This window comes from Diospyros lotus, chromosome 4, assembly GCF_014633365.1.
Source record: "Diospyros lotus cultivar Yz01 chromosome 4, ASM1463336v1, whole genome shotgun sequence".
NCBI classification, from domain to species: domain Eukaryota; kingdom Viridiplantae; phylum Streptophyta; class Magnoliopsida; order Ericales; family Ebenaceae; genus Diospyros; species Diospyros lotus.
The window spans coordinates 23,410,956-23,555,134 of NC_068341.1; the positions used below are offsets into that span (position 1 = coordinate 23,410,956).

At 37.6% G+C, this 144,179-nt stretch overlaps 1 protein-coding gene and 1 long non-coding RNA gene across 6 annotated transcripts; both read right to left on the minus strand.

Annotated features, from left to right (window-relative positions):
- Window positions 1–26,340: 26,340 nt before the first annotated feature.
- LOC127799373 (ubinuclein-1-like) lies at window positions 26,341–71,160 on the minus strand. Of its 5 annotated transcripts, none has more exons than XM_052333357.1 (14): window positions 71,030–71,160; window positions 70,469–70,828; window positions 67,576–67,662; window positions 67,322–67,414; window positions 67,113–67,189; window positions 50,961–51,507; window positions 48,490–48,571; window positions 48,279–48,391; window positions 48,028–48,114; window positions 46,505–46,630; window positions 39,643–39,780; window positions 39,494–39,541; window positions 38,294–38,395; window positions 26,341–27,082 (listed from the first exon to the last, which is right to left on the minus strand). In XM_052333357.1, exons 2-14 carry the CDS (start codon window positions 70,691–70,693, stop codon window positions 26,585–26,587), a joined length of 2,223 nt encoding a protein of 740 aa, XP_052189317.1. In that variant the 5' UTR covers window positions 70,694–70,828; window positions 71,030–71,160; the 3' UTR covers window positions 26,341–26,584. The 5 variants fall into 5 exon arrangements, with proteins under 5 accessions (XP_052189317.1, XP_052189319.1, XP_052189318.1 ...); XM_052333359.1 differs by lacking the exon at window positions 71,030–71,160 and having other exon boundaries at window positions 50,961–51,284; window positions 51,402–51,507; window positions 70,469–71,018; XM_052333358.1 differs by lacking the exon at window positions 71,030–71,160 and having other exon boundaries at window positions 48,279–48,388; window positions 70,469–71,016.
- Window positions 71,161–128,963: 57,803 nt separating this feature from the next.
- On the minus strand, window positions 128,964–139,586 carry LOC127798711 (uncharacterized). Its single transcript, XR_008022465.1, has 4 exons — window positions 138,804–139,586; window positions 138,483–138,692; window positions 132,242–132,368; window positions 128,964–132,159 (listed from the first exon to the last, which is right to left on the minus strand). It is a non-coding gene; the product is annotated as an uncharacterized LOC127798711 (long non-coding RNA).
- Window positions 139,587–144,179: the final 4,593 nt, after the last annotated feature.

Here is a 144,179-nt window from a genome sequence, read left to right on the forward strand (position 1 = left end):
TTGAGTAATCTGTCTTGCTATAGTTCATAGGAAATAAATGATCATTCTTGGAGCCTGTTTAAAGTATGGTTGGGAGACTTTGATAGGCTATATACTGCTTCTTTTAGTATTGAATTTCTTAGAGGATGGAACTAGTGTATGAGCATATCTTGGTGTAATTGTATCCAATATCCAAGTAGGGCTTGTTTCTCCCTACATTTTCCTTGGGAATGATGTTTTCTTTGCTAGGACAGAGAACATGCAAGACTTTGGTGTCACTTGCATGCATGTATTTCTTATGCATGATATTGATTGATTGACATTGGGGGATGAGATGTGTTTATGAATGTTAAGTCAAAATTGCTTATCTATGAGTGTTCAAATTATGGTATGGGCTTTGTACATGGTATTTGTGATATGTTATAATTGCATTAAATTGTTGGAAGAGACATATGTGTAAGAGTTGATGAAATATTAGCATGTAACCTTATAGAATAATGTCTTGGGATGATACATGGAATATACTCCAGAATACTTGCCTGGTGATATCCAGTGCAAGTGATGCTTGCCTGACAGTGTTCAGTGCATGTGGATGATGCTTTCCTAGTGTAATCTATTGCATGTGGAGCGTTGGCTCTTGATGCTTGCCTAGTGTAATCTAGTGCTTGTGGTGTGAAGCTTGCCTAGTGTGATCTAATGCGCGTGGATGATGCTTACCCAATGGTGTTCGGTGCATGTGAGACTTGATGCTTGCCTGAGCACATGTGGATGATACTTGTCTAGTATAATCTAGTGCATGTGATACTCGCCCAAGATAGTCGGTGCATGTGGGGTTACCCCTTTGATGCTCATCTGCTGTAAATCTAGTGAGTGAGAGGACATGGATCCTCATATTGATGTGGTTTTTACTATTCTGGCTTTCTTAACTATGGGATATAGTTGTGAACATGAGACGTGGTAGTGTCATTGATCCTCATAATAGTACATTAGTGTTGTCGATAAGTGAGGTAACGGGGTATGAGACGGGGTTGTGCGGTGACGCGCTCAGTTTGACTTGTTATATTTCTATTGTTTATTTCATGTTGTAATTCATATTGCTTCTTACATGCTTTGTTTATACTTGTTGAGTCTTGCAACTCACCCCCTTTGTTTGCATCATTCTAGGTGAGAAAGACGACTAAGGGCATGGGCTAAGTGTAGTAGCGCCTGAGTCTTGGGTAGCATGTGTACAGTGACTGTAACGCCCCACTTTTCCAAATACTCAACAACATGGAATATAAGCAGACATCACCTATGGCCGTTACGGAAACCATTGCCAACGGAAGCGTTGGATCGAACCTAAAAGCTTAACCAAAGCTAAATCAAAGGGTTTCTACTATATTTCCTTTATTTGTACAAGAAATGCATACAACTTTTAATAAACGCAAAAGATGCAACTCACTACTTGAAGTTACAATTGCAACACACGCCCAAACTAGCAAATAAACCCTTATCATGGAAGCCTCTCTATATGACATTCAAAGTGCATCATTTGAGATGTTGCCCATGCTCGTGTAGCAAAGCTGCAACCCTTAGTACAACCATCGGACACTCACACACTTATTACAAGCTCGAGCATCCTAGCTGCTATTACAATACGTCACTCGGATTACATGGGTACATAATGAAATAAAAGCCCAGATCTAGCCAAGCATCACCTCCTTGCCCACGTTTGAATTGGAACCTGCAACACCTGATACTTTTGATAAAGCTGGGACGTTGAATGTCCCATGGATATGAAACACCCGAGTTAGATTATTATATCTAAGTGAGTGATTCAAACAATGAAGTACATGCGTGCAGATGCAATAAGGTCATAATGAAATCCACCCCTGTGGTAGCAATGCCAAGGTGTTGCAATCACCCCCGCGATCATCATAGTCACCCCTTGGCTCACCGTAAGAGCACAAGTTCTTCCATGATGGCCCAACAACTAGCCACAATCACCAACACAAGCATGATATATGACAAAGCAGAAGGAATATGCATAGCCAAGGGAAAATATGACATGTAAGCCACAAAAGCATGATATGCAAGCCAACACCCTCACCTAATGAAGCCAAAATGATCGGGATGTAGCAAAAGGATGCAAGAAACACTCACCTTGCTGGTTCGGAAGCATTAAGTTACTGTTCACAGGGTTCGGAAATGCTTTTATGCAAAAATAATATACTTTCGAAACTCAAACCTAAAATATTTTTATATGGGGTCCTAGGGAAAAATTTAAAGACTAAGTACACAAAATTTGGGCCCAAGAGGGCCTCTCACGCGCCCTCACGCTCTGGAGGAAGGATCCCCACGCGCTCCACTCGCGGCAGTCAGGTGGCGTGTGAACCGCACGCGCCGCCCCTCCAACTTTGACATCTTGAGGTTTTTCAGCCCGTTCTCCCTTGTCCGAACTCCGATTTGACTTCCCTTTAAACCCACATGCTCCTTATTCAATTATCTATTGAAATATGGAAAGAAATTAGAATTACCTTGCTGTTTTGATACTGTTTAACTCCTTTTACGGTGGCGGTCCAACTTTTCTGACAAAGTGTTTCACCACTCTATTTTTGGGCAAAGTTTCTCCTCTCAACTCACCTCTCCTTTTCCTCTTGATTAATGGTGAGAATTTACCTTCCAAGGACTTGGTATTTATAGGCATTTATGGCCAATCCAAGAGTGCCATGTGTCACTTGCCATGTGACACTTAGATAAGGTTGTAATCATCACTTTCGTAGGATTGCGCCAAGTGTCCCTTGAGATTTGAGCCATTTCTCCCCCTTGCGACATGTGTCATTTTAAACATGTGCCACCACATGTTAATTTCATTTTTCAAGATTCCTCATGATTATGTCTCCTAACTAAGTTAGCTTACTTAGTTCCTTTAACTAACTAGTCACAAGATATTTTAACTTCTTACAAATAACTCTTTAACCCAAAAACTTCTTTGCAATTATATCCCTTGAGCCCTATAACTCCTTAAACTTCTCCAAAATACCTTAGATGATGCCCCCTTGCGATAGTTTCCATGATTTTTCGAAAAACCCTTCATTCGTTCCTCGGCGATTACCCCGAGACTTCACATGTATCCTTCGATTTCCAAGAAAACATTGTATTTAATGCCTAGAAAAACTTGGGGTATTACATGAGTGACACCTCAACCGAAAGATTCGTGGGCGAGCTGGGAGCATGAAGATAGAATTTAGGAGTCTTTGTGTTATATGTTGGATTAAAGACTAGGCTAAGGGGGCCAATGTGGTAAGTAAAGAGTTGTAATAGCCTTGTGGCCTCGCCTTTGGGCAATGAGAATGACAATGGTTTTGAATCAATTGTAGGTGTTCCACCTTGTTTAACGTTCCACCTCCTTGGGTTCTCTTAGTAGTGGGATTTCTAGGAGATGGGTGTTACATGTATGTTGAAAGTTAAAAATTTAGCCGTTATAGACATCCAAAAAAGTGTCAGATTCGATTCTAATTGTAACGCCCCGTTATTATGGTACGATTATGTTATTGTTTTGGGGCATTTCCTCTTATTTGAAATAGCACTAATTTGGCAATTTAAATTGGTAGGTTGAAGTGAAAGAAATTTAAAGTCAAAGGAGGTTGAATATTCAAAGCCAATGAGAGGTGAGCAAGTCAAACCAAGGGTTAAGGATGAAATAAGGGGTAAGTAGTCTTTAATTCATGAGAAATGAAATAAATATGAAGGGAAATGAAGAATTAAAGTGGGCTGAAAATTTATTGATTAAATTAAAATAGAATATTGGAAAGTATAAATGAGAGAGATGTTGAAGAGGGAGAGAGTTGCGAGGCGGTGGAGAGCTTCGAGAGACACTTTCCAGCCACTAGGGTTTCTTCTCTCTTCCATTCTCTTCTTCTAGTAGCAATTAAGGATCTCACAGAGGGGTTTAAAGGTAAGGAATTCAATTCCTAGCCCTTCTCTAGCTTAGAGTCCAGCTTGTCCCCTGTTTTGTAGCTAAGAGAAGCTAAAAATCCCTATGTATGGCAGGTTTCGTGAGGTGTTAAGGGTCAAGAAAGGCTAGAAAGTGTGAGACAAGGAATCTAAGGCAAGTTCTAACTCTTGTTTATGGTTTAAAATCTGGAATTTCAGTTGTTAAAAAGGATTTCTATCAAAACCCTATGTTTTTTGGGTAAATTCCTACGTACTTGTAAGATACTTGCTTTTTTTCATCTAATCTCTTCTTTAATGCTTCAAAGGGGATTTGTTCTCCCCAAATTTGATTGGGAATGATGTATTTTTGTTGGGTTAAAGATTAGGCAAGAGTTTGAGCCACCTTGCCTAAGTTTTGTGTGTAAGAAGCAGGGGCGTTGGGCATTTTTGGGATCTGTCTGTCGATAGATTGGAAGCAACCTATCAACAGATTGAGGCAATATGTCGTCTATCAGTCCCGTATTTTGGCTTAAAATCCTCTTGCAATCTTTGATTCCCTTTTTCTTTCTCTTGGCTTAGGTTTCTTTGTTTGTAAACACATCCCCAGTATATTTTCCATGATTAAATGAGTGAGCTAGCTATATACACCTAAAGTGAAGAGATCTTGTGCATGTATCATATGTATATTGTTCACTTTATTGAGCATGGTTATGAGCATAAAGCATGTTATATGTGTGTAAATGTCCCCTACGGTGCTACACCATCAAGGTCGGGTGGTTTGAGAGCTGGACTCGTGTAAGCTCAAGTGGGCCGTAAGACCGGACTCATGTGGGACCCAAATTACCTTGTTATACTTGTTATATGTGTTGTGATGGTAATGTAGAAGCATGCATCTTGCTTATGCATACATTATGATGGCTGAAACTTGCATGTACATATTTTTCCTCCTTATTTCGGGCTTCGGTGAGATATTTATGGTTATCTATGGATGGTTCTCCTCGCTCTTCTTGCCTTTTTTCTATGTTACTTGCTGAGCTTTGTAGCTCATTCATTTTTGCATCATTCCAGGTAAGGGCAAGACTGTGGATGACGAGGAGCCTAGCCAGGCTAGGTCCGACGTCTAGGTGTGTACAGAGTCGTCCATGACCGAAAGATCTTTGGGAGTTTTGGCGTGTGCTTGGACTGTAGATATATAGTTTTGTGGGCCTTATTTTTTCTTTTGCTATTCTATTATAGATGTATGACCCATTGTTTATGGCAAAATGTTGCCTTGCTATTTATGAAGTTTTGTTATCTTTTCCAGTCTTGTGTGTAAGTGTTCCTCCATAACCCCGGCAAGTACCGTTTCTTTTTGACACCTTTCCCTTGGTGCCTCGGCTGGGGTGTCCAACAGCGGGGTCGTCATACTAATCGTTACAAAAGGCTCTTAAAACATCATTTGAGCATATATTAAATATCTAACCATTAGGATCAAATAAAATGGAATATATGTTGATTATTTTTCAGATTTTACCTATTAGTCAAGAAAGCTAATGATTATGAGGAAAAGAAGACTATAAAAGGTAGATGGGCTTCAAGAAAAGTAGGATACTAAGCTAAATTCTTTTATAATCATTCTTAAGCAAAGTATTCATCTTATATCAAGAAAAAGAGAGAGAGTGTGTGCATTTTTTATCTTCATCTCTCTTTTCTTTGTGAGAAGCTAATTTTATTATTTGTTCTCAATCTTGTAAAAGCTTCTCAAAGTATTTTAAAATTGTAAACTTCTTTTATCTTGTTGTGGTTAGTGCTTGATTCCTTACAAAGCATAGTGTAAGAGGTTTCAACTGCTTCTTGTAAAAGTTATTTGCTTTCATTTACTACTAAGCCATTGAAAAGTAGAGGTTATAGCTGATCTTGCAAAAAGTTATAGTTGATTGTTAAAATCCTTAGTGAGGAGTCAAGAAAGTGAAGTAGGTTGGTTGAGACAAACTACTATAAAATGTTTTGTGTGCTGCATTGTTCATTTCTTTTTGTTCCAACAAATTTAAATTCTACTTTCAACAAGTGTTGTTTTTTAGCAAAATTATTATCAATTTTAATACTCTTAGCAATAGCTTTCTAAGAATTTAAAAAGATCAATCTTTTTGTGTTGAATTTATTTTACACTTATCATTTTCTGTTAAGGTTATATTTAAAGCATTAGTGTTCATTGTTTGAAAATTTTCAAACTGTTTTATTCAAAAATTATTTAAAATCAAGAAAAGTTTTTGAAAATTCAATTCACCCCTCTATTGGGTGTCAATTGTTTCTTACATTTGTGTTAGCATTTTTAGTTTCTTGTAACTTTGTCGTTGATCATAGAAAATGCATACCAAAAATATCAGGCTATTCTTCTTCATGTTGTCTATAAGATCCATCATGTTGTCGTTGACATCGAAAATGCACACCAAAAATGTCAGGCTATTCTTCTTTCATGTTGTCTATAAGATCCATCAAATGAATTGATTTGATTAGAAATTGTTTGCTCAAAATTTGAGTCTAATTACTTGAATTGTTCATCTTATCTTAGATAATTTTTCCTTCAATCTTCTAAGCTCAATTAGTTTTGATTCAGTAGTCGATAATGAAATCCAAAGGCACCTTCACATTTTTAGTTATGCCTACTTTCATGCCCATCTTTTGGTTATTCTTAAGCCAAACTTGTTCAAATTTTATTTGAGTTCAAAGTGGGTTACAAAACAAACATATTATGTAGTTTAACCAACTTTGGGTTTGAATAATTCTTAATTCACTCAATGATTTTGACAAAATTGGGTCCAATAGTGTTGACCTCTAGGGTACAATCCATACTCCTTTGATAATAACAAAGTCAGTCTTTTTTTTTTTTTGTTAAAATATATTTCTTGTATAATTATCTTAATATATTGCAAACCTATTTTGTTAAAGGATTATGTCAATATTAAAAATAATTTTCCAAAAGAAACTAAAGTTTTCTTTGTTTGTGAGGATGGTTGACCAACTTAGGACAAAAAGAATGTATCCTTTAAATTTTCTAAAATTTCTCAAACTGGTGAGTTTGGTTGACAACTACTTCAACCAAATCCCAACACAACGTTAAGGATATCATTGTGCATTAGTTTATTTGACTGCTCTGCCCATTTTAGTCAAATAATGTTGTCTCGAATCACAAGCTATACATTAGTCATCAAGTAGTTGACCAAAGGGTCACCTCTAGTTAACCAAATGTATTCATAATGTTTTAAACCATCCTAGGGAACTTGTTTAGTTAAAGAAAGACCACCGATTCCTTGAAAAAGTCTTTTGACATACATGTTTTTGTAATCCATTATTTGTAAAATCTTTAGTGTTCTGTGATAGGCAAAAACCCATTAAAGACCAAAAAAGCTCAAAAGCCCAAAATAACTCTTTGGGCTAAAAGGTGTAAATTTTCTCAAAAATAGGGAGTGAAGGGTCCCACACAATGCGCAGACTAGATAACTCCGACATTTGAAAATCCCTCTAAAGATTCTACGAAAGGGACAATCAATTATATATAAATAATTATAATTCTAAAAGGATTTCGGAATATGGAGATAAATGTTTTCTGTAAAGATCCTAATCCTGTATGTCAAGATAGAAATTATTTGTAAGAATCTTGATCCTAACAAGTTCTAGAATGTCAAGATAAACATTCTCTGTAAGAATCCTAATCCTAATAGGTTCCAGAATGTCAAGATAAACGTTCTCTGTAAGAATTCTAATCCTAAACTATTTAGAATTATTCTATACTCCTCTATAAATAAGAAGACACTCATTTTAGAAAAGGTACATCTCTAATATTATTTCAATACGACCTTCATCATCTTTAATGTTTGACTTAAGTATCAGAGTGTTTATGCGGTGACATTCTCGTGCACTTCGATTGTTTTCTTTCTTGCAAGCTTATGCGGCTTGACGATGATGTTTCTAGTCAAATAAAAAAATTGTTATATTTTGATAACAACAATTGGCATTGTCTGTGGGAAACGTCCAAAAAGCCTATAAATACTACAAGGGCTCTTACATGATTTCAAGCCGTAAGAAGCTAACTCAAATCAATTGGAAGAGAAAACCTTGCATGGAAGAAGTAAGAACCAGACAAGTTGGGAGAATTTAGAATTTGGGAGGCCACAAATTCGCAAATCGCCTATATAATATACATGTATGTGATGATTTCATTAGTACTCTACTGCTTCGTTTAATTTTTCTACACCTACCACTTTTTCCTTTTTCAATTCTTGCTTTGTGCATATATGAATGAAAACAAAGGAAATTGAAAAAGTTATAAGAAAAAGCTTCTTGTGGAAGCTTAGGGAAAAAGAAATCAGGAGGCATTATGTTTCATATTATATATATATAATAAAGTTTCTCACGGAAGCTTGGGGGGTGGGGGAAGTTATTCGACATTATGTTATATATATATATATTATATATTAAAAGAAAAGGTAAGAACCATTAAGAAGAGGCCACGATGGAAGAAGCAAGAGATAACGACCGAGGGAGGCTATTAACGATGGCGGCTGCTGTAACATCCCAGGTTTATAAACTCAAATATGATGTAATACCTGAGGTTATTAGGTTCTAATACTTGAGGAAATATGTCATTTCAAGGGATTATAGAAGCCTTGAGACAAATGTTTAGTTCTGAACCAGTGGTAAAATCGTAAATACTGAACTTCGGGTAAAAGTGTAATTTATCTAAAAATCTTGGGGTATTAGCGTAATTTATTCATTTTCTAGGGACCAAAAAGTGCAATTAAAAAAGGCCCGGGGACCAAGTTTATAAGGGCCTAAGTGCAAATTACCTGAAAAGTTCTGGCCAAGGTGTAGTTCTTGAAACCTATAGTTAGATCATTGGAATAATGAACTAGGCCAACTAAACCATTTGGAAGTAATGATTACGGATTCCAAACTTATTCCAATATAATTAAGTCATGAATGCGGATCTCAAATAACATTTAAGCTATCGTTGGATCATTTTGAAATTCAAGACTTAGCTTCCAAAAGTCTTCAAACCTTATCCTCAATGACACATGGTAATCAACCATTGGCCACTTGGAAGATAAGATAAGGTCACATGATGGCTCATAATGACCCCCTGAGGTGGCATTGCGTGATTGGAAAAGAAAAGCTTACTTAGCCTCCAAGTTTGCTAAAGTCTCCAAACCTTATCCTTAAGGACATGTGGCAAGCATTCATTGACCACTTGGAGATAGGATTTGAAGTCCTATGATGGGAAATGTGAAAAATGCAATTAACCATGTGGGATGTAGTTGTTAATTAAAGGTGTAATGATGGGAAATGTAGAAAACGTAATTTACCATGTGGGATGTAATGATGGGGAATTTTGAAAAGTCTAATTTAACATGTGGTGGCACATATCTCAATGGACACTTGTCACAAGGGGGTGAAATCGCACAGATCTCTAGGGACACGTGGTGAGATCCTACGAAAGCAATGATTACCTACCTTATCCAAGTGACACATGGCACACCCAGATTGGCCAAGGATGCCTATAAATATTAAGCTTTTAGAAGGGACATTCTCACCATTAAACAAGAGGAAAAAGAAGGTGAGTTTGAGAGGAGAAACTTTGCAAAAAAAAAAAGGTGGAAAAACACTTCGCTAGAAAATTTGGACCACCACCGTAAAAGGAGTGAAACAACATCAAAACAGCAAGAAAACCATTCCCGAACCCTGTAAACAGTACCGTAACACATCCAAACTAGCAAGGTGAGTGTTTCTTGCATCCTTATGCTACATGCCAAACATTTTGTCTTCACATGGGTAAGGGTGATTACTTGCATAAGCATGACTTTCCTTTAAATCGAACATTTTCTCTTACTTTGTCATGCATCATTTGGTGTGTGTGGCTAGTTGAAGTCAGGATCTCATGTTAGACTGGTGAAAATTCATAGAGATGTGAGAACATGATAGATCAGCGGGGGTGACTGCAACACCTTGATGTTACTACCACACAGGCGGTTTCATGTCATTTGCATAACTCATTTACATGTTTGATGCACTCACTTAGATGCTAATATCTAACTTGGGTTTATACCCCTGGGACATTTAATGTCCCAGGTATATTAACATGCCAGGTACCCCGGAGACAAGCAGGAGAAAAGGCTACGAAGAGCCTGATGTTTAGTTTAACTTCATGTTATTCACGTGCTATGGATTTTACGTAACCTTTGGATTTATTTGAAACTTGTGTATCGCAATTGTATAAGCAGGGGTTATGTAAGGCTTGGATTTACCTTGTATGTTGTTGAGGGTGTAAGTCGAGGTTACTATGTACTATGAACATAGTAAGAGTTGTTTGTTGGATTTTGGAAGTTTTTGAATGATGCATTGTTGTAATAGAAGTTATGATACTCAAGGTTGTAAAGGGTGTGTGTGTGTGAGTGTCCTATAGTTGTACCTACGGTGGTGTGTTGAAACATTTTTGGATTATTGAAAGTCGTGAGCATTTCTTATACTTGTAAAGGAAATATAATGGAAACTCTCTTTAGTTAGCTTTGGTTAAGCTTTCAGGTTCGATCCAATGCTTCCATTGGTAAGGGTTTTCATAACGCCCGTGGGTGATGTCTTCTTATATTTCATGTTGTCTTTAGGCGAGGGCTGGTCAGTTGACCCCCACCACCACGTGAGACAACCAAGTGGGCACATCAATATTTCCCCAACCACACTGAGTCTTCCCGATTCTCTAAGAACCTAGCCCCACATCCGTTCGGCATCATTCTCAGGGAAACGGGATGATACAAAGCCTTGTGGCGGTTAGAAATGAATATCACAGAGAGTCTTATATTTGACTTTATCAACAATTCACCAACAACTCACAAATTATAAAATAGTTACCATGCATATTTACATGACTAATACGAGGAACCAAATTAAGGTAAGGGAGGGGTTAAATTACACCAAACAACAGGGACTCACATGGGAAATAGAGATTATGTCAAGGGGGTTTAGAACTTGCTTGTAGATAACCGGTTCCAAGTTCTCCCACTGCAAAGTAATATTTTTTACAGGAAGATAATGAGATTACAATTCAAAATAATAAAATTCAACTGAGTAAAACTTATAATTTAACCATACAAAGCTTTTAATAGTTTATCTCACTTACCCAGGAGCGGATCCATGCATGAGCTGCCTTGGGCTGAAGCCCAGGGCAGCTCACAATTAAAAATATTTTTTAATATAAAAATAATAAATTTTACTAATAATTTAGTTAAAAAAAATTTAGCCCACCCCAAAATTTGTGATGTGTAATTTTATACCTCAAAAAAAATTTTTAGCCTCCCCTACATAGATTTCTGGATCCGCCCCTGCACTTACCCAACTACGTTAGACTTCAATTATGCAATTTTCCTTCCTTTTCCCCTTAAAATTTCTCTCTCCCATCACTGCCTTCTTCTTTCAGTTTCCTTGCCCCCTTTTCCATCTAATTTGACCAAGAAATAGCCCAATTTATAGAGCAACTGGAAGCAGAATGGATAGTTAGGGAGAAGCCACGCCGTTTCGGGGATGGCTTTGTTGGAAAAAATCCAATTTTTTCCCCATCCTTGCATACGTCGTGGAATTGAACCCACGTCACCTGACCTGCCTTCCTTGCCCATGACCGCCCGCGCTACACGCCTCCTTCAACATATACAGGCTCTCGATTTTATTTAAAGTGTCTTCATTGCCACTTCTGAAAATTGCATCTCAGCCTTAGAATTTCTAAAAATTGTCACTCATACCTCCATTCCAACAATATCACTTATTCCACTTATAACCTAACTTTCCATAATTTAATAAATTGACAAATAAAATATCATACATTCAAAATTCCATAAACACCCTCAAGTAAAATAATTAATCATCTTAATTTTCTAATTCACTACTTGACATTCCATTACACAAAATTATAAATTGACACGTTGTATCATCATTTTTCAGTATAAATTCACCGACCTAAAACACCTCGACAAGCTAGGAAGAATCCCTCAATTAAATTCCTTAAAATCATAAATTATCGATGATTTATTTTTTACACTCAAAATTACATGTCATTATTTTCCCAAATTACCGGGGTACTACATACGCCCCTAACCGATCTTTTTTTCAAGCAGGTTATCTATTGCTCTAAGAAGTCATCTATTTTTTGGAGGAGTCACCCATCGCTATTGTTTCACCTTGAAAGAGTCACCCATTGTAATACCCCGAGAGCCCAGAGAAGTTAGTATATATCGAGGATAGTGTAAGAAATGAAACAACACCAGCTGGATACCTTTTGGGCTGAATGTTGGCAAAGAACTCCCAAGTTAAGCGTGCTTAACCTAGGGTAATCCAGGGATGGGTGACCCCCCTGGGAAGTTCGCGTAGGCCCATCAGGGTAAGTTGTTCTGGTCCTTCCTATCGCTCGAACGGGATGTTACAGTGGTATCAGAGCAAGGTTTATCATGGTTTTAGATAAGGTATGATTTGATTAATATTGAGGTTTTTGGTGTGTAACAGGATATGGATCCTAATGACATGCGCCAAAGGGCTATCATGGGGTGGTGGACTGCAATACTACAAGGACAGGTCATGGAGCCTGCTAGTGCTTTAGGAACTTTTCTTGACCTAGTTGTTCTAGTTTTACAAGAAGTTCCACCAGGCCCGGCATATCCACACATGGTAGAGCTTCAGATAGGTTACTTAATATCTATACTAACCCCAGATATGCAGGGATTAGCACAAGGACTTTTAGAGCAGGCCATCTATCCGGACCTTGAGACTTTTGCAGATCATTTACGTGAGGTGGAGCAGAACCAAGGCCTTGAAGATATGCCGATAGAGGCAAATGATCTTGTGGATTTTCCAGAAGAAAGGGAACTCACGCCTCCCTCTACATCTGAGTCTGAGGAGGAGTAGTCCGCCCGGGGTTAGACAATTTTGTGGACTGTAGATTTGTAAAATAGAGGTTTAATCGGATATGCTGTAATATAATGATGGTAGGATAGGTGTAACCCTTACCCCCTGACCTACGGGAATTTTGGCTTGTCTGACGGATAGTATAAACAACTCGGATGACATAGGTGGTAGTGTTTGACAGTTATGTAACAAATAATAGCTGTGCATAAATATAACGAGGATGTGCTAAGTTGATAGTGATATAAAATATGGTAGTACCGTGTAAATGGACATATGCAAAGTATGCAGACCTTTGTAGATTTTGGAGAAAGAATAGACAAAAAAAAAAAGGGGGTTGTTAGGACAGAGTTTGAGGAAGACTTTGTAGATCCTTGGAAGATGCAGGTATTTATGAACCTAAGAAGAGGTAGTTTGTGAGGAGCAGTTGATTTAACCCTAGGGGTGGTATTATTTTCGAGGATTTTTAGTAGTTTCAGTTATGAACTGCATAAGACAAGTTTAGTTACTATGTGGTATGAATACTATGTGATATGGGTTCAAACATGTGGTTCTTAAATATTGTTCTTATAAACTTTGTGGTTGTTTCAGATGGTGAACACGCGTCGATCCCAAACCTTTAGACGAAGAAGTGGCAACCAGGAGAAAGAGACACGACATCCCCAGGAAGAAAGGATGGAGCTGTCTCAAGAAGAATCTTCCCAAGGTGGAAGTCAAGGAGGAAGGGATCGTCTAGATCGAGTGGAGCAAGTTTTAGAACACATGGTCACATATATGCAAGGTATTTCTCAAGCCCCAGATGCCATTGACCGGTTCCAACGACTAAGTCCCCCTATTTTTCGAGGAAAGGCAGGCGCTGACCCAAGCGAAAGTGAGTATTGGATAGAACAACTCGAAAAGATTTTTGACTTTGTTGGATGTGGGGAAGGGGAGAAAGTAGTTTGTGCCACTTTCATGCTTCGAGATGAGGCAGACCAATGGTGGCGAACGATGCAAAGGACTTTGCCTGGCCCTGCGAGACAAGGTATGCCAGTTGTCACATGGACTCAGTTTAAGGAGTTATTTTACACTAAGTATTTTCCTTTATGCAAAAAATTGGAAAAGAGCCGAGAATTTATGAATTTGAAACAGACTGGGGGTATGTCAGTCGCCCAGTATGAAGATAGTTTTTCTCGGTTAATTAAATACATGCCTGTTTATAATTTGGATGAAGAGGCAAAATCCCAAAAATTTCTTGACGGGTTAAGGCTTGAGATACAGTTGGCGTTGTGTTCCTTGGGGGCCCGTACTTACTCGGAGGTTGTTATGCAAGCTTTGACTGTTGAAAGTAACCTTGTTCGAATGAATGCTTTAAAGACAGTAGTGCAGGAACCCGAGGACAAGAACGCGGGAAAGAAGCATCACCTAGGAGTCCGAGGAGGAAACTTTAAGCCTAAGAGTAGATGTCCCAAGTGTCAGAAGTTCCACCCTGGAAGGGCATGCCAAAGCCAGACTCAAGGATGCTATTCGTGTGGAAGAAGTGACCACCTAGCCCGTGATTGTCCCAAGGGACCCAGGTGTTTTAACTGCCAGAAGATTGGCCATCTTTCAAGGGACTGTCAACAAAGGAAGCAAGTTGAACAAACGGGTGTAAACAAAGGAGGCCAAGAACCGCGACGAGGCCGAGTGTATCATCTAACGAGGAAGGATGCTAATGCAAGCCCGTCAGTTATACAACGTACACTGATCTTTCTTAATACACCTGTGCGAGTATTAATTGATCCTGGATCGACACATTCATTCATTTCACATGCGTTGATACAAAGTTTGGATCTGAAATTGGAGGATTTGGAGTGTCCTATGCTTGTAGCTACACCTTTAGGGAAGCAAGTAAAAACTAGCACGGGATGTAGGGAAGGAAGGATTGAGTTGGGTGATAGTGAATTTGCACTTGAACTCACATCATTAGAAATCCAGGATTTTGATATAATTCTTGGAATGGATTTTCTATCCAAATATAAGGCCCGAATTGGTTGTCAGAAGAAAATAGTAGAACTTCAAAATAACCAAGGGATTTGGGAGAAATTTCAGGGACAAGAGAGTGATAAAAAGATTAAGTGGATCACGGCCCTTAAAGCTATCAAAATGCTTGAGAATGGAGCTTATGGGTACTTAGCAGGGGTGCAAGTAGGAAATGAGAAAATGAAACTTGAGGAGACATCGGTAGTTAATGAATTCTCTGGTGTGTTTCCCGAGGATTTACCTGGATTACCCCCTCAAAGAGAAATTGAATTTTCTATAGACGTTGTGCCAGGAACAAATCCCATATCCATATCTCCGTATAGAATGGCCCCAGCAGAACTAAAGGAGCTTAGAAGTCAGCTGCAGGACCTCTTGGACAAGGGATTTATTCAACCTAGTACCTCACCCTGGGGAGCACCTGTGTTATTCGTTAAAAAGAAAGACGGAAGTCTAAGGATGTGTATTGATTATAGGCAGCTGAACAAAGTGACTATTAAAAATAAATATCCTCTCCCTAGAATTGATGAACTGTTTGATCAATTACAAGGTGCTAAAATATTTTCCAAAATTGATCTGAGGTCTGGTTATTATCAGTTGAGGATTAAGAAAGATGATATACCAAAGACTGCTTTTAGATCTCGGTATGGACATTATGAGTACCTCGTGATGCCTTTTGGATTGACTAATGCACCTGCAGCCTTTATGGATCTAATGAATCGGGTGTTCAAACCATATTTGGATCAATTTGTGATTGTGTTTATTGATGACATCCTAATTTATTCTGTTAGCAAAGAGGAGCATAAGCAACATTTATGGATTGTCTTGGAAACATTGCGAAAGCATCAGTTATATGCTAAGTTTTCCAAATGTGAGTTTTGGTTAAGTCAAGTTGCTTTCCTTGGTCATGTCATATCAGGAGAAGGAATAGCAGTGGATCCCTCAAAAATCGAAGCAATAAGAGATTGGTCACGACCCAAAACAGTAAATGAGGTACGAAGTTTCTTGGGTTTACCTGGCTATTATAGAAAATTTGTTGAAGGATTTTCTCGCCTTGCCCTACCTTTGACTCGATTAACACGAAAGGGAATTAAATTCGAATGGAGCGAGGTGTGTGAACATAGCTTTAAGGAACTCAAGGAGAGACTAACCTCTACTCCGGTATTAGCAATGCCTGATGGTACGGGAGGATTTACAGTTTATACTGACGCCTCAAAGACTGGGCTAGGATGTGTACTTATGCAGAATGGAAAAGTGATAGCCTATGGGTCTCGGCAGTTGAAAAAGCACGAGCAGCATTACCCTACCCATGATTTGGAGCTTGCGGCAATTGTGTTTGCCTTGAAACTCTGGCGGCATTATTTGTATGGAGAAAAATTTGAGGTCTTCACGGATCATAAAAGCTTGAAGTATCTGTTCTCCCAAAGAGACCTGAACATGAGGCAGCGGCGGTGGATGGAGTTTCTGAAGGATTATGATTGTTCGCTTCAGTACCATCCCGGGAAGGCAAATGTTGTGGCCAATGCATTGAGCAGAAGAGAGCCTGCCTTGATGGCCAATTTGATGACTCGGGAATGGGAATTGATAGAAGCGTTTGGCCAATTGGCGGTGGATGTGATTCCTAAAGAAACTTCTATTTATGTCGCTGGCCTAATGGTTCATTCTCAGCTGTTAGAACAGGTTCGGCAAGCCACTAAGGAAGACCCGAGACTGAAACTATGGGTTGACGACCAAGGGCAGGTCAAGAATCCTAGTTTTAGCTTCTCAGATGGCATATTACGATTCGCCAACAGAGTTTATGTACCTAGGGTACGGGAATTGAGGCAAACTATACTGAACGAAGCTCATAGAGCCAAATATACTATTCATCCTGGCACCACGAAAATGTACAAGGAATTGAAGGGTGTGTATTGGTGGCCGGGAATGAAGAAGGATGTGGCACGACAAGTGGCTCGATGCGATACCTGTCAAAGAATTAAAATTGAGCACCAAAGACCAGCTGGAAAGCTACAACCTCTAGAAATTCCTGAGTGGAAGTGGGAGCATATTACTATGGACTTCATAACGGGATTGCCTAAAGGACCCTCTGGGAATGATGCGATTTGGGTGATTGTGGATAGATTGACAAAGTCCGCTCACTTTTTACCAATGAGGACAGGACAACCGGTTAGTAAACTAGCTCAATTGTACATAAAGGAAATTGTCAGACTTCATGGGGTTCCGGTCAGCATTGTCTCTGATAGAGATCCAAGATTTACCTCTCGGTTTTGGGGAAGCCTGCAAGAACGACTGGGAACACGTTTGCAGATGAGTACTGCATATCATCCACAAACAGATGGTCAGTCAGAACGAACCATCCAAACCCTGGAAGACATGCTGAGAGCGTGTGTAATTGACTTCTCAAAGGGATGGGAAGAACACTTGCCTTTAGTTGAGTTCGCATATAATAATAGTTTCCATAACAGTATCGGAATGGCTCCCTGTGAAGCTCTTTATGGTCGGAAGTGTAGAACTCCTCTATGCTAGACGGAAGTGGGTGAAGGGAAAATAACAGGACCTGAAATTGTGCAGCAAACGAATGAGAAAATCAAAATAATCCGAGAAAGGATCAGAATGGCTCAAAGTAGACAGAAGTCTTACGCGGACAATCGAAGAAGGGACTTGGAGTTTCAACCAGGTGATAAAGTATATTTAAAGGTCATACCTTCTCAAGTAATATCCCAAGTAATATCAAAGCTTCTTTAATAAGCCTTCATTATGTCTATTGATCTTCCAACAAGAGTTTACCACGTCAAACTTTACCAATAAGCCTTTACCATGACATTTACTTTGTACTTAAATCCTTAAAATCACTTTTATTTGCATACAAATCCTAAACTTGTATTTAAACACATTTCACTCCATCATCTTTGTCTTACATCATATCCAACTCCTCATTAGATGATGCCATAAAGTGTTTAAACACATTTCACTCCATCATCCATGGGCAAATCATGAATGACCAAGTGTCCCCCCTAGGTGTCACAATTGGAGTGAAATGTGAGACAATATCTAACTGAAATTGTGATGATTATTAAAGAAACTTCTATTTATGTCGCTGGCCTAATGGTTCATTCTCAGCTGTTAGAACAGGTTCGGCAAGCCACTAAGGAAGACCCGAGACTGAAACTATGGGTTGACGACCAAGGGCAGGTCAAGAATCCTAGTTTTAGCTTCTCAGATGGCCAACAAGTTCCCGATCCACCAATAGCAACCATCACCAAACAACATGTTAAAGACAAAGCAGAAGGAATATGTACAACTAAGGAATATCAAGTAGGCACGGCCTCACTTGTAGGCACGGTGCACAAACCAAGGAAAATACAATTTGCAATCCATAAGCTACGAGCAAGAGTAGTCATGTTTAATCCCATCGACGAACCACAACAACAAACTCCGTGATCAAGCAAAATAGGAAAGAAATGCTCGAAAATAGGGAAACATGAGATGTAAGCAACAACCATCCACAAGTGGAAACCAAGAGTGATCAATAGGAATCAAATAGCATGGTAGGTTTACACCTAGTAATCCACGAGGCGTTAGGAAACCCTAGCAGCGGAAACAATGGATCGAACCTGCCGAAATATTTGTAGGGTTTCCATGCAAAGTAAATATGCACAAATTTTCGTTAAATTAACATGTAAGTCCATCATAACAAAAGAGGTACAAATCTCCATATATTTACAACACTTTTGAACTGAATTACATAAAACGATAAAATAAAGCTTAAACGTCCTCTGAATCATTCCCGTGTGCCTCGCTTGCTTCCTTATTCCCTGGCACACCAAACCTACCTGGAACGCGAAGCGTTCCAGGGGCATCAACCCAAGTTAGATATTGGAATCTAAGTGAGATGTTCTCAAGAAATAAATAGCTCATGTATGAAAATGCAAATATGCAAAAATGAAACCCCCATTTGTGGAAGTCATGCCAGGGTGTTGCAATCACCCCCGCGCACGCCATGCTCACCTCAACACGCATATGTGACTCCGCGAGTCACTCATGGCGGCCACTAACTTGCCACAAACATCCACATGTCATGAAATGATGAAATAAGTGGAATTGCATGCCAAACAAGAGAAGTAAGTGATCATGTCCACATATAACACACAAATGAATCAAAGGATGATCAATATGAAGAGCAAAGGATGCAGAGAACACTCACTCTTGCTACCTTTCTTGTTGCACCACTGATTTTTATGAAAATTCAGCCCTTTTAAGCTGCAGTTACATATAGTACGTGTCACCAAACTAAAATATTTTTACATAGGATTATAGTAAATCATTTAAGGAAGAAACCATAAAAATTTCAAAGAAAAGGGACTATGCACGCGCCCTCACGCGCCCCCATAAGAGTGCCCACGCGCCTGCAGTCACCCCTTTCCTCAAGTATAACACTCTTTGGTCTCCCGTTTGGTCCCCAACCAAGCTTCCGAACTTGCAAGATTTTCCAAAATAAAAGAACTGGGGTAGTTACCTTTTGGTTTGAAGTTTCCTTCCTCAGATTCCCAAGCCATGTTTTGTTCCAAGCCTCGGGCACTTCTTTCCTGGAACAGTCATACTTAAAATCATATGACCAATACTCAAACCTCATCAGTAAAATAATTCCAGAAACATTCATAACCACCTGCATACATGGGTTGGGGTATGTCATAACCATGGGTGGAATGCTTCCCAGTATAGGCATGTGTGTGATATGGGCTTCTTAGGAAAGTGTGTTTCCCAGGATAACAAGCATGGGGATATATGTGTTCCCCGAATTTGGCCTTGGGAAGGGAGATTTATTCTGGTTATTGACTTGACCTTCGGTTTAGTGTGCGAATTATTATACACCTCGGCTATTGTGAGTAATTGGCTCTGATTTGATCTGGCCCTAGCACGGATGTTGATATAGTGGTGGGAATGTTTTGGCAGTGCTATCTGTGTGAAAAGTTCGAGGTCTTCATGATTGCTTGAGGAGCCTGTTCTTCCAGAGGGATTTGAATGCAGGGTAACGACGATGGATAGAGTTTTTGAGGGGTTGTGGTTATGTGATCTAGTACCATCTCGGGAGGGGGAACGTGGTGGCTAATGCGGGAATGAGCCTGTTCTATTGACCCGAGAGTGGGGACTGGTGGAGGCTTTTTAGCCTGTGGCATTGAATGTGATTCCTGATGGAACATCTATTTACGTTGCTAACCTGGCGATTCACTCTCATCTGATGAACAGATCCGGCAAGCTATTCTAGAAGACTCGAAGGTGTGGTCATGAGTTGACAATTAGAAATGGGACAAACCCTGGTATTCGACTTTTGGGAGAATGCTATGATATTTTGATTCAAATTTTGTGTCTGAGGCCAAGAGTTAAGCCAAACCATATTGATCGAGGCAGCCAAGTAAATCATCGACCTCGATGTGAGATTTGAGGAGTAAAATGATATTTCTTGGTGAAGGGATTTGCTTCAGGGAATAGATTCTGAGTGAGCTATGAAGAGAAATTTCGGGGACGAAATTTATTTTAAGGGGGGGAGGATGTAATACCCCAAAATTTAATATAAAGGTTGGATGATGCAATAAAGTGTTTTAATGGAAGTTTTAAACTTAAGTGTAAATGGGAATGATTTTAAGGACTCAAATGCAAATATCAAAGGATAGCTTCTCCAACAATAGGAATAATTGTAATTATAAATGCTTATTTAAGAAGCTTTGTGTTGGTGAAATGGGATTGGAGGATTATCCCTAAAAGTCCTAAGGCTTATGATGATAATAATTACTTTTACCCTTAATTCAAAGTAAGGAAAACTTGGAAGAATTCTATTGGTTCACCAAAAGACTTGGAAGACTTGACTTGGAAGATTTGTATTTGGCTTGCAAAAGAAGAGAATGATAGAACTTATCTTAAAGCCACGTGAAGGAGTATTTGGAGATTGGAAGAAATGAGAAGCTTGATTTGGAAGATAGGATCAAAGTAGAAATATTCAAAAGTTACAATGATGATTCTTACCCCAAAAGTCTTAAGTGGCATGAGTTGGTAAACTTTCATTGGAGGACTAATTGACATAATGAAGGCTTATTGAAGAAGCCTTGAGGTGGTAAAGTGTTATTGGATGATTTGTGCACAAAAGTCTTAAACCATGATTACCTTTATTTCTTAATTCAAAAGCAAATGTAGTTGGAAGCTTGCCATTGGCTTGCAAAAAGATAAGGATAAGGTAGGTGGAATAAGTGGGCACGCAAGGGGCAAATGGAAGGAGTGGATTGGGAGAGAAAAAGCTTCTAAGAGAAGAATGGAATCAAATGTGAGTTTTTTCAAAGATAGTAATCATGGCTAGGATAGAAAATAACCAAATGTGATCTTGAAGCTTGGAGGTAAAAGGACTATTAAAAGGGGTGGACATTTGGACCACGTAGAAGGAAAAATAGAAGAGGAAAAGCAAGAGAAGAAGAAACCAAAGAAGAAGGCAAGAGAAGCCAAGTGGGAGACCAGATTGGAAATCACCAAAAAGGGAAAAGAAAGCTAAAAGGTAAGTCACTTTTCTTTCTGTAGAGTCGTAGTACTCTGAAAGGGGAGTTCGTAGGTTCAAACGGAAGTCAAATCGGAGTTAAAATGAAGGAGTTATGGCCGTTTTAATTTTGGGTTGCAAAATAGAGAAGGGGTAGCGCGTGGCCACCCTTCCGGGGGCCCGTGAGGGCGCATCTGACCTCCGTTTAGCCTGAAATTTTCACCGTTGTTCTTCTATTTTAATTACCTACAACTCTGAGTAGAAATATTTAAGGTTTGATTCTTCGAAATATGTGATTTCTGCAGAACAGCCCCTAGTGCTCGAAACCGGGCTGTAAACTGTGCTATTGAAGGGAAAACGATCAAGGTGAGTGGTTCTTGTGCATGCTTCCTATTGATCCATCTTAGTTCCATTTGTGAGTGGTTATTGTGCATGCTTCCTATTGATCCATCTTAGTTCCATTTGTGAGTGATTCTCATGCATGCTTCCTCTAAATCATTCTTGGTTTCATTTGTGAGAGGTTCTTATGCATGCTCCTTGATTCCTATTGATCACTCTTGGTTTCCACTTGTGGATGGTTGTTGCTTACATCTCATGTTTTCCTATTTTCGAGCATTTCTTTCCTATTTTGCTTGATCATGGAGTTTGTTGTTGTGGTTCGTCGATGGGATTAAACATGACTACTCTTGCTCGTAGCTTATGGATTGCAAATTGTATTTTCCTTGGTTTGTGCACCGTGCCTACAGGTCGTGCCTACTTGATATTCCTTAGTTGTACATATTCCTTCTGCTTTGTCTTCAACATGTTGTTTGGTGATGGTTGCTATTGGTGGATCGGGAACTTGTTGGCTGCTTGTTGGGAACATCACGAGGATCGGGGTGGTAATCCCGTGCCCAGAGGTGGGGCCGTGCCTAGAGGTGAGGCTAAGGGGTTGGACCACGATCCCGTGCCTACAGGTGAGGCTGAGATGTTTCACACAAGTGCCGACGAGCATAGTGGTGGCTCGTAATCCCGTGCCTAGAGGTGGGGCTGAGGGATTGGACCACGACTACATGCCTAGAGGTTGGGCTTAGCCTGGAGGTGAGGCTATGAGGTTTGACACAAGTGTTGGAAAGGATGATGGTGACTCGGGGAGGTTTTGTTTTGATATGGTCTTGGAAGGTTTATACTTAATTCTGCTTGTTTCCTGGCATAACTGCATATTGCTCTTGCATGCACTGTTTCTTTCTTTCTTACCACTCACTTAGATATCATTATCTAACTTGGGTGTTTCTTACCCCTGGGGCATTCATCGTCCCAGCTTTATCAGAAGTGTCAAGCGTTACAGGTTCCAGGTTAAAGCGTGAGCAAGGAGGTGGAGCTTCACTAGCTTTGGGATCTTGGATTCATTATGTACCCCTGTAACCGAAGTAATATATTGTGAATAGCAGTTAGGGTACTCAAAGTTTGTAATAAAAGGATGCCCTACAGTTGTACTACATTAATAAGTTGTGTCTTTCCAGAGTGTTAAGAGTCTTTTACATTTCTTGTACCTGGTAATGAAATCTAGTGGAAACCCATTTTATTTAGCTTTGGTTAAGATTGCAGGTTCGATCCAATGCTTCCGTTGGTAAGGGTTTCCATAACGCCCGTAGGTGAAGTTAGCTTGTATTTGATATCATAATGGTATTTGGAAAAGTGGGGCGTTACAGTTGTGTAACTCTCTCAAGTCAAGTCTCCCAAGTTAAGTCTCCCAAGTTAAGACTTTTAATCATTATAACCAATCTTCCTATTCAAGCTTCTCCTTTCTTCCAATCTCATTTCTCCATTTGCCCTTTATGTGACCCTTTATTCAACCCATCTTATCCTTATCTTTTAGCAAGCCAATAACATGCTTACAACTTTCTTTACTTGTGAATTAAGAAAGAAAGGAGAAGCTTGTAAGACATGAATTGGCCAGAGAAGACATTTAGGTTTGCCTTTATCATGACATTTACTTTGTACTTAAATCCTTAAAATCACTTTTATTTGCATACAAATCCTAAACTTGTATTTAAACACATTTCACTCCATCATCTTTGTCGAACGGGATGTTATATGTGGTATCAGAGTCGACCCCCGAGCCTCTGAGCGCGATGGTGGGGCAAACCTCAGCGAGGAGGCTGAGTCCCGAGGAGGGTGTGTGTAGGCCCCTATGGGGGGTGCGTGTAGGCACCTTAGGCGAATCCCACATCGGCCATGCAAGGGGGGAGATCTGGGACAGGTTGTAAGGTCGCATGACGAGGACGTCATGTGCTTAAGGGGGGGAGAATGTAATACCCCGAGAGCCCAGAGAAGTTAGTATATATCGAGGATAGTGTAAGAAAGGAAACAACACCAGCTGGATACCTTTTGGGCTGAATGTTGGCAAAGAACTCCCAAGTTAAGCGTGCTTAACCTAAGGTAATCCAAGGATGGGTGACCCCCCTAGGAAGTTCGCGTAGGCCCATCAGGGTAAGTTGTTCTGGTCCTTCCTATCGCTCGAACGGGATGTTACACCCATCACTTGGATAAGCTGCACGTGAGTCATCCTAAGACAAATTTTCACCTATAAAATCATTGTTGTAGTTGAGCAACAACATTGAGAAATTAAACTTTTCTGGAAACGATGTAGATTTGAAAAAAATAAGAAATTAATCCCTTTAAAATCAGAATCTTTACAAAGCTAAAAAGGATTTATGAAAGATGAAATAAACCCATAACGAAGAAGAAGAAATCAACAAACTCTTGGAGGTTGTCAAACGAAGGCAACAATCGGAAGATTGGAAAGAGCCTCTACAACAAGCAACCTGCAAAGCAGCGCAAGGCTAGGCACTACAACAAGCAACCTGCAAAGCAGTGCTAAAGCAAGTAGGAGATAGATCTGAAGTGGGTGGGACAGTCGTCTAGTGCATCAGGAGGACCTAGTGATTGAAATAAGCGGAATCGAAGCACCCAGATCTAGAACAGATCTGGGTTGCATATGGAATAGATCTAGAATAGATTTGGGTTGCTAAAGAAACATCCGATTCCATATTTGGGTAACAGAGATCTAATTTTCATTCACACACAAAAACTCGAGGGAAGAATAAACTAACAATCCTGGAGACAGAGGCATAACTCGAGGTGAGAAACACAAGAAGAAGACATAAGTTCTTACTAATCCAATGAAATAAGGATCCGAAAAGCATGTTTTTCCATTTGAACACCTTAAGCCCTCAAAAGAAATCAAAACCCTTGAATATATTACAGGACAATAAATGCATGAAAAAAGTCAAGAGCCACCGCCCATAGTTCTAGCAAACATGCACACATGAAACTAGGGAGCTACAACATTATGAGAAGAAAGACTATTAAGATGTTTGGGGGTCATTTATGTCGATGGACGAAGGACTCGCCCTGAACACACATGAATGTTGAAGATTGTTAAGATGTTCAGGGGTCACTTGCATCGATGGATGAAGGACTTGTCCTGAATACACGCGAATATTGAAGATTGTTAAGATGTTCGGGTGTCACTTGCGTTGACAAATGAATGACTTGCCCCGAACACATGCAGATGTTGAAGACCATTAAGATGTTCGAGGATCATCTACATCGATGGGTGAAAGATTAGCCTCGAACACACATGGATGATGAAAAGATTGTTAAGATGTTCGGGGGTCAATAACGTTAACGGACAAAAAACTCACCTTGGACACTTGTTACAAAACTACTAATGAAAAGACTGTTAAGATGTTCGGGGATCAATAACGTCAACGGATAAAAGACTTGCATTGGACACATTCGACAAAATTACTAATAAAAAGACTGTTAAGATGTCAGAGGGTCAATAACGTTGATAGATGAAAGACTGACCTAGGATACACAAACAAAACTATTAATGTAAAAATCGTTAAAATGTTTGGGGGTCAATAATGTCGATGGACAAAAGATTCACTTCAGACACACATGGGAAAACTACTCATGAAAAAACTATTAAGATGTTCAGGAATCACTTGCGTCAATAGATGAAGGTCTTGCCCCAAACGCATGCGAATGTTTAAGACCATTAAGATGTTCGGGGGTCACTTGCATTGACGAACAAAGGACTTGCCCCGAACACACATGGATGTTGAAAACTGTTAGGATGTTTAGGGGTCACTTGCATCGATGAATGAATACATGCAGATATTGAAGACCATTGAGATATTTAGGGTTTAATAATGTATGAACGAAATACTCGTCTCGAACACATGCGGATGTTGAAGACAGTTAAGATATTTGAGGGTTAATAACATCGACGGATAATGGCTCACCTTGAACATACGCAAATGTTGAAGACAATTAAGATATTCGCGGGTCACTTGCATTAACGGATAAATGACTCATCGCCAAATACTACTAGGTTGTGAAAATGCTTTCAATATTTTTAAATTTTTTATGAATAAAAATTATTTTAAAGGATAAAAAATATTATAGTTTTTGCATTAAAAATATATTTTATGTTATATGTGTATACATCCACATATAAATTAAATAAAGAGAGATAATGAAATTGCCAAAAGGATATATTCAAGTGCTTTTACAGTTAATACTACCTGGATATAAAAATGCTTTCAATAGTTTTAAATTTTTTATGATTAAACATTATTTTAAATGACAAAAAATGTAATTTTTTGCCTTAAAAATATACTTTATGTTTTATGCATATATATCTACATACATTTAAAAATTATATAAAAAGGAGGAGCAATGGCAGGTGGCCGCCGCGGAACTCACTTGGCAGTTGGCTTGGGCTTGGAAAAAGCCCCAGCCCCAGCCATCATTAGGACGCTCCCAGCGGCAAGGGTTCTTTCTACCCTCATCGCTGGGGTTTTGTAGTGATGGCAACTAGCAGAGACTACGACTCTGTATTTAGCTGGCATGGTGCCTCAGATGCATAAAATAATTTCTCCTCGGCTCCAGTAGTCTCATGTTTGAACATTCCCCAAGAATATGTTTCAACCCTCATGGCCGGGCACCATCATATATAATCAAAATCCTCCAGCAAATTCCTAATTGACATCCAGAAGGGCATAGATGGAATACACATCATGATTAAAATTACAGCTTTGTGCTTCCTCTAATCAGATTTAGTTCAGCTCAACATGACAATCACCATTAATTACAGAACTAGTAACATTCGATCAAAATGACTGACACCCAAACATTTGTGCAATTGTGTCACAAAACACAACAAAGTGGTGTCAACTTACTGAGCTATACTATACCCCATCAACTGGGCTGTTCAAAGTTTGGGGCACCAGTAGCTGAATGCTGGCTTGGTCTTGGAGGAGCACAAGCCGATGGAAGGCTTGGTTTTTGAGGAGCAGCGACCTGCTTATGGGACTTCAATCTTGACTCCCCCTGTACATAAGTTAACTTCTCCGGACGGCGGTGAGCTTCACCCGACTCAAATTTTGGTTTTCTCTTTACCTTCTTCTGTGGCATTGCATCTTTCCTCCTCGAGTCACTGGGATTAGTTGAACTGCCTGCGACTTTCTCTTGTTTAGGCTGGTATATGTTGGGATCATTAATGGTATCAGGCATCCATACAGTAGTACTTGCTGCTGCTGCTGCTGCTGCCGCACCAGGTGGCCTGCTGGTTGGGGTCAAACCATGATTACCAACTAACCTTTGCAGCACATGTTGTGGCTGAACAACAGAACTAGTTTCAAACTGAGCAGCCTCGTTACTTGGAATTGACTTCTTCCTCCTTATTTTCTCTGCATCCTAAATGTAAAGAGAATAAACGTAAGAGATTAGTTGGCACCAAATCATCAACTGACAAAGATGCTTGTCTATTGGTTATGTTGTCAATATAATTTTTGGACAACACTTGAAAATTCTTTGTATGACATAATTCTATAAAGAATTATGTCATACTATAAAGAATTATGTCATACAAAGAATTTTCAAGTGTTGTCCAAAAATTATATTGACAACATAACCAATAGACAAGCATCTTTGTCAGTTGACATTTTCTCTGTTACGTTTGTGATATTAGAATTAACATATTTCTACAGAAATTACTATAGAAACTCATCTGTTAAAACAGCAAGGATAATTAAACCTTCAGATTTCACACAATTCACAAGACAGATAACTAACATCATTTAGATTCCAGGGGTTGCTAGAGTAAAGGAAAAATCTATTGCTTGACTTCGTGAAGCTGTGTGGTAAGATAGTGCTGAGACTGACATTTCAACAATGACCTCACCGGAACTTAAAATATGCAATAAAAGAGACAACGCCACAAAGCCTGAAACTCACTAAGTAATAAAGAAAACATTGAAAAATTAGATGAATCATAAAGAAGATGGATCAGATAATATCCTGATAAAAGCAAGAAATTGCATGGAGAAGGTTTTTTAATTAACAAAAATATTTAATGTGATCCTTAAATAAAAGAAGATGTCGAACAACTGAAGAAAGAGCACTCTATTGCCAGTTGATAAGAATAAAAGAAATGTGCAAAGTGGTGAACATTATATAACTCTGGGAGAGGGTAATCAAGCAAAAAGATTAAGAAGAGAAGCTTAGGTCTTTGAAAAGTGTTAGGACCCCCATCAAACAAACTTATCAGAGGAGAAAGACGGAGGGGAAAGGGGTGGGGACCACAGGGGGCAACCAAGTAAAATGACACAAGGCTAAAAAAGTCACAAGTTAGTTATAAGAGAATAATCTAGCATGTGGCTGGAACGAGCGGGAGGAGTAGGTATACAAGGGAGGAGAGAAAGAGAGAGAAGCATGGGAAATTCTGTTGGAGAAGTCGTGGGAGAGAGAGGCCCTCTCGAATAGGCCTATTTTGTTTTCTTTCATTGTTTTCGCTACATCCATTGTTGAAGCTACTGTAATTGAGGAATTTCTACTATTTTTGAGTTAAAGTTCAATCAATTGAGTAAGAGTTCTATCAAAAAGCAATTTGATTTGATACTTGGCAGGTCAACAATGGATGCTATCTACTTGCCAAGATGCTCAACAGAAATGTCTAGGGATAAACAAAAGATTTGCATGCGATATTAATAGAATTGGAAAAAGCCTATGACAGATTTTCTCACAAGTCTTCTATAGGGTATTGGAGGAGAAAGAAGGTTGGATTGCTTATATATAGACTATTAAATGACATATATCATCAAGTAGAAAACGTGTTATACACATGTGAAAGGCCTATGAGAGAATTTCTGTGCAGGGTGTTTGGGAAGTAAGGTGTTCAAATAGCTTATATATAGGTTATTAAGGATATGTATTATCTTGCAAAAACATGTGTTACGACTTGGAGAAGATACTATGATTTTCCTAATTACAATTGGATTACATCAAGGATTTGTATTGAGCCATTACCTCTTTGCTCTTGTGACGGATGAATTTACAAAATATATACAAGAAGTGCCTTGGTGTATGTTATTTGCAGAAGATGTCGTCTTAATGGATAAGATAAAAGAAGACATGAATGGTAAACTTAAACTATGGATTAATATCTTAGAATCCAAAAATTTTAAATTAAGTGGGTCGAAAAGTGAATACATGGAATGTGAAACTTGAAGACTAAGTGATGGGGGACAAGATAGGAATATTTTAGAAAATTTTATTAATATATTTTGTTAATTTTTTTAGAATATTTTTGTTTATTTATTTCCTAATTAGTTTTGGAAAGATTATATTTTCAAGATTTAGGATGCTAGTTAGGATATGATTTGATCTTTGATATATTTCCTAATAGCTAGGATCTCTATCTAGTCTCTATAAATGTTTTACAAATGTATTATTAAGAAGAATTTGATTATTGATATTGAATCTGAAATTGGTTTGGAGTAATCAGGATTAATCGTGTTCTTGTTTCAGGTTCTGCATCAAGTTATCCCAAAAAAGGAATCATGTCAATTTCTTGGATCAATTGTTCAAAAAGAAGGAAAGATTATAGAAGATGTTACTTATAAATCAAGGTAGGATGGTTAAAGTGGATAGTCCAACTATGAAGCATGAACATGGGAACACGAGACACTAGGACATGATATTTTTCAAAAAAGTAAGACATGAAATGGCTAGGATACGTTAATTAATATACTAAATTTTTATATTTCTAATGGCGCAATAAAGCATAAAATTATATTCCAAACTGATGCATTTAAAATTTATAAAATTGATAAATCTAATATAAAATAATATAGTAAAAATAAAAATATTAAAAATAGAATATCTTCACAAGATGTCAAGAGAATTCCTTGCAGCTAAAGTGTTGAATTCAAGTACTAAACAAAATAATATACAGGAAGACAACTATAATAGTGTACACTGCACAATGTAAAATGATACATATTATGTATTAATTTATTATCAAGTATCAGAAAAGAATCCACTCAAAACAATTTAATATATTATACATATACGGAAGCCAAAGACTGCAATAAACAGGGGATGGCTACACAGTAGAAACCGAAAGGCCAAAAGTTGCTCAAAAAATCCAGCAAACTCTAGACTCCAGTGTTGTTGCAACATTGCCAGAAACACACTCACAAGAAACTCTTCACTCTTATGGCTACTAGCTGACATCGTAGTTCGAAAATATAGTCGTATTCTCCACTCGCCAACATCACCATTAGTAACAGTACGGGCCACTATTGTTGTTGGCCACTCATAGTCCAGAGGCTCCAGTTGTCTTGTCTTCAACCCTTGTCCTTCACAATCAAGTCGAAAATCACAGACAAAGGGGATAAAGTGTGAAAAATCTGGAAATTGGAGAATTGTTCAGTCTGAAAACTGAAGAGGAATGCTAAAATCCAAGTTTAGAAACAAAATAAGCCTAAACGTGTGTATCTAAAGTATACACAGCAGGGACACGTGTACCCTGCACATGTCACCTCAAATATCAGTTTTACAAAGTATTAAAGTGTTGGACATGCCATGGGGGTGTGTCCGACATGCCGGTGACACTAGCACAACACCCCTCCAAGTTGTGTCTGTGCTTTAAAGGTGTCCAACATGTTATTGAATTGCAAAATTGCTTTAAGGTTAAAAGGGGAGTTTTATCAGGCAGACATAAAACCATCTTTGTTTTATGGCTTAAAATGTCTGATAATTAAGTGCCAATACGTGCAAAATATGAGTGTAGCTAAGATGATAATGCTATGGTGTATGTGCAACTATAAAAAAACAAGATCATAATAAGGTCGCAGTGATGCCTATTAAAGATAAAATGTGAGAGTCAGGTTAAGATTGTTTGACCATGTGAGAAGGAGACCAATAGAAGCACCTGTGAGGCAAGTGCATGAAGTGAAGAAAATTGCAGCAAAGGAGGGAGAGAAACCAAAGGGAACTTGGTCAGAAACTCAAAGACAAAAGATAGGATATAATGGCCTTACAAAAGATATGGTCATGGATAGAGATGCATGGAGATTGGATTTCATGGCTGAAGGCGCCTAGTGGGATTAAGGCTTTTAATTGTAGTTATGTAGTAAACTCTCTTCAATTTTTGTAGTTTTTGGATTTGATTTTACCGTAGTAAACTCTTTTGATTGTAGTTATTGCAGTAAACTCTCTTGGATTTGATTTTTTTTCTGTACCTCTTCACTCTACCACCGAGATTCTTTTGGTACTGCCCTAAAACCGAGAGATAGGAGGGTATTTCTTCCAAACAAACCAATAAAATGCAACTTTTATTAAGCACATAGTACATAAATGGCAATTGAGCCCTCCCAAATTACATCAAACTGAAAGCTTGCTCAAGCAAAAAGCATAAATTATGTTCATAACAGTGTAGGTCTATACGTAAAGTCTGGACTCAAGGCTAATCAAGGTCCAGTCAAGCTCATTACCCAAGGTTATAATTGGTAGCAATCAAGGACAGAGTGGTTAGGGAGAAGGTAAACAAGAAGAGCAAGACAAAACAAATCAGAAATAGGTTTCTAAACAAAGCTGAGAAAATATATTTCTCTATGTCTTAAGATTACACGTTAATTCCCCTTTTCTCTTTATAGAGGAAGAGAATAATATCAAAGGAAAATAACAAAAAGGAAAGAAGAATATACACATAATATACATAGCTTCTAAAATATATAAAGAATATTCTATATTCAAAATACTTCTATTTCTACACTCCCCCTCAAGTTGGCTTAAAGATATCTTCCATGGCAAGCTTGCTCACAAGTTTCTTCAACTGAGTTTTGTGTAATCCTTTTGTAAGAATATCAGCCATTTGGTCAACGGTTGGAATGTAGGGCATACAAATTACTCCATTATCAATTTTTTCCTTAATAAAGTGTTTATCAACCTCTAAATGCTTCGTCCTGTCGTGGAGAACTAGATTATAAGCAATAGAGATTGTAACTTTATTATCACAATAAACCTTAGCTGGTAGGGAAGTGGAGACTCTCAAGTCTGATAGAAGCCTCTTTATCCACATGACCTCACAAATGCCATGGGAAACTGCATGAAATTCGGCTTCAACACTACTTCTGGCCACCACATTTTGTTTCTTACTTCTCCAAGTAACAAGATTACCTCCCATAAAGGTGCAGTATCCTGATGTAGATCTTCTGTCAGTTATACTACCTGCCCAATCTACATCTGTATAAGCCTCTATATGAAGATGTCCATATTTTCTAAAAATTAGACCTTTCCCAAGGGTTTCCTTTAGGTACTGCAGAATTCTATAGGCAACTTCAAAATGTTGTGAACCAGGTGAGTGCATAAATTGACTTACAACACTTATAGCAAAGACTATGTCTGGTCAAGTATGGGATAGATAGATAAGTCTACCCACAAGCCTTTGATATTTCTCTCTTTCTACCATATTCTTGCCTTCGGCAGGTTAAAGTTTTAACTTGGGTTCAATGGGAGTTTCAACAACCTTATACCCAAGCATTCTTGTTTCATTGAGTAAATCCAAAATATACTTACGTTGGCTGACAGAGATCCCCTCTTTAGATCTTGCAAATTCCATCACAAGAAAGTACTTTAGAGTACCCAAGTCCTTAATCTCGAACTCATAAGCTAATTTCCTCTTAAGCTCTTCAATCTCTCCCTTGTCATCACCAGTCATTATTATATCATCCACATAAACAATTAAGATTGCTTTTTTACCGTCACTAGCATGCTTGAAGAACAGTGTGTGATCTGCTTGGCTCCGAATGCAACCATAACTTCTCACCGCCTTTCCAAATCTTTCAAACCATGCTCTCGGAGGCAGTTTTAGACCATACAATGATTTTTTTAAACGACATACCTTGTTTTTACCGAGGCTCTTATCAAATCTTGGTGGAAAATCCATAAACACTTCTTCTTCTAAATCACCATTTAGGAAGGCATTCTTTACATCAAATTGGTGGAGTGGCCAATCAAAATTCACTGCAAGGGAGAGAAGAACTCGAATGGAGTTTATTTTAGCTACTGGAGCAAATGTTTCTTGATAGTCGATGCCGTATGTTTGGGTAAATCCCTTAGCAACCAGTCTTGCTTTGTATCTTTCTATGCTCCCATCTGCCTTACATTTTATAGTAAATACCCACTTACAACCTACCGTTGTTTTGCCTTCTGGTTTGTTCACAATCTCCCAAGTTCCATTCTTTCTAAGAGCACTCATTTCCTCATGGACGACTAACTTTCAATCTGGGTCACTAAGGGCATCCTGAATTGTTCTTGGGACATGCAAGTTAGAAATATTTGAAAGAAAGGCCTTATGATAATTAGAAAATTTTTGGTATGACAGGTACTTAGCAATTGGGTGTTTGGTACAAGATCTCACTCCTTTCCTATTAGCAATAGGAACATCAAGATCGGACAAGTCAAATGAAGAATAATTTGAAGGAGTGAGTTTAGAATTACCATGAGAAGAAGAAGTACTATCGGAAGGCCCATCATTCAAAGACGTCGATTGTTCAATAGTTAGAGGAATATTCGGATTGATAGTATTCTTCAGGGTTTGCTTTCTCGTATAAAACTGAAGCTCCGGTTTTGGAATATTCTGATTCGTTTGTGGTAATTCTCCCCTTGGTTCCAATCCTATCACGCTAGGTGCCTGTGAACTAGACACACCCTGTTTCACAATGTTTGGGACATTTATATCCTTGAGTTGTTTATCAGACTGGAGAGGAGCACCAATCATGGTAGGACGAGGATCATAGAGTTTTAAGGAATTATCCTCCTCAACACTAGAATGCAAAAAATTATCTTCTTTCTCAATATGCTCCCCTTGAAGATAATTTTTGGGAAAGCAGGGTTGAGTTTCAAGGAAAGATACATCCATACTAATATAAGTTTTTTTGGTGACAGGATTAAAGCATTTGTACCCTTTTTTATTTGGTGCATAACCCAGAAAGACACATTTTTCAGTTGTGGGATCCAATTTGGAACGAAATATTTTAGGAACATAAACAAAGCAAGTGCATCCAAAAACTTTTAAGGGTAACTTAGAATATATACGGCATAGAGGGAAGAGTTATTTTAAAGAGTTTAAGGGAGTTTGAAACTGTAGAACACAAGTGGGCATACGATTGATGAGATAGGAAGTGGTTAAAATTGCATCACCCCAGAGGTATTTAGGGACATTCATAGAAAACATGATAGCCCTGACAACCTCTAGTAGGTGTCGATTTTTCCGTTCAGCAATACCATTTTTTTGGAGAGTTTCACGGCAGGTGGATTGATGTAAAATTCATTTTTCCTTTAAAAAAACCCCCAAAGATTCATTAAAATATTCAGTGCCATTATCAGATCGAAAAATACAAATTTTTGTGTTAAATTGAGCTTCAATCAGATGGAAAAAATCCTTGAATGTTCTAGGCACATCTGATTTCTCTGCAAGTAAACCCAATAAACTCGAGTAGATTATCAATAAAAGTAACAAACCACTTTTTGCCAAACAAAGTGGAGACCTTAGAAGGGCCCCAAACATCACTATGTATCAAATAGAATGGTTTTGAAGGACAATAGGGTTTTGGAAGAAATTTAACACGATGATCTTTGGATAAATGACAACTCTCGCATTGAAACATAGAAGGATCCACTCCTTTAAACAACGTAGGAAATAAATATTTCAAGTAAGGAAAACTAGGATGACCTAGCCTAAGATGCCATTGCATTATTTGATTAGAAACAGAAGTAGAACTAATACCACTCAATCCGTGAGCTTTTCTATTACGCAAGACATCCCCATCCAAATAGTAGAGCCCATTTATTTCTCTAGCACTGCCAATTGTCTTCCCCGAGTTCTGGGCCTGAAAAATGCAATAGGAATAAAGAAAGATAGCACGACAGTTAGAGTCTTTGGAGAGTTTACTAACAGATAGAAGATTGTAGGCAAGTTTAGGAACATGGAATACTGATTGAAGATCAATATTGTCAGAGAGTTTAATGAGACCTTTACCTGCAATAGGTGAAAGACTACCATCGGCTATTCTTATTTTTTCACTACCAGAACAAGGAATATACGAGTTGAATAGATGCGATAAACCAGTCAAATGATCAGATGCTCCTGAATCAATAATCCATGGAACAGATTGAAAAGAGCTAGAGAGGGTAAAGGAATTTCTACCTGAATAGGCCAATGAACAATTGGGTGTACTAGGGGACAGATTAGGCGTTAACAGTTGCTCTTTGTGGAATGGTCCTACATCAACTTCATAGGCATCAGCTTCATGGGAGTTTCGGGGAACTCGAAACTAATCTTGAGAAGGCTGGGATTGCTGGGTCGGAGTGACTGAAGATGCAGATTCAGTCATGGTGGCTGAAAAAAAAAAAAGGATCAGGGCAACAGAAGCAAGGCGGAGCAGTAGCTAGATCTGCACACAGTGATCGAATCTGGACCCGCTAGCAGTGACCCATAGATCTGGGCGCTTGGATCTGGGTACCCAAGTGCCCAATCTCAACAATAGAAACCAGATCGTATCTGGGTGACAGAAGCAATGAAGAACAACGACCAAGAGCAGCTCTGATGCGCGAACTGGGGCAGCACGAATGCGACCAAGGACGGCGGATAGGAGCGGCTTTGGCGTGCGATGTAGAGCCGACCTTCGCGACCGCAGATAGAGACGACCTTCGCGACAGCAGGTAGGGGCGACTGATGTAGCGGCACGAACGATGGAGAGGCTAGAAGGCCGACCTTCGCGAGAGGCTAGAAGGCCGCGACTGTTCCAGAGGTGGGAACCCACTAGAGAACGACGACGACGACTGTAGAGGCGGCAGCGGTCGAGATGACCAGATCTTAGAGGCGGCAGCCGATGTAAGGGCGGCGACAGCCTGAGGATGCAGAGGTGACAAGCGGTAGGCTACAGAGATCCGCAAAAGATAGACACCCTAGGTGCAGCAGCCCAAGGTGTTCCTTTGCTCGAAGAAATCTTCCAAGGGGAAGCGGCCGGTGAGAGGGCGGTGGCAGATCTTGGGTATAGCAGAGGGATAGAAGAAATTAGGGTTTCACAGTGAATGGCTGTGATTTAATCCCTAATTTCTGCTCTGATACCATCTAAACAAAGCTGAGAAAATATATTTCTCTATGTCTTAAGATTACATGTTAATTCCCCTTTTCTCTTTATAGAGGAAGAGAATAATACAAAAAGAAAATAACAAAAAGGAAAGAAGAATATACACAAAATATACATAGCTTCTAAGATATACAAAGAATATTCTATATTCAAAATACTTCTATTTCTACAAGGTTAAATCTGTATTGTATTTCCAATAGGTAGATAATCTAGAATTTGATTTTTAGTAGGATTATGTAGCTTTTTTGTACAAATAGATGAGTGTGTGGAAGCACCTAATGTCTTGTTGTGATTATTATGGTGTTGTATTACATTAGACTTACATTTGACTGTGTGTTTAGTTGTTATTGTTAGTTAGTAGCCAGTGGCCAGTAGCCTTGCATTAGTTCTTAAGTTGTTAGGCGGTTTCTTTCCGTTATGCTTTGAGCAGTATATATATCAGCTTACTGCTCTTGTAATCTTTATCTTTTGATTCTTCATTCTTAATACATTAACTCGAGGTATTCTTTCTCTCCTCATGTTTTGTTTGTTCTCTGAACCTAGGGTTTCTTACATGGTTTCAGAGTCATTTCATTCGTCTTGATGGCCTTGAATCAATCCTCTCCCTCTCCTCGTTCTTCTTCATCCTTAACCTCTTCTTCTCAGGCCGATTTTGCAGCAATAGCGAAGGCCTTCAACTTTATTCCTATAAAGATTGACTCCAGTAATTACATATTCCGGAAGGCTCAAATACTCGCCACAGTGAGGGCGTTCGACCTGGTCTCGTTTCTCAACAAGGTGCCGCCTCCACCAAAGAGTTTGCCTAATTCGTATGGAGGTGAGTCCGTTGTCAATCCTGAGTACCTGAGCTGGATGCATTCGGATCAGCTCTTGCTCAGATGGCTGTTTTCTACAATTGGCGAAGAGGTTTTGGTGTAGGTGATTCACTGTGAATCATCTGCTGAGATATGACTTTATTTAGAGAATCTTTATGCTCACCAAACAATAGCTAAATCTTTTCAATTGAAACAAAGTTACGATCAATTAAGAAGGATGATCTCTCTATAAATGATTATATCCTTAAGATCAAGACTATCGATTAGGCTCTAGCAGCAATAGGCAAGCTAGTAACTGATAAGGACTTACTACTTGCAATATTAAACGAACTAGATCAGGATTACGAGACTGTTGTGAGCCTAGTGACTTATCAAATGGATGAGGTTGATTTGGAAAAAGTTCAATACTTACTCTTAATGCATGAGCAGAGGTCGTTTGTTAAGAATTCATCTTCGTCGTCTATGACTAGTTTTGATTCACTGAATTCTGGTATGCATGCACATGTTGCAAATATTGCTAATGTTCCTACACGGAATAGCACTGGCTTTGGTAATAGCAATAGAGGAGGTAATGCTATGAGAGGGACGAGTAATATGAATAGAGGAGGACGAGGTCAATGAAGTGCATCTAATAGGCGTGTTTACTGCTAGCTCTGTGGGAAACCAGGACACTTTGTGGATAAATGTTACCATCAGTTTGACATAAACTTTCAGCGGTTTCCTAACCAAAGCTTTGGTGATTTTGGTCGGTCCAATGGTGATAATCAGCTTCATTCAAGGGCTTACATGGCTGCCTTTAGTGATTCTAATGGTGCCTACATGAATGAGGCTGGTTCTATTTCTCTTCTTCTTCTTCTTCCCTCTTCTCTTTAGATATCTTCTTCTTCCTAATCTCTTTCTTCTACTCCTTGTCAATTTTCTACTCATCCATACGTTCTGCATTAATAACCCAATTTCATTACGTTCATAACCTACCTAAAGTGGTTTATACTGTAAAAACCTTATAGAATGTATTCTAGATGGAAGGGGCACGACAATCTCACTATGAAAGGACTTTGAGGTAGATAATGAATAGCAAGAGCCGTTGTTTAATTACACACTAAATTGATGAAGATTCATTAGCTAATATTCCATGAAATGGGATTATAAAAGAATACCATACAGCATATACAATATTACAGTAATCAATACATAACCACTACAAGTATGCATTAGACCATGCTCAGATAAGGTCAGGTCACTTGAATCTCAACCTAAACACAATCTGGTGCAAGAAGAAGACCAACAGTAGAAGAAGAAGAAAGAGATAGGTTAGAAGAAGAAGCTGCTCAAGGCAAACATTCAAGCCCATTGTACAGAGAAAATTATTAACCCCCTCCCAAAAAAAAAAAAAAAAAAAACTAAACGAAACGACCCATGTCTTTCTTCAATGAACAGAACAGAGATAAGTTTGTAGATGTTAATGGCCTTGGGAAGTAAATCATTTGTGTTCTCTGAACTTTTACCAGATGACAGTCAATTAATTGTATTAACCATGGTAAGTATCCCTGTGTATTGAATATAGAGGGATCTACAAACTCACATATATGATGTCTAGCCATACACAGAGGCAATAGCAGAATACATATAAATGGAATATGAAAATTCAATACCTTATGCTGGCTGTACAGTGACTTCTTCCTCTCTATTGCTCTACGTATAGCACGTTTAATCCCCTGGTTGTCCATGAGTCCATCTGGCCAGAATCCCGCCAGCTGCATCAAAATTTGCAGACACAATGAGAAGGACAAATAAGTTTTATGGACTTAACTAGATTACATATAAAAAGCTACGACATATAATATTAATAACCAACACCAATAAACAACAATATATCAAGCCTTTATCCTGCTATGTGGGGTCAGCTACAAGATTCTAGATTCCCATTTATTTCTATCTGTTTCCATATCTTCTGTAAGATCCAAATACTTAATGCCAAACCTAAAGGGTGTTTAGTTGTGGACAAATACAGACCCAGTTTTCTGGAAAATCAGTCCACATAAAATGGAAAACTAGAAAAGTTGTTCAAATATAAAAATTTTCCGAATAGAAAATGGAGACCTAGAAAATGTGGTTCTCCAAAATTGTATTGAGCTTGGAAAACTCCCAAAATGAATTTTCTAAATTTTCCTTGCTAAATTTGGAGATCTGGAAAAAGAAGTTCCCCACAAATTTTTTTCCTAAATCATTTCCATCTTCTTCTCTAACACAAGTTGCATAAATTTTCCAAATCTCTATCTATTTTGAACATATGTTCCAATTTTTTAGATTGGAAATTGTTTTCTGCACTTATAACATTTGAATGCAATTTTCAAATTTTCTATAGAAAATGTAAACTAGACATTTTATAGAAAATTAGAGATAGAAAACTGGAAATGATTTTCCACAACTAAACAGCCCCTTAATGTCCCACCAAGTTTTTTTTGGTCTTCCTCTACCTCTTTTGCCAAGTACTTATTCCAGTCCATCAACTCTCCTTACAGGAGCCTTTGTTGGTTTTCTTCTCACATGACTAAAATAATATTCACAACCAATCAATGAAAATGGAACAAGATCCAGACGAAATAAAGTCAACACAATACATCCTCCCATCAAGAGAATTGTCGTGTGAAAAAGTTCTGACACAATCCGAGATGCAGACTGAAATACAATCTCATAAAGCAAAGGTTGCAGCCAGAATTGTTCCAGCTTCATACTCAACCACTTAATGAGTCCCTGAAGAAGTTTCACATGAAAGACTATAGAGGCAGACACAAAATTCTGGCCCTTCCTAATCTGAACATAGTTAAAAAAGAAAAGTACAAGCCAGATACCTCTGCATATAGCTTTCTCACTTGTGGACCTGTGTCTTCATCAAGACCCTAGAACAAATAATGGCACTTGAGATGAGTACAGTAAGAGAAAAATCTGTCTAAAACAAGGAAAATATCTTAAGTGGGGCAATTCTAATACAAATCAGTACTTCCACATAGAGGTCATAGAGATCACGAATCTTGTCCTCCAACACATCATCCATGGCATATTTTCTTTTATTGATTTCCTCTCCTTCATTGCCAATTTCCTTAACATAAGAAAATGCTCCAGCTTGTTGCTCGAGTGCCTGAGAAACATATTATAAATTGGCATCAATGTGGAATTACGCAAAGTTTGTCATCAACATGCTGTGAAAGCATCAACCGATATAAGAAAATATTCAAGGTAACTTTCAATAGTAAACATTTCCACATTTAAACAGAAGAAACTTCTTCCAACATAGAAAAAACCTCAGCAGTTTCAGCCCTCTCTCTCTCTCTCTCTCTCTCTCTCTCTCTCTCTTTTGTGGATATAAATTGCACCAGTATCCTGTTTTAAGACTTGTGGAGAAGATATGGAGACATTTCCAATTACAATTGGATTATATCAAGATTTTCCATCAAGTCTTTACCTATTTGCTCTAATGATGGATAAACTCACAAAGTACGTCCTACAAGAGGTGCCTTGTTATATTATATTTGTAGCTGATATGATTTAGTGGATGAGACAAAGAAAACATAAATACTAAGCTTGAATTATGTTGGGTCACCTTAGAATCCAAAGGCTTCAAGTTGAGCAGCTTGGTAAATGAGTTTATGAAATGTAAGTTTAGTAAAAAATGAAGTAGGAATAGTGTCGTAGTTAGACTTGAAGATCAAATTATTCCAAGAAAAGATCGGTTCAGATATCACAGATGAATTATTCATAGAATCAAGCTATGATAGTTAAAGTAAAAAAGTGCTTGCACCATTATGCAATTGAAAAATTCTTTTAAAGCTAAATGGGAAATTTTGTCTAACTGTTATAAAGCCAAATTTGTTGCATGGTATGTTAGGTAGTTACATACTAACATGTGCAAAATATAAACCTGACTGAGATCAGGGTATTGAGGTGAATGTGCAGCTATAGAAGAAAAACCAAATTTAAAAATGAGATTATCTTAAATAAGGTTGTAACGACAACTGTTGAAGATAACTTGCTACAATTAAAATGGTTAAGATATGGGAAAAAAATACCAATAGGCACACTTGTGAGAAGGGTGGACGAAATAGAAGATGTTTGTGGCAAAATAAAATAGAAAAAGACCCAAAAAAATAAATAAATAACTCTTATGCATAAGGGATATAGTGGTCTTATAAAAGATATAGTCTTAGATAGAGATACCTAGAGAACTATAATTAATGTAATGACTCCATCTAGTGAAATTAAGGCTTGTAATAATGATAATTATAGCTGAGGTTTCAAAGTTACATTGGTTGCCCTTGTCAATTGTTAGCCTACCAATATTACCAAAACATCACCTTCTCTATTTCTACCTTGCATTTTAGTGATAATATCAATACATCACACTCTCTATACAATAAACACCAATCATCAGCAACTCCCAACCAAGCGAGTGTATTAATTGCTGTTAACAGATGAAACTTGTTAGAAGAAATACAGGAACGAAATAATAAACTATTGTATTGAATTTTGTGTTGTATAATCTGAGTTGACTTACACAATATTTTTAGACTAGCAATACAAGATAAAGATAATGCCTAATCAAACTAATCAAGATTTGAATTGAAAAGATAAATCAAATATATAATATAATAGATAAATTTGGTCTAATTAAACTAAAACTGATCATCATCTTTAACATCCCCCCTCAAACTCAAGTTGGTTCTCCCAAACAACTTGAGGTTGACAACAAGATTTGCAAAGAACTGAATCATGGAGCTTCCAGAGAAAGAAAGAATCTCCAAGAATAGATTGAAGGAAGACCTGTAGGCAGTGAAAAGTGCAGCTGGAGAAAGAAGTAGCCACCCCAGAACAAAAGTCAGCAAACAGTTGATCAAGAAATCAGGAAAATTAACAATTGATCCAAAAGTTGCCACAGGAGCTGAGTAGCTTAACCAGAGATTGCAAGAGGACTTCCATTGGTATTGGAATAACATGATGCCAAAACAAGGAATTCCAATGGTATCAGAATACCATGAATTCAGGACAAGGATCAAAAAGACAGGAATTTGATTGGTATTAGAATACCATGAATTCAAAACGGGGATCCAAGATGGGAAATCTAATCGTATAAGAATATCGTGAATGCAGAAGAGGGATCAACAAGAGAACTGTCAATGGCATCAAAATACCTTGATTCAATCAATGTCAAAGGAGAATTGTGGCCCGAAAAGAGATCAAGTAGAATAATTGGAACTAACGGAGGAATCAAGGGGAATAGTCAAGGCTTAATAGGGAAATATAATACAATCAGTGGAATAACTAAGAACAACTGAGAATAATTAATGGAATTACTGATAATAGCAGAGTTATCAGGGAAATAAATGAAGATATCAAATATATAGGGGAATAACTAAGAAAACTGAGATATCAGGGAGCAAAACTGAATAATCAGAAAAAGTTGAGTCTGAAATGGATTATGGGAAAAATGGGTAATGAATAATTGATAATTAGAGAAAATTACCAATCAGTCCAGGAAGACAATCTTGGCAAAGAAACAGGGATCACCAGCAGTGAAGACAACCAGAGAAATCGACTGAGACGGTATGGTATTGGTAAGGCAATGCACTGGGCGGGGGGGGGGGGGGGGGGGGTTAGATTTTTGTTGCCACAGCAGCAACAGCGAATGGAGGAGCAAGGAGAAGCATTGGAGGCCCTGCAGTGAAGAACCAAGTCCAGATCCAGCAGTGGTGAAGGGAGGCAACAAACAGTGGCAGTTGCAGCAACGAACTGATTGTTGTGTGGTCTGGTTGGCAGTGAAGGCTAAGCAATGGCGAAGATCTAGTCTTGATGGCAATATTAGTCTCAGGAGGGAGCTGGATGCTGGAAAACCAACAACGATGATGAACTTGCAGCCAGATTGAAGGGCACCAGATTTGAGCAATGGTGATGAACCAGCAAGTTATGGTGGGGGAGCTCAACAAAGAAGGCGATTTGGTCAAGCGGATTCTCCAGTTGGCAAAACAAATGGTTGTTGGAGAAGGATCAGCAGTAATGGGTCTCTTGCGGCGGCAATGTGCTGGTTAGAGCAGTTGATGATGGTGGCCACCTTGAGAGGGGGGTTGAGTAGGAACTCAATTGAAATAACAGATTTAAAAAGAAATTGAAAATCAAGAACACAAGGGGGCAAAAAGAATCCAAACTAAGAAAATTGGAACTAAGCTAAGACAAAGTAGAGGAGATTGGGTTTGCAAAGAATCACAGGATCAACAAGGCTCTGATACCATGTTAGAGGAAATATGGGAAGGAAAGAATAAACAAGTGTATTGAATTCAGTATAGTATAATCTGAGTTAAAGTCAATGATATTTAAAGAATAGAAGTACAAGATAAAGATAATGCCTAATCAAACTAATCACGATTTGAACTCAAAAGATAAATCTAGATTGGAGATAAATCAGATCTAATCTAAAGGATAAACCTAATCTAATTCTATACAATTGAGAGTTTTTTAATTTAATTTTATGTAATTGTATTTTAGTTTTATTAGGACTTTTATAGATTGTGATAAAATCTAAATGGTATTAGGTTACCATATTAGGTAGGAGTAGTTTTAAAGAGTTCTAGTTGTTTTACGAGTTGTATCAAGCCTATATATATGCCTTATTGGTAATCCAAAATAACTCTGCCTGTAGGTCAAGTAATTCCCTTAACAATTCTAGTGTTAAAGGTATCATTCCTTATCAAAGCCAGTCTCATGCTTTAGGGGCGGAACCAGAAATAGTTGAAAGCGGGGGCCAAATTTACATCAATAAATTTTGAACAAAACAATTAATAAAATATAAATAATTATTTGAAAATATTAAATTTATTTTATTTAAATTGTCCTCCATGCTCTTTTTGAGAAGCAAAATATGTTAGGATTTTTAATAAAGGTTAAAATGAGGGAATTTTTTTTTTTTTTTGTCTTTTTGGTAATAGAAAACAATTACAGCTTGTATATTTATTTACTTGTCTCTTATATTGTTATGGTAATTTCTCTCTTTTCATAATTTTACTCATTTTGAAAGAATAAAAGAGATGGCAAATACAATATTTGAACAATTACCCAAACCATATATATAGCTATATATATTTACACAAGAGGGATTCCAAGCACATAGGGGGGGCCATGGGCACTACCTACCCCCCTCTAGTTCTACCCCTATCATGCTTGGATAAAGGAGGAAGTTTGTAGTAGGTAGCCAACAACCAACATAAAAACCATTCAATCTTTGTATTGCAGAGTCTAGACAAAATTTTATTTAGCTAGGGCATAACCCTCTTAGTGATGCATTGTATTGCTTGAGTACAATGAAAAATGGGCTAGAAACATTGTTTCAATGCCTAGTTGTAGTGTTAATTTTATAGTGGCTCTTGTATTTCATGTATGGATGCAAGTAAATAAGTTATCTAAAATTAGGGACTTAAGATTGGATCGTGAAACATAGGAACCTTGACAGGAAAATTTATCGAAGTAAATAAGTTATCCAAAATTATAAACTTAAGAGGAACATGAAAATAGGAACCTTGACAAGAAAATCTATGGAGGTTGTATAAGTGATGATTAGGAGAGGAGTTAATATTATTTTCCTTCAAAGATGAGATGGGGCTTGTGAGAATGCTAAAATATTAGCTGAGTCAAGATATAAGCTTTGGTATGCAAGGAAGGATCATACGAAAAATGGAGATGGGATTATTATGGATAAGATTTAAAGGATGAGGAAATCGATGTAAAGAGGTGGAGAGATGGGATTTGTAACACCCCAAGTAATTGCAAGAGACACGAATAACGAGTAAATGGCCAATGGTAGATATGTGAAGGAGGTAACATAGGCACATGGCAGAGATTAAATGAGGGTTTACAAAGCTAGGGACCAGCTATATAGTTGCCAGAATAGCATGAAAATTCAAGAATTAGTTATGTTGTGATTGGAGTCTTTATGTGGAAACAATTTTGGACTTAAACTAGAGAAATGAATGATGGTTGAGATATTGAAGGTAATCAAATAATGGTGGAGAGGTCCAGAAGACAATAAGTGGAATTGCAGTTTCCCAACTGTATTATTTACATGTGCTTAGGGGAATATGAGGAAAAATGGAACAATAGAAGTCTCAAGTGAAAATGTAGGAAACTACATATAAAATGTGCTATATATAGAAAATTTAAAGATGGAAAATGTGTAATATGCAGAAAATTAAAATGGAATGAGCAAAAGTGAGAAATTTGATTCTCAATCATGTATAACCTAATTCCATCATTTCGACAGATTGCATCTTTCATATCTCTCATTTCCACACTTACACAAGTCTCAAGTCGGAGAGACTGAGGGAGATTTGTGACTTAAGTTGAAAATCCCTACTTGTATACGATTTCTCACTCCTCGTAGTGCTTCTTTGTTCAATTGGAGTGACTGAGGATGAGGTGTTCTTGCTAAATTTCCATATTAGTAGGTGTTTTGGGTTCTCTTGGGTTAGCCGAACCCTACATGCCGGTTCTTTCTGAAGAATTTTGAGGTATTGTGTAAAACCAAGAAGATCAGTTCGAGAACTTGGAAAAAGGAGGTAGCTGATTACACGAAAGCAAGAGCTAGTTGGCCATTTCGCTTGTTGAGGGTGAGAATTTCATGCTTAAGGCTTTACTTGCTTCGCATATGTATTGTCTTTATTTCTATGTGATTTTTATATGAGGATGCTTGTTGTAATTATTGGTAAAGCTGCATAGTAAGAGGCTTTGTTGTATGAGCTAGTATGAAGTTAGAAAATTATGTTTTGTAACGTGAACACTTAAAGCCTTAGTTTTGAAAAGAAAGCCTAACTAGTTTCAGGTGGTTCCGAAATCTAGCTCAGAGAGAACCATTTCCAGGTATTGCATATCACCAAGCCAAATCAAGTGTAACATGGCTAGGGTGAAAGGTTGAGGTAAAATAGAAGGCCAAACCTAGGTTTATGCAACAAAAATGAAGGGGGAAGTGCCAAACCCACAAGTTTTTCTTAGGTTAGAAGGGTATAAGCAAACATATAGATTTGTAACAAGGGCTAGAATCAAAAGAAATTGTGAGTAAGGCATATGTCATGAGTATAAAGTTTAAGCCTACCTGAATTTTCAGTTGTGGGAGTGGAGAAACTGCAATTAGATGCCTAAACAAGAAGTGCCTTAGTGTATACGATTTGCAAATGACACTGTCTTTATGGATGAGACAAGAAAAAAGGGTAAATTACATCAAGCAACCCTAAGATTTTGCAAAAAGACATAAACACCCTCAATATATCAAAAATGACACAGACCTCTCTTGAGGCTATTGACCATGCAAAACCTTCCCCACCCCCCAACCAACTGTGAATTAACGAATGCCAAATTTTTACAAATGCCCTCTCTCTCTCTCAACCAATCAGGGTTCCTATCCTCCATGGGTTTTTTTTTTTTTTTTTGGGGGGGGGGGGGGGGGGGGGGAGAAGAGAGAGAGAGAGACCCATCGGTGATGGGGTTTCTTTCAACCCCAGGATTGGGAGTGTACAAGAAAATTTCATCATCAGGGTCTTAATTATTATTACACCTGGGTTAAAAGAAGAATTTTCACTATTCTTTTTATATTTTTCTAAGGCTAAAAGGGGCAGCAAGGTCCGTAAAAAATGAGGATCAATGTTAGGGACCTGTTACTGACAAATAAAGATCAGGTTCATGTTAGTGTATCTTCTGAAACCTGAGACACATTAATGGTAGGATGTGTTACTATTTGTCATTTAAATTACCCACAGGAGAGGTCAGTAACTTACCTTTTTTGTATGCACATTGAAAGGAAAAACTGGAGCAGGAGTGCAAAAACTTACCTTTGACTTTATACAGGACAACTGCATTCTAATCAGGTCAGCAACTTCCTTTTTCATCTGCTGAAGTCTATCATCTTTCTCCTTTTTGGCTGATAAACCCATATTAACCATGTCTTTTAAATTTCTCTGTTGCGAAAGCATGGTCCATAAATCAAATAATTGGCATTATAAAAGCAAATCAAGCACTTTAGGATAGCAGTAAGTAGAGGGCTGCATGATGATCTCTATGTTGTGGTCCAAGTTAGCCTATACTTTGAATTGCTTCAACCATCAAGCTAAATGCAAAGTTAATACAGATATGCATATATATATGTGTGTGTGTATATTTGTTTCTGAATATATATATATATTAATTCTGAACTTCCTTACTGTTTCCAACTTGCCGCGAATTATCACAACTATGCCAGTTCAGATAATTGCAGCATAACTTGACAGCAAGCACATATCTAATGAGGAAACACAATAAGCTAGCAAATTGACAATAAATAATCTCATAGTTGTATTTATGATGTGCTCCAATAGTCCCGACATCACCCCACAAATCCTATCTTAATGAGTTGGCTGTGGAAAAAGGTCCATGGTTTGTTCCTGTTGTAAAAACAAAATCCCTTTTCTTGGCTCAAAAAAGTGGCAAAATAGAAGATATATTAAGAGGCATAGTGAAAGACTTGGGAAAAAGCCACGTTCCCCCCCCCCCCCCCCAGAAAAAAAAAAAAAAAATTCCAAAATGTTTCTTCTTTTTAGGCATAGCATTCTTGAGTTTTCAATTAACTTAAAGAATGGAAGGTTGGAGTTTGGACACCCCAAAAAAACGATGAAAGAAAAGAAAAGACCAAAAAAGGGGAGGGAGAGAGAGAGAGAGTGATATTCTCATTTTGATTCACCTAGAGGAAGGTAAATCAACAAGGAGGAGCTTTGTTTTTTAATCAAGAAAAGCTTCTAGTTTTCAACTTGAGAAAATTACCCTTGCTAAAAGGTTTTCTAAATTATAGACATAGATTAACTTCGTCTTGCAATTCTCCAATTCTTGGGATTACCGCCCTTCCGCAGTCTCCCACCACTTGTGCCCTCGATTTTGGCAGAGGAGGTAAATCGCGGGTGGAGATTTTACCTCATTGTGCAGGACAAGGAATCAAACCCACGACCTACTAATATGAATTCCAACTTATCGTGGCCCAACTACTTGACTTGTGCCCTGTGCGAATCCCAGCTTAATTGTATTTCTTGTTGGCCTAGATTTCTGTGTACTCTTGCATGTATACGAATCAATTTCTTAATAACTTTAACCACCAACGAAGAGAAATCAAGGTTATTGTTGAATGCTCTAGACAACTGTTTTTCTGATTCATCAGTCATTCTAATAACTTGTCAAAGAATCCCATTCAGATTACCACTACTTACCATCATTTAATAATCATAGTCAACACCAAAGCTCCTGCAGCTAAGAAAAGCTCAGCTTGGTGGAGAACAAAGAAAATAAGAAAAATATATTTTACAGAATTATCTCCTTGGAAAATAGGTACCTTTAACGTCCTCAGCTGTATCAAGTGACCAAGAATACTCATAAGATGATTAACCAGCTCTTTTGATATTTTTCCTTGGCTTGCCTGCTGCAACCACAAGTAATATATATGTTCAACTTCTTTGAAAAAAGAAAAGGAGATTTTATTTCTTTGAAAATCTCAATGTGAAGTTGAAATGAAAAGGAAAGCCAATAAAAAAAATGAGTATAAGATGAACTCTGATAACAACAATCATGTCAGATTTCTAGTACCGCTACTCTAGCAACTTTAGCAAGCTTCTGCTTTACTTCACGTGGCAACCTCCTCTTGACTGCCTGAGATGAATTATCAGCATCCTGAGCTTCTATAGTTGATGGTCGTACTGCTATATTTAAATAGAGAAAAGCAATTAATAGGCTTTCAGTGTCATCAATGAATAATCACAACTAAATATCATAATAATCACAAAATACTCAAATATACATTCTGCAACCATCCTCTCTAACTCCCTGATAGCCTTTTCAAGCATCGTACTTTTTGCCCGAGCACTGGAACCTTCCTTTATCTGCATTAATGGAGCCTTCTACATTACTTTATAGTACAAAAATTTGATACAAGATACCATCGAATGAAAAACATATTGTCAAGTTGCAGGAAAAAACACAAAACAAAAAAGCTATCAACAATGCTATAGCACACAAAACTCAAAAAATAGAAAGATAGAAAACAAAACTAAGATGTCCTAACAGAAGCAAGCACAAAAGGATTAGTGAACTATTTTTCTCAATGAGCATAGGTACATCTTTTCTGAAAAAAATTTAGTGTAGCCTTCTACTATGTACAAAATAATGGCTCCAGCTATTCTAGATCGCATGTTTCGTACTCATAACAAGCCAATAAGGAGGCAATGAAACAAGCTGGAAGGTCAAGCATTAATTGATGCAATATATGTGCTGGTTGAATATATGCGCTTTTTTGATAAAGCATATGTAGGTGATATGCAATCAGCAATCAATGATTGTGTAGCCTTCACTGCTTTAAATAACGTACTAATCCTAAGCGAACATAATGATTGAGTTCTATGCATCAATAATATCTGCTTGTTTAGCACAACAAAAAGTCAATTGTACCCTTCTTACACTTTTTTTCTTTTCTTCCCAATACAGTAATTATCTTTGCTCATGGGAACCATAGAGTTGGAAAGTATAATTTGCAGAACTTTGAAGGATAATATAGATGCAATATCAAGTTGATAGCAAGCTTTCAAATATATGTCAGAACACCACAGCAAATGGAAAAACATATCAGTGAAGAACTCAAAACAGTTTATTATGGTGGAAGAGAGGGAACAAAATTAGATGACCCCAGTTGAAGTAGGCCCTTTAATCATTCTCACCATTAACATGCCTTAATTCCACTAGGTGGGGTCAGCTCCATGAATATCTCTTCTATCATCATTATCTACGGGCAATTATGAAACATGTCATGTCTAAGGGTTTCCAACCAAGCTTTCCTTTGTCTTCTTTTACCTCTTTTGTTATAAACTTGTACTCTATCCACTCACCTCATACATGCATCTACTGGTTTTCATCTCATGTTTCCAAACCATTTTAATCACATTTGGGCATCTTATCTTGCACCACTCCAGCCTTATTACATATAATCTCATTTCTAATTCTCACATTGTTCCTCAATGTTGTGTATGTACCATCCTAATTAGAAGACATACCTGCACCTTTGAGGCCTGCAGTCCAAGTTCCACACATTATTATAAACAGTAAATCCAATCACGTAATAATTTTTGGCATATGCACAAGCTGGACAAAGGGATTGGGAGATGAACTGCAGTGGCGAAAGAAAATAAAGCAGTTTATTGACCATAACCGCAAACAAAGAGGAATCCTCTCAACCCCAAAGAGAAGAAAAATAGTTCATACAAATGTATAATGGCTCAAAGAAAGCTTTAAAAGCTAAACTGTTCCTTTACATAAGCACCATACAAGTATAAGGGGGGATATCCAAAGATGATCTGTATCCTTTCGAAGAAACCATGATGTTAATTCAAGAAAAAGCATAGGGGCAAACCTGAGCAGCGAAATATCAAAGATAAAACACTCTTAAGTTCCAAAGAGTATCAACAATCATGGTTGACATGGAGATGAGCATCCATTGAACAAGACGAACACAGGCAATAAGAAGGCAACCATGATGGCTGAACTGAATATCATCGGAAAATAAATTAGATAGACAGATTCAAGGACATTCAGCTTTATTAATGTCCAAGATCAGAGTGTTCCAACGTTCAAGTGATAGGAGTTATCCACTGTGTATATGAAGGTCCTACAAGAGCTTACAAATATTTGAACAATTTTAACCAGGAAAACCATAAAATATCCTTAGCAAAAAATAAAAATAAACTATCCATTTTCCTATAGAATTGCTTCTTTATTTTTTTTTTTAAAAAAGGTCGCACTGTTTAGGCTTGACTAGAATAAGAAACAGATCATCGACCTAATCTTTAGCATACAAATAAGCACCATAGAAAAAATAGAGGGAACAGAGTATGACATTCTCATTCAAGATGAAGGGTTTCATATTCTGTCAAAAACCTATATTAAATTTCAGGTTGCTCTCGACACCTCCATAACTCACTCCAAAATAAGGCATGGTTTCTACCATCTGCAGCCCCGATGCCAGAAAGCCAGAAATCACTTAATGTAGCAACTCATACAATCAAATTAATCCAGTGGTGCAAGGCACAGAGGAGAAAGAAAAATCACACAGATAGCAACTCATACAATCAAATTAATCCAGTGGTGCAAGGCACAGAGGAGAAAGAAAAATCACACAGAACTATAACGAAAATTAACTGTGAAGCACTCACCACAGTTTGCATAGAATACTTTCTGAAGATCACACTGAATTATGAAGAAAACTAACTGTGAAACACTCACCACAGTTTGCATAGAATACTTTCCCTCAGAAACATTCGGATCAGGCCTTTCGTGAATGCCATCCTTTTCACTCCTCTGAACTGGTTGACCTAACTGCTCAATATTGTTTATTCCAGACTGAGGCATGCATTGGGCATATGAACTTTTGTCATGAGACCTCTGCACAGAAATGCCAGAAGATCCAACTCTATCTTTCATTATGCTGCCCTGGCACTTAGTAGGAGCCAATCCTGTCTTCTGCTTGTCAATACCCCTTTCATCAATCCACGAAGAAAGTACGGGATCAGATGAAAATTTTGTTTCAGCAGATTTCTTCATCTGATTCTGAAATTTTACATGTTCATGATTTAGGTTAGGTAATTCCACCACTTGAGATGGATCAGTAGAGTTCTTCCTAACCAAATGCACTGACTTTCCAGCCACCTTCCTTCCCACCCTTACATGTTTATTTGGCACATGACCGTCACCACCCTCGCCATGACCTTTATCCAAATCTTTCCTCCCCCTTTTCTTTTGTTGTTGGTTAGGCAATAGGGTAGGCTCATTTCTAGCACAATGAAAAAGAAAGAGCAGAAGTTAGGGAGAGAGAGAGAAATAAAAAAAAGAAAAAAAGAACTCATTTTACCTAAACTAGATGAAAATTGACCCTCTTAGCATAAATTGAACTAAACATCACCATGAACCTGAAAATTCAGCAATGACAGTACGTCATAAAGTAAACCGCGATACAACCTTCCCAAAGTAGTCACATAATTTCTCCTAGTAGCTCAAGTGTAACTAATGAAGAATCCAAATCTAGGGAATTTAGGAATGCCTACTCTCAATGTAAGTTTAGGAATTAGCAGATTGGCAGACTTTATTTTGTTTTCTAATTTGTCTTTTATTAATTCTTTAATCACTTATTTCCTCAATTTTTATTATTTCCTTTTCCTAAATAGTATTTGCTGGCACCCTATATAAGCCTCATTTGGTGTATTGTAGAGGTAGCCTTTGACTGATTTTGAATTTATAACAGATTTAAGATCTTTTTTCTTGGTGTTCTAGTAAGTTCTGTTGAGTGGTTGTGTCCTTGGTTCTACATCAATTGGCATAAGGTTAAAACCTTTGACCCTTACATATGTCCAAACAATACAATCATGAGTAACCAACCAAGACAATCATGAATAACCATTGTCTCTCCCATTCAACCCTCATATCCTTTTTGTAACAGCCACTCATAACAACCAAAAAAATAGAAGAGAGGAATACTAGAAGCCTATGCCGAAGAATATAAAGGGTCAGAAAGAGTCTTACTCTGTAGCACCTGGCACAACCATAATTCATCATTGCAACAACCAACAACAATGTTGTCATTAGTTTGAATTTTTTCTCTAATGTTGAATGGTTCTTAGTTTAATGGAAAGGTTGTTCAAACTCATATTTTACTTGGCTCATTGAAGAAAACTTTCAAATCTTAGATTTAGAGCTCTGGGAGTGGTAGCCTAATGATAGGGTCTAACAATCAAGCGATAGTAATCTCCAGTTACAGAGCTTTGAACAAACAAAAGAAACAAAAAAATGGCCTATTTGAGAGGTCCTTCTCTCCCAAAACTTCACTGAATTCTCTAGCTGCTTCTCACTCCTTTTCTCTGCCTTTTATATGTATTCCCTAGTCTGTTGCAACAGCCACGTGAGTTTGTTATTCCCCTCCAACTAAATGTGACTGTTCTGCCCTTGTGTTTTCTTCCTTAACTGCCCCTGCGTCCCCTTCCCTTTTACGTCGCTGGTATGTGTGACAAATAGGGATTCTAACATTACATCCGCCCATGAGATTCACCTTGTCCTCAAGGTCAAACTCAAGAAATTGAGGCAGTATCTGAGTGTACAACTCCCAAGTGGCTTCTAGGGGTGGCAACCCCTTCCATTGAATAAGAACATCAATGCACCTCAAGTTCTTTCTCGTGACAGGCCTTACCCCTAGTAGGAATTCTGGTTCGTCCACCATCTCCAGCTTTGCAGTTAATTGGTCAGGGATTTTGGTAGCCTCCTACAATGCTCCTTCCGCCTTTCGAAGCTGAGAAACGTGGCATATGGGATGAACTGCACATGAGGGGGGTAGAGACAGTTTGTACGCCACCTTCCCAATCCATTTCTCCACTGTGAAGGGTCCATAATACTTTGGTGACAGCTTCTCATTTGGCCTAGAAGCCAATGTCTTCTACCTATAGAGACGGATTTTCACATGAACCAATTCGCCTACCTCAAAATGGATGTCTTGCCTCCTTTTATCAGCTATATCTTTCATTTTTGCTTGTGCCCGCAACAACTGGGCTTTCAACTCCTCCAAAATCGAATCTCGTTCTAACAACTATTGCTCCAACATCAAGACGACCGTTGTACCCATCTCGAATCTCAGCAAAGGAGGAGGTTCACGCCCATAAACTATTTGAAACGGAGTGAATTTAGAAGAAATATGGAAACAAGTATTATACTAGTATTCAGCCCAGGGAAACCAACTGCACCGTGACTTCAGTTTGGAGGAGGAAAAACATCTGAGGTACGTCTCCAAAGTACTATTAAGGACCTCCGTTTGGCCGTCGGTCTAATGGTGGTAGGAGGTGCTTCTACTCAACTTAGTGCCTTGCAGCCGGAAAAGTTCTTCCCAGAAATGGCTGACAAAGATTTTGTCTCTATCGAAAATGATAGAATTTGGAATACCATGTAACTAGATAATTTCTTCCACAAAGACCCCTGCTATGTTGGCTGCTGAAAATGGATGTTTCAAAGCAATAAAATGTCGATACTTGCTTAATCGATCCACAACAACCAAAATCGAATCCATTCCCGCTGATTTTGGCAACCCCTCAATGAAATCCATCAACACATCCTCCCAAATTTGTCAAGGAATAGGGAGTGGTTGCAGCAGTCCACTAGGAGAAAGTGTGTCTTATTTATTTCGGGTGAACATACTGATTGTCACGGAACCATGCCAAGTTTTGCTGCAGATTTATTTTTTCCTGCTATGTCTTTAATTGCTTGCTATGTTTCTTTGTTATTCCATAGAATTCTCTTTTATTCCAGCTACTAGTTAGTTAGAGAGAATATCCAGCTGTAAAGGTGTTTGGGATAGGACAAAATAGTTGGTTATCGGAGCTGCAATCTGCTGTGGCAGCCCCCTAGGATAGCTATATAAGCCCAAACGGTTCCTGAGAATGGTTATCAAGAATCAATCAACAAATTCCAGATTTACTCCCTGCATTCTCTCTCTATCTCCAAACTATTCTCTCCCTCAATCTTCTTCTTCTCTCTAAACCTTTCTCTTCTACTACCATCCCCTAACCAATTCTAATACACCTCAGGCGGAAGTTGACAGCAGTCTTAGCGACTATGACATTTGGTATCAGAGCAACGACCCCAGCAGCAGAGGACCACACGGAGCAATGGCCGAAGGCACTCGCATGAAGAATATGGAGTCACAACTCCAGCAAGTCACCTGAACCGTGAGAGAGTTCCAACATCGCGTGGATCGTTTGGAGTTGGGTTCTGAGAAGAACTACGAGGCTATTGGAGGACTCGAGCATAGGCTTGAAAACGACTTGAATCAAATGAGGGAGGATATTAACTAGATGAAGAGGAGATGGGGAATCAGCTTCAGTGATTCATGCTGATGTTTACCCAGCAAAACCAAGTGAGAATAGCTCTTGATTTCCCTCCTTGAACTAGAACATAACCTATCTTGCATAATGAGAGGGTGAATAGAGGCAATGGGACCTCGGAGGTTGAGGTTGAGCAGGACGATGAGATCGAAACTGAAACAAGGAGAGGACATAATTGCTCCACCCCAACCAGGATTTCTAATGCCGAGAATGGAAATTCCGGTATTTGAAGAACTAATCCTAGGTGGTGGATTAGGAAGTGTGAACGGATGTTCGAATGGTATAATATACCAGTAGAAAGAAGGGTGGCCCTGGCCGTAGCTTATTTTGACGATGTAGTGGATGCATGGTTCCAAGGATGGACCCGAACGAGGGGGATTTACACCTGGCGAGAGTTTTCAGAGAAGCTTTGTGAAAGGTTTGAGGAGAGGACCATGTCAGACACTATAGAGGAATTCAATAAGTTGAGGCAAGCAGGGAATGTTGGGTCTTACTTGAAGCGTTTTGAGGAGCTGAGGTCATTGATGAGTGACAATGACCCCCACCTGTCGAAGGTTATTTTGTTTCCAGCTTCCTTAGTGGCCTCAATGAGGACTTGCGAAGTTGCGACCGATGGTGAAAATGATAAGGCCTCGGACGGTGGAACAAGCAGCTGAGAGTGCCAAGCTGCAGGAGTTGGTGGTTGAGGCCCTTATGAAAAAGCAGAGGCAGCAACAGAAGATGACCACCGGTGGAAATTGGCAACAAGGGGGGAGCAGTAAAGGAACTTACAGAGATCCGACTAAAGGAGGAAGAAATATTGGTGGTCCATATCAGGGGGGACAGGTGGAGGAGACTAAGAAGCTTCCTGGCACATGTTACAGGTGCAGGGATAGGTACTATCCAGGGGCACCAATGCAAACACCAACTATTGCTGCTGGAAGGAGACAGGGATGGTGAACTGGATGCGGAAGAAGTAGAAGAGTTCAGGGAAACTAGAGGGGAGAACGATGGAGAAATATCCCTCCATGCCCTCAAGGGGATTACCAACAACAAGATAATTAAGGTGGAAAGGAAGGTGAAGGAAGGCAGCCTGTCAATTCTGATTGACAGTGGGAGCACCCATAGTTTCCTTGACAATAGCACCGCTAGAAAGCTTAAGTGCCAACTCACTGGGACACCACCCTTGAGTGTGGTCATTGCTAATGGAAACCGAGTGTTGAGCAATTCGGCCTGCCTGGGTTTCATATGGTAAATGCATGAAGAAGAGTTTGAGGCAGACCTTAGATTACTGCAATTAGGAGGTTGTGATGTGGTGTTAGGAGTGGATTGGATGAAGGGGGTGAGCCCCATAAGCTTTGATTTCAACCGAATGGAAGTCTCATTTGAAAAAGAAGGGAAGAGGATGACGCTTACTAGCGGGCAAGAGGTTGCGACCTGCAAGATGATCACAGGTAAGAGGTTGCAGAGAGTCCTCAAGAGCAAATGGAATCAGTTCACACAACTGTTCTCCATTGTGGCAGTGGAAGAGCTTCCTGATGAAGGGGGGCAAGGGGAGCTGCGACTCACTGTCTGCCACCGGCATAGGAGTGACGACCAGGTATGCACATTACCCTTTATTGATGAATTGTTGGCAGACTTTAAGGACCTCTTTGTGGAACCTAAGACCCTTCCTCCTAACCGAACTTTGGACCATGTCATTAACCTAAAACCAAATGTGGGGCCCATCAATGTCAGATCCTACCGTTATGCCCCCATCCAAAAAAATGAAATCGAAAGAATGGTAAAAGAGATGTTGAGCCAATCCTTCATTAGACCAAGCCAAAGCCCATTTGCTTCCCCTATCCTATTGGTAAAGAAAAAAGATGGCACTTGGCGTTTTTGTGTAGATTATCGCCAACTTAACTCCCTAACCATCAAAGACAAGTTCCCCATTCCCCTTGTTAAAGACCTTATGGATGAATTACACCAGGCCAAGTTCTTTTCCAAGTTAGATTTGCGCTCGGGCTATCACCAAATAAGGATGAAGCCCGAGGATATCCACAAAACGGCCTTCTGCACACACCATGGTCATTTTGAGTTCTTGGTGATGCCCTTTGGGCTCACCAATGCCCCAGCCACTTTCCAATCTCTAATGAACCAGATATTTGAGCCCTATTTAAGGAAGTTCATCCTTGTATTCTTTGATGACATCCTTGTTTATAGCCCCACCTTGGACCAACACCTAAACCACCCAAGAACCACTCTTGAGGGCCTTAGAAGAAACCAGCTATTTATCAAAAAATCTAAATGTGCATTTGGTCAAAACCAAGTGGAATACTTGGGACACTTAATTTCAGAAGAAGGAATCAGCACCGATCCCAGCAAGGTGGAGGCCATGCTTAACTGGCCAAAACCCACTACAATAAGGGCTCTTAGAGGATTTTTGGGGCTGACTGGCTATTACTGCAGATTTGTTAAGGGGTATGGAATCTTGAGCAAACCACTTACTAACCTGTTAAAGAAGGGAAACTTCCAGTGGGGGCCGGAGGCAGACTCTGCCTTCGAAGGGCTGAAGTTGGCAGTAAGCAGGGTTCTCGCACTTGGGCTGCCGGACTTCAACAAGCCCTTCGTGCTAGAGACGGATGCTTGCGAAGTGGGGATAGGCGCGGTATTGATGCAGGATGGAAGACCATTGGCCTTTCTGAGCCAAGCCCTCAGTCCTAGACACTTGGGGCTTAGTGTTTATGAGAAGGAGTTCTTGGCTGTCTTGATGACTGTTGAAAAGTGGCGCCATTATTTGGAGGCGAGAAGGTTTAGCATCAAGACGGATCACGAGTCCCTGAAGTTCTTGCTCCAACAAAAGCTTCAATCCCAACTCCAAAGGAAAGGGATGACCAAGCTAATGGGTTTGGACTACTCAATTCAATACAAGAAAGGGAAGGAGAACCTAGCAGCGGATGCATTGTCCAGGTGTCAAGAAGAAGCCAGATCAGGCTGCCATGACTGTGGTAATTCCTGAATGGTGTAAAGAGGTGGTGGATAGCTATGAGGGAGACAACCGTATTCAGGGCCTGCTGGAAAAATTGGCTCTGGGAAGCGGGGAGACAGAAGGCTATACGATGAGAGATGGGCTGCTGAGGTATAAGGGTCGGATAGTAATAGGCCACAAGGAGGAGCTTAAGAGTAAAATTCTGCAGTCACTTCATGAGTCTCCTATAGGGGGACATTCGGGCGTCCAAAACACCTACTTGAGGGTGAGGCAGCTATTCTACTGGCTCGGACTAAGGGAAACGGTCAAAAGGTTTGTCTTGGGGTGTGACACATGTAAGAGGTGCAAACATGAGAACGTGGCATACCCCGATCTTCTTCAACCATTGCCCATTCCAGAACAGTCATGGACAAGTGTGTCCATGGATTTCATCGAGGGACTGCCACATTCGGAGGGCAAGGACTATATAATGGTGATTGTCGATAGGTTCACTAAGTTTGCACACTTTGTGGGACTAGCACACCCTTACACGGCTCAGGAGGTGGCCCGGGCATTCACTGACCGGGTAGTTGCCATGCATGGGGTCCCTAAGACCATCATATCCGACCGGGATAAGATCTTTACCAGCCACTTTTGGAGGGAGTTGATGAAAAATATGGGCATGAAACTCAATCTATCGACTGCATACCACCCTCAATCGGATGGGCAGACCGAAAGGGTGAACCAAAGTCTCGAAACCTACCTCCGTTGCGTGTGTTTGCTGCAGCCCAAGGATTGGCATAGGTGGCTAGCTCTAGCTCAGTGGTGATACAATTCTAGCCACCACACATCAATAAAGATGTCACCCTTTGAAGCTGTATTTGGGTTTAAGCCTCCAATTCTACCAGCCATCGAAGATTGTACCTCAGCTGCTACAGTTGAAGAGTATTTCCAGCAAAGGAGAGGGGTGATACAACAACTCAAATAAGAGTTGGCATCAGCCCAAAACCGGGTGAAGCAGCAGGCTGATAGGAGGACGACTAACAGAGAATTCGGAGTGGGAGATAATGTCTATCTACGGCTAAGGTACCCTCACCTTAAATCCATTTCTCAAGGCCTGGTCTCTAAACTCAGCCCTAAATACTTTGGGCCTTTTCCCATAACGGCTAGGATTAGCAAGGTGGCTTATCGTTTACAACTTCTCGAAGGATCCCACATTCACCCAGTCTTCCATGTTTCCCTATTAAAGAAGTCAACAGGGTAGGAACAGGTGAACCCGAGGTTGCCTGCGTTACCTAAGGAGAAGGAAGTCACAAGGGAGCCAGAGGCCATATTGGATAGAAGAGTCATCTACCATCAAGGGGCTCCTCTTATGCAGGTGCTAGTCAGGTGGCAAGGAGAATCAGGAAAGGAAGACACCTGGGAGTACCTTCCCCAGTTACTACAACAATTTCCCCGGACTGCCAGCCTCCTAAATATTTCTTGAGGACAAGAAATCGCTGAAGGGAAGGGCATTGTCACGGAACCATGCCAAGTTTTGCTGTGGATTTATTTTTTCCTGATATGTCTTTAATTGCTTGCTATGTTTCTTTATTATTCCATAGAATTCTCTTTTATTCCAGCTACTAGTTAGTTAGATAGAATATCCAACTGTAAAGGTGTTTGGGATAGGACAAAATAGTTGGTTACGGGAGCTGCAATCTGCTATGGCAGCCCCCTAGGATAGCTATATAAGCCCAAACGGCTCCTGAGAATGGTTATCGAGAATCAATCAACAAATTCCAGATTTACTCCCTGCATTCTCTCTCTATCTCCTAAACTATTCTCTCCCTCAATCTTCTTCTTCTCTCTAAACCTTTCTCTTCTACTACCATCCCCTAACCAATTCTAATACACCTCGGGCGGAAGTTGACAGTAGTCTCAGCGACTGTGACACTGATGAATGTCTCGCTTCATCCCAACCCAATATACGTTGGTTGAGATCCGCTTATATGTCTTGAGAAAGCCGGAATGGCCCCCTAACTTGCCCATCGTGACCCTTCTTCAGCATCAGGGGAGTTAAAGTAGAGCCTTTAGGAAGATACAACTTCCCTTTAAACAGTAAATGACCATCCACCCATGCAAAATTTGGGTTGCTGGAGGGATTAGATTGTACCTCTCTAATGATTTGTTGGAGTTTATTATTTTCCTCCACCTCCTCCTTTTTCAGATGATCCAACTGTAAGACTTGAGGAATGATGAGTGCCATCAATATGACAAGGGAGTGAAGGTGTGAGAGTGCATCAGCTACCTGGTTCTCTAAACCGGGGTGATATTGAATCTCAAAATCATACCCCATTAGCTTCACCACCCATTTTTGACATTTCGGGCTGACCAACCTCTACTCCATCAAAAATTAAAGGCTTCGCTAATCATTCCGAATAACGAATTTTCACCCCAACGGATAATGCCTCCACTTCTTCATTACGAATACAATCACCATCAACTCTTTCTCGTACACTGATTTATTCCGACTCATCAGGTTTACGGCGTGACTAAATAAAGCAAGTGGTCGCTGCTCTTGCATCAAAACTGCCCTTAACCCATACCTCGAAGCATCCATCTTCGCAATGAACTCTTTTGAGAAGCCAGGTAAGTCTAACACCGGCAACTTTGTCATAGCCCTTTTCAGTTATTGAAATGCTTGCTCTAATAGCTCATCCCAATAGAAGTTATCTTTTCGGAGACATTCTGTCAACGACCACGCCAATTTGCCATAATTCCTCACAAACCTTCAGTAATACCCCATAAGGCCTAAGAAGCTTCGAAGTTCGTGTAGAGATTGGGGGCTGGGCCACTCCATAACAACCTTTATATTAGCATTATTAGCAGCTACACCTTGTGAAATAACATGTCCCAAATACTCAATCTCCCTCTACCCAAATTGGCTTTTTTTTTTGCATTGGCATACAGCTGATGGGCTATTAGGACCCGTAATACGCACCTCAAATGCTCCTTGTGTACTGCCACACTCTTACTATAGACAAAAATGTCATCAAAAATACCAAGACAAACTATCTCAAATGCTCAAAAATCTCATTCATCAAGGACTGGAATGTGGCAGGTGAGTTTGTTAATCCAAACGGCATCACCATAAATTCAAAATGACCTTCATGTGTCCAAACAGATGTTTTTGGAATATCATCAGGTGTGATACGTATCTAATGATACCCTGACTTCAAATCCAACTTAGAAAAAAACTGCAGCCCTATTTAGTTCATCTAAGAGTTCTTCAATGACTAAGATTGGAAATTTATCGGGGATAGTTATCTTGTTTAAAGCCTTATAGTCCATGCAAAATCTCCACCCACCATCCTTCTTCTTGACCAACAACATGGGACTGGAAAATGGGCTAATGCTTGGCCTAATAATCCCTGCTGCCAACATCTCCCAAACTAGCTTTTCAATCTCATTTTTCTGGAGGTGGGGGTAGCGATAAGGTCTCACGCTTACTGGAGAAACCCCAAGTTGCAATGTAATAGTGTGGTCCCGCCTCCGGTGTGGGGGAAGCCCACACGGTTCCTCAAAGACTTCCTTAAATTTTGTTAACACCTCTTGTAGGCTGTCAGGAACTTCCACCCTTACTTCCATCAGATCAATAGTCAAATTTCCCAACTCCAGTAGCACACCCTCTCTATTCTCGCGAAATGCCTTCAACATCGACTTTAAAGATACCAATGTCTTGCTGAGACTAGGATCCCCTTGCAAGGTAACAGTAGTGTCCCCCACTCGAAATTTCATAACCAACAATCCCCAATCCACTTATGTCAACCTAAGGGTGGCTAACCATTTCATTCCGAGGATAACATCTGAGCTCCCCCAATTCTAAAGGCAAGAAATCCTCAACTATTTCCACATTTTGCAACTTCAATGTCACCTCCTTACATATTACAACTCCCTGTACTGGCATACCTGAACCCATGATCACGCCGTAGTCACGAGTTTGCGTTCGTGGCAACCTCAACTTCTGTACCAAATCAACCGCTATAAAATTGTGGGAGGCTCCACTATCAATTAAGACTACCACGTCCAGCCCTCCAACTTCCCCTTTTACCTTCACCATCTGTGGCGAAGTTAGGCCTACCATGGAGTTCAACAACAATTCCACCATTTCACCCTCCTTAATCATGTCCTCCGATTTGTCCAACTTCTCCACTCTCTCCGCTTCTCCCATCAATCCCTTTTCTTCCTTCTCTTCTTCATATATGACCATCTCCTATAATTCCTTATTCTTGCATTTGTGCCCAATCATGTATTTTTCATCACAACGAAAACATAATCCCTTCACACATTTGTCTTGCAACTCGCTTTAACTAAGTTGTTTGAAAGGTGAGCTGTTTTACTTTCCAACGACCGGAGACCGATATGAGGGGGTTGGGCTGAGTGTCACAAATTTGGAGGGAAGATTCAAAGGTAGAGAAATCGCAATTCTATGATAATTTGGGATCGGGGTTGAAGGGGCCTTACCTTTATTTGGCTCAAACCCGAAATTACTTGGATAATTTGATTTTGTTCCTCAATCCATTAGGCCTACTCCATGATCTGCTCCAGGCTAACAAGCCATAACGCCCTAATCTCTGCCCTTATGTCCGGCTTTAGCCCATTGATGAAATGTCCTTCTAGCATGGCCTCGGACATCTCTTCGATCGGTGATGCCAGAGTCTCGAAGCAAAGACGGTAATCCTTGACGATTCCTCACTGCCGGAGAGCTAAAAATCTCTCCTCCATCGTGCCTTCTTGTGTGGACCGAAATCGATTCCTCAACAACCCCTTGAGTTCCTCCCAACTCCTCACCATTCTTCTCTTATGTTCCCACTGAAACCATGAAAAAGCAGCACTTTCAAGACAAAGGGCTGCAGAATCCAATTTCTTCGCGTCCGTTAACTGATTCACAGCAAAATGACATTTGACCCTGAAGACCCACCCATCTAGATCTTCTCCCTCGAAGAGTGGCATCTCCAATTGCCTACTTCGTATTTCTGACCTCCAAAATCCATCGGATCCACTGCCTACGTTCCCACTCTTCCCTCCAAGATCCAACGTGACCTCCGAGGTAAGGGAGGAATCCATGGGTTTATTTTCCCCACTCTACTTCCCCTTCCAACCCTTTCTCTTGCTACTCCCATTTCTCTATCAAGAGATTGAATTGGTCCAACATCACTGCCATATTCTTCTCTATATTTTGCACCCTCTGGAATTCAGTTTTCATTGAATCCAATCCGGCCTACAATCCCTCCATTCACCCCTCTATTTGTTGTTGGTAACTTTCCAGAATCACATCAAAATTATTGGAATATTAGAACTCAGTTTCTCTCTTACTCTCAAATCTCTCCCTACATTTTTGTTAGTTTTCTCCCTCATTTTTGTCTATTCTCACTACAATTCTGTCTGTTTCTCCCTCAATTCTTCCTATTTCTCTCTCAATTTTGATTCTATCTTCAAAGTAAACATTAGTTAGGACTATGATCCTGATAGGTTCTAAATTGAGTAGATCAAAACTGAATATTTGGAATTGCAATTTAGTATAAAATAAAAGTGTAAATGATGTCATTATGAGACTTGGAGATCAATTTATCTTAAGAAAATATTAGTTTAGATATCTAGGATCAATTATTCAAAAATAAGGGGAGATTTTGGAAGATGTTACTAATAGAATTAAGGCAGGATGGTGAAAGTTTAGAAGTGCATCCAGAATTTTATATGATTGGAAAATCCCTTTAAAGCTAATAGTAAATTTTATTAGGCAGGTATAAGATCATATTTTTTGTATGGCTCAAAACGTTGGGTTGTTAAATACCAAATACATTCAAAATACAAGCATAATTGAGTTGAAAATGTTATGATAGATGTTTGATCATATGAGAAACAACAAAACAAGAATGAGAAGATATATAACAAGGTTGGAGTCATGTTTATTGAAGATTACATAAGGGAGATGCAATTAAGATAGTTTGGACAGGGAAGATTGATGGGTGAATCTGTGAGGCTAATGGGTAAAATTAAGAAAGTTTATAGCAAAGAGGGAAAGAAAACAAAAAAAAAAATTGTTCTTAAACATGAAATAGGATATAATGACAGTAGAGAAACTATGGCCATGGATAGAGATGGATATAGGTCTAGAATTCATGTAGCCTACCCCACCTACTGAGTTAAGGCATGCAATTTTTGTTGTATGTTAAATAGAGATGATCAGTCAGCTAGAATCATGTAGCCGACTCCATCTAATGGGATTAAGACTTGGTATATTGTTATTGTTTTATTATGTTGAATGACATTTTCTTTTTTAATGATTATATATTGGATTATGTTTGTATATCACTTTTATGGATTTAAGGGTATTTTTTGTTGGTTTTGTGGGGGTTTTTTTTATATATTTTATAGGTAGATTGAATTATTATTTGGATTAGTGACACTTCCTTTTTGATAATTTTTATGTATTTTCAATTATTGTTTTCATAGATGGTACTATTAAAATAACAAAAAGTATTATTCTTTGTTGAATCCTTAATGTATGCATATCCTTATTTTATTCAAATCATTGTATCTCATATTGATTCCCATATCTATATCCATACCCATCCTTCTAGCTGCATACTTAATACACTCATCAAACGTGGAGTCCAATTCCATTCTCCACTAGTGTCTTTATCCAAAATCTTCAAAATTTAAAGATTCAATTGTCACGACCAGCTAGTTATTTTCTGTAGACTGTATTCATTTGCAAAAGAGTAGTTATTGCTTTTATTTTCATATTAGTGTCAGTTATGGAGTAATCAAGGAGCAATTACCTGTAGTGGAGAACTAGTAACTGCTCTGTAAAGATTGTGGATAGCTTATATATAAAGCTATACACCTCTTGGTTGAGATTATGCATGGATGATAATTAAAGAGTTCTCTTTCCCTTTGCAATTCTCCCTTAAACTCTCTCTCAGTTTCTCCCTTTCTCTCTCTTTGTTCCTCCCTACGTGCTGTCTATTTCTCCTTCATATCTCTCCGTTTTGCCCCCCTTATTCTGTCTGATCCTCCCCCATTTCTCTCTATTTCTCCCTCAATTCCATTTCTATCTTCAAAGGCCAGGGTCCTGAAAAATTGGTGTCAGAGCAGTCCAATTCTTGGCTGGATTTAGGCATTCCCGACCAAACTTTTGAAGGCGAGTTAGACAAGCCGAATTTTTGGGAGAAGATCAAAGGTAGTTACCGATTTCTAGAAGTGGCTTAGAGGCAGTTACCAAGTTACTGGAAGCAATCACAGTCGTTGTCAGAATGAAGTTAAAAGAATTGGACTGAGGAAATGGCAGAAGGGACCCTCACGAACATTGACACCAACACTACCACTCAAGAAGTTATGCAGTCACTAGAGAAAGAAGTGGCTAAAATCAACCAAAAGTTGCACAAGATTTTGATTCAATTTTCAAAGAAGTTTCGGGTTAGTATTACAGTTGAATTATTTTCTAAGGAATACTCTGATTCGTTAAAAGGAGAAGTTTTGGAAAGAGATGCACAAGATAACTATCTCAGAAGTTCTTATCATGAGATGATTGATTCAGACAATCAATCTTCAGGATTGAAAGATGTCAACTTCTTGAGATTGAGAAAGAAGGTTCTAAGAATACTGCTTCTTTGTCTGCTCCAAAGAAGGCTGTGTCGTTCGTAGCTTTGGTTCAAGTAGGCATCAAGTAGGTTAAGATAATTCCAGGAGGAGAATATCTTACTGCTGTTTTTCTTTTTGATCTTAACCAATATGACAGTCTTTCTATCATTCCAAGTGGTGTAGACCAATTTTTGGTGTTGGTTTTGGCAGAAAAGGTTGCTATTGGAATACTTACTGCTAAAACCAACTGGCGTGATTACTACATGAAGGTCAAGGATTCTGCACCCTACAATCTAGGAAGGATGAATTGGATAATGAAAGCAGGGATAGGAAGAAGAAGTGAGGTGAGATGTTGAGATTTCTCAAGGATAAGAAATATTTTAAGGGGGAGGGAATGTCACAACCAACTATTTATTTTCTTCTTCTTCTTTTTTTCTGTAGATTGTATTATTTTGCAAAAGAGTAGTTATTGCCTTTATTTTCATATTAGCGTCAATTATGGAGTAATTAAGGAACAGTTACCTGTAGTGGAGAAGTGGTAACTGCTTTGTAAAGCCATACACCTCTTGGCCGAGATTATGGATGGATGACAATTAAAGATTTTTCTTTCCCTCTGCAATTTTCCCTTACTCTCTCTCTCAGTTTCTCTCTTTCTCGGTTTCTCTCTATTTGCTGTCTATTTCTCCTTCATATCTCTCAGTTTTCCCCCTTCTTCTATCTCATCCTCCCCTATTTCTCCCTCAATTCCATTTCTATCTTCAAAGGAAATCACAAGTTAGGGCTAGGGTCCTAACAGAACCTTTATAAGTTGTTTTTTCGTAAATCAAAATTATTATTCATGCCTTATGTTGTCTCATCCAGCAATACAATATTGCTTATAAATAGACACACCAAAGTACTTCATATTGGATGTACTTTGTGAGTCTCATTCATAAGATGAGCAAAGAGGTGCATACTCAATGCAAATCCTTAATTGTAATTTAGAAAGTCTTAATATCTACTTTATAAGTCCTACCACACATTTCTTCTTGACGATGCATGTCCATAATACCTCATATATAAGTAATCTATACTCCTTATTTCTATAAGACCTTCCACAAGATTTCTTTAGGCACCCTATCGTAGGCTCTTTTTTTTTTTTTTTTTTTGTGAAATCAATAAATACTATCTTAGGACCTTTCCATTAATCATAACAAGGAGATAGATTCCATTGTTTAGCTACTCCAGACCTTTCCACTATCCATTTCAATCCACATTCGGTTAGTCCAATGTCTTATGCAGCATACTTTTTCCTTGAAAATAGCTTCTTTTTCACCTTTTAAATCACACCATCTGATTCTTAGGCTTCCTTTTGTCATTTTTCCTCCATTTTTTGATACAGATATCAAGGACCATAGGTCTATACTGAGTGGCCAAGCATTCTGCCAGTATAACTTGACAATTCTTAGAACATAAGCAGTTCTCATGTCTTAAAAGAAAGTAGTGCCAGGTTAGTGTTTGCAAATTTTAAGATCTAAACAATACTTATAGTTTGCAAATACCATTGAATTGTGAAACAACTTAAAGGGTTCAGTTTTAATGGCTTACTTGTATTATCAAACAGGAAATTACTCTTGCTACAGTACATTGTCCCTTATGTACTAATATAATTATACAAAAGTGAGTGAATGCAAAAAATAAGGTTTCTGGCATTAGTCAACTAGAATGAGAGGAATATAACAACTGTTAATCTCCATGGAAATTGCAAATATAAAGATTGTCCTTACATGCATTTTTTCTAAAGGACAGATCATCACAGTTATATTAACTAGAAAGAACTGATATAATCACCATACCCATAACTAACATTCTAACTTGAACACTTATACAGAGAAATAGATAAAAAGTAGATTATCTGTACCTAGAGGTAGCGGGACATTATTATCAGTATATATAAGAAAATTGCAACAATAAACTCACATGCGTTCCAATTTGCCTTTATTAACAAAGAACCCATCATGTTTTATTGCTGAGTTATCAACCTGAAAATACTCATCCTGCAGAACAGCAAAACAGAAATGTTAAAATGGTGTTTCTAGAAGAAGCTAAAATCAGATCTGTTAAATAAAGTAGTGCCCAAGATAAACTAACCATGCAAAACCTACAGACAAGAGATAAAAGAAACCAACCAGCTCCATATCATCTATGAAAGAATCTTCCGTATCATATTCATCATCAACGGGAACATCATTAAGATCTTCCTCATCACTACTATGCTTACCCTGGGAAGTATAAATTCTCACAATTAGCCTATGGAATTTCAGATGACATAAGATTATATAAATATATATATTTGAAAGCCATTGCATCTATTAATGTTTTATACAGTGATCAATGATCATGTATAAGCGTTCTATAGATATTAATATTCAATAGTGCATACCATGTATAAGCGTTCTATTTTTTCAATAACAGCACTGAAACGACTACCCGGAGGGGCATCCTTTGCCTCATTTTCAGCAGGTTGTCCCTGAAGAGGAAAAAACAATTAGAAAAGTAAGTAGATGAAGACTGAAGAAAACAAAGTGAGAAACTAGGGCTACAAATGAGCCAAGCCCATAAAAGCTCAGGCTTCTTTGTTAAGAATTTTATCAGGCTCAAGCTCGAGCCCAAGCTTGAGTCAAAAGCTCTAGCTTGTTTATTTAAAAGTTTGTTTAGCTTGAGCCTAAGCCCAAGCTTAGCTCATTTATATTAAACAAATTTTAAACAAGCTTTAAACGAACTTCATACAACCTTTTTCATAAGTTTTAAATTTAATGGTCATTAATAAGCTTGATTTTAGGCTTGTTTATGTAGAACATATAAAATTAGTATATTCTAATGTATTTTTAAATGTTGGATAATATAAATAATATAGCAACAAAAATTATCAACTATAAACAACACACATTATTTTAGGTAGCGTTTGTTAAAATGAGTAAGATAAGATTGTATCAAGATAAGGTTGGAATGCTTTCTGGACCAAGATATGGAATGGTCAAGATAAGATTAGGAAGCATTCTAAAATTTCTATCAAACTGTTTATTAAATTTTTTAGAATGCATTGGAGGACACATACGTCATTTTTTTTTATCTGTAAGGACCAAGATAAATTTATTTGGAGGGGGGGAGGGGAAGATAAATTTATCTGAAAAAACCCAGATAAGAAGTCACGTGAGTTCTTTTTCAAGGTTCGCCAAATAAATTTAACAAACACAATGGAAAGCACTTTTGTCTGGAATGTTTTCTATATCCCACTTTTTCCAATCTATATCTTGGTTAACAAACACTACCTTAAAATAGACTCTAAGCAAGCATATAAACTAGCTTATAAACAACCTTATAAGCGAGCTCATAAATGAGCCACGAACGAGCTTGTTCACAAGCACAAACGAGTTGAGCACATTAAAGCTCAAGCTTGCCTTGTTTACTAAACGACCTTGAATGAGTTGTAGTCAATCCGAGCTTTGAGTTGTTGAAGAGTGGGACCCTATGTGAAACTCTTAGATTTTACATGAGATATAATGGCCTTACAAAAGACATGGCCATTAATAGAGATGAGGAGCTATAATTCATTTAACCAACCAGGGATTAAGGCTTGTGATTATGATAATAAAGAAGCAATTATTACATCCTAAACAACTAATCCAAAGAAACAGGCCATGCACTTATTGGCATATAAAGCATCAAACGCCATAAGCTCACACAAAAGCTCAATATTAAAATTGCTATCATGCCTAATGCAACATAAAAGTGTCAATGAAAACTACTATCCTAAGTTGAGTAAGTGATTAAAGTAGCTTCAGGGACATACACAATACCCACTAACCTCATAGAAAATTGGAGAAAATCAAAACCCAGCTCCATATAGTTCATTTACTAACTATAAATCAACATTAGCATGAAGAAATGCAAGTTTACAGCTCTACATGTTATGTGCTCAATTGATTTGCAGTATTAAGGAACAAAAATATAATGTCCAGGCTGTTGAATAAGCCTGCACAGCAAAAGGAAACTCAAAAGCCACCATTCAGTTGTTAGTTTAAGCCCTTGGAATTCTTTTAACTCAATGACTCACTGGCTCACCGGAAAGCTATAAATTTATTAAGTTGAAAATGACAACAATCAAGATCAGTATGTATTCTTATGTCCAGAACAACCTGCAGAAAATCATAGCTCATTCAACCACTGCAATCAAGCACAACTTTTCACACACTCAAATATGGAAGCACAAGTTTAGTAAAGTTGAACAGAAGTTTAACTTAACAATGGTTTTTCCATGTAACTGGTTGTAACATCCATCCAAAAATGAACATTTCATCCATGACCCAAGAACAAATGCTGCCAGTCATGCACTAATGGTTGCCACATCAGTGCATTACTTTATGAGCAATGATTTTTAGCAACTCCATGCTTAATTTGCTAAATATCCAATAAAACTAGCTAATCTATGTTTAATCATGACGCTCAAACTCAATTATCAGACTATCAAATACACCTATGAGAAAAGAGTATTTCCTACTTCAAGTATTACCAACAAATCAATTAGAAACCAACAGACACCAGTTGGATTTGATCATGCATCTAAAATAGTAAAGAGGCATGCCCGAGTAAAACCATCACTTTTCCAAAGCTAAAATGCTATCAACTCTACAACATGGCTCCCACAAGGAACTGCCACAAGCATGCAGCATTTCAATTGGACCTCCAATGTTGTATTAAACAACTTAGCTCCAACGAGGAAATCCCAAAATTTTCAGTATTCAAGACTTCAATTGGAGTTATCTATTGCTAATTTACAAACAGAAAACAGCTTGATATCCATTCAGTTATAGTACATTGCTCATGTAATCAGAACTGGTCCAGAAATCTCTTCTACGCAACTTGTTTCCTAAAAAACAAATATCGACACACCTACATGGAACTTATTCTTCAAATAATTTTGTTGTATCTTCACCAGGCACACATACATTGGTATTGTAGTTAATACCGCGCTGCACTGTCGACCAACTTTGTTTCTGATTTCAACCAACGTCAGTTAAATTAACCTTCAATTCTCGAACATGTTTTTCTCCGCAACACAGTCAATTCAAATCAAAATTGAGGTAAGACACTCGCAACAACAACTACGGAAAATGATAACATGCTTCACATTGAACATTCATCCATCCATAATCAAGGAATTGATCACATACTTAACCATGAAGATTGAAGAAAATGAAGTTACGTACACAATTAAACAAAAACAAAAACACCAGAGAATAATTCAAGCTTGCCATCACTCAACTAACTCTTACCGGAGCCAAGCGAGGCTCGAAAACGGGGCGAGAAATGGATGCCGGTGACGGGATGGCGGTGAGTTGATCAGCCTTCCCAGCATCCTTCACCATCTTCTTCCAAGAAACGATTGTGGTCTCCCCCGGTCTCAGCTCCACCATAAACCTCTGCCGGCCGGCCGCCGTCACGAGCGACGAAGAAGGCCCCGCTGCTTCGCCACCGCGGGGCGCCTGCTGTTCCACCATCGACGGGAAGAAGATGCAACTAGGGCTTTTTTTTTCCTTTTGCTTTTTTTTTTTTTTTTTTTCTGGGAAAATTGAACCAAACGGTAAACCAGAGCAAGAAAACGATTTGGGATCTAATTCTGACCAGCCCCAATCCTGAATTTGGTGAAATTTTGTTCAGTGGCCAAACAGATGAAATCCCAAACCCTAAGTAAAGATCAAAAGAATAAGAAAAAATTCAAACTCATAGTTACATTTTCAACAATCTTAATTTCGCAGGGAATTGCAAAGAAAAATTTTGAGATTGAAATGAAACTAGAAAATTTCAGCGAAATGACTGACAAAGGGATACCATACCACATTTGAATTCCCAAACCCCTATTTCTGTGATTTTCTATATCCTACTTTTCTTCTTAGTTTTCAATTTCCAATCACTCTTTCTCTTCCTCAAATTCTTATTATATTCTCCACACATATTATTATTTCATAAATTCTGATAATTCATAAAAGACATTCAATTAAATATATAAAGACTGTTTTGATTGTCAAATAAGTTTGGTTTCTTGATTTGTGACTTAAGTTTTTTATGGAATATAAAAGTGTTAAAAAAAATGTGAGATCTTAATGAATTATAGGCCCACAAGACTTAAAACTTATCTTAATGAACCATTAACTCCACTTGAGTCAAGTAAAAGTAAAGTTTATGTAAATTTTGTATACGTATCATAATAATAACTAAATGAATATTTACTACCTCTAATTATTAGAGTAAATTTTTAAAAATATCAATATGAAGAAATAACTTTATACTTACAAGAAAAATCAATAACTAAGCTATGCTAAAGGGGACTGTGACTAATGTCTAATGGCATATCCCCCGAACCTTATTGAAAATGAAAGTCATCAATTCTTTTAAAGTCTGCACTTGTGTCCAATTGTGTCTCCAAAGTTTGCACTCTATTATTACCTGTCTCTGGTTTTGCCTATTTCCACCTTTTTTGTTGGCAATCAGAGATTAGATGGACCACTTTTGTTGGAAGAGTGAGATATCCCACCAAATTGAGAAGTGACCCTAACACTTGAGAATGGCTTAGATCCAATCCCAAACCTTGAACTTAGTTTGAGTGCTCTTTTTCTAACTATGAAGTGGTGTCATCATGACTCTCAATTTTAGATATTTTCTCTTACATTGATTAAAAACCAAAGTTAAAAACCCTCGTTAGACAAAAATATATTTATACAAATTCAATAAATGCCAAACTTTATTATTTAAGATCCAATACTTACACTCATGACTCTTTAACTTCTGCACTTACAAATAAACCATCATTTTTCTTAGTATTACTATGTATAGTAAAACCTTACTCATAAAGTGACCATTCCCAATTTTCTATAATTGAAATCAATTTTACAAAATATTTTATTTGATGTAAGAATAAGAAAACCCTTAATTTAGATAAATTTTTACGATACTATTATCGCATGTTTTTCCCCAGCCAGACATTTCTACCATCCAATGTGTGGGATAATCAATCTAGATTGATTTTTAACATTATTTTGGCACATTTCCTATAGAATTAGCAAGAATATCATTAGTAAGGATCATAATTGAAAGTTCTTGCGGGAGTGTGCACCCAACCCAAGAAAGGGTGAATTTTGAGTGTTTTCAAAAAAAAAAAAAAATTCTCTTATTTTGAAAATCATTGCATAAAATCTTTTTATAAATGTTTTCATTCATCTTGAAAACTATTGTTGAAAAAGTAAATTAGTAATGATGAATATTTATGATTTCAAGACTAACATATGAAAAGAAAAACATTTATATTTATGATAGAAAAACAATGTTTGAGTTATGAAATGAAAATGCACAACATGTAAAAGTCGAAAGCTTATAGAAACAAAAAGCAAACATCAAGCACAACATTTATAAGGATTCAGTCAAAATGCCTACATCCACTATCTTGACTTCTTATTAAAAATTTAAATAATCTACTAAATGGATAGTTTTTTCAAGGGATCGATTATAACCATTACATAGCTTTTTAAGGAACAACTGGAATTTCAATTTTTACAAGCTAAATTGAAACCTCGACTTTTAAAGGTTAAGTTGGAACCTCAACTTTTCAAGATTGAGTTAGAATAGAACTTCTGCTTTTACAGCTTAAGCAATAGCCTATGCTTTTATGGACAATGCAACAACCTTACATACATTTTCATGGGATAAATCATAACCCTTACAATCACTTTGTTGAATGTGAAATATGAAATAAAGCTCACAACAAAGGATCTGTAACATCCCGCATCGAGCGATAGGAAGGATCGGAACAACTTACCTTGATAGGCCTACATGAACTTCCTAGGGGGTCACCCATCCTTGAGCTTCCCTAGCTCAAACACGCTTAACCTCGGAGTTCCTTGCCTACATTTAGCCCAAAAGGTATCCAACTAGTGTTGTTTCCTTCCTTACTTATCCTCGATATATACTACTCTTTTCTGGGCTCTTGGAGTATTACATTCTCTTCCTTTGAGCACATAACATCCTCGTCATGCGACCTTATAACTGGTCCCAAATATCCCCCGTCCAGTGTCCCCGGTCCAGTACCCCCAGCCTTGGGCTAGTACACGGTCCCCAGTCCAGTATCCCCAGCTTTTGGCTAGTACACGGTCCTAACACATGACTCGGGTCAGCTCTGATACCATTTGTAACATCCCGCATCGAGCGATAGGAAGGACCGGAATAACTTACCCTGATGGGCCTATGCGAACTTCCCAGGAGGGTCATCCATCATTGGATTTCCCCAAGTCAAGCACGCTTAACCTTGGAATTCTTTGTCTACATTCAACCCAAAAAGTATCTAGCTAGTATTGTTTCATTCCCTACTTATTCTCGATATATACTACCATCATTTGGGCTCTTGGGGTATTACATTCTCCCCCCCTTAAGCACATGACATCCTCGTCATGTGACTTTACAACCGGTCCCAGATCTCCCCCATTTGCATGGCCGATATGGGATTCGCCTAAGGTGCCTACACCCACCCCCCTTAGGGACTCAGCGTCCTCGCTGAGGTTTGCCCCACTACCTCTCTCAGAGGCTCAAGGACCGGCTCTGATACCACCTGTAACATCCCGTATCAAGTGATAAAAAGGACCTAAACAACTTACCCTGATAGGCCTACGCAAACTTCCCAAGGAGTCACCCATCCTTGAGCTTCCCCATCTCAAGCACACTTAACCCCAGAGTTCATTGCCTACATTCATCCCAAAAGGTATCCAGCTAATATTTTTTTCTTCCCTACTTATTCCTGATATATACTACCATCATTTGGGCTCTTAAGGTATTACAGGATATCTCTCAAATGATAAGAAATAAAGTTCACAGGGGAATATACAAGAAAAGTGTAAAGAATAAGAACAAAAACACTCATCTCTTGAAGGTTTATAGTTTTAGAAGATCTTCAAGAAGCATCACTAGGTAGTGGCTTAAGTGTCTCTAGGATATGAGAGGTAAGATCAATCACTCAAACGATCATATTATCAGCATAATTTGGCTTCCAAAACAATAACCAAATCTCATGCATGTCTTGACCTATTTATAAAAGGTTTGAGTCTTTAAATTTGATCTTCAATAACCTACATACTCAACTACTCTTTGATTTGACTGATAAGAGTCAAAATATTTTACAAATATACATATGCAAAGGTTAAGCATTTTGCACAACATAACTAAACATATTTTTCATTCTATATTAATGAGAGTAATTAAACTGCATTAAATGTATGAAAAAAAGCTCAAACGGTTAAAACTGTGCGATGTGTAATGGCTATATTTTTTAATTTCAGCAAACAATTACTCGAGTGAAAAATAAGGATACTCAATTAGATTTAGCATTTACTTGAGCGAATTAATTAAGAAATAATCTATTAGGCATAAGCTTTACTCGACTGCACAAATTTCTTAGTTGATTACTATTTAGAACATAAAGATCTATTCTCTGTTCAAGCAAATTCATGCAACTAAGCCACACACTCGATTGCATAATAATACTAGTTAAATCACAAGTTCCTCTAAATCGACTAGAATATATGCCTTAGATGAAGATACTTGATTGACCATTCATGGTACTCGATTGAGTCAAGTCATTACTCAAGTATTAAATACAAGATAGTCAATTTAACAATGAGATATAGAGACTTGTTTTTTGTTCTGCATAAAGTATTCGACTATGGTATAAGTCTACTCGACTAAGAAGTAGGATACTCGATTAAGCATAAACCTTAGTCGATTACCGTCAAAGGCTTGAGAATTGACACATTGCAACCTTTCTAATACTCAATTATTAGGTCCTTTTAATTGATTGGAGATCCAAGTACAGGGCCTGGATATTTTGGCTTGTTTTCTCACTCGATTGGATAATATTTTAATTGATTGAATACATTTTTTAATCACTCAATTTAAGATTTACAGAGAGATATTTGAGAGATCCTCGATTATAGTAAGACCAAACATTTGTTTAGTTGATTGCTAACATATGGATACTCGAGTGATGGTTTGAAAGTTGGTTGAACGCTAACTTTTGCATTACATTCACTCGATTACTAAAAACATTTACTCTAGTAGAATACATATATAGTTGATATATACTCAATTTAATATGGGGGTTTACTCGAATATTGATTTGGTTTTAATTAAAGTTTAATAATTAAAGTTTTGTTCTATTATTTATCATCATCATTATTATCAAAACATATCTAAACATTAACTCAACAATCTCCCCCTATTTTGATGATGACAAAACTTTAAAATTGGCCTCAATTCTTCTTTTCCTTTTTGTCATGATCAAAAAGGTTAAGAGGGTAGTTAAAAGCTTATCTCATTTCATCATTTATTCCTTGTGGACTTGGGATTGAATATTCTCCCCTTTTTTGAGACACTATTGGAATTTTGAGAGGGATAAAATTGATATTTTGTGTTGAAAGTGATACCACTCGATAAATTATATCACTTGCTATTGATAGCATTGTATCACTCAATAATTTGTGTAGAAATATTATGAGAAAATTATTTGCTTCCCCCTATTTTTAAGGTTAATTCTTTTAAGTTTTCTTTCCTTACAAATATTATCTTTCCATTTGAAAGACTTAGAATAATATAAAGCAAGAGATTTAAAAGAGACAAACATAAATTTCATTAATCAAAAAAGGGTTACACAAATTTGGTACAAATATCAAGACTAAATTTTAATTTTCGTCCCTTGGTTCTTTTATAAACTAGGAAACCAACTTAATTATCTCTTTCAGGTTTAAATTGGTTAGCCATAGGAGGAGCCATAGAAGCAACTTGTTTAGCTTGAGCAGTTGCTTGATTTTCTTCTACTTGGTCCTTAGTGGCTGTTGATTTTTGACATGTGAACTTTGAAGGTACAATTTTGAATCTTCTTGGCCTAGAGAGGATTTTCTCTACTTTTGTTAGCCTTGCTTCCATTTTTGTCATTCTTCCTTGTTGAGAAATTTGTATTTTGATTTATTGAGAAAATAGTTTTTGAAAAATATATTTTTAGTAAATTTAGTTTATTGATGATTTTTAAAATATTTTATCATTCTCTTAAATTGAAGAATGTCATACTCATATATCTCTTAAAAATAGTCGAGTATATTTTGTATTAGTTTAGTATGCTATAAAGCTTGTGAGAAAACCTTTATGAAAAATTGACTAGCTTTTGATATAATCAATCGAGTATTACTCAATATATTTTAAAAAACAATTGAGTATCTAATCTAAGCATCTTTTTACTCGAGTAAAGATTATTTTTTTTAATCGACTAATTGATTTTATAAATTTAGTAAATAATTATGTTAGTCGAGTGAAGACTGATTGGTCTCTAGCTAAGTCTCTAATCCTAAAAGCAATCGAGTAATTAATGTTGGCACTCGAGTGAAATTTTTTATTAGTCGAGTAATCTTAACATAGTAATTTAGTAAGTAATGCAAGGTCTTTGTGGTTTTTGATTTAGTCGAGTAATGACTTGGTCATACTAGAGTGAACCCTTCATATAATCGATTACATTATATAACCAATCGAGTAAGCTGCTAGATTAATCGAGTAACTCAATATGATAGTCAAGTATTGATTTTTAGATTTCAAAAATTATAGTCGTTACTTAGAAAAAAAAAAGGATCGTTTTTGACCATTTGAACTTTGTCTCTTTATTTTTAGAAGTCTGATTATGTCCTCTCATAATAAGATGATAAATATGCTTATACATTATGTGCAAAATGATTATCTTTATAATAGGCATATTTTTCTTACCTAATTTGACTATTATTAGTCAAATTAAAAGAAGCTATGAGTATGTGTAGGTAACAAGGCAAAATCCAAATCTCAAAAGTTCTATAAAAGGTCTAAGTGTTGAAAGAAATTGGGTAGCTGATGTCCAAGAAAATGTAGAGCTAATCTAAACCTAGACACAGCAAAAGCCGAATTCATATATGGCTAAAATTCATTGTTTGAGTGATAATCCTTCATGCTCATCTTCTTTCATTTCAAGTTGTTATTTGGTCAAGTCTTATGAAGATCTTCTCAAACCAGATAAGTAGAAACAAGAGAGTTGAGTGGTTATTTATTCATATCTTGTAACTCTCTTGTATTCAAGAGAATGTCTACATTCATTGTATTACCTTATATTTTTCTCTTAAAAAATCCTTTCACAATTTTGTAAAATTTGTAAAAGGTTACACTTGATCCTTTGAAAGACAGTGTTTTAGTTATGATTAAGCCAAATGTGAAATGCTAATTGTAAAAAAGGTTATTGCTTAGCTTGTAAAAACAAAGGTTACTGCTTAGCTTGCAAAAATAGATGTTACATCTGCTCCTGTAAAAGTTGGGGTTCCTACGTATCCTATGAAAAGTGGAGATTTTAGTTGAACCTATAAAAATTATGTATGGATTATAATTGATCCCTAAAAGCTAAAATTACTTAGTGGATCTTTTCAAAATCCTTGGTGTAGTGGACTAGGCTTATTAGCTAAACCACTTAAAAAAATGTTGTGTTCCGATCAATCGTTTTTGTCCATGCCATAGAGAAGGTTAATGGAAGAGAATGAATTAATTTGAGCATACAAGAGTTATTCATGAAACGACTCAAAATTTTTCTCACATATACATATATATATATATATAAGTGTTGATAAACTCAAATAAAGCTTATCGCATCTTTTCATTAAGCAATATAAGCCAATATAAATATTTACATCACCATTCATTACAACTCAATTTTAAGGGACAATAAAAACCTACACACAACTTAAGCTCTTTCCTTTCTTGCTGCCCTCAAAATGATCTTTTGGTTGGGAGAGCCTTGTACACATACTAACCCACAAGAATCCTCTCCAATAGACATGCCCACATCCATGACTTTTTCCTTACCTGGAATGATGTGAAGCAAATATGAGCCACAAGACCCAGCAAGTGTATATATATACAATAAATGATAGCAATAAGATTCATAAAACTGACAAGATCAAAAACGATGAGGCAATAACGAAGAACTCATTTAACATAAGAGAAGTAACAAGAAGAGAAACAATGTGCTTTGCTCACTATTAATTAACTCATCGATGAGATATTATATCCCATCGTAAACCCATACAAATTTATTTCACGTCATGCAATCATACCCATGTTATACTTTATAACATTACACACTCTTATGCATATGTTTTTCCTCATAACATATATATATATACACAATCTTGCTAATGATCTTTTCTTATGGATTAAGTCCTATTAATCTTACCCCTCTCCCTGGCAGTACATGCCTAGTCTATCTGGATGTAACCAGCATGGTCCACTAGTAGTACTCCTGCTCCGTGAAGAAGTCCACTTACTGAGCCCAAGTTTGGGATTCGGCCCTAGTCCGTGCACACAAGCACCCCCACTACTCACTCTGATACCATATTGATTTCCTTTCCAACCATAAACTATGGATCATAGCCGCAACGCAAAATAATAAGTGCGCTAATGTGTATATATATATATATATCATGCACATGTATCAACTTGAAAACATATAAAATTTCATGCATGGTCTAATGTCCCCAAATGCTCCATGCAATGCCCACATATGGCATTTTTCATGCATAATAATTTCCCCTCATCATGTATCAATTCATAATAATACTATGCTAATGCCCCAATGCATAAATGATGTATCAATTTTCATGCATAAATGTACACTTTTGAATAATTATAAATATTTTATCAATTTTCTCCCATAACCATGCTTTTACCCCTCAAAATGTTCAACCATTATTAAGATTAACCCATGGACTACACCCTAGCTATTAATGATAACTAAGGCCATACAAAAGTTAAACAAAAATAATTAGTCGACAACCGGGAGAAACCAAAAGTACACCAAGATAGTACCAAGATCTTGCACAACACTAGACCTTAATCAAGAAATGCATCATTCCTTAAGAAATATAGGGTGAATCAAAACCCTATTGAGATTTTTGAATAAAATACATCAAATCAACAACGTTAAATATCATCTCAATCATAGGAAGAATATCAAACACAAAAAGGATTAACTAGGCAAAGTTTCAAAAAAATTCCATATTTTGAACAGTAACTTCAAAGGTCTATTTTAGGCTCATATCTTAGCTGAATGTTATGAATAATATACTCAAATTGAAGCCTTGGATATCTAGTTTTTGAAACAACAAATGAATCTAGAATTAGAAATAATTACAAGAAGTTATTTCCCAAAAATCGAAACAAGGTAACTTACTTGGATAGTAAAATTTCTAGATTTTTAGCAAAGATTAACATGGTTGTTATGGGCTCAAAACGTAACAAAAAACATACAATAATATATGGAAAAGAAGAATAGGATGTCTAGTTTATGAAAAAAAAAATGGATCTCAAATTAGATATAAGAATAAAAAGTTATACCCCAAAAATCGAAGCATGGACAAATTACATAGAAACAGTAAGTTCTAGATTTTAAATAGAGATTAACAGGGCGATTACAAGCTCAAAACTTAACTAAACAATTCATGTGATATATAAAAACAAAGCCTATGAAGTATAGTTTATAGATAAATAAAAAAATTCAATTTGGATATGAATACAAAAATTTATAGGCTAAAAATCGGAGTAATGGCAGATTACACGGAAACATAAATTCCAAATTTGAGTAGGTATTTCATAGGGCACCTATAGGCTTAATACTTATCCAAATAATCCAAGTAATATATCAAAACGAATATTAAGAAGTCTAGTTTGTAACACAATAAATGGATCTTGATTTGAATATAAACACAGAAGGTTATAGGCCAAAATCGGAGCAATGATAGATTATACGAAAACAAAAATTCTAGATTCGAGTAGGTATTTCACAAGGCACTTACAAGCTCAGTACTTAGCCAAATAATCCAAGTAATATATCAAAATGAATCTTAAGAATTCTAGTTTACAACACAACAAATAGATCTCTATTTGGATAGAAACATAGTAAGTTATAGCCCAAAACGTACAACATGCACAATTTGACAAAAAATTTAATAACTTTAAAATGAAAGGTATGGAAGGAATGAAACTTGCCTTGATTGATGATTAAATTTGGAGAAGAAGCAACCTACTAAATCCTAAGAGTTCACTCTCCTTGGGCTCCAACTAGAGAAGAAGAGGAAGTAGTAGAAGAAGAAAGGAAGAAAAGAAGTAGAAGAAGAAGAATGAAAAAATTAATCGGTAGGGAGTGAAAGAGAGAGAAAGGAGGGGACAAGGGAATAAAGGAAGAGGAAAGTGAGAAGCAATTTGGGGAATGTCTTCCACCCCAACCCCCAATTATGCTCTCCTAAATTTGCCCTCCTAATTGCACACACTCACATATATAACCATGCGCTCTTTTGTCATTTTACCTTTTTTTTTATTTTACTTTTCTCTTTTTCTATCCACTTTACACCTATTATCATATATATATACACATCTATATACACATAATCTCACTTTTAAAATTTTGATTTCCCTTTATTTATTTATTTATTTTCACATAAAATATTACCAACACCTTTCTCAAATAGTAACACATTTTTCACACATAAATTAATGAAAAAATATTTTTAGACCCAATAATAGGTCGTTATAAATCATTTTCTCACAAGTGCTTATACTTTCATATTTTCTCTCAAAAAAACTATAGATATCATTTGTAATATTTGCTTCAACCTTTGTATTTTTATTTGAGAGATTATTGGAACTAAGAGAGCTATCTTTTAGATTCATTATTCATTTTAAGTCACTATTGTATTACCTAGCTTGTGAGCTAGAGGTCCTACCGAGTTTTGGTAGGAGGTTTGTATTTCCTAGTGGTTTATTCTAGAGGTCTACTTGGTAAAGTAGGAGATTTTAGTGAAGAGCTAAGGTAGTGGATTAGGGTGGGTTTAGCCGGATTACTCTAAAATTCTTGTGTCTCTAGCATTATTTTGATTGTGTTTTTGTTTACATTTCACTTTTTGTGATTTATCTTTCAGAACTTTCACATTTTTTTTTTAATTCTTAAACACCCAATTCATCGCCCCCCCCTCCCTTCTTGGGTGTATGGTGCCATACTTTGTGCCAACCCAACAATTGGTATCATAACCTATCTCCTTATTTTTCAATTCTAACAACCTAAGAAGAGATCCATGGAAATTATGAAGGTTTCCATGTCTAGGGAAGGTTATCTTATTGATATGGATCCTTATTTTGATAGCTCATACTATGATTTTTGGAGAAAAAGAATTTGTGTTTTCATGGCATCCATTGATTTTTGTTTTTAGAATTTTGTTGAAAATGGATTTGTTTTAAAACCAAAGTTTGAGTGGGATACACATGACAAAAAGAATTTTTTTTTAAATGTTAGAGCTATGCATATTTTGTACCATACTTTAAATGAGAATGATTACGCTAAAATTTCTAGATGCTCTAATGCAAAAGATGTATTGAACACTCCTGATTCAATATATCTCTCAAACAAATGTTGTGAGTTTGTTGATGACTTTCATAAGGAAAATAAATAAGGTATAAAAGAAAGCTCCCATGTCTCAAGAGAAAAAAAATCAAATCTAATCATGTGCTTCATGGCTAAGGAAGAAGATGAAGTAATCTCTACTTTTAGTTATGTTATTGATGATAGTGATAATGAATTTTCAAAAGAAAAGTTACTAAATGCTTTTGAGTTATATGGTCGTTTTGAAAAACTATGTTCGAAAAATAGAACTCTTCAAAATCAACTTGATTTTTTATCAAAAGAGTTGGAAGTCTTACAATCAAAAAATGAATTTTTGTTTGCTTCTAATAAAGAGTTTTCAATGGAAAAAGATTTGAAAGAAACTCAATTGAAATCTTGTAATAGTGATTTGAATTAGAAACCTATTTTAAAAGGTAAGATTTCAATTTTATGTAATTATGATAAAGGTGTTCAAAATTTTTATGTTTAAAGGGAAAATGTCAAGAGCTCACACACCTCTCATGATATTGCATGTTTTTATTGTTGTAAATTAGGTCACATTGCATACAATTATCCTTTTAAAAAGGAAATCTTATTATGGACCTAAAATAAATTTGATTCCTAAGGAAACTAAGCTTTTTAGTGTTTCTCATGCTAATCCTCAAGAATCCAAACAAGTTATGATACCAAGAAATTTTCATAGGAATGTGTGTAAGGATAAAAAGCAAAAAGGAAACAAAAATCCTTTGCTTCACATTCTATCTATTGGAATCATTTTATAAACAAATGTTTTATCAGAAACCATTTCACAAGATATTAACAAATATGGGTTCCAAAGGGAACTCTCAATACTAACAATGGTGAACCCAAAATGGTTTTGGCGCCAAAATCTTATGGATAGATAATTTTTGTAAGTGTGGTTGACATCTAAATGAAGATACAAAGACAAAGCATGAAGAAAAAAGGGTTGCCAACCAAGAGTAAAAAGCTTTCAAATTTCATCCTTGGTGTTATATCTCTCAACTCTCCTTGTTTATGATGATTTTGAATCATAAGTTTACCTTTATGATTTTTCTTGAAAATTTTCTTCTAAAATTTTTAATCATATTGGTTTCTTAAATTAAAGGAAAGTGATATTGTCAAAATTGTTTTCAAATCTTTGATGTAGGCATTATGGAGGAGTATCAATTTTTTTATATTACCCCAAGTTGTTCTTAAATTGTTGTTTTGCCCAATTTCGACATTTGTCAATGGTAAAATCTTTTCAATATTTTTGCAATGTCTTTTTTGAATTATGACAAAAAGGAGGAGAATTTTAGGTATTTCATAGTAGTTTTGTCATCATCAAAAAGGGAGAGATTGTTGTTTTGCTCTTTGATATTATTTTGATGATGAAAAACATCTTTTAATATTATGTGTTCATATTTTAGGTGCAAATAAATTATTTTATTAAGCACCATAATTGTAACGACCTGTTATTGGTTCTATGTCATGGTTAATGGTTTTATTTTATTTTGGTGAATAGATATATTTTTATATATCTTGAATTATAGAGAAATCTAGAGGTTGGGGATTTAATAGAATGGGTTGAGTTTAATGTATAGGGATGCATAGGGTTGGGGCTAATATGAAAAACCCAAAGGCTTGGGATAGCTAAAAATTAAATAAAACCCATTTGTAATGGATTGGGCCTAAATTATGTGGATTGTGAATTTAGTTAAATTCAAGTGAACTGGGTTGGACCTTAAGTGTTGGGCTAAGTTAGAAAATAAACTCTTTGGACTTATGTGAGTTGGGCCTAATTAATAAGAGTTGAATTAATGGGTTAGGTTTTGGCCCATTTGTAATGACCCATTAGGGGGTCTAGGCATTTTTGGGTATTTTATTATGGACTCAAAATTTTTTCTTTAATTAATTGAGGATTGAAAATATATATATATATTTTATTTATGGAATAAAGTGTAAGTGAAAATAAGAATTTGGTAGTCCATTCACATGGAATTCAAAAATGTGGGAAAAGTCCAAATGAATTGGGCCATTAAGATGTGTTTAGAATTTTAATTATAGTATGAATGGATCTAGGTGTTTTATTACTTGATGGTAATTTAATGACATTTTATATGTGGGTTTAAGTATTTTAATACTTGATGATAAATCTCTTTGATGGCATAGAAATAATTTTAGATTTGTATAATTTTATTTTGTGGTTCATGTAATCGTGAAAATAGGTATATGGGTATAATTTTTAATAAATTGGAAAATAATGAAATAGGCCTCAGTTAATTAGTTAATGAGTCCATGGGTTTATCAGGTGGGCTATGTAATAGTTGGGTTGGGCTTAGGCCCAATGGTAAAGGAATTTAAATTTTTATGCGAATAAGAAAAAGGAAAAGTTAAAATAAAAATAGGTGTAAGTTGTCAATAGTGCCCTTGGTCTTTCTTTTGACCACTATAAAGGTGAGGGGCAATCAGGTAATTTGACGGGGATGCAACATGTAGGCCTGCAACCCTCTCATTCTTACCTCTGTTGCGCCTGAAGCTTTCCTCTTCCATGTAACCTGCCAACGTCTAGCTTTCCACCTGCCATCTCTCATTCTTCATTTGCATCTTCTTATTCAACATTTTTTTTCATAGTCCATCATCTTCTTCTCCCACTGTCTGTTGCGTTTGGAGCTTCAACGGAGGATTCTTCATCAGGCAAGTTCTTCTCCTCACACCACTCTTTTATGTTCATTTCGTTCTTTCATTCGAGAGTTCTGAGTATGCATTTAGATGATTAGTTGAACTAATCTTCTTCTTCCTTCTCTGTAAATTTATTGTTCATATATATATATACATATATACACCCAGTTATATTCCCTTCTAACCTAGCTTTGAATCATCTCAAATTGTCATTATTTCCATTGGGATTATCTTCCCCAATCTTCTTTCGGAATGGTGTATCCATTGGTATTACTTGTGTTATATATATATATATATGTATGTATAAATCGTCGTCTCCGTAAACAAGTTGATGAATCGTTTCTCAGTCATCCGAATAGAAAATGGATTATCCGAATGAGTCTTGGGAAGCCATGTGAGTAACATCTGGATGAGTGTGTGTCTCATCCGGATAAATATAAACCCATCCGAATATTACCCTCTAAGGATAGCCATATCTGGATAGTTCACCATGATAGCAACTTCAAGCCCATTTTCGACCTCCATAAAGCCCGATTATTTGAAAACTTAAAACACAAAAGTTGTATATCTTTCTCTTATATTTCCATATCATCTTTAATCATCTCAATCGAAGTTTAGATGAGAGAGATATGCCTAGAATACCAAATGTTGTCGAATTATATATTCACATTCGAATATAACGCAATAGCAGCAAACTTCAAGCCAAATTTAAACCTCCATTAAACCCGAATCTTTGAAAACTCAAAACATAAAAGTTTTATATCTTCTTCTTGGATTTCCATACCATCTTTAATCATCTCAATCAGAGTTCGCACGAGAAAGTTATGCCCAAAATACGAAACCTTGTCGAAGCTAAATTTCTGAAACATGGTGCATCCGGATGTCTTAGCCCATATCCGGATATCCATCCGGATGCGCTACTGTAGCATCCAGATATCAATCACATTCTTGACTTCTAAGATTCGGATGTATCACCCCATATTCGGATATCACTCTCAATCACTCCCAGAGACATCCGAATACACCTCTAGCCATCCAGATATCACTCAATGCTCATCCAACATATTCGAATAGGCCATAACCCATCCGAATAGACTTCCCCATATTTGAATATATATGCTAAAATCCAAATACCCTCTTTAATTTTCCAAAATACATATCAATGTCAATTTAGCATAATTATTAAATGAATCATTGAAGATTTTTACGATGAGAAAAATAACATATTAAATCTATATTACTCCTCAAATGGTGAATCAAGATTTAACCTTAAATAGCATCTCCCAAAATTATTTATGTGTTATAATTTACATCTAAATCGAGGTAAATGTTATGAAGTAAGATATGTTGAATTATTTGATGGTGGTAAAATACCTGGTATGGGTAAATGGTGTTGAAAGAATGAATATTGAGAAATAAGAATTTAAATACATGTGGTTGGCAAATGCATACATGATGCATACATGTACATGTTACATATATATATATATATATGTTTTGCGCACCTATTATTTTGTGCGGAGGGAGAAAGAGTACCCTAGAGCACCTAGCGCGGGACGAGATGGCCGTAGCCCGGCAGGTTGACTCCATATTTATTTGTGAGATTTTATAGAACTTATGCACTTTTGCATGCTTTGATTTATGGCTTGAGAGCTGAAAAAATTGATATTGATAATGAAATGATGCACTCTTGCATGTATTGATTGATGGCTTGCGAGCGTGTGAGAATTGATAATGATATTGAAATTTTATGCACATTTGTATAGTGATACATGGTGACATGATATATTAAGTTGAATTGATAAATTCATGAATTATGAATCTTGTATATCATTGTGGAGTCCTTGATTACTCTTCTTGGTGTCATCATGTTCTTGGATCCTATATATTGTCCATTGTTTCTTGAACTTGCTGAGCCTTGTGGCTCACTTGATCTTCTTTGCCATTCCAGCTAAAAGAAAGACTGTTATTGGGGGCAAGTCCAGTAGGACTGTAGTCCAAGGATAGTGGTGTACAAAGACGCTTCCTAACTTCAAAGATCCTAGTTAGTGATTTGGTGAGATTTTATAGTGATGAGAATCTATTATGTTTATTGGCATTTGAGCCTCTTATTATTTTGTATGGCCATCGAGCCTAGGGTTATGAGATTCTGAAAATGTAATTGAACCTTAATTTAATTTTTGCCTCTAGAAATGAAATGAGTTGTTAGTTGAGTTCAATTTTGTTCTATATCATCTCTGTAATGACCTTCTTTCGAATATCCTATGTTAAACGGGAATATTCAAAGCGGGCCTTACAATTTTGGTATAAGAGAGTAGGTTAGGAGTAAATGGAGTCTCTGTACACCTAGGCGTGATGGGTAGAGTTAGGACTATGATTAGTGGTCCAAAAAAAAAAAAAAAAAATTAGAAGTGTATTAGAATGATGTCCAGAAATGGGTGCTCGTGGCAAGAATCCACTGACTTGAGGTCAAGGTCAAAAAACCCCCTTATATATGCATATATATATATGTAAGTATTCTTGACACCCCATAGGAATTGCTAGAAGCGAATTAGTAATGAGGCGTATGTGTTCCAATTATGGCGCTTTGGTGAGGAATGGTCTACTTTGGTAGGAGAGCTGACATTCGACCTTGCGTGCAAATTTTGGAACCCCTTAGCATGGATTCTGGAGAATCGAGATGGTGGATGCTAGACCCAAGTCTTGGGGAACTAGATTTGTTTTGGCATCGCTGGGAGGAAGAGTTACTCTTGGTACATGGAGGAAGGCAACGAGAGGATGAGCCCGTGATGAGTTATCTAGACTGAGTGGAAATAGTATTTCAGTTGAGTACACGTGAACCCCTGTGGGGCCTTCCGGAGAAGCAAGGAGGAGAATTTTGGGTATTTCATAGTAGTTTTGTCATCATAAAAAAGAGAGAGATTGTTGTTTTTCTCTTTGATATTGTTTTGATGATGAAAAACATCTTTTAATATTATGTGTTCATATTTTAGGTGCAAATAAATTATTTTATTAAGCACCATAATTGTAACGACCTGTTATTGGTTCTATGTCATGGTTAATGATTTTATTTTATTTTGGTGAATAGATATATTTTTATATATCTTGGATTATAAAGAAATCTAAAGGTTGGGAATTTAATAAAATGGGTTGAGTTTAATGTATAGGGATGTATAGGGTTGGGGCTAATATGAAAAACCCAAAGGCTTGGGATAGCTACAAATTAAATAAAACCCATTTGTAATGGATAAACTATGTGGGTTGTGAATTTAGTTAAATTCAAGTGAATTGGGTTGGGCCTTAAGTGTTGGGCCAAGTTAGAAAATAAACTCTTTGGACTTATGTGAGTTGGGCCTAATTAGTAAGAGTTGAATTAATGGGTTGGGCTTAGGCTTATTTGCTATGTGGTGAGATAAATTAAAGGGAAATGTAATTTGATTGTGAAATGTCAAGAAAGGGCTTGAGGTTCTTATGTTGAGTGTGAAAAAGGTAAGGGTAAATGAGAAATTGTATAAATGGGTTTGATAAAGAAAATAGGAAAAGAAATGAGAAATGGGAAATGTCCAAAATGGGCATGATAATTATTGTGTTTGTGTGTGCAAGTGAAGGGCAAAAGGTTCTTTTGGTGAGAAACACATAGCCCTCTCTTTCCCCATTTCCCTTTCCTTTGTTTCCCTCTATTCTCTTTCTTCCTTCCACTTCTGAGAAGTCTTCCCCTTCTTGTTTTTCTTCATCTTCTTAAATTTCTTCTTCTTCTCCATTTGATCTCCTTTATTTGAAGCTTCAAGGGTGAGTTTCAAGTTGGAAGACAAGTTCTTCTTGGTTTATCTCCATCTAAAGAAAGACAAGTTCTCTTGCATCACCTTTTGTTATGTAAGATTTTATCTCTTTTGGAATTTATGTGTAGATCTACTTGATCTCTCTTCAATTTTGAGCATATCTTACTCACTTCCATGGTTATAAACTATTTTTTGATAAAAATGAACTTTTCTTTTTTATTGTAAAATCTTTGTAAAAATCCTTCAAAATTTATGAATCTTGTTGATGTGGTCATTTGGGACTTTATTTTTTCCAGAATTCTTCAAGGAATGACATATTTTTGGTTAAATTAGAGCAACACAATTACTCGTTGGGTTGTTTTACATTTTGTCTGTATGTTCATTGAGCAAAGGTAGTTTGCGCATGTAACAATCCGAATTTAGATATTCTTGTGTCATGTTTAAAGGATTGAGTTGGTTAGTCTTGATGCTTAATATGTTGTTTTGGTGATAATTTTCTAAGCGTTGGATAAAGGTGAAGTATGTAAGCTAAGTGATTAAGTTAGATTTTTTGTGTTGGAATTGATTGTATGTAAAAATTGTAGCTTAGATATCCGAATGTAGGCTAAGATATTCGAATGAGAGCTTAAGCATTTTAATGTGTGAGTCTTGGGTTTCGTTCGGATGATTTTTGTGAGTTTTAGTGGAGAGATTCGAATGCTATAGGGAGCCATTTGAATGGGGAGTGGAGCATTCGAATGAGGAGCCAAGCAATTCGAATGGCCTATATTCCTGTGTGCATTCTCTATTTTCAACCCAATTTCGACACCCTGTTTCAGTTTGAATCTCTCAAAACTCAAAACATGAAAGTTATAGATATTTCTTTTTTGTTCCATAGCATCTTGAATCACCTCAATCGGAGTTCGGACGAGAGAGTTATAGCTAAAGTTTGAGCAGATGTCGAAGCTATCTAGAATCCGATTTTGTAAATTAAAGCCTCGCATTTGAATGACTACCCTTCCATTCGAATGAGTCCAGTGAAAATTGCAAAATTCATCCGAATGAGGGCACTATTGCATTCGAATGAGCTTCCAATTCCTTCAATAATTCAAGCTATTATTTAAAATTCAATCGAATGTCCCTCTGCCTCATTCGAATGTCACTCTCATAACTTGAAATCTTTCTCTAATTCATTCGAATACAAGCCATATCATTTGAATCTCTTTGCATGGGACCTTATATCTTTAAGAAAGACATCCGAATGGCCTAGGATACATTCAAATGACTCTTGCATCTTTTAAATTTTGACTCCTTATCATTCAAATGCCTCATAACACATTCGAATGTCCTCCTTAGCAATACATATATATATATACATTCTGAGTCATCGTTAACTCTGGAAAGTCATAGAAAATTCTAGAATTATAACATAAGAAGGAAATTTTAGAGAAATTATAGAAATAATCGGATGGATAAGTATCACTTTTGGAGAAAATATAAAAGAGGAAAATTTTAAGAAAAATATCAACGTATCCTTCGAGCAACCCGAAACTTCTCTCGAAAGTTTCTTCTTCTTTGAAAACCCTCATCCTCCTCTCCAACCTCAAGTCAAATACTATCATCTAAGAGGTCTCTAGATGCTATTGAGCGTCACAGGAAGCTTAAAAAGGCAAGTTCTCTTCTTTACCTCCTATCTTTTGAATTGTAATTAACTGTAAACGTGGTATTGGGTTCTAGGGATTTTGATAGAATCTTGATACATGCACATAAGGGTGACAAGAAGAGTACTATGAGAGTGGTTTAGGAACTTAAGGGTGTTGTTGAGGTTGAATACAGGGGAAATAAACAAAAGTTACTACATAAACAGGGGTGTGAGTTATATGGTTGATTCTTATGGATTAATGGAATTACAACTTAGGGAATGTTTTGACAGCTCAGTGGAGCTTGTTCTTCCCTACTTTCCTTAAGGAATGGTGTATTCATTAAGATTTTTTCATGGGACGTTTGTCCCTTCCCCAGACCTTGCCAAGGTTTTAAATATTAACCAACTTACTCTGATTTACTCTTCAAGCCTAAGAGTGAAGTCTTTCATATCCTTAATATGATTTATTGCCAATAATGGTCATGACATGAAATGGGAATAAATTATTAAATTCAAATATTACTCCTAGCCATAGTATGTATATTTGGAGCCTATTATTACTTTGCACGCCCAAAGATATTTTTCTTATTTTCCATGCTCTTGTGAGTTGAGTGTGAAATTTCCTTACTTCTGGTGCTATTCAATCATTGTGATGTCCATGATTATGAGATGAAAATAATGGTAATTAAGAATAATATTCCCTATCATGATATGTTTTGATGCTGTGGTAATTGTGCATCATGGGCATGTTGTTATGTGTGAACATTAACTTCTCATTACATGCGTTCTCATGAAGCATGAAAATTTACTGTTGCATTAGCATTGAGTGTGGCCAGCAAGTTGTTGCATTGCATTTGCATGGAAGCAATGAGCAAATGATGCGTGCTACGGTTGTGTACCGTCGGGATATATCCCCCAAAACCAGTAGGCACTAGCCTGACTGGGGTTACGCTCCTGCGGTGACGACTGAGGGGCGCACCCAGAGGTGAAGACCCTGAGCAAGATTATATATATGTAAGGCTATAGCCGAGTATATGAGATAAGACCTATGGTCCACAGATTATCACAGATTCTCTAGTTGCAGGTATCAGGTACAGGCCAGTATGTATTTAAATGCGTTTTATATTATTATGTAAGGCCGATGGCCAGTTATGTGTTTACCGATTTTCTTGTGTTATGCATGACATTATTACCATGGGTGGGTGTGTGGTCCATGTGTTATAATCTATCATCCACATCTAGATGCTTTTCAGATACCACTCACCTACCTCTGTCCCACTACTATCTTCTATGTTTTTCCTTCTTATTTCTCATACTTGCTGAGCTTTGTAGCTCACCTTGTACTCTTCACCATTATAGGTAAAGTAAAGCAATAGTTGGCGGTCAAGCAGGATGGATGGGTAGTAAGATGTGTGCACGAGTCTATTCTCAAATCAACGATCATGGGAAAATGTGTGGCTATAAATTGCATAGGTTTTACCATGTATCATGTAACCTAACTTAGAATTGGGTTTATAAGCCCTAGAATTTTCTATTTACATTTTGGGTCTGGTGACATATATGTGGTGTATATATATTATATGGTTGTTGGTGGTTGTTAATTTTTTTTTAAAATTCATGACGCTCTTCCTTCTGGGTTGCCCAGGCATTAGGGTCGCTCGGGAGAGGGGGTGTTACAGTGCATGCTCTATTATTTTGAGCATAAGTTTCAGTAGAAATGTTCGATTCAGGATTCGTTTATTGAGTTGTAAACTAGGCTCGATGAGCTTCAATTTCACATAGGGTTAAATTTTTTGGCTTCGATTTGAGCCCTTAGTGGCCTTGTTAATTTCTACTAAAAAAATTTGTAACTTACTACTACATGTAATTCAACCTTGCTTGGGTTTTTGCAGTATAAATTTTTGTGGTTATATTCGAGTTGTAATCCATTTGTTTTTATGTAAACTAGACATCGTATTTTTCTTTTCGATATATGATTTTAAATTTTTGGTCATGATTTGAACCCATAACAGCCTTGTTGAATTTTGCCTGAATGTTGTAATTTTACTATAGTAATTCTTCCTTGCTTCTATTTTTGGGCAATACTCATTGTGATTATTTTCGATTTTGAATCTAATTATTGTTTTTGAAACTAGAGATCTGAGACTTCAATTTGATATATCTTTCATGAAATTTGACTGTGAAACGAGCTCAAAATAGGCTTTTGAAGTTACCTTTCAAAATCTAAAAAAATTCTAAAATTTTGTCTCATTAATGCTTTTTGTGTGGGATTTTTCTTAATCATTTATGATTGACATGAAATTGGGATATGCTTATGTGATGCATGATTATATTGATTTGTGCACCTGTTATTTTACGTGACGGCTATGTCTGTGGGTGAAAAAAGGATATCCTATGAGCGCCTGATGCGGGTGAGGTGGCCATCAACCTAGTATGCGAGGACCAAATTGTTATTACTTGTTGATGTATTTTCATGATGCGTATATATTCATGTATGGATATATTGGCCGTTGAAGCCTTGGAAATTATGTAAAAAAATTCCTTACTATTGGTGTATGTGCATTAGCATGGAAATGATTACACGATATATATAATAATCACAACATGGGAAATTGATGTAAATGGAAAACTTATGAGTTGTATTATACTGATATCTTCTCATAGAGTTGTTTACTCTATCTTGATTATCCATGCCTTTGATTATATATCTCCATACATCATAAATATACTTGCTGAACCTTGTGACTCACCTTGTTTACTCTCATATCATTCCAGGTAAAGGTAAAATAGTGGTTGAGGGCGACTCCAGTGGGGCTAGAGCCCAGGATTAAAGGTATACAAAGATCTCCTAGACTAGACGATCCATGTTAGTGTTTATGATGAGGGCATGTTGTGAGGAAATTTTATACTGTAAATTTCGTTAGTGCCCTTGTATTTCATTTTGTGTAGGCCATGGTGCCAAGATGTTGTAAACCCATATGTTGGCTTCCATTGAATTTATCTAAGGATAATAATATGGTGTTGTATGTTATTGTTTTATATCATTCTTGTGATGTCCTCCTTTTGGATATCCTATGCTAGCGGGACTATCTGGGAGTGGATCACTACAATAATGAAAATTATCCAATGCCAAAATAAGTTTTTAATATCCTTGGTGGCATTTGGAAAAACAAGTTTTTATTGTCAAAATAATCTTTTCAATTTGATATATCAAAATAGACCATATAGCATTTGAATCTCAAATTCATGTTTTAATTTTGAAGCCCAGCATGTCAACCATTTTTCTAAAATGATTGATTGTTTTCTATTAAAGTGTCAACTGAATTTCCAAGCATGTTAACCATTTTTATATAGGCTCTTAGCTAGCTCTAGTAGACCGCTACTGCATATAATTCGATCGACCATTTTTGTCCATGTTGACCGTTTTTCACTTTAGTGGCTAGTTTTGCAAGCTCCAGGCACTATAAACGGATAGTTTCAATCAAAGCATTGGAGAAACCTATAAAATTAGCCTATGGATGCACTAGAGAATGTTAATGGATGAGAATGAATTGATTTGAGCATACAAGAGTTATTCATCTTCTCACAAGTGTGTATGCTTTCATATTTCTCTCAAAAAGGCTATAGATATCATTTGTAATATTTTCTTTAGCCTTTGTATTTTTATTTGAGAGATTATTGTAACTAAGAGAGCTATCTCTTAGATTCATTATTCATTATAATTTACTATTGTATTGCCTAGCTTGTGTGTTAGAGGTCTTGTTGAGTTTTGGTAAAAGGTTTGTATTTCCTAGCAATTTATGCTAGAGGGCCTACTTTGTAAAATAAGAGGTTTTAGTGGATTTGATATCCTTAGTGGAGAGCTAAACCTTACAATCACTTTGTTGAATGTGAAATATTAAAGAAAGCTCACAGCAAAGGATATCTCTCAAATGATGAGAAATAAAGTTCATGAGAAAGCATATAAGAAGAGTGTAAAGAATAAGAATAGAAAAACTCCACTCTCTTGAAAGTTTATGGTTTTAGAAGATCTTCATAAAGCATCACCAGGTAGTGGCTTAGTGTCTCCAGGATATGAGAGGTAAGATCAATCACTCAAATGACCATATTATCAACACAATTTGGCTTCCAAAAAAGCAACCAGATCTTGTGCATGTTGTGTCCTATTTATAGAAGGTTGGAGTCTTTGAATTTGATCTTTAATAACCTGCACACTCAATAGCTTTTTGATTTGATTGATAATAGTTAAATTATTTTATAAATATACATACAAAAATGTTAAGCATTTTTCACAATATAAGTAAACATATTCTTCATTCTATATTAATGAGAAAGTAATTAGATCGCATTAAATCTATGAAAGGAAGATCAAATGATCACAAACGATCAAAACTATGCTCTATGTAATGGCTAGTAATGACTATATTTTTCAATTTTAGTGCACAATTATTCGAGCGAAAAATAAGGATACTCGATTGGATTCTGCATTTCCTCAAGAGAATTTGAGAGATAGTCGATTGAGCATAAGTTTTACTCTAGTGCTCAAATTTCTTAGTCGATTACTATTTAGAACATAGAGACCCATTCTCTATTCAAGCAAATTCATGTGACTAAGCCACACGTATACTCGATTTCATAATAATACCATTTGAATATTGAATTGCTCACAATCAATTAGAATATATGCCATAGATGAAGATAATCAATTGACCACTCATGGTACTCAATTGAGTCAAGTCATTATTTGAGTATTAAATACCTAATAGTTGATTTAACAATGAGATACAGAGACCAATTCTCTGTTCTACATAAGTATTCGACTATGGTATAAGCCTACTCGACTAAGAAGCATGATACTCAATTAAGCATAAACCTTAATCAATTATTATTGAAGTTCAAAGACTTGACACATTGCAACCTATTTAATGTTAGTGATAGTGCCCTAAATGCTACCTCAATCACACGATATTAGATTAGACACAACTATCGAGTTCTGTGATTTTAATCAGTCTATGACTCTTACTCGGTTGGGATGTTAGTTAATGAAAGGACTATAGTGAACGAAAATCAAGGAGTCTTAATAGGTTCATATGAAGTTGGACTTTATTGCCATTAGAATCATCTTGAGTCGTGACTAGAGGATACACAAGATCTTTCAGAGTACTCTGTGGATTTGGAGAGATCTTAATATGTTAAAGAGCTCGCCCGACGTTAAAGAGTTGATGTGTCCTGATTGCTACATGGTTGTGAACCTAGAAAGTCACACATATATTGAGTAGTGTAGCAGATTAGTGATGCATTTCTATTAGTGTGTTCCTTGTCGCTAATAGTTAGTGATGTTGGTTGAATACTCAATTGTTAGGTTCTTTTAATCGATTGAAGACTCAAGTATAGAGCCTTGATATTTTAGCTTGCTTTCTCACTCGATTGGACAATATATTAACTCGATTGATATCTTGATTAATGGAATGCATTTTTTAATCACTCAATTTAAGATTTACTAAGAGATATTTGAGAGATACTCGATTGCAGTAAGCCTGAACATTTTTCTACCCAATTGCTAACATATGGATGCTTGAGTGATGGTTTGAAAGTTGGTCTAATGCTAACTTTCACATTACATTCACTTGATTACTAGTGTGAGCGGAAGATCTACAAAATAATAGGTTAGTGCAATATAATTGAAAAAACAAAATCTAAAAATATACACAAAGTATATGTAACAAACTCCCCGACATTCACGATGAATGCATTCAAGGCTCAGATCTGGACTATAGAATCACCACTTAAGGCAACACCAAGAATAAAGCCACCAAGCCTCAACAAAACCCAACCCCAAACTGCCCAATCACTCCCCTCTCTTTAGGCTGAAAAATAACCTCTTTTGCCAAGAGATTGCTCTACATGAAGTAAAGTCCACAAAGGTACAAGAACCATGAAGATAAAACCAGAAGCGGGAATGAATCGATGATAAAAGCTTACCTCTCGAAGGTTGTACATATTGAATATATAGAAAAGGAAATCAATGAGGTGCGGCCCAAGAATGGAAAGGAGATTATCGCACAAATCAACAAGGAAACAAATCAACAAGGAGATGTCGCATAAAGCGGTAGGGAAAGTCGATAAATGAGGAGGGGACTTTAGCTCCAACAAAGGGAGAGAGGGAGAGAGAGTCTTGAGTCTCTAAAGAGACAAAAAACATATATATATATATATATATGAGAGAGCTAGGGCATCACAACAAATGGGCTCTTCAAACAAATGGGCCACACAACAGAAATGGGCTAGCATAAGATAATGGGCTGGGTGTAAACACCCTCTCCTGGATATCCCAACCACCCGTACTACCCGAACAGAAACGCCTACGGAAGGAAAATGAATGAAACATAAGACAAGAACTACCCTGGCATGCATACAAAAGAATTAAAACAGCGAAAGCGAAGCTATACATATGCATGCATTACGGGTACTCCACTAACATAGATAAATAAATATAGACTCCTGTGCCGACATACACGAGACACAAGGAATGACCTGACACAGTCAGGAATAATAGAGGAAGTCCTTCTCAAACATCAGAGTTGACGGGGACTGACGGAACTGCCTGTACACCATACTGACTCTGTCGCTAGATGCTATCTCCCTTGCCCTTGACCCACGCTGCCACTACCTGGAATGATGGAAGGCAAAGTGAGTCGAGAGATTCAACAAGCATAAAGAAAGGAAGATAGTAGGCTGAACATATCCAATAAACTCTCCCCGGAACATCAACCCCTAAGTACACAAAAGCCATGAGATGCCCAACACAGTATAACCGCATAAATAAAAGCACGTATTAGTCTTTGGGGCCCACACAAGACACACGACACCTAAGTCCCATACTAACCTGTCGCTGCCCTAAAAGGCAACATAAATCTCCAACAAACTTGTGCGCACTGTCTTGCATCGGTGCTCCTGTCACCCAAATGCTCGCGTCGGTCCTCTCGACACCCGAGCTATAGAATAGCTGAGCCATAGGCTCCCTCAGAACGATCCTCCCGTCCGAGATCTGTGAACTATCGATAACCATGCAATACACATAAAAATGCAATAGCGTAGTGAGCATCAACGTGATACACTGACGCCTATACATCCAGGCATTAGGTCATGCTCCGCCCATATAGTAAACCACACGCTGTGCATATGCTCATGCCAGATGCAATCTAACCATGTTAGAATGTCTGTGTCCAAGCATACTCAACAAATGAATACCCCAACATGCATCCCATACCCATGTGCATATCAAACCATGAACGATAATACAACATAACGAATCATGCAGTAAATCACATAATGGTAGAGCTAATCAGCGGTGTCTAGCACTGGTCAACAGTCAGTGACTAGGAGTGTCCGCCCGACGGTCCACTTTAGGGTCATACAATAGTCTACTTCAACGTCACCAAACAGCTGACCCCTGCCCCATTACTCAATAGCTCTAGCCTACTCATAACCAAGAGTTCCATAAATAAACCCGCACATTTAGGAATCTAGTCCCCAAGTTGGGTTTAACATCATTCCCAAGAGGAGTGGGGGCAGTACAAACCCCCGTAGGCTCACAACAAATAAAGTTCTAGAAATCTCGGATTTAATTTAGATCATTCCAAATGAATAATAACTCAATAAATAATGCTAGGAGCCAATTTGGAGTAAGGGAGGGGGTAAAATTCAAGAAACAATGGGGACTTACACGAAGATTGTAGGGTTTATAGAGGGGGTTTAGAGCTTGCCTTTACACGACTGTTTCTTACCTTTCTTGCACTCCCACTGCAAAGTAAAATGTTTCCTAGCAATTAATGAAATCATAGCTGACATTAAGCAAATTTAACAGTGTAATATAAATAATTTAGCCGTATAAAATTCTTAAACATATAACGCTTCTAATACTTTTACCCATGTAGACACATCTCAAATAAAACCCCAACGAGTTTCATATTTAATTTAAATTAAATCACGCTAATAAAATCCTCGATTCGTATAATTACTACGCGAAATCGAAACGAATTAAGGAAAGGGGAGAGGTTCACAAAATGGAAAGAGATCGCAAGGGTAGAGGGGAGCTTGCCTCGTTTAAGCTGATTATTGCATTTTAATGCTTGAACGCCACTGAATTAATACACGCTGCAAATTAACATAAATGCCTAAAATTAACAAAATCAGACTCAAAATGAAATTCCAACCGTACATAATGATTAATACATAATTTTTTACTTACCTGGTTAATTAAATCGCTATTAAACCACATTTAATCTTCAGTTTTTTTCCCAAATTACTCATTTCTGCTCGATCTTCTTCTCCTCTAAATTGCTCTCTGTTTGCTGGTTCAAAAATGGCCGAAATTGGCCTTTAAATTGCCTAAAAAGAAGGGCTGGTGTAACACCCCACTTCTCTGGAGCGTTACATAACGTAAGATTCCGAGGATATTTTTTTTTCCAAATAAAACGGAAAACCCAACATAAAATCGTTCCCCGAAGATCCCATTACACCTTCTCAGTATATCAATTATGAACCATCAATTAACTAAGACAGGTTCACCAACTCAAATATGGAAGTTAGATCGAAACCTTAACAGGTCATAACCAAAACCACTTTATTTATAATATAAAGTTGAACCAACGTTTACATGACGTTCTCAAAATAAACAACATAACTGAAGGACATAATATAAAACATCCTCTAATCGCCGTCACTCCTCGGCAATTCCCTTTCCCTTCGCACTGCTGCCTTCACCTGGAACGTTTGAATATTACAGGGACATAGTCCAAATTAGATGATGAATCATCTAAGTGAGAGTTCAAAACACATTTTTTATGAATGAATGCAAGACATGAAATAAACCAATACACCCGGTAAGCCCTAGCCCAAGAGAATCCCACGTGCTTAACCCTACCATGGGAAAAGAGCAATCGCTCTAAAAGTTATGCCACCATACCGGCTACACTATCCAGATAACATCTTAGGTTGACATCCCACATGAATAACACAGTATCGACCACCTAGTCGTCCTAGTGCAACTTTCCTGACCAAACGGTCTGGCACGGAAATCAAGGCGACTATCCTAGCACGCATACCAGCATTAGATACCCCTATTATTTCGTCACGCCTTTGGAGAATTATGGCTACACTATGTAGACAACATCCGAGGCTGACATTCCATACGTACACACAAAACTCAAGATAATGCCACATTTCACAATTCAATGCATCATATAAACAACAGTTTTATAAAATGCAATGCATAATTTCAAAACATTTAGGGACGAACCTCCCTCATAAACCAACCGTCACCGGTTACCATTTCAATGCACAAAACCATTTTGCATGAAATCCACAACACATTTAGGTAACACAAATATTAAATTTTAGGGTAAACTACTCACAGCTTAAAACCAAGTTTTCCAGGTAGAACACTTACCTCGACGTATTCGGATCGTCTCGATCCTCGTGCACAACCTTATTTTGCATGCTAAATCACAAACACTTGAATTTATTTTCAACCTCAAGCCAAAATATTCCCTAAACACCATATTTAATTAAGGAAGCATCAAAATCCGTTTTCCTCAATTTTTCCATAATTTCCTCTATTTTCTACCATTTTTCAAATCAATAATTCCAAAATAATTATTTCCTCAACCATTTTCCCAAATATTTCAAAATGATAAATCCTCAAATAATTAAATAAAAATTCTGGAATTAAAATTATCGAAATGCGCTTATCCACACGCCTTCACGCGCTCAACGCGTGAGTGAGAGTGGTATGTGGCGCGTGCAGCTCACGCGCCACTGTCTTCTCCAAAAATCCGACCGACGACGGATGCTCCGATGACCCCGAGAGTGATACTCCCTTGAAGCCCACTTAAATTCGATCACAATGGTGCAATTTTTCGGCCGAAACAACACCAACAAGGCCTCCAAAAGTTGATTTACAGGCAGCCCTAGGCGGTCTACCTCCCACTCATGGCCAAGCTTCGAATGGCCTTTAAACGTACACCAAAATGCCTCAAAATGCTCCCAAAATGATCCTTGATGCCTCGAGACCAAAAGCCCTCTATCCCTTGCCTTCGATTCTCACCAAAACGTGAGTTATTTGATGTAAAAAACTCGAAACTCTTGGCTCCTATTTATACTAAAATTTCAATCACCTCACGACCAAAGCTTGGTCCCCAAGCTTCATACAGCTGGATACGACCTCCCCCAAGCCACCCTCGGCCGTTCCATCGCCAAAAACAGTGGCCATGTGCGTGGCAGTGCAGCGACCATCTTCTCCCTTCGCGTTCACATTGCAATTTTTGGTTAAATTACATTTTCACCCCTTGACTTCTTCAGATGCCATTTTTGCCTTTACCATGATACCCCTGATCTTTCCAACACCATCACTAAGGCCCACAAGTTTAGTACTTCTCATTTCACCCTTGAAACTTCCAAAAAATTACCATTTTGACCTTCCTTGGGCAAAATTAAAAAATTACACTTAGGCCCAGCTGGTCGTTTTGACCTTAAATCCATTCGTTTTAACCCGAAATCACTTAAGGATTGTTCTATACATAAAATCTAAGTCCTCAAGACACTCCGTTGACATTTTGAACGTCTCCTACGTCGATTCGATTTTCTCAGCCCGGTCGACAGCTGTACCGAAAACTGTTTCCAATCCAATTTCTTTTACCACTAAAAATCATAATTCGAATCACTCGTCGATACTATACCATTTTCCTTGGCTATCTAGAGTCTGGGGTAATCCCTTCATCTAATTCGGTCGCCTGAAGCTGCGTTAGTGTACCTTATAGTCTCATTTTTTTTAAAATTTCATTTATGCCCTTCATTAAATAACATTTATAACTTCAAGATATTCCGGGGTGTTACAGCTAGGGCGCGGCCACATGGCCCAGCCAGCAACCGCGCACGCTAGCACCGCCTTAGGGCTAAAATGACGTCGTTTTCGGCCCTCCCTTGGTAGATTAAAATTGGCAAAAACACCCAGCCTTGCACGTGCCCACACGGATTCGATCTCGTATCCAGCCGCACACCGCTCTCGTGCGCGACCGCTCGCGCCACACATGCTTTCAACGTATATACGCCTTCAATTAAATTTAAAGTGACTTCTAGTCACTTTCTAGCTTTTATACCAGCACCCACAGTCTTCCATTAATTACACACGCGCCCCCTTAATAATTTCTGTTACACCCGAACTTCCATAAATTGACACTTGCACCCCACGTCCAATTTTTCTCTTATTACACTTACACCCCAAATTTCCAGAAATTCCACTAAATTAATTTATTTTACTATTTTCATAAATACTCCCAAATAATTTAATTAATTACCCTTAATTTCCTATTTTCTGAAAACATCATAAACTATTATTTTTCCCTTAAATCTCCAAATACCCAATAATAACCTCAACACTGATATTAATAATTATTATTTATCTCCAATTTTTGAGGTGTTACACGGGGCTTCTCTATCTCTTGAGCAAATAAGCTTAGCCCCATTTCTCCTCCAAAGAGATAATAAATGGGCTTGTGGCTAAACTTCTAATTTGGGCTGCTAGTAAGTGGTGATATGGGTTATACTTCAATCATGGGCTGAAACCTATGAAGATCATACCCGCCTAAAACATCATTACCACCTTGAGCCTTATTCAAAAACACAACCTAACAACTAGAAACATTTACTCGAGTAGAATACACATATACTTGATTTAATATGTGGCATCACTCTAATATTGATTTGATATTAAATAAAGTTTATTAATTAAAATTTTGTTTTATTATTTTATTACCAACATCATCATCAAAACATATGAAAACATTAACTAAACAATAATCCTTTAACTTTATAAGTTAGACTATTAACATCACCTTAATTTGACGTCCAGCGCGATAATCAATGAAACGTGTCCATTTATCTTGAGCATTGCAATATTGACCTCTCAACCAATAGGGGGATCATAGATTATGGTACAGTTTACACCTATTATCCTTCCATTTTTCCCCAACATTTTTCAGAATAAAGGTCTTAATAGGTCTCTCATTAACATTAAAATTTTCTTTTGAAAAATAATAGTATTAGTTAGAACAATATATTCAAAAAATGTATTAAAATGAACAATATTAGTTAATTACCATAATTTTGTCTTTGTAAACTTCAACTTTTAAGTCTTTGGAAATTTATGAGAATTTTCATAACTGATGTGCTCAAGAAAGTGGGCCTAAGCACAGACAGGCCCAAAAAGAAGAAACCTAAAGAGAGAAACCCCAGAGACCTTCTTGACAGAGAAATCCCTGGGAGACTTTCTTGGGGCCCCTTCTTTAGTCCCAAAGATACAATCTCCTCCAAATAATGACTTGTCAAGAATGCATCAACTTACCTTTAAGAATTTTGCTTAGAGTTCAGGAACAAATATTCTTGAAAGACGTAGATTTTCCTCTACTTGTTAGTCTTAACTTTTATAAATAGGGAGTCATCCATTCGATTGAGGTACGCAATAACTCTTATACAAGTTATCTAAATATGTTTTTAATTTTTAGGTGAGACTGACTTAAGTATCAAAGGTCCTGTGTAGGAAACAACCCAAGCCCCTAACTGTCTCATGTTTTACAGGTCTCTCGAAAACTAAAGGTTTAAGATGAATACTCTCCCGCAACTATAAATTTATTGTTGTATTTCAACAATAATAATAACTAGTTGACAATGCAACAAAATCGAATGCTAACTCCCTTAGAATCCTTCCAAAGAGGTCGATTGCATTTTCTATTAGCTAGAAGGATTCGTTAAACTCTAAAATATATGCCTTGTGGGGGGCCTCGTCACTAGGTCCCATGATTTTCGACAGAAGAGGTAAATCTAAGTCTAATCCTTAGTGGCTGCATAGGGAGTGGATTAGAACCTGGGAATTCAGGCCATACACCACTCCTTGCTGACCACTGGGGCAACCCTAGGGGACAACACCCAAACATCCTTAACCTTTATAGATGTGGTTTAAGTGAAAAGTACCATAAAACTTGGACAAATTCGTCACATTTCTTTGATTACTTGGTTTCCATATGGATGTAAGGGCCCACTCTCGAATATTCCCGCTAGCATAGGATATTCAAAAAGAGGTCATCACAAAGATGATATAGAACAAACTATAATAAAAATAACAACACATTTCATTACTGGCAGCGGAAACTAAATTAAGATTCAGTTACATTTCCAATATCTCATTAGACTAGGCTCAAAGGCCATACAAAATAAATAAGAGGCTCTAGTGACTTAACAAAATAAAATCATTTCATTTCCAACCTCACTGAAATGCTACTAAGGATCTTCAAGTTAGGACGTGTCTCTGTACACCACTATCCTTGGGTTGTAGTCCCATTGGACTCGCCCCTCAATAACAGTCTTTCCTTTACCTGGAAAGGCAAATAAGATCAAGTAAGTCGCAAGACTCAGCAAGTTTGAGAAACAATAAATAATGAATAGGATCCAAGAATATGATGCCACTAAGAAGAGTAATCAAGGACTCCGCAGTTATGTATAAGATTCATAATTTATCAATTTATCAATTCAAATTTAAATACATCATGCCACCATGTACCACTATGAAAATATGCATAAATTTCAATGTCAGTATCAAATCTCGCAGGCTCTCAAGCTATCAATCAACACATGCAAAAGTGTATCATTTCAATGTCAGTATCAAATCTCACAGGCTCTCAAGCCATCAACCAACACATGCAAAAGTGCATCATTTTAATAGAATCTCATAAATAAATATGGAGCCAACCTGCTAGGCTATGACCACCTCGTCCCGCACCAGGTGCTCTAGGGTACCATTTTCCCGCTACACAAAATAGTAAATGCGCAAAATATATATATATATATATATATATTCTTACTTCAATGCATTACCACATTCAAGATGTAAATTATAACTCAGACATAAATTTGGAATATGTTATTTAAGGTTAAATCTCGATTCACCATTTGAGGAATATTATAGACTTAATATGTTATTTTTCCCATTATATAACCCTTTAAATTCATTAAATAATTATGCTAAATTGACATTGATGTGTATTTTTGGAAAAATTAAACAGGGGCATTCGAATGGTGTATAAGCATATATGAGGGTGATTCGGATCATTCCATAGGCGATTCGAATCAACTATATATTTGTATATATAAGGGATGATTCGAATGGTGATTTGAATACATATTATAGCATTTGAATGGGGCATGCATAGGTATAGGTTATTCAAATGGAAGGGGCATGATTCGAATGGTATACATATATATTTGGGGGGGCTTATTCGAATGGAAGGGCATGATTCGAATGGCATATGAATGTATATATAGGATGATTCACAACAGAAAATTTCTGATTGTTGTCCAAGATTGACGGGTCCATTATGGACTCAATACAAGGCCAAATAATGATGACACTATATCAAAACGAATCCTAGGATGTCTAGTTTACATCCCAACAAACGGATCTCAATTCGGAGATGGGAACAGAAAGTTATAGGCCAAAGAACACCAGGAGATCAGACTACATGCAAACAGTAAGTTACGAATTTCTTGGCAGAATTAAATCAGGTTGTTACGGGCTCAAAATGTGACAAAATCATTCGAATAATACATCAAATCGAAGCCTATGAAGTCTAGTTTTCAACGCATCAAACGTAATTTAAATTAGATATCATCACAAGGAGATATACCTAAAAGAATGAAGTATAGTCAAATTCGCTACAATAAATCATGAATTTAAGAAGCACATTCGGATGATATATGAGAGTGATTCGAATCAGTGAGAGCCCATTCAAATGAGGCATATGCATATCTGGTGAGTATGATTCATATGGGGGGTGAGTGATTCGAATTGGGGGTGAGTGATTCAAATTGGGGAGTTAGTGATCCGGATTGGCTGAGTTTCCAATGTGCAGTTATCCTATTGAAATTTGATTTTAACCATTATGAAACTTGAATCTCTCAAAACTCAAAACATAAAAGTTGTAGATATTTCTATTTTCGTTCTATAGCATCTTAAATCACCTTGATTGGAGCTCAGATGAGAGAGTTATGCCAAAAATTCAAAATGATGCCAATTATGTCTAGAATATGCGTTTTTATGTGTGTATATTTATATATGATTCAAATGGAACATGGGGCAATTCGAATGGGGCTATATGTATATATGCATAAAGGTTATGGGGTATCCAAATAATGGATTATTCGAATCACTGGAGGGCTATTCGAATCAGGAGAGAGGGTTGTACGAATCATGGCAGCGATTAAGATGGAGAGGACACCCATTCAAATAGGCTCCCAAGCCTATTCGAATGGCCTTAGTTACACAACAAGAGAAGGAGCTCCCATTCGAATGGCTGGGAGCTCCAATCGAATGGGCTTCTTTATTTACATATATATATACAACCAATTGCTTGATACAGAGATGAACAAAACCTCTGTATCTATACTGAAACCAAAAATATGCCATTCACAGAAAATAAGTTTGGAGTAAAATAACCCCATTCGAAACATCAAAGGAACTACAAAAAAATTACTATAACAAAAGGAAGAAATTTCACGCAGGTGTATATATATATATATATATATATACCTTCACATTAACAGTCATCCTAGCAAAGGATGAACATGGGTAAATCAAGGAAACTTGCGCTAGAATAAAGAATGTGTAAGAGAACTTGCCTGATGACTTCGCTATGCAAAATAATCCTCTCTTCCTAAAGCTGCTATCGGTCAAGACAGACATGAGAAGCCAGGAGGAAGGAGAAGAAATAAGAAGACAAAGAAGAAGAAGAAAAAGATAAGGTCATAGATGAAGACGAAGAAGGAAAGAAGGCTAGCGAAGAACATTAGATGTCGGACATGTTACACCAAGGAGGAAATTCTCGACGTAACAGAGGGGATAAAAGGAGGGCTGCAGGTCTGCCCCCTGCATCCCATGAAAAATTACTTGACTGCCCCTCACCCTAACAACGGTCAAATGAAGGTCCAAGGGCATTATTGACACTTGCCATTTTTTCCATGTTCTTTATTTAACCCAATTGTGGAATTACACACTTGTCCTTACCTTTTTATTATGCATAAACATTCATTACCCCATTTTAGACATTTTACACTTTATTTCAAATTCATATTAAATTTCAATCATTAATTGCAAATGAGTTCAAGCCCAACCCATTAATCTGTCTCAAATAAACTAGGCCTAACTAAATTAAGGCCCATTGGTTCTTCTTTCAACTTTCACTTATTTGGATCAACTATACATTGGCCTAACTCAATTCCAACGCCCAATCCCCTTCATTAACAATTAAAATTCTAACACATCTCAATGGCTCAATTCATTTGAACTTTTCCCACATTTTTAAATCGCATTTGAATGGACTCCTAAATTATTATTTTAACTTACACTTTATCCCATAAAAAAAATATTTTCAATCTTCAATTAACTAAAGAAAAAAAAAATTGAGCCCAAAATAAAATTCTCGAAAACGCCAAGACCCCCTAACGGGTCATTACAATGGATGTGCCAAATACTTTGCATGTCTCGTTATTTTTATCTTCTCCATAATACTTACAATATATAATCATCTGAACATGCATGTATCTTACTTTAATTAAGATCAAAACTTGTTAATTAATTTTCTCGCCTCATAAAAAGAATTAATTAAGAATCTTTTTGTACTCAAAGGCATCTTAATTTTGACAATTCCAAAATCAATCATAGACATTCCTTTGTTATTCAATTCGCACAAGAACTTGATGTGATCAATATAGTTTTACCAAAATTGATACCTTTGAGTACTTAATTTGTACATCCTTCATATGGACAATTCTTAATTTTCATCCTTAAATAAATTGTAAAACCGCAAGATTTAAGTCCTTAATTCAGTTCCAACATATATCATTTCTTCACCTTCGGTTAAAGGCTTTTTAAAACTTTTTAACTTGTCATTTTTGTTGAACAAAATGAATGGTTTATGTTTTTTTAGTCATTTTTGAAATCCTAATAATAGAACAAACCATTATATACTTTTATTTCTATTTCATAGTACATGCATAACAAAATTATAGAAGACTAATTTTATTTTGTCAAATTGAATCAAGTTTATAGACTAGTATGAAAAATGTTAAATAAATAAATAAAGAATAAATCTCTATCAATATTATTCAAGTAGCTAGAATAGATATTTGTGGAAATAAATTTTGGCAGATAATTGTTACATTTAATATTTTAAGGAAAATTTAAAATATGAATATACATGGAGGGAAATAATCAAAATATTAACAAGAACTTTGTAGTACAAATTAATCTAATATTTGTTTATATAATACAATAAATAACTAGAAATTTGTATTAAGCCAACTTATTGACCTTTTTTATCATTAAAAAAATGTGCAAATAAAAGGAGATTTTATACTAAAAGAGTAGCTGTCAGTCACTAGTTCATTAAAAATAAAAATATGTAATGATGAGGAAAAATATAAGGCATAATTATCAACATGATTTTTTTGATAAATTATAAATAATACCCATCTAAAAATAATATTTCAATCAAAATATATAGATCAAAATCTAAAATACAATAAATTATTTTGTACCAATAAATAAGGATTTTTAATTAAGAATGATCAATAATTAATAAATGTACCCGAAAGCAAAAGATAAAATCTAAAAAACAATCCTTCTACCCTAGCTACTCTCCATATGAGAACCCCAATTCTGCTAAGACTTAATGAACCTCTGAATAAGGACAAATTTTTTATTCGATATACATTCGATTAATTCTCTTACGAGAGTACAGAGGTTTAAATTTAGAATGTTTTTTATTTTCAAGGTGTTTCTCACCACATGTAACATTTGATATTTTACTAACCAAACTTTTTCTTGCTGCTTATTATTAACCATACAAATTATACTCAGGCAAAGTAGCGTAAGTTCCTCTTTTTCCTTTTTACAAACTAACTATAGGAAATTAATTGCCATTCCTCTTTTTCCATGGTCTCATAGGCATCTCTAGCGATATCCCACATCTTCCTTTTACCTTTTATATATTCTTTCATATATTGTGGAGATTTTCTTGATATAAGACAAAGATTAGTACACACAAAACCCAAGTCTTTTGCTTGTTCGAGTGTAATTTTGTTTCTCTTTACTAATTGTTTGAATAAGTAAGGGACTATTTTATTCGTGTTTTAGTTTTAAGTTTTAAATTCATTTTTATTTTTGTATTTTGAGTATCTATTTTAAGATTGTTGAAAATACATTCTTTTTGTTTGTAGCGTTTTCTACATTTTGAAAATTTTGAGCGTGTTTGTAATGAAAACAACCAAAATGACTTTTTGTTGTTTTGAGTTTTCTTTGCAAAATTTTTAATTTCTTGTTTTCGAAAATGTGTTTTTGAAAATATAAAAGTAAACATATTTTTACAGTTTTGAAAAACTGAAAACTGAAAATGGTCTAAAAACAGTAAAGAAAACAGACCCCTAGTATTTCATTTTCTCTCACAAAAAAGAAAATAGGGAGACTGACTAGGCAAACACTTTGAATTAAATGAGCTCAAGCACCATGAATTAGCCACCATACCTTTGGATTCATTTCCCACCTATTTTGTAAGGATTCAACATCTCCAATGTCTTCCATGCAACCAAAAAATTTTGCAAGCTCGACATTAGTGATTTTTCATTCTTCTTCATTTGGAAAATAACGCATCAAGCAAGTTTTTTTTTGTTGAAATTTTTGGATCAATTTGTGGAGTAGTATGAGTTGGATTTTTCAGAATCCATTCCTTACTTGAGTATCTTAACAATATATATATATATAATATTAATTTTCTCCTTTCCTTTCAAATTTATATATGGCAACCTTCACTTTGAGTAACATAGAATCTCACATCTCATAAACTAAATGAAGGCAAGATTTATTTGTGTAATGACCCGAATTTAGTTATGCAATGTTGTTATCATGCCTTGAGGTTGAGTTGGTTAGCCTTGATATGTAATATGTTGTTTTTAGTGGTGAGATGCTAGGATAATGGCATTAATTAAGTGTTTGGTCTAAGCTTGATGTATTTGGATGTCTAAGCTTGATGTATTCGGATATTTGATGGGATATCCGAATAGGGGCTTGGTTTTTGGAGGGATATCTGGATGGCTCAAGAAGACATCTAGATACCCTTAGTCTTGGAGAGGTATTTGGATAGGCAAGGGGCTATTTGGATACCTCATGTTTAAATAAGAGGTATTCGAATGGCTTAAGTGTTATCTGGATGTGTTAGAGAATCTCTCTCTCTCTTGTATTCGAATGCTTAGGGAGATATTCGGATGAGTTGGGGTCTTCTTCTCTTTTATATTCAGATGCCTTGCAAGAAGTATTTAGATACGCCTTAGTTTGATGTATATACATTCGAATACCTTGCCTCACATTTGGATAGCTTCCACTTTCACTTTCAGGTGGTGGTGGAAGTCTTCCACCCGATTTTTCCATGCGTCCTCATCCACTAAATTTTGTTCCTCATATATATATATATATATATATTCCACATGAGAGTTCGAAAAGAAGGAGGTTAGTGTGTTTGGCCAAGAGGAAGAGGGATAAAAGAAGAAGAAGAAGAATGTGGGTTGATTTCTTCACTGTTTCATGAAAGCTCTTACCCAATCGCAAGCCTTTTCCTTCTTTTTTCGTTCCTAGCATGAGTATCTCACCTTGTTGATTTTATTTGACTCAAACTATTCCTTTGAGAAACTCTTGAACCACTTTCTGTTTGGTGAGAAAAAATGTTATACATGGTGAAATGGGGCATTGGGTCTTCTTCTTATTGATGTTCAACCAAGAGACTTGCAATGTAAGGTTGCCTTGATTTCCTTCTTGTATGGTCATCTTTGGTGCTATCCTTCCTATGGGACAACAAGATAACCACTTCTCATACTTTTGTTAAAACCTATCCAAAAGAAAAATAAATTAATTAAAACATATACTTTTAGTGTCTGTACCAGGTTATTTTGGGTCTCGTTGTTCATGTGGCCATGGAAAGATAGGTTCTTCTCTAATTTTGTTGTGGAATGAAGCTAGGCCCTATTGGTGGTCGTTTAACTAGTTTACTTATGGTAGCCATTATACTACTTAATAAATTTCCCATGCATGCCGATTGCAAGCAAGGACTAGGATGATGCATAGACAGGACTCACATGACTTGTGTGCTTGGGCATGAACATATTGGATTATTTTTGATACCTTGAGTAGCTAAACACGGGTATTGCATGGTATGTGATTTTCTTTATGGGTGTGCGTGGCCTGATGCATGGTTTAATGGGGATTATGTATCACATTTATGCTCATTATGCCCTTACATTGTATATGTGCATTTTTATGACTCTTGGTGCCGATATTGGAATCACAGCTGTTTCAATGATAGGGGTTTTCGCACCGAGGTTATGTTCACGGACGAGGTGAGTTTAGTGGGATGTTTCTGGTGTGTTCGCCCCTACCTGGGGATATCTGAGGCAGGTTGCAGGTTATGTTTTCGTTTAGGGAAACAACATGTTATGGCATAGATTTGGGTGCCATTATCTCTTAGGTGGACCCCAAGATCCAGTATATGAATATCTTCATTATGCCCTTGTTACCTATCCTGCATTATATGATACATGGACATGCTATACATGGATGTTGCACATGGGGTGCAAGTTGTTCTTTAGTTCCATACTTTTGTCAGCTTTTTTTTTTTCTTTCAATTATGCTTGCTGAGTCTAGCGACTCACTCTTGTTTCTCTTCATTCCAGGTAAGAGCAAGGAAAAAGTTGGGGGCGAGCCTAACAGTTTTTGACCTATCCTGATAGATAGTGTATAAGGAAGTACTAGCTGGTCTTGTCCTGAGGCTTTGTGATCTTTTGTGTAATTAGGGTGGTTGTATCTTCTGGTTTTACACTTAGTTTATATATATAAACCTTGTAACCCTGAGGGTTGGTCATCTTTTGTATGCATTCCCAGGTGGAGGTTTATGCCTTTGTTGTCAGATTCATGTTTAGGTATATGTGACTATTATGTACATGCATGCCAAGCTAGGTGCTTCCATTGCTGGTTACGTATAGGTGTATGTTTAGTTGTAGAGGTGCATGCATGTTGGATCGAGTGATTCTCCTTTGTTTTCTATTTCTTCTAGGGAACCTGCTCGGGTCCTTTTGCATGGTAGGGGTATTCGGGTAGGGGTTCCACAATCTGTATCTATCATTCTCAACATCTCATAAATTAGTTTAGTAAAAGTAAGATAGTAATCAAGTTTATCCTACCATACATCATCCAACAATTTTTCTTTCACAAACCTTGCCTATCAAACATTATTATCATGATAAATAGATCATCTCTTATTAACAACCATTTCTTGCAAACTATTTTTTATTTTTTCGAATCTTCTTAACATAACAATAATGGAATAACGAATGTAAATCAAGTCTCAACAATAGCAAGCTATATCAAATTGGAGAAGTCATTAAATATAGCAAGTCTCTTGTTATGATTCATAATAAAAAAAAAAAAATTTACTATTGTAGCATCCCTTACAATCTCAGTAATCCATTGACATTTTGCATATGTAATTTCATTGGCCTCAGTTTATTTTGCAGCATAAATAGTTTTTTAAGAAAAGATTTGAAGTATGCACAACACATGGAATCCAAAATATATGAGGATAAGTTTGCTTAATCAACAATCCAATACTCCTGCAAACCATAGCATCATTAGTGATCACTTGAATGACATAAGATGACCTCATCTCCTATATTACCTCTTTAATCAAATAAGAAATGAACCATTTAATTTATATTCACTGTAATGAGCCGTTATTGGGGTCAAAATTTTTGTGGCATTTAAGTATATTTGGTGTATGTTTGAAGTGTGTAAGAGGGTGAGGTGGTTGTAGGTAGCAACTGTCGATAGATCCCCTCAAGCTATTGACATATTGCATTGAGACTGTCAACCGTTTGTTATTAGGTGCAACTTCCCAAGCTACCTAGCTAAGGCGATGGGAGCTCTTCTAGAAGGCTTTGGCACGTGTGAAGGCTTCCACTAACTTCCTAAAAGGGCTGAGGATGCATTAGTTTGAAGGCAGGCAAGTTTGCTCAGGCGGTGGGAAGAAAGAAGAAAAGAAAGAAGAAAGAAGAAAAGAAAGGAAGGAAAAGCAAGAAGGAGGCTGCAATCAGGCACTTCTAACCCATTTCTTTCACTCTCAGGCTATCTAAGGCAAGCTCATCTTCCTTCCTACCCTCTCCATGGTTTGATTTTCCTACTCCCTAGTTATCTTTGGGTCTTTTGAGTTGTAAGCTCCTTTAAGGGGAAAGCTTGATGTGTTTCTTCCAAAAGCTTGAATAGGGTTTAGCTCTCCCTATGTTTCCTCATGGAATGATGCCTAACCATATTGGGATAGGTTCCTAGAAGGTGTTGGGGTGTTGTGAATGCAATTCAGGTGTGTGCCTGCGGGAGGGAAACTGTCGACCAACTTAAGGAAGTTATTGATCTTTTCCTCCACTGGCACAAGCTATCAACTGATGCTTGGAAATTGTCGACCGCTTCTACCAACATTTGTTGTTCAACATTGCATTATGGCATTAGGCTTCGGGTTTGCACTTCGGGTGGTTCATATGATATATGTGCTTGAGCACGAACATCGTAGGGTTACTAGGAGCATTGGCATTGCATGGTATGTGTATGTCTACGTGGGCGAAGCAGGGTTTTATGATGGCCTTGTATCATGTTGATGCTTATTCCGCTATTGCATTCTCTATGTGTTGCATTGCATGGTTACTGATGTGTGTGGCGGATTTATCCCCGGGGTATACCCATGAGCTTAGGCTCGAGATGATGATATACGAGCTTTGGCTCAAAAGGTTGTTATATGAGCTTTGGCTCGAGAGGATGTTATACGAGAGTTTGCTCGAGGTTAAGTTATGGGAGCTCTAGTTCTTGGTTATATGCCATCTAGTTCATGGTTGTGACATGTTTGTATGCAGAACACCCTGGGTGCCAGTTTGAATGCCTTATGTGGGCCCCATAATTCGTTATTTGTGCTTAGGTGAATTGTTGGTGTGTATGTTGTGGTATTTTATGGCATGGGTTGCATGTGATGTGTGGGTGATGTTTACCTCTAGCTTTGTATCCCTTTTATTCCATTATGCTTGTTGAGTCTTGTGACTCACTATTGTTTTACATCATTCTAGGTAAGGGAAAGGCAAAGGCTGAGGGCGAGTGTAGCAGTGTATGACCTGGTAGGTAGATATGTTGTACAAGGCCATCCCAACTAGCGAGTCCGGGGGAGTTTTGTTAATCTTGGGTACTAAGGGGCATCTGTTCCACCCCTTATGATGCATCTATGTATACCTTTGTGTTGATAGAGGTTATGCCCTGCTTTTGTTACCTTTACATATTTTTTATCAGTTTGTATGTGTATGTACACCATGCTTCCTCTATGCCAGTTAGTTGCCCGTGTGGCCATGTTGTGATCTTTTATTTGTTTTTCTCTTCATGAGACTCCAACTCGATTTCCCTGGCTTCCGTGGTACTCGGGGTGGGGCTCTCACATTCACATTCAAAATTAACATCTTTTATAAACTTAAGTCCTCCCTTTTGTCACAACCAAAAAATTTAATAAGTGGTCTTCTTTGAGGATCAAACCAACCATCACACACAAAACTAACTCTTTCGTCTTTCCATGTCCTTTTAATTAGTTTAAGCAACCTCTCAATATTTGTCCTTCCTTTTTGAAACAATGTTTTTCTAATACCATTATAACCTAGAGGCACGTAAGCTCCAATATGATTATTTGCACCAAAATTATAGGAACTCTATTAGTAAGGATTTCTATCAAGGTTAAAAGGAAGACTGAAGGATTATACAAGAGGGGGGTGAATTTAGTATTTTGACTATTTTTAAAAATAATGAAAATATTTTGAAAAATATGATGCAGTAAAGTTATTTGAAAAATAATTTTCTTAAACTACAAACATATGCAACAGTAGATAGAATAAGCATGAATGCGTATGAAGCATACAAGATCTTTCATAAAAATGATTTGAGAAAACTTTAGGTATTTGATAAGTTTATATATGAAAATATTAATATCAAGATGTATGCATTTAAGAAAGAGTATAAGAGACAATTTCGTAAAGATAGAAATTAGTTTGAAACATATAAAATGAGTAATGACTATGCAATTAGAAAATCTCAAATAAGTTTTTATATGCAGTGAAACTAATGTTTGAAAGACTTTTTATGAAATTCATTCAAAGTTGAAATCGAAAAGTTTTATGAAAACTGAATGTAAGATATACATATAGTTTTGATATAAAGATAGGGAATTATATTTAGAATAAGGAGTTTATAAAATAGCTATGAAAATGTGAAGGTGTACGATTTCTAAGATGATTCCAACCAATAAAACATTTTAATGACAACTAGAAAAACAATGCATTAAACTATATGAATGAAAAAACATAAGCATAACAAAAAAAAGAATAATGTTGTTAAAATGAAAGTAATAGAAGGAAAGCAACATAAACACAACAATTTTAGCGTGGTTTGGCCAACTGCCTAGTCTAGCAATTTTAGTTCCTCACTAAGGATTAGAAAAACATTCACTGAGTTTTTATAGGATTTTAGAGCTTAGCTATAACCCATACATAACTTTTATAGGCTTAACTAAAATCTCTACTTTTACAGGCTAAGTAGGAACTCCAACTTTTACAGATTAAGTAGTAACCTCCACTTTCAACGGGTTAAGTAGGAACTCCCGCTTTTCATAGACTTAGCAGTAACCTATACATGTGGCTTTTTCACACTTCGCTTAGCCACAACCAAGACATTGTTTTTCAAGTGCAAGCATAACCTTTACAAGTTTCACAAAACTATGAAAGAATTTCTCAAGAAAAAAATATAGGATCTACAATGATATCAACTATTCTCTTGAACAAAAAAAAGTTACAAGATTGAATGAATGAAGCACTCAACACTACAAAAAATTTGATTTTTTGCGACGGTTTTAAAAATCGCTACTAAATTTAAAAACTAATTTAATAATTAAAAATTAAAATTAAAGTTTGAGACGATTTTTGAGAAATCGTCGCTAAATTCAAAAAATAATTAAATAATTAAAAATAAAAATATTTTAACATTTGCGATGATTTTTCAAAATGGTCACAAAATTCATTAAAAAATTTAATTTTAAAAATTACCGCTAAATTTAAAAAATAATTTAATAATTAAAATTAAATAACATTTGCAATAGTTTATCGAAACTGTTGCAAAATTCATTAAAAAATTTAATTTTGTAGCAGTTTTTTGAAAATAACATTTGCGGCGATTTTGAAAAGCTAACGCAAAATTTATTAAAAAAATTAATTTTAAGAAAATAAAAAGAAATTTAACAAAATTTTAATAATTTTAAAAAGAAATTTTAAAAAATATATAAAATCTTCTTTTTATTTTTTAATCAATTAATTTATTTTTAATTTATTTTATTATTCTTTTAAAAAATAATCAATTAATTTATGCTTTTCAATTTATAGTAAAGAATATAAATTATAATTCTAAAAAATAGTGATTATATCAGTATATAATTTATATGCATGAAGATTTAATAACAAGGCTTTGCAGCTTAGCTGGTTTCGCACGAGTATGCGTATAGGGGAGGTTCTAGGTTTGAGTTTGGGGAATGGAAGGATTTGCAGCATCGCCACGTGGCGTGCGGACATGCAGCCATGTGGCACAGGGGCCAGGCGCGCTTGTGCGACCCACGCTGGTAGGCAGATGGGAGCGCATCCTGGCGGCGCGCGCGAGTCTGTAGAAATTCAATTTTTTTTGAATTTTGAAATTTCAAAATTCTTTTGAATTTTTGCAATAGTTTTAAAACTGTCGCTAAAATTTAATATTTTTGAATTTTTTGCTCGCTAAATATTTTAAAAACCGTTGCTAAATCACTTATTTTGCAGTAGTTTTGAAACCATCGCAAAAAAAAAAAAAAAAAAATGACTTAGCGATAGTTACTTCAGCGGTTACTGAAAACCGCCCCTAAATGCTTCGCGACGGCTAATATAGCAGCGGTTAAAAACCGTCGCTAAATGCAAAAAAAAACGTCACTAAATGCCATTTTTTTTGTAGTGCAACTCTCTTATACAATCTGGTTTAGAAAAATATACAATCAATCTCATCAGATAAATGCTTAAGAGTGATAGAAACTAGAAGGATCACTCACTCAAGCATAGAAAAAATGACCTGAAAAGAATTAGGCTTGCTATGATTGGATTTGCTCTATGTTGTTCGAGCATAAGCACCCACGACTATGCCAATAGCATAAGCTTTCTTTGATGGCTCAACAGTAGCTTGATAGATCACACAACTTGGCCTTTTATAGAAGCTTGATGGTTGGATTCAACATTGAAACTTATGCAACTCACAACTTCTTTGATTTGACCATTAACAGTCAAATTTGTTAGATTCATATGTAATTTATATAGATAAGCATTAAGCATTTATGCATAAACATATTTTATCAATCTTTTATAAGAGAACACAGTTAAACATATTGGGATAAGCAAATAAAGCTCTAACGATTAAAACTATCATCTTTTAGCTTCCTGAGAGTTCAAAACATTTTCATGAATGTATGCAAGACCATGAACAAATTGATATTCTCGACATGTCCCTGCCCTAGAGAATCCCATACCGTGCTTAACCCATATCATGGGGAAAGATCAATCTCACTATAGGCAACACAACCATATTGACACATTGGCATAATACAATCCTGCTTAAGAGGGGCAACATTAATACATGAACCCAGGTGTCACCCCACTATCATGTCAGGCATTACGTTTCATTCAAAAGTATTCTAGATCTCAACACAACCCTAACCACATAAGGATCACATAAGCACTAACCTCGAAATTGACATTCATCTCAGCAATAATACTATTTCTCAAAGGCATGTCTGGGGTGGTGTCCACTCTCAGCCCGCCACTTGAGCCAACATTTGGGGTGGCATCCACTTTCAGCCCTGCCACTTGAGTACCATAGGGTGGTGTTCATTCTCAACCCACTCAGAAGTGGGTCACATAGCATTAATCTTTAGCATGCATCCCAAGTGCTATCACTCAAGGGCTATAGACCGTCCGAGCCCAAACTCGGCCCAATCTCTGCCCTCGCCTTAGGCCCAATCTCGACCCTTGCCTTAAAGCCCAATCTCTGCCCTCCCCTTAGGCCAAATCTTGGCCCAATCTTGGTCCTCTCTCTGGACCCAGCCTTGGCCCAGCACCAGCCTACCACAGCATCATTACAACTCCCACTGGAAATCAACGTGGAAGACTTAAATCATGTCCTCATTAATGGCAGATCCCATACACATTAATGAGGGTCCCGTTGCCACCATGCTACCACCTGGGAACCTTCACCGGTGCCGGATAGTCAATCCCATCACCTACAAATGCACGATGCATGCATATAGGAGGACATCTCCTCCTATATCAGTTAGCTCTCTTCAGAGCCAAGGTATGTTCTGGTCTCTGACCAACTGATACACTGCCTCTCCTTACTCTCTTACTCAACCAACCATCGGAGTGCTTGTAAGTGCTAGCCGCCCCCCGGACGGACTCATCACCGGAGCCCGCGCCCCACCTCCGATCATCATCTTTTGGTCAGGAAGGAACATTTGGCGCCCACCGTGGGGCTCGGTAAAACTTACCTACCCCATAAGCTCGTAAAAAGCCTTTTAAACCAACCTCCCAGCTGCCACACCATGGTGCAAACCAGAAGCTACTCCGCCCAAGAGCCAAATAACCTTGATCACCCTCTACAAAATCCAACTGTTATAGAGGTCCTTCTTCAAATAGTCCAAAAACTCCAAAATCGAGTTGCCGAATTAACACAAAACCAGCAACGTGACCAACCCAACGAGCGAACTGATTACGATGCAGAAGACAGTCGTCACCAACACCATCAGGCTACCCACACCCCTATTCCCTCACATTTCACGTCCCTGTACTCCCACAACCATCCCTTCTCTAAGTTCATCATGACCGATTCCTTACCCGATAGCTTCCGTCCTCCATAAGCCTTAGAACCCTATGATGACACCACCGACCCCCAGGATCACCTCACCACCTTCAGCGCCGCCATGCTAATAAGTGGAAGCTCAGACCCAATCATGTGCCAGTCCTTTCCTAACACCCTAAGAAAATTAGCCATGTTGTGGTTCTCATCCATGGAGCCAAATTCTATCCATGACTTCTTCGAGTTAGCCACTCACTTTCTTACTCATTTCTCCACCAATCGAGCCCATCGCAGGACCTCGGCCAGCCTTATCAACTTGAAATAGGGCGAGTAGGAGCCACTACGAGCATTCATGAACAGGTTCTTTCAAGAAGCTCTCTATATCAAAGATCTCAACCCTATAGTATCCCTACACGCCATTACGGCTAGATTAAGAGCATGTCCCTTTACCGATTCACTGGCCCGAAAGCCCCCCGCTACCCTGGCCACGAGGTACATCAACATGGAAGAAGCCTCAGCCGCCCAGTGCACGAAGGTTGATCTGCAAGTACAACCGCAACCAACCCCCCAGTTAAAACCTCCTCCCCAGCGTCAACACAGTTACAAGAGGGACCTCTATTGAAACCAAGAAGGCTGGGATCACAAGAAAGGGTGGAGAAAACCACCCCAAGCTCTCGAGCAACCTCGGTTACACTACAACGCGTACACCCCCTCACAACAAGGCGGGACTGAATTTGCTGAGAAGTTTACAACGCTAGGGTCATTCCTCTCCCGGATATTAGGGAACGATGACACCCTCGTGGCAACACCAACACTAGCAAGCAGTGTGATTACCACCGCATGTTCGGACACACGATCAAAGAGTGCGCCACCCTAAAAGACCAAATAGAGCAACTGGTCAGGGAGGGCTGTCTTCGTCAATACGTTTACCAACCAGATCGAAGGCGATCCCACCAGGGCAACCCAGGAAGGCAAAGGAGCCGCAGCCCTCAGGAGCGGTCCCAAGCAGGTAACATGCAAAATGCCAAACTATCCCCAAGAAACCCGGTAGCCGGGGTTATTAACACCATCTCTGGAGGCTTCGTAGGTGGAAGAGAATCAAGCTCGACAAGAAAACAACATCTCCGGACAGTAATGACAATAGATAGCGCCGAAAAGAGACCAAGGAAAATTCCCCGCCACCTGCGATCTCATTTACCGAGGAGGATTTCAAAGGTATCGACAAAAACCTCGACGATCCCATGGAAATCTCAGTCATCACCGCCAACTTCTTGGTGAAGAAAGTCCGCCTCGTAGATTAGGGAAGCTCGGCTGACCTGATGTACTTGTCAACCCTAAAGAAGATAGGGATCCCCGAAAGAGAACTAAGATAGTTCGATGGAAACCTGATTGGTTTTTTAGGGGAGCAGGTAAGCGTCTAGGGCTACATCGACTTACTAACTTCATTCGGGACAGCTCCACTCGCTAAGACAATCTGCATCCAATACCTAGTTATTAACTGTCGAACACCATACAAGGCGCTGCTTGGCCACCCTTCCCTCAACAAAGAGTCTCGACAATGTTACCACGATAGTCTCAGGATTCGAAACCCTAAACCCGGTAAGGATAGTAGGGGAAGCAGCACTCCCGGGAACAATAGCCAAGCGGCAAGAAAAAATGGCCAAGCCTCGCATTTCAGTGTACACACGATAGAATTAGAAAACCAAAACCAACCAATGGATGACCAATGTCAACCCAAGATAAAGCCCTATCTTGAAGAACCAGACTCTTGCCCAGAACAAGCCATCTGCGGCACGAGTGTCGTACCACGATCAATATCAGCGGAAGAGCCTGCCACCTAGCTGAATCTGAGGCATGAGGAAGCAAATGCGCACCCCAACCAAGTAACCATACTTCTAGGGACCTCACTGTTATGATATTCCTTGCTAAATAAAGACGGTTGCTTCCATTTATTACTCGTCATAGCTTCACAAAAAGCGAAAACACGGACCTTCCTTCTATACTCCCCAATAAACCTCGACATAATCCCATTTTTTCTCCACCATCCCGAGACTGCCTCAACTCAGATAACCCCAGACCTACCTGATCGATTAAATACGAGAGCAAGTCATCTACAACCTCAACCTTTATAGTGTGCATGCCAAAACAAAGACAAATGTTCGGGTGAACTATAACTGAAGCGGGTCGAAGTAACAAGGTATGCCAACAACTCCACATTTTACATAGCAAATTCAAATACAGGCACAAACGCTGACCTCGGGCACAACCCCATCATTGTTCTAGGCGCCTTGAGCCCACCTCGGCCCTATCGAGCCATGCCTTGTATTAGACAGACGCACAAGACCTCAAGCCAGACTCGGTCTTCCTTTAAACTGCGCTCCGAACCCAGACCGACATGGTCAGTCAGCCCCGCACGGACCTCGACCACAGCCCCGTCATTATTTTAGGCGCCTCGGGCCTCCTCGGCCCTATTGAGCCACGCCTAGTATCAGACAGGTGCACAGGACCTCGAGCTAGACTTGGTCCTCCTTTAAACTGTGTTGGGGACCCAGACCGACATGGTCAATCCGCCACGCGCGGACCTCGAGCACAGCCTAGTCATTGCTCAAGGCGCCTCGAGCCCGCTTCGGCCCTATCGAGCCACGCCTTGTATTAGACAAGCGCAAAGGACCTCTAGCCAGACTCGGTCCTCCTTTAAACCGTGCTCGAGACCAAAACCGACATGGTCAGTCCACCCCGCTCTGATCTCGGGCACAACCCCGTCATTGCTCAAGGTGCCTCGAGCCCGCCTCGGCCCTATCGAGCCACGCCTAGATCAGACAGGCGCATAGGACCTCGAGTTAGACTCGATCCTCCTTTAAACCGTGCTCGAGGCTAAGACCGACATGGTTAGTCCACCTCGTGTGGACTTCGGGCACAACCCCGTCATTGCTGTAGGCGGCTTGAGCCCGCCTCGGCCCTATCGAGCCACACCTTGGATCAGACAGGCGTACAAGACCTTAAGCCAGACTCGATCCTCCTTTAAACCGTGCTCGGGACCCAGACAGACATAGTCAGTCCTCCCCGCTTGGACTTCAGGCACAACCTTGTCATTGCTCTAGGCGCCTCGAGCTCGCCTCGGCCCTATCGAGCCACGCCTTGTATTATACAGGCGCATAAGACCTCGAGCCAGACTAGGTCCTCCTTTAAACCGTGCTCGGGAGTCGGGACCTAGACCGACATGGTCAATCCGCCCTGCGCGGACCTCGAGCTCAGCCCCATCATTACTCTAGGCTCCTCGAGCCAGCCTCAGCCTTATCAAGCCACGCCTTGTATCAAACAAGCGCACAGGACCTCGAGCCAAACTCGGTCCTTCTTTAAACCATGCTCAGGACCCAGACCGACATAGTCAGTCTGCCTCGCGCAAACCTAGGGCACGACCCTGTCATTGCTTTAGGCGCCTCGAGCCCGCCTCGACCCTATCGAGGCACACCTAGTATCAGACAAGCGCACATGACCTCGAGCTAGACATAGTCCTCCTTTAAACCGTGCTCGGGAGCCAAACCGACATGGTCAGTTCGCCCTGCATGGACTTAGGGCACAGCCTCGTCATTGCTCTAGGCGCCTCGAGCCCGCCTCGGCCTTATCAAGCCACGCCTTGTATCAAACAGGCGCATAGGACCTTGAGCTTCCCTCAGTCTGATCCCAAAGTCATGCCTTGTAACAGACAGATACGCCGGACCTCGAATATTTTACATCAGGACACAACAGAAAACAAGGTACCTAAAAGACACTTGCATTTGATTACAAAAATTTTACATCTGATTATAGTCCTCATATCTATAATAATTTTACGCTACACTTGCCTATCACACTACAACTGTCGCATGATACAAATGCCTGGAGACCTAACAAAAGACAAGAAAACGAGTAAAGCAAGGTCAACCAGCGGTCGCTACAGAATGCACTCCTCTAGATCATCAGCAATCACTTTCCTTATAAACCGCTTAAGAACGGCTAGAACCTTTTTGTACTGCCTGACATCCTGCCCTCAAAGGGGTCGAATTCTGCCAGCACGACTGCTGCTCTTGATGAAAATCCGGGATTACCCGCCGCCTAGGTGACCCCGACATTTCCAACTTTCAACCTTGGAACTAGCAGGCGATCCCCGACCCCAACCTAATAATGTCGACGTTAATGGCCCAAGCCCTCAGATGCCAAAACACGATACTTCCACCAGAGGTGAACTCTAAGAAAGCCACACCACCCATTTTAGACACGACATGTCTCACCCATCCTAGTACTACCCTCGTTTTAACACACTCAACCACAGACCTCTTGGCGCCTGCCGTACAACTCAGGAAGTTACCACCCATAGGGTCACCAACAAAAACACCACACATGGGTACAAAATTCCCATTGTAAAACACTAACCGTATTTCCCTAGTCTCCCAAAACGAAGATACAAACAAGCAAGGATAACATATAAAGAAACCCAGAGCTTCCCTTTCCCCTCTTATAAGTGCAATCACCCAGCGGTCATAAGACCCTCACCATCTCCTAAAAATTAAATATAGTCAGGCTCCAAAAAATCACGCCATCAATACAATCATATCCCTACCTCAAAAACAAAAAGCCATTCCTACCATGACCAATCAACGCCCTCCGCACGTTGATAAAAATGCCCTAAAGATGAAGCATTTCGTCAAACTAAACATGTTCGACGTTGAAATGTCGCCTCATCTGTAACCTCGAAGCTTGTGCTACGAGCACATTCCCCCTTAAATCTCTGCCAAACTTAAAGAGTTGGTACCTCAAGTCCTAGGATTGGGTACCAACCATACCATCCAACTCAAGAACCACTGCATCCGTACTCAAGCCCCCCGGCTCCCAGAAAAAAAAAAAAAAAAAGAATCACAGCATACCTAAAAGAAATAAGGAAGGCGCCTTGTGAAAACGAAAAAATTAGACATTCCATCACAAATGGAAAATCAAAAGACAGTAGAAAGTCACAATACCACAAGGCCAAACAAAATCAAGAAAATATCATAAAAACCTACACTACTGCAATAAAAGAGTAAATTAGCCCAGCTCGACTAGGGGTTCAGCATCATCGGCAGCATCCTCCCCAGCTCGACCCACTTTGGGAGTTTCCCTTGGTGTCCTGACCCACGTCCCTTCGGTCGGGTTAACAAGAAGGCCACCCTCGACCCTCATATATGACTTACAAGGCTGCAGGTCTAGGCTAGGGAACAAAGTCCGAACGTGAAGAAGAGCTTCCTCGTAGCCCTCCAGATACTCGTCCTTAGCCTCCAACACTAAAGTCCTACCAACCTTCGCCATCAATTGGGTAGCCCCGAGCGTCACTCAAATATGGGCAACCTCCGCCTTTGAATCACTAAGCGCCGCCCTGACATCTTCGCGCTAGCCGCCAAGCTGACTTATAACCTCACGGTAACGAGCCATGGACACCTCCGACTCCTCTAACCGCTAACACAAGTCAACTATCTCCCTGGCCACCCTCTCCCTCGCCTTGCTCTCCGCCGCCTCTTGGACACGCTCCACCTCCTCTCGATGTGATCGTTTAAGGGTAGCTTTCTTCGAGCGGAATCTAAAATCCAACACCCAATGCTCTGCTAAAACCCCTAAAACCCAATCCTCCATCCGGCAGTACGCTAAATGATGGCTCCCTGAGGCGAAAGGATCGAACACACCCGCAGATGGCACCCCAGCAGATGACTCAGCTCCCCCGGCGCCCCTCTAACACTTCCCAGCTGGTGGTCACCCTTCATCATGAGTAGTTGAAAGAGTGGGCCCAGTAATAGAGGATATTAAACCTACGATAGGGAAAGTGGCGCATCATTCGACATCACTGCTACCGTCCCCTTTATAACCAATAGGACTAACCTTCGACATCCTTCTATTAAAACAAGAAACTACCTCTACCTGTGAGGAACAAACAGAAAGAGAGATTGGAAAAATAACGTGCCTTTGAGAAAGAAACAGTGAAAAACCAAGAAGCAAAGGGATGCACCTTTTATACTATCTGGCACGTAGCGTCAAGAAGAAAGAAAGATGCCATTAGATGCTTGGCAAAACGTTAGAGGCACGCCACCTGTCATGCACCTGTCGCGCATTCAAGTTTCGCAAAAGGAATCAAAAGCCGTCATGTACACCTACGACGGTGCACCTTTTTGGTGTAGCTCTCCATATCCTAAAGTCCCGCACGATGTACGCATCAGGGAGTTTCCCCAACTGTCGGGGTCAATCTCCACCCTGCAAAGAGTCAGAGTCCAGCTATAGCTAGAGCTCCAGAAACATATTCAAAACTTCACCGAGGAAAGTGCTACCTTTCCTTCTCAAACTTAGATAGCATACGTGAGCAAGAACTCGACCATACCCCGAACGTGTCCCAGCAGTATGAGATCCCATCGACGCGCACTCATGGTGGTTAGCAGCCCTTCGCACTTGGACGTTACCTAACTAACGCCTTTCCCTTCCTAGAAAAATACCTCGAATCCTGAGGCCACGAGCGTTGCGGGTCATCACATAAAGAATACCACTCTGTTGTCAAGGCCAGACTGACCTTGAAATGACTCTAGGACCGCCATTCAAGCAAAGCAGAAATCAGCTCAACCGACCGCCTAGGTCATACTTAATCCCACTCTCCAAAACTAGCACATGTAGCAAAACTGCTCAGGCTTCCCTTTTTTAGCTAGAACGCTCGTTACTCGAGCATCCGACCTGGGGGGTTCTAACGACCCGTTAGAGGGCCCAATATTTATTCAAGAATGATTTAATTAATTGTTGAAGTATTTGATTAAGCGATTTTGCCAATTAATTATTAATGTGGCAATTTAGAGATTTTGAAGGAAAAGAATAGCATTTATTTCTTTTTAATGTTGGAGTTAAAGGAATTTTCTAATGTGGAAATTTAGATTTTTAATTGAGAGAATAGTATTTAAATAGCATTTAAATGGAATTTATTTTGTGAGAATTAAATGCAAGGGCATGAAGGTAATTTTGGAGTTTTATTATTAATTGAGAGTGTTAATAATAATTTTTGTATTATTATTAATCAAGTGAGATTATGTATTTAAAGGAGAATGAGAATCCATGTATGAGATGGATTTGGATTAAGAGTCTCCTAGTCCCAATAGGAGAAGATTTTGAGAGTCTCCAAGTTCAATTGGGAGAGGGATTCCAAGTTATAAAAAGAAAGAGATCTAGGACTTTATGTCTATATATAGAGCCCATTAGCTTAGCTTTTCTTCACGCCGTGTGAAGAACATAAAGGCCAAGAGATAGCAGAGGCTTGCTAGAGTCTTCAGGATCGCTCCAGGGTTCGATCAGAGAGTTCTATCAGGCAAGTATTCTTCCTGTAATCCCTTCCATAACAGGTTCATATCAGTTTTGATTTCAGATTATTCCAGTTCTTCGTTGTAGTTTTCAGATTTATATCAATAAGCAGAGGCGTATATATATATGCGTATAACAGTGAAGTTATGAGTAAGTTCTATTACTCCTTATCCATTTTGGATTGCCAGTTTTATTAATCCTCATCTATTTTAGATTGCAAGTTCTATTAATCCTTATCCATTTTGGATTGCAAGTTCCATTAATCCTTATCCATTTTGGATTGCAAGTTCCATTAATTCTTATTTATTTTGGATTGCAAGTTCAATTAATTCTCATCCATTTTGAATTGCAAGTTCCATTAATCCTTATCCATTTTGGATTGCAAGTTCTATTAAACCTTATCCATTTTGGATTGCAAGTTCTATTAATCCTCATCCATTTTGGATTACAAGTTCCATTAATCCTTATCCATTTTGGATTGCAAGTTCCATTAATTCTCATCCATTTTGGATTGCAAGTTCCATTAATCCTGATCCATTTTGGATTGCAAGTTCTATTAATCTTTATCCATTTTGGATTGCAAGTTTTATTACTCTAAGTTCTAATATTCGGATACCTTGTATCGTATTCGAATGTATCTAAAGTTCTTCGAGTATGATATTCGGATGGTTTGTTTATACATCCGGAAAGGTCAAGATAATATCCGAATATCTCGCTTGATATCCAGATGCCTCCCTCAAAAGTTGAATTTTTTATTCGAATAGTCCCCAGTTATATCCGAATGCATCAGTGAGATATCCGGATGACCAGAATCATATCTGAATGTCCTAGTTCATATCCGAATACTTCCCAGCATATCTGAATAGCTTTTACTTTGAATGTTAGTGTATTTGGATGAGCTTTCTTCATATCCGGATGTCTTTCATCATATCCGGATATCCTTCCTGATATCCGGATGACTTTTCCAGAAATCTAATTTAGCTTCCAGTGAGTCCTAATTCAAGTTTAATTCAATTAATGTATTCAATACCTTCCAACATTGAATTCATAAGCCAGAACATGACAAGTTAATCATACCCATACCCTAAATCATAGTTCATTGAATCTTTGTATTCTAACATATAGATGAAGATCATATCATGTTCAGCATTATTATAACATGATCAACATTATTTTGTGAGATTATGTGCATACATTTTGGTATGAGCATTGAGCATGACTTTATATGGAGCACTACATATCGTGTGCCAGCATTTATGTGACCATTGCATTGCATTATGCGCGCCAGGCGACTTGTCCGCGGTGATCCCATCAGTTTCAGTTTCAACTTAGTTTATGAGTTGCTCGCCTGGTGGCAACCAGGGGGTTAGGGGCTTTGCCCACAGTATGTGCTTACAGTTTTTATGTATGCAGGTTTCAATTCAGACAGGTATGTATTATCAGATTATGTGGGCCTAAGAGCCAAAGTTGCATACTTGCATTTAGTTTACAGTTTATGTGCATTACATTTTTATGAATGCAATCAGACAGTGATTATCCAATACAAGTTCAGTCAGCTATTTATCAGTATCGATATTCTTCAATTCAGCTTTAGTATTCTTTCCAGCTTGTTACTTGCTGAGCTTTTGTAGCTCACCTTGTACTCTTCACCCCTCCAGGTTCTAACAGGGGAGTATCAGATGTGGGGCCTAGTAGCAATGTTTAGTAGTGTGTGTACGTGGAGCCGTTCAAGATAAAAGATGTCTGGGAGTCTGTTGAGTTTCATAGTGTTTTCTCAATTTAGATCTATTTTATATTTCAGTTGAGGGATTGTCCCTTAGACAGAGTTTGTGCTTTTCAGTCTATATTGACTCAAAGTTTTTATTCCAGTTGATTGAGATGTTCAGTCATGGTATCAGATTTCAAATTATCAGTTAGTTTATCTTATTTTTCCCGTAGCACCTCTTCTCAGGCAGTTCTAGAAGAGTGGGTGTTACAGGGGTCATGCCCCGTCCGGCCCCAATCTTGGCCCTCTCCTTAGGCCCAATCTCAGCCTCCTCCTTAGTCCCAATCTTAGCCCTCCCCTTAGGCCCAATCTCTACCCAATCTTGCTCCTCCCTCTAGACCCAGCCTTGGCCCGGCGCCAGCTTACCACGGCATCATTACGATTCCCACTGGATATCCGCACAATAGCCTTAGATCATGTCCTCATTAATGGCGGATCCCATCCATTAATAAAGGTTCCGTTGCCACCATGCTACCACCTAGGAACCTCTACCGGTGTCGGATAGCCAGTCCCATCACCTGCAAACGTACAACGCAAACATGCAGGAGGACATCTTCTCCTATATCAGCTAGCTCTCTTTAGAGCCAAGGTATGTTATGATCTATAACCTACTGATACACTACCTCTCCTTACTCTCTTACTCACTCGACCATTGGAGTGTTTGCAGGTGTCAGCCGCCCCCTGGATGGACCCATCGCCAGAGCTCGCACCCCACCTCCGATCGTCCTCTTTTGGTCAGGAAGGAACAGGCTACATCCCAGGTTGACATCCCACATGGACAACACATAAACATGACAATGCCACAACACATACCATGCATCATATAAAATCAACATTTCAATGCATGTATTTAACGCACAAAACTCAATGCACATGTATAAAACATTTTAGGACAAACCTCCCACACGAAAACAACCATTCATAGGTTAAATCATTTGCATGAAATCAAATCAAGTATAGGGTCAAACCACCCACAATAAACCAAGTTTGAAGTAGAAACTCTCATAAGTCAAATCAATTTTTCGGTAGAACTACTCACTTTTGAACCTATCTCATAACACTTCGATTCTCGTACTCAACCTCGATTTTCATGCCAGGCCTCAATAATTGTACTATTACTCAATTCTGAGCTTCAACATACCCTGGCCATCATATTTATTCAAAGAAATATCAATATCTATTTTTCTATAATTTCCTATATTTTCTTCCTATTTTCCCCTCAAAATTCTAGAATAAATACCTTAAACATTTTCTCAAAATTTCTTCCACCATAAATCATAAAATAATTTTTTAAAGATAATAAAATAAATTCCAAAAATTATCTATCACTCATGCGCCCTCACCTAGGCATGAGGGCACGTGATTAAATCATTATTGCTTGTTGCTTGAATAATTTCCTTATCAAGCAACAAGTACTTTAACTTTTAAGTACTTAAGTGTTTTTCCAACATCATTATTGAAAAAATTAAGAAATTTAAGTACTTGATGTTTTTCGTTTTAAATATCAAATAGTCAATCCTAAGTATATTCAAAAACTCAAGTATCATTATATTGAATGAATAAATCACAAACATTTTCACTTGAGTTTTTCTTTCAAAACCTTGAATGAATGTCTACCAATGCATTCATTCACTTCCAAGGTATTAAAGTTTCTTTTAAAACCTTAAATCTTGAGATAATTACTACAGTAATGATTCAAGTTTAGCTTAATCTATGTGTTACTCGGTTAACACATGGTTGAATACTTATGATATTATTCAAACATGTTCAAGTATATTCTAAGCACCTATGTCATTTGAACACTTAGGTACTATGGACACTTAGGATAATCCTATGACTCATTAAGATTAAATCTATTGAAGCTTGTGTCCTATTGAAGCCTATGCCTTCCAAGTGATTAACAGGTAATGGAGAAAATACATTATAGGTTTTTCTTGAATTCTCATCTTCAAAACATCCTCAAAATCAAACTTAACACATTGTATGATTCCCAAATTCAAAATTTTTAACAAGTATGCCTTCACCCTTGAGTATGACCCCTTGAATATGATATTATAGTAATTACAAGTAAAAGACAAATTTCCACTCCTTATATTCTTTCCAATTTAGTCACATACTTCCATACAAGTTTATTTTTGTCATATTAGCGACCTAGAACCATTACTACATTGATTTGGGGTAGCCATGGCCTTCAATTCTAAATAATAATCATAAAAAATACATAATTAATTTAGCATTTGAATGAGAAAAGATGTAATAACCTGTTAGTGGGTCTAGGGCTCTATGATGTTATTATTTGAGCAATGTCTTGAAAATATTTTATCTGTTGTGAAAGAGGCAAAAAATAATGAGGATAGCATTATGTTTGAAAAGTCAAATTTGGTAAATGAGATTATGTGGAAAAGTCAAGGTTAATGAATGTGATTTTGTGGAAAAGTCAAGAACCAAGAGGGTTGAGAAGTCAAAAGCTAAGATGGTTGAAAGTTCAAAATAGGAAGGTTGCAATTGCACAATGGGTTTCTGGTTGTGTGTGTGTGGGTAATATGTGTGTATTTGTGGGTATATGTTGAATTGCAGAATAAAAGAAAAAGAAAAAGAAAAAGAAAAAGAGAGAGTTGGTGAAAAGTGGCATGCAAGCTACTCCTCCCCCATTCTTCATCTTCTTTCTCTTTCTTCCCCTTCTTGCTCTTCTCCCAATTTCTTCTCCTTTCTTTCTTCCTTCTTCTTTTTGATTTTGGAGCTTCAAGTAAGAGGGATTTCAATTCCAACGACTGCATCTTCTCTTCGGTCCAACTATCCGAGTTAAGGCAAGTTCCTTTTGTTTTCTCTCTTCTTTCCATATGCAAGTTCATTTTCTTCTTCTTTTCATAAGCAAGCCTTATTTTCTTCTTCAATTGGAGCTATTGAATCTTCCATTTCCTTGTGGTTTTGGTTCTTGAAAACCCCCATTCCTAATAAATGTGTATTATCCTATTTGGGTTGTAAGCTTTGTGGGTCTTCTTAGATTTTTGATGGTCCTCATTCAAAGTCTCAATAGGGTATTGTATCACCCTCCATTCTTCAAGGAATGTTGCATTTTTTTATTAGGGTTAGAGCAATGCAAGATTTGGTGTTCTTGTATGCATTTTTTTTTCCTTGGTTGTGGTCTTCATGTTGCTTCTCGATATAGGGCGGTTGACAATATATGCAGAGGCTGTCGACCATTTTGGAGAAATGTGTCTAGCTGTCGACAGTTGTGGCAAGGATGTCAATCGTTTTTTGATTCATGTCGATTGTTTTGGTGCAATGGCTATCGACCGTTGGAATCCAAGAGGATGATGTTCTTAGTGTCAACCGTTTTCCTGAGACTATTGACTGTTCGTGGTCTGTGGGGGGAGAAATCGTCTATCGCTTCCTTCCAAAACACAAAAATGATTGATTGTTTCTTGGTGACTGTCAACTGATTTTGCCCTTTTTTCTATCCTTTCTTTTTAAAACATTTTCATTCTTCTCCCCATTCTTCAAATAAATTATTGTTAAGCCCAATTGATGATTAGAGCTTTGATTTTAGTCCTAGGAAGGAGAAATTCATCCATAAGGGTAAACTAGGCAAAATTTGTAATGATGCATGATTATATGTGTATAAAATGGGTTTTATGTCTATGATATTGAGCTATTGTATCACCATGTGTGAGTAGAGGTAGGAAAATCTTTATGCATATGGTTACTTTGTTTATGGTTGGCTATGTGTTTCAAGGCCTCGGGTGGAGCTAAATCTTAAATGGGCCCCAAGGACTATGTTGGTTTTGGGTAAAGCTAAATCTTGAATGGGCCCCAAAGACCATATGGTGTATGTATGAGTGTGTAGGCCTTGGGTGGAGCTAAGTTGAATGGGCCCCAAGAGCCGTGTGAGTATATGTGCACCTATGCGTGTATTTGCATTCTCATATTCACAGTGTGATAATATGCGGATATATGCATGTATGTATTACAATATGATATGGTTTACAAATGTGGTAGGTGGTCCTCCCTTACTCATTTCTTGTTGTTCATGTCGATGGTTCATAATGCTTCGTATTTATTTCATTTTATACTTGTTGAGCTTTGTGGCTTATCTTTGCTTCTACATGATTTCAGATAAAGGAAAGGTAGTAGTCGAGGTTGAGGGAAGTGGAGCTTGACCCCTAATGGGATAGTATGTGTACAGAGTTGTCCCAATCAAAAAGTCCTTGGGGATTTGTTTTGAGGGCGTGAATGAGGCGATTTATTTTGTATTTAAATTTTATTACCCTTTTATTTTGAGTTGTAAGGGCGGTTGAGCCCTAAGGAATGCATTGAATGACTGATGTTGTAAATATTTATTTTGGTTCCTATTGTTAGTGAACAAAATTGGGAATGCAATTATTTTAAAATGTATATGTATCAATTTTGTGGGGACTTCTTCTCGAATTCCTAAGCTAGAGGGATTTTTGGAAGTGGGCCCTCACAGAAGACTTTAAAATCTTTACATTTATGGAAAAGCTACATACCTCAAGTAGCACTATGGTCTATAGTAGCTTCGATTATTGTTCTGGCAGCAAATGGGAAGGGAATAGTTGATCTGACTGGATTATTTAAAGACGAAAAAATTGTCTCCAATTGGTGTTGAGAGATAGAATGTCGTTTTCGTCTCTAACTAGATTAGAGGTGGAAATGAATTTTGTCTCTTATTTTAGAGACAAACAAATTTTCCGCCTCTAAAAATTTTGTCTCTTACTGATTTTTAGAGATGTAATTTTGTTTCCATCTCTACCATTCCTATTGGCCTCAAAAAAATTGAAAAAAAAAAAAATCACTACTACAATACTTCAAGCTTCGTGTTGCTTGGCCTCTAAAGATTGCACAACACATAAAATGGAGAAGTGCTATGAAAATAATCATGCAAATTAATTTATTGAAAATATTTTGAAGATACACAAGATGGAAGACTCAATCTGATAGCCCCATCAAGTGATCAAAACACTCAATCGTGCAATTTATTAGTCCTAACTCAATAGACTGTGAGCGCTCCCAAGAGCTCATCCTCACTTATTGATAAAAGGGATAACACAACAATCCTTCTCTTCAAACTCTTAAAACTTGTATTAAGGAGCCAAGAATTTCATGTACCAAAAAGCTGCTTCAGCAGCTGAAAGATGGGCATGGTAGAACTCAATCCTTTCTGGATCCTTGATGTTGCTGGCAATTATTTGATTGTCCTAATATGCCATGCCTGAAAATGATCAACAGTCAACTATATGACTATATATGTTAAATTCTATTCAAGTTGAGTTTTCAAAGATGTCAAAACCTACCATTCTCTGTGATATACAGTTTTGGATTTTTGTATTAATTAATCCTTGGTGTAAACCAGTATCCTTTCTAGCCCATCTGGAACGGAATATGAAGTTCCAACCAGCAAATTCATTTCTCTCAGTTTAGCTGCAAAATTATATAATATTGAAGGAAAGCTCAAAAAACACATGACGAATTGTTAATTAACCTGTAAACCAACAGGCTTTCCATTGTTGTTCACGTTCTAAGTTTTAATTAATCAACAGCTTAATTTACATGATCCCTTAATTGAGTTTGACGAAACTGATCACTTGAAAATGTGGAGTCAGAATCTGATGTAAAGCTAGGATGAGGAGGTTTATTACTGAAGGGCACATGGTTCACAAAGTATGCAGTATAGTAATTTAGCCCAATAGTCATTAAGACCCTCTCACTAACAAAGTCTCGCTAGCAGTGAATTTTGGCAATCTCTTTCTCACCAGCCATGCATCTCATTGATCGTGTTTAGGCACCATAAACAACTGAATGAATGAACCTACCAAAAGAAAATAATTAAACTTCATCTTAGCGTATGAATTAAACTACAGTTATATACTTAAAAACACCTGTTTCAAATTGATACAACAAAAAAAAAAATGAGGAACCCTTCTCCTAGAAGAGTACTAATTGTTTTTTTTTTTCGGTAAATAAAAATTGTATTAAAGGAAAATATCACAAAGCATCTACAATTGTAAGTTGGGGCATACCCCGAGCCTCACAATGAAATTAGAGAAGATAAAACTACCAATCAACAAAAGGAACCCTCTGAACTAAGGTAAAATAAAAAGATCCTATGTACAATAATATACAACTATTAGAGGAAGACTTTAGAAGATGATCATCGAGAAGGCAAGATCCCAAACACATGGAGATGAACATTAGCAGGAAACCAACAAATAGGTTACCTATCAACTCATAATCCTTTCTCAGCATTAGATTGGTACCTTTGCTTTAGGAGTTGATGTAGAAGCATATTGTCAATCCCCGACTACTCCCCAACCAATGACTGAGGGTGCATAAGCATACTCATGAGTTAGCCACTTTTTTACTTGAAGGTTGATGTAGAAGCATACTATCAACTCCAAGATACTAAGTAGCACAACTTAGTGAAGCAAGGAAGACTAGTTAGCTGGACGCCGTTAGAAGTGCCGCAAAGCATAGCTCTAAAAGGGTACGGGGGAAGAGAATGGTGACCAACCATGCCCAATTGACACACTGTACCTAATATATGCCAACTGGGATGGGGAATGCTCATATTCCTAAAAGCACTTGTTATTCAACCATCTCCAAATAAAATAGACCATTGCTTGCAAAACCAAACAGTTAGTTACCTATCAATGATTCTTATTGTTCCATCTCATTATAGCCCATAAAACTCCTATTTTCCATTGACACCAAGGCCATCCAAATTTTTTCATCTGTTGAAAGAATGACAATACTTGACTAGAGTAGGGACACTCAAAAAATAGATGGCTATGCCTCTTCGCTGTTGCCTTGTAAACAAAGCATCTATTTGGGAAAGGAAAAAATAGGTTAATACGATCAAAGATATATAAACATTCCCTAATCACTAACTAAAAGATAAAGATATGAGATGGAATGCCTTTATTATGCAAAACCAAATGATGCCATGGGACCTAAGGGTGCTGCATCAAAAGGCCTTACAAGGTAGAACAAAAAGAAAAAACCCATCTGGGGCTAGCAACCAATGCAACTCATCCCTATGCCCAGCCCTAGACGAACCAAGCATTTGGTCATGAATGATGTCCAAAGATGGTGATGAAGCCATCTCCAACCATACCCAAGACCCTTCAGTAATGATGTCTGATACATGGGCATTAATAGAAAGGCCCAACTATTTAGGCAATTGGTGAGAAAATCGATCAACAAGCACCCCTAAATGTTAGAATTCTCTGCCAATGGCACCACACACCCAAGAAAGGAGGTGAATTGGATGATTAAAAAATTTTGATTGAGCTTGAAAACTTTTTACCAAAATGTGAGGTTTTAGTGCAAAATGACGATGTTTGAGAATAATGCTTATGAAGATCAATGAAATGAAAAATAAAATGCAAGGGAGACACAAGTAATTTAGAGTAGTTTAGCCAAATAGCCTAATCCACTACCTTAACTTCTCAATAAGGATTTTAAATCCTCTAAGACCTTCTACTTGACCTCAAGTAGGCTCTCTAGTCCCAATACTAGAAATACAACCTCTTATTTTTCCAAGTAGGCCCTCTAACAACTTTGCTAAGAAAATACAATAAGATTACAATCAAGAGAGGATTTGAGAGATGAATTTCTTAGTTATAAGATCTCTAAAAATTTAAATACAAGGCTTGAACAAATAATACAGATTAAGAACAAAACCCTTTTGAGAGAAAAATTTAAAACACTTGAGCACTTGAGAATAATTTGAACACTTAAAGCTTACAATCAATTCTTTAACCATTAAATGCTCCAACAACTTGGTATTTATAGCCTTCACCGACCCGTTGAAATTCATAGCCATTAGTCTCCATAAATGATCTGCAAAATTAGTCGTTAAAGTGTTCTACAATGAAAACCTTCGACAGGGTTAGAAATCGGTCGATCGATTTGGCAAAACCCTAAGGGATAGATCGATATAAGTATTAAAAACAGTTAACAGGGCTAAAAATGGTCGACCAATTTTTATGCAGTGGTTGTCAACCACTCTTAGTCGAGAGCTTGCATTTAGCAGGTTGATAGCAAGCCTTAAAAGTGTCTATCGATTATCATGGCCAGTCGATAGTTTGGCCTTTTCTTTTTAAAAACATGCTTTATTTTTCAAGAGCTTCTAAACCAATTCTGATGAATCAATTTTAAATGATTCTTTTGACATAAAATCATGTTTTTCGAAATGCCATCAAGAGATTTTGATTTTCATGATGTGAAATTGATTTTCGATTAAGTGCTTATGAAACTTATAAAATGATTTAGGTGCACCTAGGTGAAATCATTTACAAAAATGTTTCATTATAAAAATGATATTGTTTTTCATCATTAAAAAACCAAAACAAAGAGTAAAACAACACTAAAGGATGCCAGTGATTGTACCACTAGAAGGCTTTTCAGCCATCGCCTATCCTCCAACCAAAGTGAGATCTCACCGCACTAAGGAGTAACAATAGTTTTCCCTAGCACCAAGGACATGAGTAAGGCACTGAAAGCAACCAAAAGCACATATCTTTAATATGATAGGTGTGGACCTACTTGACCTATAGACTCTCGGTCACTGGAGAGCAACCGCCAAATCAACTTCGCTACTAAGGCTTGGTTCCAAACATATAAAGGCTTGAGACCCAAACCCCCTTGCTCCTTTAATTGGGCAGCGCATGTCTCGCCAGGCAACCCTCGCCTTATAAGTATCAAACTCATAATTGCTCCAGAGGAAGTTCCTCACTAATTGTTCGAGCTGGCTAAGCATTTGCTTAGGTAAAATAAAGACAGAAGCCCAATACAGATAAATAGTTGAGAGAACAGAATGTGCAAGCTGGAGTTGATCACCAAATGATAGCAGTTGATTACACCACAAGCACACCCTATTTCTCACCTTGTCTAGGATGGGCTTGCAGTCCTTATAGGTCAACAGGCATTTCAAATTTAAAGTTTACATAGGTCTTGAACAAAAGACACATCATCACATTAATATATATTATAAGGGAACTCCATAATGTTCACAAGTGCTTTTAATTTTGCAAGAATCCAACCCCAACTAGAGTGAGCAAGGATTTCTATGTAGTTATTCTTTTAATTTTGTTAGACAAACAAGATCATTTGGATCACAACTGTGTGTTAAATTCTCCTGTGTGAGAACAGAAAACTAGTGTTTGCTACTAAAAATAAGGGCCATAGTTAGATAAGGAGCCTAATTACCTACTATTTTTGTGATCAAACTTTGTTCATTTTTTGAGTCAATAACTTAGTATGTTCTTTGTCCAATATCCTTCAACTACAAGGCTACTTTTCTTTTTTCCCATTTTTATGTTAATATTCAAATATCATGTGTTGTTACACGGTTACAACAATAAATTTATGTATAGGAAATCGTCGATGGATGATTCATGTGTGACTTGCTCGAGCGATGGGTGACTCACTCAGGGGATGGATGACTCCTTCCAGCAATGGATGACCTGCTTGGAAAGAAGATCGATTAGGGGCGCAAGTGAAAATCCCCACGCTAACCTTCCGATGCTAAAATCAGACTCTTGTAGAAGTGAAATGCTTGAAGATAAGAAGTAAATACGAGTGTGAGAGTTTGCGTACCGTATGAGGGGAAGAAACCCCCTATTTATAGTGAAGGAAGAGGCTACTAGGCGTCAGGTGGCCTAATTTCCTCGGTAAGAATCTTGGGGGGGCTTTGATTGGGTCTCACGAAGGTAGTTTTGACCGATTCTCTCAGAGGTGTTGGCATGGGAGTGCGAACAAGTGGGCACATGGATGCGATTGTGGTACCTCGAGTGACCCTCATCGGGGGTATGCGCGAGCGCCTGCGTGTGGGCACGTGGGAAGATGCGCATAGGCATGACTGCACGCTTTAAGGCGCAGCACGCCAGCGCGTGGCTATGCGTGGTAAGGCACGACACCCCCAAGTGGCCCTCACTCGAGGGTGCCTTACCCCTGATTGACTCTCATTTGGTGGTGATAAATATGGGGATGGCCTCCCATCCATGGCACAACATGGCGCGACCTGGAAAGAGGGGCGCACATAATAGGAGGAACGTCCCCCCTTTTGCCACGGTGCCATGTGACGTGGCCCAAAAGGGGCTATACGCAGCCAGACCCCTGAGTGCGAGTTACTAGGGGGTATGGCCTTCACCACCCTCGAGGGTGGTCGCCACCATGGGTGCCCCCCACCCGAGGCACCATGGTTGTTGCACTGCCACAGCCACATGGCAGGTCCTTGCGTTGCCACATGGTGCTTCTTCTGATTGCCCATAACAATTGAATTACATACTTTCAATAATGTACCTTCCATATTTCCATTTGCTATAAAATATGGTGACTTGTATTACAACTAACACTTCATTTCCTTTGAGTGAATAGCCTTATTGATCTCTTATATACCATAATTATATGAGGGACTATCCTACTATTTTTGTATTCAAGTGATGATCCCATATTCTCAGTCAATTGCTTACTTTTTTTCTTAGTCAACATTCCTATCATCTTTCTCAATTTTTTGTTTACAGGGACTGTGTATTGGCTCATGAATGTTTTTATATTGGTAGCAGGATGTAACATGTGCATTATACTTCAACAATCATAAAAAGGAACTTGCTTCCTAACCATTGATCAACAGGTAACAATCAAACAAAATTTTTCATCTCTTTATCTATTTGACAATACTCTCCACATGTATGTGTAAATTTCATGTGTTTACACATGTAATAAAGGACTTAGAATAACCTTGTCTCATCCCTCCCTGATGAGCCAACTTACTCATATTAATTAAGTTTTAATGATTAATAAAAATATTTTTATAATATAAATGTATTTCTTTCTTATATAAAAAATAAATAAATTTATTTTGAATTAAAAATGGGTACAAAGAGTAAATTTATTTTGAATTAAAGGTAAATTGTCTTTAAACATGTTTCCTTTTTTTGATCATTTATGTCTCAAAAGTTTATGTTTGAATTTTTATTTATTGATAAATATTTTTATTACTTATGCAAAAAATATATTTATTTTGAATTAAAGGAGAATTACTTTTAGACATGTTTTCTCTTTCTCATACAAAAAATAAATTTATTTTGAATTAAAGAGAATTGGTTTTAGACATGTTTTGGCTTCGTGTCCCCACACGAGCCTCAACACTTCAATCTCAAGGAGTCCTCATCCTTAGAACATACCATACACCCAAATTCCAATATTCAGGTTTTCTTGACACCACACCCACACTTGGGTTTCCGATTCTTCTTTGCTCGACCCCTATATCTCTCATGGGTATATCATCTCAATCCATGATATTTTCTTATCCCTAGAACAGGGATATCCAAACATACCATTTAAACCATCATAAGCCTCAATGACTCAACCCAATCCCTAGGGTCCAACCCTCTAAGGTTTGAGGCATTAACCTATCAACCTCCACAACACTAGTCCTTCATATGGCCATAAGTCCACTAGATCTCACATCATGCAAATGATAACCACTACATGCAAATGCAAAATAAAAACATTATCAAACATATTTACCAGCTTGCAAGGCCACCTCTACATGGAGCCATCCCTTACTTGGCTCGAGGCCTCATCTCTGCCTCGGCACGTACTCCAGCCTGAACCTCAAGCTCTTCTAAGATCACCGCCTCCCCGATCGAACCTAGATGCAAACACACACAAACCCAACTCCATTAACATTCGGCGTTCAACCAATGCCCTCAACTACGCCGAATACCGCAAATCCACCTGACAACAACTCAACAAAAACAACCCCAACCTAGGGTTAAATCCAACAAATACTACAAAATTCATTATCTCACATAATGAAAATATGTTGAAACGGATAAAATTACTTACCTCGATTAATCTGGAGAAGAAGTTCGACCAATTGCCTACATCGGCGCTACCTCTTTAGCTGCCACTTTAAGTCCAAAATCCCATTTTTGAGCTTCTAACACGCTCCTCGGGCCCCAAATTAATTTCTAGAACTTTCCCCAATTTTTCTGAAATTTTTTGAGATTTTCTCCTATTTTTCCCATTTTTCCATATTTCTTTTCTTTCTTTTATTTCTTTTTCTTTTATATTCTTTTCTTCTCCACTACTTCTTCTTCTTCCTCCTCCTTTCCCGCGCGCCCTTCTTATTCTTCTTCTTCTCATGCACCCGTACACAGCAGCTCACCTACGCACGCCGGCCGCCGCTGACCACCAACTCGCCCTTCCCAGCAACTTCTCGCCGCCAAGCCACCGCTGGCCGTACCGCACAGCCCCAGACCGTCGTGAGCCCGCTGCCAGCGTCGGTTTCCCCTGCGTGTTGCTGCCATGGCCGATCGGCGAAGCTCCTGGCCACCTTGTCGCGGCCGCCCGTTGGTTCTCCAATCACCTTCGCCCTCATTGGCCGGCCATCGCTACTTCCAACCTTGCCCCGAGCTCCAGCAACAGCGGCCATGGCCGCAGTTTCTTCAAGCCGCCACTGTTTTTCTTCATCAGCCACGGAAGCGGCCTTCAAGCTCTCTCACACACTCTCTCTCACGCGAGCTCTCTCAGCCATGCTCTCTAGCTCTCGCGATCTCCTCCCCTGTTCTCGGCTCCTCCCTCCCGAGCTCTCTCTCTGATTTCAAAACTCAAATAGGAAGCTTGATTTCAAAACTCAAATAGGAAGCTTCCAGGAAGCTCACGCCTTTATATATATATATATATCTCATTAAACCCCATATATCTCATAATTCCACTTGAGGAATTAATAATTGCACTTGGAGATTTTAGAATTACACTTGGAACCCCCCAAGTTTTAATTAATTATCATCAAACCACTTAGATTATTGATTTTCCCAAAAATTTATTACCGACGCTTACTCGGGAATCTCGATTTCGTCCCTACGCCTGCATGGGACCTCTATTCAACCCGAAAACGCTTAAGGGTTGCCTTATTTGCAAAATCGGACCATCCCTAGGGTCCCCTCAACTTCCCAAAAGTCCCTTACAACAATTCAGTATTGGCACCCACTCAGGCTTGTACAGAATTTATTCCCGATCGGACTGTTTCCAACGTCATTAGCCTCACCTCGAGACACTCATCAATCTATTGCCCTCTCGGGGCACTCCCTACCACCAATTCGACAATCTTATTAATTAATTTCTTGAGATTGACCCTTAGCCTTCTCGTACCACCCGAGGTCCTTTCAAAATCACAGGAGATTATTTATTTTTCAATACCATGTAATATAGGGTATTACAATGATGGTAGGAGACGGGTGGTGGCCAGTGCACAGCGATGAGCAACGGCTACCAACAATGGTAATGGATCGAGCAAAATCGACAGTTAGTTGTTAGGGATTTTGCACTTTACCAAAATGTAGGAGGAAGAAAATGATTGGGCTTGAAAGTTGACATACAACACGTAGAGATGGAGTTTAGAGATGAATTCAAATTAGAGATGCAATTTTCTGTTTCTAAATCGGAAAAGAAAATTTCATCTCTAAAATCTGTCTCTAACATAAATAACAATTAGAGACGAAATTTTTTTATCTCTCATTCTGTCTCTAACAAAAACAAAATCAGGGACGAAAAGTTTTTTCGTCTCTGAGATTTAGAGACAAACAAATTCCATCTCTAATTCAGTCTCTGACAAAAAAAAAGGTCTTAGAGATGAAAATTTCCATCTCTGAGTTAGAGATAAAATTTTTCCAAGATATATACATATTTTACCATTAACTTATTTTTTGGTTATTTATCAAAAATATTATGAATTTTTTACAATATTAATTTTGAACTTTAGAAATAAATTAGGATTCAGACCAACCTCACAGTCACAAATGTAAACAAATGAGTAGATCCATGGACTGATGTAGAGCTATTCCAAGATAAAAAAAAGTAATATAATAGACCAAAAACCCTAATAAATTGGCTATTTATTTTTTATTGATAAATATAACTTTCTTTGGTTATTTATCAATAATATCATGAATTTTTCTAATGCTAATTTTGAATTTAAAAAAAAAAGGATTCGAACTGACCTCAAAACCATGAAATATAAACTAATGATTAGATGCATGAACTATGACGAGTTGTTCTAGAATAAAAGACAATATTATCGTTTGAAAATTCTAATGAAGTGGTCATTTTATTTTTTCGGATATTTATCAATATTATCATATTTTTTATAATTCTAATTTCAAATTTTAAAAGTAAAATAGAATTCAGACTAAATCTTAAATCCACATAATATAAATCAATGAGTAGATTCATGATGGTGAGTTATTAAAGTAACTAAAGGTCGAGTGTTAAAAGAATTATTTTTAGGGTTTGTTTGATAGTATGAAAATTTTATGAAAAATATTTCATTCAAAGAATTGGATTTCATCTTTATTGTTTGACATATTACATTTTTCATGGAATTGAATTTCATGGTACAACCATTAAAGCATCGTTTGGTCTATTTTTTATAAAAATATTTTCCTTTCCAACTAAATGCTATCAAACACACCCTTAGGAATGCAAGAGGTCAAATAATACTTTAATAGTTGTACCAAGGAATTCAATTACATGAAAAATGTAGTATGTCAAATAAAAAAAATGAAATCCAATTCCTTGGATGAGACATTTTCTATGAAATTTTTATGCTATCAAACGCACCCATATAGTCATTTTTTATTTTCTATTATCATCATTTTTTTTACTTTCTTTACAAATGTGATACTAAATTTTAAAATAAAAAATTAAATAAAAATTGTCATATTTATCTATTATGTTAAATATGTAAACTCCATATTTGTTATATGAAGTCTTGTCAAAAAAATTTATTCTTAAAATATCCTATAATATTTTATTTACAAATTCTCTAATTACAATGAATTTATGAATAATTTTACCTCTACCCGAAAACATATTTTATTTAAAATTTTGTCTAAAAAATAAAGACTAAATTATAATGGTTAAACACCATAGAATTAATCTTTATTTAATATTTTTATATTTTTATTTGCACTCGTATAACATTGGTACTCTAATAAGATAAGATGTGTATAAATTTTTTTATTAATATGCAACATGGAGGAAAATATTAGTATATGCTAAGGAAAAAAGAGAGAAAATATTACTATATTCAAAACTTATATGAAGAAAAAAAAAAGAAATAAAAATTTATGGTTCAACATAAAAATTGTTGTTATCGGAAGACAACAATTAAAATTTGTTTGTTATGAGGAAACTCAGCAAAGCAATCAAGAAAACATGATGCATCTCTTGGCCTGCAAGGGGTGCTTTGAAAATCCATTCCTTATCTTATACTAGAAACGTCCTCAAGCACTGTTAGGCCACCTTCGGGCTTTGTCTCTAAGTTTAGGAGCTTCTGATATGCCATGATGTATTCTTCAGTAGTCCACAAGTTGGCTGTTAAAACATAAAAAGAGAATTGTCCGAAAGGAGTATTGGGGCATTCTAGGGTACTTTCCTCGACCGGAAGCTAGGGAGTTTTTCAAAGAAGGTATGTAAGCTAGTTCCTGACTCCCTAAGTGTTGGTTTGGGAAGACTAATTGTGTGGCCCATTAGGAATAGTTCTGAAGACCTTGTATGATATTAGTCTCTAAAAGGCTGAGGTATGCCTAGAAGAAATGGTTCTGGTTCTTAGGACTTCCTTGCATGGATCTGGCAAGGGCTTCAGGACGATTTCTTGTTCGGCTTCTTGTATGTTTCCCATAGACGGTACCAAATTATTATTGTTAAACTACAACAATTAACATTTGTTTGTTTCGAGAAAACTCGGCAAGCAATTAGAAAAGCCAGAAGGGACGAGGGGATATCTCTCACATAGGGCCCTTCGATGCATAAGTCAAACAAGGTCAAAGTCATAGTGTAGTATTGGATGCAATAGTTATTAGTAATTAAAATGTAAAGATGCTATACAAGAAAGATGGAGAGAGAATGAGATCTAAAGTAGTGGAAAGAGGTGATTGCTAATGCTTGCTTGCCAGTACTTATCTGTACTTGCCTTGTTTGTCTTATCCCTAAAAGTCAGGGAGTCGATGGCTATATATAGACATCAGGCGTGACAGGGACAATTGACATGCATATGAGAGGGTATAGTGCTTTTTTGAATGGAAGCATGGTGCTTCTCCAATTGCATGCGATGTTGTCCAGTGGTTGAGATCAGAGAAAGGCCTTTGGGAGAACCCCCACATCCCTTTCGGTAGGAAAGGTCTCTCGGAGGGAGGAAGGCTTGGAACAAGCGAGCCGAAACAACACAGGGTAATGCTAGTGGGATATGTGTCTCCCTAAATTCCTCTCGGGTGCTCGGTTTGACCAAGTAGAAACCTAGAGATATAGGTCCGGGAAACTGGTCTCGAATGGATGGTGGCTCCTTAGGGGATTTACTTCGGCCTGGGAAAGCCTTCTTGAAAGGATGGCTCATTCTGGGATTGCTATCCTACTTACTGTAATGCCCCGTTCTCCCGGGCGCGTTATAAATTGAGACAATTTTGGGACAATAAATTTTTTTTTTCAAACACTAAAGCTAAACCACGCCATTCCTCGAATCCGTCCCAGAATTCTCATACATTAATCTCGAAAGAGAATCATTATACATATCAAATGCGGAAGCAAAGATCGAAACCCGATATCTTAACATTAATCATAAATAAATTCTTACATCTTCAACATTCCTCAAAACGTTCAGAATCTCAAGTAGCAGAACTTAAATACAAGGGCTACGTTACATACATTTCATTTATCATGCACTCTGCTAAGTGTCATTTCATGCCTCATTCATCCTCGTATCTGCTACAATCTCCATCTGGAACATTTGAATATTCTAGGGGCAAAACCCAAGTTAGATGACGAATCATCTAAGTAAGGGTACAGAAAATATATTTCGTGCATGAATGCAATGTCTTTCCTCGTAAGTGTCAACTGCACCCCTCATGCTACCTATCATTTTTGTGGGCCCCTCTTTCGAAGCCGAGGTGTATGGGTGCACCCTTGGTAAAGCAGCGGTGCCAGTTCGTACTCCCTACAGCCTCAAATACGAGTGATCAATGATATCAACGTATATTCATGCATTTTATAGTCATGTCATGTATGCAGTCTACGTGATGGATACATATCAGGGCATGTCGATATGATGAAAACATTTTCGAGGAACATAAATCACTTACAAACCAAATATTTTTCATAAACTAACTTTAATTGGGGAGTACCACTTACCTTCTAGAGCTTATCGGGGTACCTCGATATCCGTGC

Excerpts from the sequence above, each read along its gene's own strand:
- LOC127799373 (XM_052333357.1), bottom strand. The coding sequence starts at position 70,693 with ATGGTGGAACAGCAGGCGCCCCGCGGTGGCGAAGCAGCGGGGCCTTCT. Across the intron at positions 51,508-67,112 it reads AAAGGCAAATTGGAACGCAT|AAATGAGCCTACCCTATTGC; the intron begins GTGAGTTTATTG and ends TCATTGTGCTAG. Across the intron at positions 48,115-48,278 it reads CTAAAGTTGCTAGAGTAGCG|CAGGCAAGCCAAGGAAAAAT; the intron begins GTACTAGAAATC and ends TTGTGGTTGCAG.